At 58.4% G+C, this 104,883-nt stretch overlaps 3 protein-coding genes across 6 annotated transcripts; 2 read left to right on the top strand and 1 right to left on the bottom strand.

Moving 5' to 3' along the window:
- The first annotated feature begins 9,028 nt into the window (after positions 1-9,028).
- Entpd8 (ectonucleoside triphosphate diphosphohydrolase 8) lies at positions 9,029-13,616 on the top strand. 3 transcript variants are annotated; one of them, XM_048346899.1, is made up of 9 exons: positions 9,029-9,154; positions 9,233-9,350; positions 10,401-10,551; positions 10,669-10,828; positions 11,796-12,023; positions 12,126-12,389; positions 12,569-12,679; positions 13,127-13,261; positions 13,362-13,616. In XM_048346899.1, exons 1-9 carry the CDS (start codon positions 9,029-9,031, stop codon positions 13,551-13,553), a joined length of 1,485 nt encoding a protein of 494 aa, XP_048202856.1. In that variant the 3' UTR covers positions 13,554-13,616. The 3 variants fall into 3 exon arrangements, with proteins under 3 accessions (XP_048202856.1, XP_048202846.1, XP_048202862.1); XM_048346889.1 differs by having other exon boundaries at positions 11,796-12,034; positions 12,128-12,389; XM_048346905.1 differs by lacking the exon at positions 12,569-12,679.
- Positions 13,617-14,073: 457 nt separating this feature from the next.
- Noxa1 (NADPH oxidase activator 1) lies at positions 14,074-24,649 on the bottom strand. 2 transcript variants are annotated; one of them, XM_048346872.1, is made up of 14 exons: positions 24,412-24,649; positions 21,916-21,998; positions 20,609-20,717; positions 19,448-19,582; positions 19,144-19,251; positions 18,336-18,389; positions 18,018-18,061; positions 17,397-17,502; positions 15,962-16,007; positions 15,743-15,801; positions 15,427-15,578; positions 14,942-15,056; positions 14,333-14,447; positions 14,074-14,241 (listed from the first exon to the last, which is right to left on the bottom strand). In XM_048346872.1, exons 1-14 carry the CDS (start codon positions 24,586-24,588, stop codon positions 14,111-14,113), a joined length of 1,434 nt encoding a protein of 477 aa, XP_048202829.1. In that variant the 5' UTR covers positions 24,589-24,649; the 3' UTR covers positions 14,074-14,110. The 2 variants fall into 2 exon arrangements, with proteins under 2 accessions (XP_048202829.1, XP_048202835.1); XM_048346878.1 differs by lacking the exon at positions 19,144-19,251.
- Positions 24,650-25,095: 446 nt separating this feature from the next.
- On the top strand, positions 25,096-103,829 carry Exd3 (exonuclease 3'-5' domain containing 3). Its single transcript, XM_048346861.1, is given in 24 exon segments — positions 25,096-25,192; positions 36,071-36,153; positions 43,816-43,880; positions 55,404-55,574; positions 55,844-56,011; positions 62,125-62,178; positions 63,190-63,329; positions 68,895-68,986; positions 70,046-70,119; positions 70,540-70,578; positions 76,098-76,264; positions 76,661-76,802; positions 77,218-77,428; positions 77,575-77,684; positions 78,168-78,333; positions 78,432-78,595; positions 80,448-80,612; positions 86,777-86,830; positions 88,413-88,544; positions 101,263-101,347; positions 102,985-103,020; positions 103,472-103,608; positions 103,610-103,675; positions 103,677-103,829. Coding segments are annotated over 23 exon segments (2,619 nt in total). The 5' UTR covers positions 25,096-25,192; positions 36,071-36,098; the 3' UTR covers positions 103,803-103,829.
- The last annotated feature ends 1,054 nt before the right edge of the window (positions 103,830-104,883 follow it).

The raw sequence follows: 104,883 nt of genomic DNA, 5'->3' as shown, positions 1-104,883 counted from the left end.
GCAGGGTCTGAGTTAATGTTATTTTTTATTTTTTTGCCAGTCCCGGGGCTTGGACTCAGGGCCCGAGCACTGTCCCTGGCTTCTTTTTGCTCAAGGTTAGCACTCTACCACTTGAGCCACAGCGCCACTTCCATCTTTTTCTGAGTAGTTTATTGGAGATAAGGCTCATGGACTTTCCTGCCCTGGATGACTTTGAACCACAATCCTCAGATCTCAGCCTCCTGAGTAGCTAGGATTAACAGGCATGAGCCACCAGTGCCCAGCTCACCCCCGGTTTTTGAATACAGACTCCCTACATCAAAAAGACATACAACTACTCTTAGGGAAGGAACAAAAAGGTGCAATGCCTGTGTGCCTCTGATCATATAATATTTATTGAATGAACTCCAAGAAATGGAAATGAGGATTTTTCTGTTGCTGGGTTGTTGTTTTGGGGGGTTTTGTTTTGTTTTGTCTGTTTATCTGTCTTTGGGAGGGTAAGGAGAACACAGAAATGGAGAGACAAAGGGTGAACAAATGCAGCAGAGGTACTCACTAGACCCTATGTTGAAAATGAACTATATAACTCATGGGTGGAGATAGGAGGGAAAAATGGGTATAGAGCGAGGGAAGGGGTGACACTGTCTAAAAAGAAACGTAATCTTTATCTGACTTATGTAACTGTAACCCCTCTATACACCACCTTTATAATAACAGTACATAAGAAAAGTAATGTCTGTAGGATGGCTGGGCTCAAGTGTCATAGGTCACGTGGTCAAGAGCCTGCTTAGCATGCACAAAGCCAAGGCTGTTGGCTCAGTTCCCAGAGCTGCAAAACAAAAACCTACCTGAAAGAGTATACAACTCCAAAGATTCTGAAACATTACTAGACTCCCATTCCGTCATTACTAATAGCCACACTCATCGGTACTCTGGATGGATGCCTCTCCCAGGGCAAGGCCTCCCTTCTGCCTTGTCAGCTTGGACAGTGGGAGCAGTCTCGGTAAACATACCTCACCTTTCCTGAGGCATGGGGGACGATGGAGTCCTTGGAGGTATGAATGCAGTGCTGGGTTTTCCTCAGTCATTCCTTCACCCCAGTCCCCAGACTTCCCTTTTCATAGGGGTGGACCTGGGGGGCAAACTTCAGGCAGTGTGCTCACTTGGCAGATGCCTCCCCTCAGCCCCACACCATCCAGGGCGGCTTGTGCTGAGCTGGTCACCGATGAGATGAAGGTACTAGCCCACACCCACACCAGTCTGCAGGAATCCTGACCCGTGTTCTGAGAATGCCACAGCTGTTTGCCAGCTTTCGAGGTCTGGGCTCTGGAACCACTGCATCCAGACGGGGGAAGAGGGCGAGGGTCGTGGGGGCATGGCCTGCTGCTGGAAGGGGCTGAAGTTGTCCCAGAGTCCTCCTGAACCTCCTTCCCAGACCCCTCAGGAATAGGGGAGGAGCTGGTGGAGCACTCCTTTGTCTGACAAGAGATGAGAACAATTCTGTGCCGTGGTCTCGGACAACTCACGTGTCTGCTCCAAAGAGCGTGTCTCTCTGCCCACAGTTGGGTATCACAGTTTGCGCTGTCTCCTGGCGCCCAAGCATCCAAAGCCCTACAAGATCTTTCCTGCCTGGTTTCACTGAAGACGCCAAGCATTTCCACCTCCCAAGGGTCAGCAAAGCCTAGTCGAGAGCTGGACCTATAAGCAGCGTTCAGCTGTGGGCAGACTCCCCCCTCCCCAGCCCCAACACATCCTCCTGCTCCTGCTAGCAATGTGCGTCTGTGGATTGGGAAAAGTCTCTCTAAATCTGAGCCTCGCTGCCTGCCCCCGGCCCGGTGTGCTCCCTTTGTGGACTTGGCCAGCCACCAGGAGTGAGCACAAGAATCTGCTCGTTCACTCACCACCTCTGAACCTGGATTCTCCTAACGGCATGTTCACCTCAATGCACCCTGGGATTTCCATTGGGCAGTCCCTCACATGGGCTTCCAGCCAGGCGAGGTTCAAGCAGTAGAGCACAAGCCAAGCAAGCAAGTTGAACCAAGTGAGTGAAGCCTGAGTTCAAACCCCAGTTCTAGGGTGGGGAGGGGCAGGAGCGAATTATAGGCCAATTTCTTTTGTGAGCATAGGCATAAAATCCTCATAAAAATACTTATAAACAGAACTCAATAACATTTAAAAGATGGTACACAGATGAGTGCCAGTGACTCATGCCTGTAATCCTAGATACTCAAGAGATTAGTGGATATGAGAACCTTGGTTTAGTGCCCATCCAGGCAGAAGAGCCCAAGAGATTCAAACTCCTATTAACCAGCAAAATGTAGGAATGGAAGTGTGACTCAAGTGGGACAGTGCCAGCCGTAAGCAAATAAGCCCAGCGAGAGCACAAGGCATGGAGTGCTGTTAATTAATTTGATCTTCTGTTACACCTACAGAACCTGGGAAAGCTGAAACCAAAGATTTAATAAGCCTTCTTGATGTCCTTTCATTTTACAGCAGCAAATTCAGATGGGGTTGGTTGCAAGCAAAAAGGGCCCCTGAGCACAGCATTGGCCATGACATGGGTCCCGGCCACTCCAAAGTCCCACGTGGCTTGCACACTAGTAAACCAAACCCCTAAGCTCACAGGATCTCTGAAACAAAGGGTTTATTGATTCATTACAGATTCCAGCTCAGAGAAGCCCAGGCCCAGGACAGGCTCTCAGCTCCCAGCAGCTGGGCTACTTAGCAGGAAGGGGAGGCCCACAGGACCAGAGTCAGAGCCAAGCCCATTTTCTAGTGAGATTTGGGGAAGGAAGACATACGTGGATTACATGGGGACTCTACTGGTCATCGAGGGAATAAAACGACCCTGGGTAAAGGGAAGAGTATGAGGGCAGAGGACCAGCACAAGCAGAGTGCTGAGGCTCTGGGTTGTCTGCATTAAGTAATCTTCAGCCACAGGCCTCCAGCAAGATCTGAGAGATTTAGAATATGGACTGTCTTGCAGTTGGCTTTCCTTCTCCACCTCCAGCCTTTGAAACGCTCTTCTGTCAATATACTGCATGTCAGCTGCTCCGTCTGAGTGCTCCTTTGGGTATCTCCACAGGTGGAGGCTGGCCACACCTGACTCAAAGCAGGAAGCAGGAAGCAGGAAGCAGGTCTAAATGTACAATATGGCAACTAGAAAAGCTTTAGAACAAAGAAGTCCTGGCCTGGGCCAAGGTGAGCAGTTCCTGAGCATAACAAGAAACACTGTTCATGAAGGAATGAATCCATCGATTTAAAACTCACCTGGTGTGATACACATACCAGCACTTGGAAAGCTGGAACAAGGAAGATCTTCAGTTTGAGGCCAGCCTGGAATACATAGTAAGGCTGTCTTTAAAAAGGTTTTCAAGGGGACTGGGAATATGGCCTAGTGGCAAGAGTGCTTGCCTCGTATACATGAAGCCCTGGGTTCGATTCCCCAGCACCACATATATAGAAAACAGCCAGAAGTGGTGCTGTGGCTCAAGTGGCAGAGTGCTAGCCTTGAGCAAAAAGAAGCCAGGGACAGTGCTCAGGTCCTGAGTCCAAGGCCCAGGACTGGCAAAAAAAAAAAAAAAAAGTTTTTCAAGGGGGAGGGAGGGGGGAATGAGGGACGAGGTAACAGTACAAGAAATGTATCCAATGCCTAACGTATGAAACTGTAACCTCTCTGTACATCAGTTTGATAATAAAAATTTGAAAAAAAAGTTTTTCAAAATTTACTCTGTGAAGTGAAAAAAAGCAAACTATAAACTGAGAGAAAATATTTTAAAGTCACTTATCTAATGAAGGGCTAGTACATAGACCCAATAGAATCCTCCAATCAATGCATTAAGATAAACCTATCGAGGGCTGGGAATGTGGACTAGTAGAGAGGGCTTGCCTCATATACATGAAACCCTGAGTTCGATCCCTCAGCACCACATAGATAGAAAAAGCCAGAAGTGGCGCTGTGGCTCAAGTGGCAGAATGCTAGCCTTGAGCAAAAAGAAGCCAGGGACAGTGCTCAGGCCCTGAGTTCAAGCCCCAGGATGGGCAAAAATAAATAAATAAATAAACACACTGACTAAAATATGAACAAAAGAAATTTGCCTTACTGAAGGGTTTTGACACACTGCTGAAGGAAGGCCCATTGGCAGAGGTTTAGCATCATTAGCCCTTAGGGAAAAGCAGTTCAAATGCAGTGAGGCCTTCTAGCCAGAAGCAAAAATTGACACCAAATGTTGCTAAAGAAGCAGCAAAACTGGGACCCAATGGACCATGGGCTGGCAGTCCTGCACCAAAGGTGTCTCCTCCCCTGGGTGGAGCACGGAGAATCCTGCAAGGAAGACAGCTCTTCTCAGCCAAAGGGCGGTGACAGCCCACTTGCTTCCACACGAGAGTGGCCTGGCAGACTTATCTGTGCAGGTGACACTCTGGAAGGGTCCTGGGGGCAGGGGACTTGTAAAGTGCACAGGAGGCCAGAGACGGATGGGCCATGAAGGGGACTGAAGAGCAGGGGACAGAGGGACTTAAGGGCGAGGAACAAGGGGACTGATGGATGGTAAACAGGGTGCTGGTTGGCCTGGGAGACTGATTATGAGGATAATAAACTGTACTGTGTGGGACAAAAAGAGACTAATTGTATTAGGATTTTTTTTTCTTCTTCTTTTTTTTTTTTTTTGGCCAGTCCTGGGGCTTGGACTCAGGGCATGAGCACTGTCCCTGGCTTCTTTTTGCTCAAGGCAAAAATCACTCTGCCACCTGAGCCACAGCGCCACTTCTGGCCATTTTCTGTATATATGGTGCTAAGGAATTGAACCCAGGGCCTCATGTATACGAGGCAAGCACTCTTGCCACTAGGCCATATCCCCAGCCCATAGATACCACTTTTACAAGTTCTCTTACGTTTATACTTGAGAAAATGTCTAGGTAGTATAATTCTGGTTTTGTTTTGAAAAAATATTTTACACTGTGATTATATTTTTCTAAAATGAAATGGCAATGTAAAATGAAAAAGGAAGAATGCTTCGAAATGTAGCTAGGAAGTCTCTTCTCTCTCTGATAAACCAAATGGACTGTGCCAGGAATAGCCAGCTGAGCCTCAGGCCACGAACAGAGCACTTGCTTTCGTTGGTTCAGTATTGTGTGCCTGGTTAGAAATGATCATGGACTCTCATTTGTATCTGTCCAGGAGGAGAATATCTGTCTGCACTGGGCAGCATTCTCTGGCTGTGTGGACATAGCTGAGATATTGCTGGCCGCCAAGTGTGACCTACATGCCGTGAACATCCATGGAGACTCGCCTCTGCACATTGCAGCCAGGGAGAACCGCTACGACTGTGTTGTGTGAGTATGGCCCTGCCCTGACATGGTCCCTGCCACTAAGCCAGTTATGTCCAACAGTTATGTCCATAGAAGACCTGGCAGCTCTGCTGCCTGAGCGGACAAGCAGCACTGGTGCCCCACAGGTGGAGAGGTATCTTTCCCAGGCCATATTTGAGACTAGTTAGCCCTGGCTTACTTCAGGCTCAGGGCAAGTTACCATGAAAACCTGATGGTTGAGCTTTAAGTAGGTTCTTACCGAGGCATAAGGAGGCTGTATTCACTTTGTGTTTCCTGCTAAGTCCTAGAGATGCGGGTGACACTGATGTTGGCTATCCAGGGTCCTTTCAAATGAGAGACCTTCACACTCCAGCTGAGTGTTAGGGTGGTGTCATCTCTGCCCCTAGGAAAGGACTAGTATGACAGCTGTAATCAGCAGCCGGCTTTTCTACTTCACTTGGAAGTGAGGGTCAAGATGGCTTTTTTTTTCTTTTTTTTTTTGGCCAGTCCTGGGGCTTGGACTCAGGGCCTGAGCACTGTCCCTGGCTTCTTTTTGCTCAAGGCTAGCACTCTGCCACTTGAGCCACAGCGCCACTTCTGGCCTTTTCTATATATGTGGTGCTGAGGAATCGAACCCAGGGCTTCATATGTAGGAGGCGAGTACTCTACCACTAGGCTGTATTCTCAGCCCCAAGATATTCATTTTTTTTTTTTTTTGCCAGTCCTGGGGCTTGAACTCAGGGCCTGAGCACTGTCCCTGGCTTCTTTTTGCTCAAGGCTAGCACTCTGCCACTTGAACCACAGCGCCACTTCTGGCCATTTTCTGTATATGTGGTGCTGGGGAATTGAACCCAGGGCTTCATGTATATGAGGCGAGCACTCTTGCCACTAGGCCATATCCCCAGCCCAATATATTCAATTTTTATGTCAACATTAAATTATTGTTCATTAGATAGCTGGAAAACTAAGGACTTTAACCATATAGTTTTGGGACAGACAGAGGCAGAAGAAAAAAAATTAAATCCGCTTCACCCTGCTATGTCTTCCAGAGTTGTGAGGCACCACCAAAATTTACACTAGGGAGGAATACTAGCATAAGTAGCAGCTCTTGTTCTCTAGCTCTGTTTTATTATTTTCTCCCCTCCCCCCTTTTCCATTTCCTGGAGTTCATTTTGATAAATATTATTTTGTATGATCAGATCAGGTGCACATAGGCATTGTGCCTATGTACATGTCTGCACATAGGCATTGTACCTTTCTGTTCCTCTCCTAAGAATACCCTCTTTTGGTCTCACTGTGTGTGAATTCCTAGAGACCTGCCTAAGTTATTATGTACTGGTGTTTTTAGTTTTGTTTTTGTTTTTTTGCTAGTCCTGGGGCTTGGACTCAGGGTCTGAGCACTGTCCCTGGCTTCTTTTTGCTCAAGGCTAGCACTCTGCCACTTGAGCCACAGCACCACTTCTGGCTTTTTTCTATATATGTGGTGCTGAGGAATTGAATCCAGGGCTTCATCAATACGAAGCGAGCTCTCTACCACTAGGCCATATTCCCAGACCCTGTACTGGTGTTTTTAAAATCTAGCTTCGGCAGATGAGAGAAAACATGCACCATTTGTCTCTCTGAGCTTGGCTTACCTCACTTAACATGAGTTGTTCATCTATTGCTCTTCAAATGGTATAATATTATTCTTTCTAATGGCTGTGCAAAATTCTATTGTGTCTAGGGAGCACGGTTTTGGGATCCAGCCATCTAGTGTAGGGTGTCTGGGCTGTTTCCGTAGCTTGGCTATTGTGGTTAGTGCAGCAATGAACATGAGTGTGTCTTTACAGTATCCTGGCTTGTGATGTTCAGGGTGAATGCCCAGGAGTGGTATGGCTGGGTTGTAGTAAAGATCTATGTGTAGTTTTTTGAGGAATATATCATGATTTAGAGACAGCCAATGGCAGCTTGAGCTGTTCCCCTCACAGTCTTTGGAGCTACAAGCCCTCTGCATCTGGCCTGTTGGCCACCTGTCACCTGACTCCCCGCTGACCCAGCTCCCGTGGGCTGGGCGGAGGGCAAGGGCCTGGCTGAGAGGTGTGGGATCCTCCAGGCCTGCCTCCCGTGCTGTCTCTGGGGCAGCTCTGAAGGTCGCTCTGCAAGTCGGGTAGTGCCCGTCCTCTCTCCTGGGTGCAGACTGGGGACAGCACCAGAGAGGAGCACTGGTGGGCAACAGGTGGCAGTGGCCACCTGGCCTGAGAGAGCAGTCGGGGCACTGAGGCGAACCTGCCCCTCCTCAGTCCAGCTCCAGGTGGGTGGAGACCCAGCAGAGACAGCAGGTGTGTGGGCTGGTGGCACCCAGGCACAGAGCTTCCTCCAGCTGTCCCCAAAGGTGGCTGCCAGCCTCGGTGAGAGCCAGGGACTGTCCTGGGTAGCAGAGTCTATCTCCCGGCAGTGGGGAGGGGGGGGCTGTCCTGAGGGCTGACCTGGGTGGGTATCTGTCTGTCTATGCTATGTGTGGGGCCTGTGTGTGTATGGGGGGGGGGCGGTGTCTGTCCCTGGTGGGAGTCTGTCCTGCATAGGAGGCTCTCCTAGGTAGGAAAGGTACGTCCTCCGTGTGTGGGGGGAGGCTGGAGTCTGTTCTGGGGGAGAACAGGCCTGGGTGGGGGAAGCCTGCCTCATCCTCCCTCTTCTTTCCTGGGGCTCAGGCTGAGGGGTTTTCGGTGCTAAATTCCTAAATAAGGGTCTCCCTGAGTCCCTGGCACCTGCCTATGTGTGTTTGTCTCTGTGACCGCTGCTGATTAGGGCTGTCAACTGGATCCAGGAGGTTGTCTCCTCGCCAGCCTCCTCCCTTCCGACGACCTCATCTCCCCCTTTCCCTGTGCCCAGGGACCCCAGAACCCTGCCTGCTCCCCTGGGAGCATCTTGGAGTGTTCACACTGTCAGGGGACGAGTCATGGATGTTGACTACAGATGCTCACAGCTGGAGCTCGGGAAGCACCCTGGCTGGCAGGGCCCAGCCTGTGCTGACACGGGGGTGGGGGGGTGAGCTCAGGGCCTGTGCTGACACGGGGGGGGGGTGAGCTCAGGGCCTGTGCTGACACGGGGGGGGGGGTGAGCTCAGGGCCTGTGCTGACACGGGGGGGGGGAGGGGGGAGCTCAGGGCCTGTGCTGACACGGGGGGGGGGGGAGGGGGGGAGCTCAGGGCCTGTGCTGACACGGGGGGAGGGGGGGTGAGCTCAGGGCCTGTGCTGACGGGGGGAGAGGGGGGGTGAGCTCAGGGCCTGTGCTGACACGGGGGAGGGAATACAAGGAGCACCCTGGCTGGCAGTGCCCAGCCTGTGCTGACACGGGGGGCCTGGTTATCCCACTGTACATGGAGAGTACCTGAGTTGTGGAGATGGGGCCATGCTGGGCTCCAGAGCTGAGCAGGGTGGGGTCACCTTCTGCTCGGTGGAAATCACATCCTGGGCCAGCCTTGGTCTGCTGCCCGGGACCATCTGGGGCCAACTGAAGAGTCTCAAATCAAATTACAAAAACCCCAAGGTTAATTTTTCAAAAGCAACAGCTGCCTTTGTTAAAAAGCCCACAATTAGGGCCACAACCTGGTGGTGGGGCTGCACCCCGGCAGGGCCTGGGGTGGGGCGTGGGGCCTGGTCCGGAGCTGGGAAGGGCAGCGTGCGGGCGCCCCACCCCCGATGGGTTCCGCAGGTGCAGCCTCACGGGCCTGGCCTGAGCCCTGCTGCGGCCGCGCGCCAGCATGAGTCTCTCCTGGAAGGAGCGGGTCTTCATGGCACTGCTGGGGGCAGCAACAGCCTCGGGCCTCGCCATGCTCATCCTCATCCTGGTGGAGGCCACCAGCGTCCTCCTGCCTGCAGGCACCCAGGTGCAGGGCAGGACCAAAGCGGGGCGGCTGGGCTGGGCTGGGGCCTCTGTGATCTCCTGACCTCCACACCGCCCCTAGTTCGGGATCGTGTTCGATGCTGGCTCCTCCCACACGTCACTCTTCTTGTACCGGTGGCCAGCGGACAAGGAGAACAACACGGGCCTCGTCAGCCAGGCCCTGGCCTGCCGGGTGGAAGGTCAGTGCGGCGGTGAGCGTCCTGAGCCAGCCCCTGGACTTGCCAGGACTCCTGCCTGCCTGCCTGCGTGGTTGGAGTCCACCTTAGAGACCAGCTATGTCTCCAGCCCTCAGCAAATCGACATAAAGCCAGAGCCCAGCCACACAGCCAGCTGGAGTGTGGAACTGGACCCGTCTTCTCCCCACCCGAGCCTGGCCGGAACCCAGACCCCCGCCCCTTCTCCCAAGCCTCATTCAGGCCTCTTGCCTGACCTTCCCCCTCCGGCCTGTGTGTCTGCCCGGCTGTGTACCTCTCTGCCTGGCCCCCTTCCCGGGCACCGCCTGGTGCTGATGGCCACACCTGAGGCCACTTCCCGGGGCCTGAGGCGGGAGGTCCCAGGCCGCCAGAAGCCCTGGACGCGCCCCGCCCACCCCCCCACCTCCCCCCACATACCTTGGCTCCAGGCCCTTCTGGCACTGTCTCCCTCCCCACACCACTCCTCTGGCTCAGAGCTTCCCTTCTCTCCCGTAACCGAGATGGCCACTGGATTCAAGGCCCATGGCAGTGCAGCATGACTAAGGTCTTTGTGTGTGTTGGGCGGGGGGGTTGAACTCAAGCCAATGTTCTACTACTTGAGCCACAGCTCCACTTTCAGGTGTGCGTGTGTGTGTGTGTGTGTGTGTGTGTGTGTGTGTGTGTGTGTGTGTGTGTAATTGAAGAGTCTCATGGACTTTCCTGCCCAGGTTGGCTTCAAACTGCGATCTTCAGATCTCAGCCTCCTGAGCAGCTAGGATTACAGATGTGAGCCAGTGGCACCCAGCTCTTGTGTGTGTTTTGAGATAGGGTTTCACTATGTGGCCCAGCTAGCCTTGAACTCTCAATCCCCCTGCCTCCAACTCTGAAGTGCTTAGAACATATACAACTGTTAAGAGCACCAAAAAGGGCTCCTCAAGCAAAACAAAACAAGTCACTCACAAGCTGAAAGCATCGAGGCCTGGGCCTATCTTTGGAGACCCCCATTCACCCTGCTCTGGGGCTGGGCCTTGCCCTGCCTGGGATGCTGTATTTCAGGGCCTGGAATCTCCTCCTACGCCTCTAATCCTGCGCAGGCTGGTGAGAGCCTGAAGGGCTGCCTGGAGGAGGCACTGGGGCTGATCCCAGAGGCCCAGCATCAGGAAACAGCCCTGTTCCTGGGTGCCACGGCTGGCATGAGGCTGCTCAGGTGAGAAGACCGCAGGCCCCGTGCAGGAGGGGCGGCCTCGCAGCTGGGGCTTTGCGGTGCGGTGGGGGAGGGCTAGACACGCTCGCCTGCCACAAGGCCCTGGCACTCTCTGCCCAGCCAGAAGAACAGCTCCCAGGCAAGGGACATCCTCGCCGCAGTCACTCAGGTGCTGAACCAGTATCCTGTGGACTTTGGGGGTGCTGAGGTCCTGGCTGGGCGAGATGAAGGTGCCTTTGCTTGGATCACCATCAACTATGTCCTGGGCAGGCTGGTCAAGGTATGCAGGCAGCCTGAGGGAGGGGCTAAAGCCAGAGGCCAGGAGCCAGGGGCAGGCAGTGGGGTGAGTGTGGGGGGGGGGCTGGCAGGCAGTGGGGTGGGGCTGGCAGGCAGTGGGGTGGGTGTGGAGGTGGGGGGCGGGGCTGGCAGGCAGTGGGGTGGGTGTGGAGGTGGGGGGCGGGGCTGGCAGGCAGTGGGGTGGGTGTGGAGGTGGGGGGCGGGGCTGGCAGGCAGTGGGGTGGGGGTGGAGGTGGAGGTGTGGGGCTGGCAGGCAGTGGGGTGGGTGTGGAGGTGGGGGGCGGGGCTGGCAGGCAGTGGGGTGGGTGTGGAGGTGGGGGGCGGGGCTGGCAGGCAGTGGGGTGGGTGTGGAGGTGGGGGCGGGGCTGGCAGGCAGTGGGGTGGGTGTGGAGGTGGAGGTGTGGGGCTGGCAGGCAGTGGGGTGGGTGTGGAGGTGGGGGGCGGGGCTGGCAGGCAGTGGGGTGGGTGTGGAGGTGGGGGGCGGGGCTGGCAGGCAGTGGGGTGGGTGTGGAGGTGGGGGCTGGGGCTGGCAGGCAGTGGGGTGGGTGTGGAGGTGGGGGGTGGGGCTGGCAGGCAGTGGGGTGGGTGTGGAGGTGGGGGTTGGGGCTGGCAGGCAGTGGGGTGGGTGTGGAGGTGGGGGGTGGGGCTGGCAGGCAGTGGGGTGGGTGTGGAGGTGGGGGTTGGGGCTGGCAGGCAGTGGGGTGGGTGTGGAGGTGGGGGGTGGGGCTGGCAGGCAGTGGGGTGGGTGTGGAGGTGGGGGGCGGGGCTGGCAGGCAGTGGGGTGGGGCTGGCAGGCAGTGGGGTGGGTGTGGTGGTGGGCGTGTGGGGCTGGCAGGCAGTTGGGTGGGGCTGGCAGGCAGTGGGGTGGGTGTGGAGGTGGGGGCATGGCTGGCAGGCAGTGGGGTGGGGGTGGAGCTCGGGGGTGGGGCTGAGGACCCATCTGTTGTCAGTACTCCTCTGGAGAATGGATCCAGCCTGCAGAGGGGACTCTGGTGGGCACCCTGGACCTAGGGGCCACCTCCACCCAGATCAGCTTTGTGCCCGCGGGCCCCATCTTGGACCAGAGCACCCAGGCCACCTTCTGCCTGTACAGCACAAACTACAGCATCTACACCTACAGCCACCTCTGTTATGGGCAGGACCAGGTTCTCAGCAGGCTCCTGGCTGCCCTGGTGCAGGTAGGGATGGAGTCTCGGGGAAAGGGACCGGGACCGGGAGGCTGGAGATGGAGGTTGGCTACCGGAGCTTGTACCTCATCTACCTCATTCCCCTCCCAGCAGAGCAGCTCCAAAACCCTGGTTCATCACCCATGCTACCACAGCGGCTACCAGGCCGTGCTGCCTGTGTCCACCCTGCGCAGCTCGCCCTGCACCCACCCCTCGGCTGCCCTGGAGCTCCCCCAGAACCTCACAGTCCAGGGAACGGGCAACCCTAATGCCTGCGTGGCGGCCATCCGTGGTCTCTTCAATTTCTCCAGCTGTGGAGGCCAAAGAGAATGCGCCTTCGATGGGGTCTACCAGCCCCCCCTGCGGGGCCACTTCTACGTGAGCCCCCCCAGCCTCTCACCCTGGGTGCTGATCAGGGACCCCAGAAGGACCCGGAAGTGCTGGGGTCAGGTGGGATGGGAAGCACTGATTGGCTCCTGGGGACTCTTGGGCCACGGGAAGGGGGTGGGGGGACTGGCCTGGCTCCTGCAGCAGGCAGTGTCTTCTCTACTCCCCAGGCCTTCTCCAACTTCTACTACACCTTCAGCTTCCTGAACCTCACCTCCAGGCAGACACTCAGCACAGTCAACACCACCATTTGGGAGTTTTGCCAGAGGCCCTGGAGGCTGGTGGGTGGCCCCTGGGGGGCGGCGGCAGGTGTGGCCTCATCAGGGCCTTCCTGGGCAGGGGGTCCTCCGGGGTCTCGCTGCCACTCACTCCAGGTAGCAGGCAGCTGAGTTTGGGGAAGCCAGGAGCAGAGAGGGGTACGACAGCTCCGTGGTCTGCCTGCTCCAGGTGGGGGAAGCCTGGCCCCCAGCCCCTGTGGGACCAGCCTCTGGGGGGCATGAGGTGGGTCACCTAGCTGGGCCCTCTTGGCTACAGCGTGGTCTCCAATGGGGACCTTGGAGAGGGCTCCTGAGGACCTGGCCGCCGGCTGTCTTGGGGCTCAGCTGGGCAATGAGTGCAGACTCCCATCACACTGAGGCCTGTGCTGGGGACCCTGGGACCTGCATGGGTCTGTGGGGGGCATATGCAGGGGCTCTGGCCCTCACCTGCTCCCTGGCTCTGGGCCCCAGGTCGAGGTCAGCTATCCTGGACAGGAGCGTGGGCTGTGGAGCTTCTGTACCTCAGGCCTCTACATCCTCACACTGCTGCTGGAGGGCTATGGCTTCACTGAGGACACCTGGCCCAGCATTGAGTTTCAGAAGCAGGTGACTGCGCCTCCGGCCCTGGCTCCTCTGTCCCAGATCAGGGGTGGGATGGGCTCTGGAGCGGCCATGCGACTGCCCTGAGCAGCCCCGTGTCCCGCAGGCTGGCGGCATGGACATTGGCTGGACGCTGGGCTACATGCTGAACCTGACAGGCATGGTTCCTGCCGAGGCGCCGGCTCAGTGGCGGGCACAGAGCTATGGCATCTGGACGGCTGGCGTCGTGTTCCTGGTGCTGACCATCGTGACCACTCTGGGGGCTGGCGCCGTCCAGCTCCTCTGGCCCCAGGAGTAGATGGAGCCCGATGAGCGTGGTGGCAGTGGGTGACAAGGGCACAGTGTGCGGGGAGCAGGGATCTGAACATGGGTCGTCCAAACCTGGGGAGCCAGCAGTGGCCTGGGCGGGGGACCCCGGGACCCGCGTGGGTCTGCTGGGCAGACAGCCTGTCCCGCAGGCCCGCAGGCGTGTCCTGAACGCACGGCCCTCCCTGGCTCCTGACCCCCGGGGGTCCCGGCCAGGCAGGCACTGACAATGCCGACCCGGTTCTGTCTTAGGGTCATGAGGCCAAAGACTACGTCTCCAAGACAACGTCTCTCGGTCCCTTTTCCACCAAGATGGTGGCATGCCCACGCCAGTATTCCAGGCACGGGCAGCAGACAGGGAACAGAGTCAGCCTCAGGGGGAGCCCGAGAGGAAAGCGGGGACCATGGCCAGCACGGCTGGAGCCGGGCAGCGGGGGCCACCCCACCTTCATGGGGACTCGGCTGGCTTCCTCTCATTGTTAGGCCCAGAACACTGACCACATGGGGGTGGGGCAGGTAGTTGTGTTTTAATTAAAAGCACACTTGACGTTAGATTGTTTGGTGCAGATCGGGACTTTGGGGCTGGTGAGGGTTCTTCACAGGGGCCGCCGGGACCACGAAGCACTTAGGGAAAATGCCAATGCAGCCATCACGGTGTCCCTCTAGCCAAGCCTCGTCCACTACGGGGGACATGCAGCAACATGTCTACTCTGAGCCCAGGCTGAGCCCAGAAACACAGAGCTTTGGGAAGCCCAGGGCAGCTGGCTGTACCTTCACACAGGACATCCAGCACATCCCCTTGGTGGAAAGCCAGGTCCACAGGCCCCTGGGCGGAGTAGCTGTGCTGGGCCACCACTTGGTAGAGGACTGGCCGGCCCCCAGCCCCCTGTGGGGAGAGAGTGGGTTATGGGGGTGGCACAGAGCAGGGGGGTCTCCCCTGCAGCTGGGTAGATGGCGTGGGGCTGGGGTCTCCCCTGCAGCTGGATGGACAGCACAGAGCCGGGGTCTCCCCTGCAGCTGGATGGGCAGCACAGAGCCGGGGTCTCCCCTGCAGCTGGGTAGATGGCGTGGGGCTGGGGTCTCCCCTGCAGCTGGATGGGCAGCACAGAGCCAGGGTCTCCCCTGCAGCTGGGTAGACGGCGTGGGGCTGGGGTCTCCCCTGCAGCTGGATGGACAGCACGGGGCTGGGGTCTCCCCTGCAGCTGGATGGGCAGCACAGAGCTGGGGTCTCCCCTGCAGCTGGGTAGACGGTGTGGGGCTGGGGTCTCCCCTGCAGCTGGATGGGCAGCACAGAGCTGGGGTCTCCCCTGCAGCTGGGTAGACGGTGTGGGGCTGCATTTGAACAGGCTTGCTGGTGGGCAGGGTTCCCCCCTCACTCACGCGGCACTGGAGCCTCAGGCCCCTGTGGCCAAAGGCTTCATCCCTCCATGCACGCTGCAGCGAGTCCTCCCCTTGGATGGGGGTCCACAAGCCCTCCTCACTGGAGGTTTGGTAACTGCAAAGAGTCCTCAGGGTAGGCCCTGGGGGCTGCCACCAGAGGGTGCAGAGGGCAGTGCCAGGAAGGAAGCCCGAGAGCCCTCTGCCACGCTCAGCCTCCCATATGCCCAGCCCTGTCCTCCAGCAGCAGTGCAGGCCCTGGGCCTACCTAGGGACATGGCCCCACCTGAGAGGCACCTGGCAGCCTGTGGCTATGGCTTCCTCCTGTCTGACCTAGCCCACCATCTCCTCCCCCTCTAACTCAAAGACTACCCTCCCCCTCCCCCACCTAGGCCACTCTCTCCTCCCCTCCAACTCACCCCATTCCTCCTCCCCACAAGTTCAGATCGCCCCCTTCCTTCCACCGGGGAAGCGGCTTTCTGTCCCACCTGAGCTGCCCCTGCTGGGCCTGGCAAGGGAGGGCCTGAGCCAGGAGAGACCTTAGGGTAGACAGGCCGGCTCCTCTGGGGGCCTTCAGCGTCACGGTGAAGGCACACTGCACCGTGACAGGAACGGACTCCAGGCCCTTTGGCGCTGCTCCCTGGGGACAGAAGAGGGGGAGACCCTCTTGCAGCCCGAGTCGTCTTCAGGCTGGAGCAACGATGCAGACTTGGGGGGCTGAGGACTGGAAAGGCTGCTGAGGCCAGGCTGGTCCTGGGATAAGGCTAGGAGGGGACCGGGGACCGGATGGAAGGTAACACTTACCACCGCAGCCAAGGGGTCCTCAGAGGGCCTGGGGCCAGGCTCCCCAGATGCCAACAGCCCTGCGAGACGGAGCAAGGGTTTGTGTTGCCATTTTCACCCAAAGAGAAGAGTTGGTGAAGAGAAACAGCCGATAGGCACCTCTGTTCTCTCCCAAGCTTTCTTAGTTCACCAGAGGGGCCTCCGACCCGGCTCTCCTCCCCACAGCCACAGTTCCCTTACCTGAGGACGGAGGGGCCTGCACGCCCACCTGCTCCCCCTGGGGCCCCTGCAAGGAAAGCCACAGCTGGGCTGTGGACAGGGGTCTGTGGACTGTGGATGGGGGGGCTGTGGACTGTGGACTGTGAGGGCTGTGGCCTGTGGACAGGGGGGCTGTGGACTGTGGACAGGGAGGGCTGTGGACTGTGGACAGGGGGGCTGTGGACTGTGGACAGGGAGGGCTGTGGACTGTGGACAGGGGGGCTGTGGACTGTGGACTGTGAGGGCTGTGGACTGTGGACAGGGGGGCTGTGGACTGTGGACAGGGAGGGCTGTGGACTGTGGACAGGGGGGCTGTGGACTGTGGACAGGGGGGCTGTGGACTGTGGACAGGGAGGGCTGTGGACTGTGGACAGGGAGGGCTGTGGACTGTGGACAGGGGGGCTGTGGACTGTGGACAGGGGGGCTGTGGACTGTGGACAGGGAGGGCTGTGGACTGTGGACAGGGGGGCTGTGGATGGGGGGCTGTGGAGCGGGGGCTGAGCAGGTGACTGCCTCACAAGAAAAGTTCTCCATGGAGGACCTGTCAGGGGCCTTGGGCTCTGTCTTGGCAAGCCAGGGGCATACTGTCCTATGGGCAGGGCCTGCAGCTAGATGGAAGGCACCAGCCAAAACACACTGGGAGTGTATTCTTCAGGGCTTTGACCCTAGGCCTAACTAGGCAAGGCAGAGAAACTGAAGCCACATCTTCCCAGACCCACCAAGAGGCCTTAGTTCCATTTGTGGGTACCCTAGTCACCCCAGGATGGAGCCCAGGGAGGTGCCCCTTGTGGTGCCCTCTGTTGGGGGAAGGGTAGGTGGGGGTGGAGAGGAGGCGATTGTGAGCTGTAGGATGGAGAGAGGGAGGGTCCTGAGCTGTAGGGAGGGGAAGGGGAGGGGAATTGGGTGGCATGTCAGAGCTGGCTTGGGCACTGACTTAAGCTGGAGGTCAGGGTAAGGAAGGGCTGGGTCCAGGAGTCAGGTGAATGCCGTAGATGCATGTGCATGCACTAGAGGCCTTGAGCACAGCTATGGAGGGGACATGGAGCCCTTAGACTAGAGTGGACTAAATTTCTGGGGAAAGGTGCAGGTGACTGGCCTCACTGTGCCCAGTGTTAAGACATAAGACCTTGTGTGCAGCTCCAGTACCAGGAGGGCCAGCAGCCTCTGTCCTACCCCGTTGGGGTCTTGGGGACTGGATGTCTTGTGAGGAAAATGGGTACCACCGTTGCCTCTGGGCAATTGTTCCTAGGCAGGCAGTCCACCCGCTGCCTGCCCAAGAGGCCTGAGAAGCCTGGCCACCTATCAGAAGTGTGTGTGGGCTTAACTACGTGCCGGTGAGCTGGCCCTGTTTGTCCACCTGACCCCTGCCATGCCCCTGGACAGGCCCGCCCCTTCCCCAGGCCCCAGGCTCACTCACTGGCCCCTGGGAGGTGACCAACAGGAAGCGGTCAGTGCTGACTTTAGTTTCTGCACCTGGGGGACTGGGGTTGGTGCTGGCTCTTTGTAGGTCTGGGACTCGGGCCCTGGGAGAGAACAATGCCCTCTCCTCAGAGGTTGTCCAGCCTAGAGCGCATGGCCCTGCCCCAGCCTGTCTGCTCCTCTCAGCAGCTCCAGTCCAGCAGTGCTGAGCTGTGGCCAGAAAGCTCAGGACAGCCACGATTCCTGGACTCATCCCTTCTCGCCCACTCCACGGCTTCAGCATCACTTCATGTGACGGAGCCTGTGTCCTGTGGGGGCCCAGAGCCTTGATGCTTCACACCAGCTGCCTGGAGTCACAGGAACCAAAGGGTGTATTCCCCTCCCCCCATTCCGTCTCATCCCACCTCCTGAGCAGTTTGTGGGAGGTAGAAACAGAGCACGGAGAGGGAAAAGAGGGGCCAGGTGACCCTTTCCCAGGACTGGAAGTTCTGTCAGATCTACTTGTCAGTCAGGAGGTGACAGTCCTATCCCCTGACTTGTGAAGGAGGAGACCCAGGCCTCGCATGCAAGGCCTCTCTGCCTTGTAGGTAGGCAAGAGGGGCAAGAAGCCCTCTCCTACCGTGCTACAGCCCTGGGACCAGCTCCACTGCCAGCTGCATTTGCCTGTAGGGACAGAGCAACAACCTCGTCCTGGCCCAGCGGGGAAGACCAGGCCCTCCCCCAATTCCTTATGATGGCCCAGGGCCTGGGTGTCTGCAGGCCCTCTCCCAGGGATGGGAGCACCCCATCACTTCTGAGAGGATATTGGGAACCCCTGGGGCTGGACACTGGGGACCAAAGAGGGCTCAGAACCCCAGCCATCCTGCTTCGTGGCAAGAGGACAGTTCTGTAAAGCCAGGTGAGGACAAACCCAGGCCCACCGGGAGCTGCCACCCACCTGCTGAGGCTGGACACTTGAGTGCTGATCAATGGGGATGGTGGAGACGACCACCTAGTGGGGGACAGAGACACACAGTGGGTCTTCTAGAGCCTGCTTCTTTAGCACTTTGCCTCTCTGGTCTATGGGCGGGGGCTGCCTGTGCCTGGCTCAGGTCTGCCAGACGACCACAGTGCAAAAAAAAAAAAAAATCATGACAGAGAAAAACGTGTGCCGGCAACCTAAAGGTAGGTTCTCCTAACTTGTGCAGATGCCCCGCCTCCGCCCACACCCGAGTGCGTTCATGGGCAGCATGCGCAGGTCACGGTGCTCTGCCCTCCAGCTGGAGAGCTGCACGTGGCCAGAGGGTGCATGGCCGACCCAGAGGCCACCAGGGCAAACGCTCTGGCCTTTACAGTGCACTGCCCCCAATATGCTGTGGGTTTTGGTGGCACCATGTGTCCCTAGCCTGGGAGGGGGTGTCTGTGGCCCAGGTCCTTGCCATCTGTAACACAGCGACAGGGCCACGTATAGAGGCAGGTGCCGGGAGCAGCGAGCCGCAGCGGTGCATGTGCCTGGCACTCGTGGTCTCTGGAGGACAGCCCAGGGCACCTTCTCGTCTAGAGTGACTACGGGGGGCTCTGCCTCCAGGCCCACAGACCCACCCCAACCCCAGGAGACAGACTGAGGAAAGTCTTATGCCCAGTTTCCAAATACCCTGACCAGGCCCACAGGTCCCTGTGACCTCCCCGGCAGCACCCGAGCTGCCAGCTGTCCTTGGGCCTCCTGGACACACAGGCCGGGACCCCCCCCCCCCAACTCCCCTCACCTTGGCCTTGCCGAGGAAATCCACTGGCTGCAGGAGCTCTAGGTGTCGCCTGTGGGGCCGGAAGACCTCACCCCTCGGGACCTGCCGAGGCTGCAGAGGGGCCTGATTCTGGAGTAGAGCCATTTGGACGTGAGTGGCTGCCGGGCCACCGCTGCAGGGCCCTTAGCCTTAGAGCAGAAGGGGCCACGTGGGCCTCCACCACATGTCACAGGCCTCAGAGGCCTGAGCCACATAGGTGGCACTGGGGGCTAAGCCCCAGGCGCCAGGTCCAGACCACAGGCCCACCCTCACCCGTACTCCTCACCTGCACGTGGTCCAGGGCAACGTCCAGGCCGTCCTGGGCCCCCTCCGGCCACTTGGAGATGGCCTCCCTCAGGGTGGTGGCAGCCTCAGTCCAGAGCCCTAGCTGGCACTGCACTGATGCCACGTTGTACAGCAGCTGGGAATGAGGGCAGAGGTGACCCTCGGGCCCGGTCTTCACCTGGCCAATCACCTGGCCCTGCCCCAGCCCCTGCAGCTCAAGCGCCCAGTTGGCATGGGAGCTACTGGGGGCTCTCGCCTGGCTCATATGTGGGCAGGCAGCTGGTGACCACGCCCTGTGTCCTGTTCGACCCTGGCAGGGCCACATTCTGCTTCCATCTCTTCATTTTTTCCTCCAAACACTAGACACTGTTCTTTGTAAAATGGCCCTTTGGTCTGTTTCACCAACATTCTGAACCTCTGAGTCTGGGATGTGTGGGGCGGGGGGCGGGCAGGGGGGCCCTGATGTCAGCCCAAGGGACACGGAGAACACCGCCCACACAGGCCGGCCGAATAGAGCTATGGCTGTCCTGTGGTCCCTGACTGGCATGTGGGGTCAAGCTGTGTTCCGAGAGCCCACCTCCACTTACCCTCGACCACTGCTGGGGAGGCGAGCACACAACCAACCCAGCTTCATTCCACAGAGACCCCGCGGCCCCTGCTGGGGTTTCTGCTTTGTGGCCTGCCTGCCGGGCAGGTGAGCAGGCAGTCCTTGAGCCTGGCAGGGGACACAGCCCTGGGCCAGCAGACAGTGAGTCTTCAGACTCTGGCTGTCTGAGGACAGACTGTCTTCAACAGGCTGTCCCCAGAGGACAGAAGACAGGAACATGGTGTCTCGCTGGCCTTGGCTCGGGGGCAGGAGCAGAACGCCCCTTCCTGCTCTGTCTTCCCCGGGGCCTCTCACCTTGCCACCTAGCTCCAACCCTGCCCTGCCCTCTCCTTTTGGGTGCCACGAAAGGTCTGAGCAGTTCTCCCTCTGCTGTGCAAACAAGGGGGCTGGAGGGGCATGGGGGATCCCAGAGCTTTAGCCAGGTGGTCCATGTGACTCACCATGACCCCAAAACCACTCACAGCTGCACCCTGTGATAGCCATCAAGACCCCAGAACCTCCTGGGCCCCAATAACAGCACCCCTCCCTAGCCAGTGGCACCTCAAGTCTGCTCACCTCCCAGGCTTGCAGCCGGAAGCGGAGGCCCAGCTGTGTGTAGTCAATGGCGGCGTTGCCCCTCAGCTGTGCCAAGGCCAACTGGAAGTCCAGCAGGGCCTCCTGGAACCTGTGAACAGCCATGGGCCTCAGCAGGGCACGGAAAGGGCTGTGCTCCTGACAGATGGCTATGGACACCTGCCCAGGCCCGGCCTCGGGAAAGACCAGAAGGCAGTGGTGACCACCCAAGCCTTAGCACCAAGGAGTCCTCAAGTCCAGACAAATGGGTCCAGTGCTGAGTGGGAGAGGCCGTGTGGATGCTTGGATTTACTGCCCAACTTGCAGTCTAGGCCTGGGGCCCTCTCCCGGCTGTGCATGGTGCCTTGGTGCCCAACTTGCAGTCTAGGCCTGGGGCCCTCTCCCGGCTGTGCATGGTGCCTTGGTGCCCAACTTGCAGTCTAGGCCTGGGGCCCTCTCCCGGCTGTGCATGGTGCCTTGGTGCTCTGTCCTGCCTCCTCCCCCTCCAAACTCTGCTGTCTTTCTAGCTCTTGCTGAAGACTCCTGTCTCCCACCAGACGCCCCATTTCCCCGAGGCTCAAGCATCCTGGGCTGACTGGAGCTGCAATCTGCTGGTCTGCCCTTGGAGGGCTGGGTGACCACTTGTGCCAGTCCTGGTAGCCCACATCTGCAAAATGGGCATGGTCACCTGTCTACCGCAGATGACAGGGAGGAGCCAGGGTGCCGAGAGGGTGCCCTGCGGACCTTCGCAGAGAAAAGCAAGGGCCGTGCGTGGGCTCCAGCCTGGCAAAGCATCTCCACCCGGGCCAGAGGGAGCCCAGAAATGAGGTGGGAGGTGGGGGTACAGGAAGGGAGGCGGGATACAGGAATGGGGGTGGGTGCAGGAATGGAAGTGAGGGTACAGGAATGGAGGTGGGGGTACAGGAGTGAAGATGGGGTCCAGGAATGATGGTGGAGGTGTAGGAATGGAGGTGGGGTACAGGGAGATGGGGTACAGGAATGGAGGTGAGGGCACAGGAAGGGAGAAGAGGCACAGGAATGGGGTGGGGCACAGGAAGGGAGATGGGGTACAGGAATGGAGGTGAGGGCACAGGAATGGAGTGGGGCACGGGAAGGGGGATGGGGCACAGGAATGGGGTGGGGCACAGGAAGGGGGATGGGGCACAGGAATGGGGTGGGGCACAGGAATGGGGTGGGGTACAGGAAGGGGGATGGGGCACAGGAATGGGGTGGGGCACAGGAAGGGGGATGGGGCACAGGAAGGGGTCTGCAGGGATCAGTGGCATCAGATCAGGGGCGGGCGCTCTCACCTCTCCAGCTGGAAGTTGGCCACTCCTCGCTGGAGGAAGCCGACAGCCATGCAGGTGTCCTTGGCTACTGCCTGGTCAAATGCCTGGGGACAGAAACACCGTGGGACACCCAGGCTCATCACCCAGTCACGCAGTGCCGTGACACACACGGAAACCTGTTGGTGGCCAGCTAGGTCTCTTCACCTGCCACACCTGCCCCAGGCGCTCTGTGGCAGTTACGGTTCTTCCTTATGGCCAAAAGCCAATTCGTACACTGCGGAGAAGAGCAAGGCTAGAGGGAAATGCTTCAGTGTGTCACTAAGTCACCTCTGTGGAATGGACCATGAGGGGCTTCTGTCTTCTAAAATTCCTTTTCTTGGTAGTCCACACAAAATGGCACGCTCAATCTTTATTACGCTCAGAACAAGAACACACAAGTCCCAGTGGGACTGGCTCATCTGATTTGAAGCACAGCTCTCCCTCAAGCTGGACTCAGAAACACGGTGTGCTCTCAGTGAGGACAGCGGTGAGGGGAGGGTGCTGGGTTCTCATACTCCTAAATCTAGCCCAATGGGGGCTGGTTGCTGGGCTGGGTTTGACCTGAGGCTTGCAAGTGCAATCCACCCTAGGCCAGGCTGCTGCTCCCGTTGGCTGTCCCTCCACACCCAGCAGCTCCATCCAACATTGCGCAAGGGTCATTTCACTGGGGGGAGGGGGGGAGCTACGAGGGCTGCACCTTGATTACTTTTTACTAATTATAGCTTCTCTTTCTACTTTCTACTTTCCAGAACTTCTAATCTGCTAACTAAATATGTCCCTGCTCTTGTGAATACTAACATTGCTGACTTTAGGCAGTACCCTGCCCCATCTTCCTCTTAAGGCAGAGAAACTAACGAAGCCCTGGCCCCCAGTCACACAGTTCAAGAGCAGGGGAGGACCAGATCTCCTAACACATGATTCACCGTTTAATTGCCTAGTGATAGACTGTTACATTTCCTGGATAATCTTTTAAAGGAGAAGTTGTTCTCTGAGATGATTGCAGGTGCAAGTTCAAATATAAGAAATAATACACGCCTATGCTGAAAATGGGCTATACAACTTGTGTGGGGGTGGGAATGGGAGGGAAAAACGGAGAAAGCGAGGGAAGGGGTGACACTGTCCAAAAAGAAATGTACTCATTACCTGACTTATGTAACTGTACCCCCTCTGTACAGCACCTTTATAATAACCATTAAAATATTTTAAAGAAATAATAGAGGAGACTCCATACCCCGCCACGTCCTTGTGGTGAGATTTTACGGGGTACTGGCAGGGGGTACTGGCCCGCAGTTGTCTGATCTTTGTTTCCTGTCCCTGTCCAGGCAATTGTCACTGCTGGTGTGAGTGGCCATGGTTACCTGGAAGGTTCCAGGACGCTGTGCTGAGCCACACTCAGCAGCATGAAGCGCGAACATGAAGCATTTAGAATGGCAGGGAGGGTACCCTGACTGCTCCCCATGTGGCAGGTGTGTGTGGGTGTGTGAGCATGTGTGTACCCTGCAACTCTAGGTCCCGTTTTAGGTGTCAGGAAGCTAGTGAACAGTCAGAAGTGGAGATATTAAACCCCGTCTCACTCCATCACCACAGGTGTCTGCTGAAGGCCACCAGTCCCATACTTTTAACGTGGGGGACAGGCAGGCCCCCCATTCTGTTCCCTCTCCAGTCTGTTTTCATGTACATTCCACTCTCCGTCCAAACATCCGGGCCAGCACAGCCCCGGCCAGCCCCAGGGACTGTGGTGTCTGGCCCAGATGGAGGCAAGGAGGGCACGAGGGGCTTCCCGGAGGGAGGGCGGGCGTGGATCCCCAAGTGCCAGCTCCCACCTGCTTCCCTGAGGAACCCTGGGAGACCCATTCGGGAAGTATCGGAGGGCAGGGAAGCCCTTCGTAGGTAACTCCAGCACGAAGACCCTTTCCCCAGCACCTTTCAGGAGAAAGGGACTCAGGGTCTCCTTTGCGCCTCATTGAGTCCCAGAGTCTCCCCCGGAGTGAGGTCCCCCTCCCCGGCCTCCCCCGGGGTGAGGTCCCCCTCATTGGCCTCCCCCGGGGTGAGGTCCCCCTCATTGGCTTCCCCGGGGGTGAGGTCCCCCTCATTGGCCTACCTGGGGGTGAGGTCCCCCTCATTGGCCTCCCCCGGGGTGAGGTCCCCCTCATTGGCCTCCCCGGGGTGAGGTCCCCCTCATTGGCCTCCCCCGGGGTGAGGTCCCCCTCCCCGGCCTCCCCCGGGGTGAGGTCCCCCTCATTGGCCTCCCCCGGGGTGAGGTCCCCCTCCCCGGCCTCCCCCGGGGTGAGGTCCCCCTCATTGGCCTCCCCGGGGTGAGGTCCCCCTCATTGGCCTCCCCGGGGTGAGGTCCCCCTCATTGGCCTCCCCGGGGTGAGGTCCCCCTCATTGGCCTCCCCCGGGGTGAGGTCCCCCTCATTGGCCTCCCCGGGGTGAGGTCCCCCTCCCCGGCCTCCCCCGGGGTGAGGTCCCCCTCACCAGCAGCGCAGCCTGGGGGTCACCAGCCAGCAAGTGAACGCAGCCCACGTTGAAGCTCATCCTGGCGGGAGGCTCCGGGACGCTGGAGAAGAGGCGCAGAGCACAGCCCCAGTCCCCGCGGGCCACGGCCTGCACGCCCCGGTGCCAGTCGTGCACCTGGTCCCCGAGCGAGCGCATGGCGGCCAGGACTCCGGCCCCGCCACGACCCAAGGCAGAGGCTGGAGCCAAGGGGAAGGCGGCCGAGAGCGGGTCGCTCCGGTGGGTGTGTCGTGCGCGGGCTCCGCGATCCCCACCTGCGGGCCCGGCCCCGCCCCCAAGGACGGCCACGCCCCCACCCCCTCCGGCCCCGCCCCCACCCCCTCCGGCCCCGCCCCACCCCCTCCGGCCCCGCCCACGACCCCCTCTCACGGACTCGACCACACCCCTGACTGACCCCGCCTCACAAACCCACCCATTTTTCCAACGCAACCCCGCCCCCAGCCATGCCCCCGCCTTTACCCCACTCTTCCCTCCAGCTCCGCCACGCCCCTTTCTCCTCCCTAGGCCACGCCCACCACCCATAGCCACGCCCCCTCCCGCCTCGGGGCCAGACCGGACTTCGCCTTCCGCTCGGGTGGCGTCTCGCCCGGCCCCGCCCTTCCGTGCCTCTGCTGGAGCTCGGACTTCCGGGCCCCCCCCCCCCGCCCTCGGTGCTCCGGCAAAGTGGCCCGAGTGCGCCGCAGCCGCGGGGCCGAGGTTCCGGGTCGTGCGTGGACGGTGCGCGGCGGACAGGCCCGTGCAGGTGAGCGGCCACGGGCCGGGTGGCGGGCCCGTCGCCTCGGCCTCGCCCCGTCGCCCCGTGCGCGTCCCGAGTGGCATCGCTGGCTCCCGGAACCCCGGAGCTGCGCGGAGCCGGGCCGAGAGGGCTGGCCGCCCAGGGCGCGACCTCGCTCGGGGGCGCGGGGTGCCGCGAGGGAGCCGCTCCGGACCCAGGCGGGCGCGCGCCGCGAGCGGGGAGCCCGGGGCCCGGCGGGGAGCCCCGCGGTGCGTGGCGCCGCCTCCGCCGCCCCGGGACGCCGCCGCGGGGCGCTGAGGGCCGCGGTGGCCGGTGCGGCGCGGCCTCGTCGCCGCCCGGGCAGCCGTCCGGAGCTGCCGACCGGGGGGGGCACGGGGGGCCACAGAAACGGAGGAGCGCGGAGGACCGGGTGGGGACGGGCACGATCCGAAGCCGTGGAGGGGTGTCTGCTCTGCTCCAGAGGCGCTGATTCAAGTGTGAATCTCCCCTTACAAGCACCTTCACTAGAGCTCAGGGCCTGGCCCAGTTGACTTGGGAAACTCACCCCCACCTTGCCCAAACCAAGCAGCCCTCTCCACCCGTAACTGACCCCCGTCCATCTTGCCCCGGCTCTGTTGGGACTGGGGGCCTAGGTCCTGTGTAACTAGAGGGCTTTGGCTCTCAAGTAAAATGGCAAGCTCAGTTCCAGTGAGGCAAGCCATTGTAAGAACCCAGCCAGAGCATCTGCAAGGCCTCGGCTTTTAGAAAGCTTACCGATCGGGGATGTCCAGGGCCCTGTGTCCCCAAGCCTCCACCTGTGGGCTGAGGGAGGCAGGGGCGGGCCAGGGGGCAGCCACCATGAGGAGCAGTGCTAAGTGGTTCGTGTCCTGCCTGCAGGTTCTACAGTGGGGCAGAAGTGTTTCCCTCTGGTTTCATCACTCTCATGCGACTCTCACCTGAGTGGCAGGGTGTCCCTTGAGAATGGCTTCTTTTCCCCTTGTAAACCTTGAGAGAAAGTGGGAGGTGCAGCTGAGATACCAGCCGGAAGCCAGAGCAGAGTCTGGAGGGTGGGAGGAAGGGGGCTGTGCCTGGAGTCTGCAGCCTGCATTTACTTCCTCAGCACTGCCCGCAAGAGCGAGGCACGGTTGTCTGTCATTTGTTACCTCTCACAGGAGTTTCCTTTGCCTGTGCACACAGGTGGTTTAGGGATAACTCCACTGGCTTATTGACCTGGGCGGCAGCCACATCCAGCACTGGTCTTAGCCGTGTCCTCACCCGGTTAACACCCTCCTGTGCCCTCTGTTGCTGTGCCCTTTACAGCATGAGCAGGATGTCCATAGCAGGGGGCTCTTGGACACCCTACTGGGGAGATGGGGAAAACCAGGCTCAGAGAAACTGAAAGCCAGGCAAACCAAGATTCACAGGTGTGGAGATGGAGGAGACCTAGGGCATCAGGCCTTTGGTTAGAGGCACCTGAGAAAGCAGGGCATGACCTGGAATGTCCTTCAGTGGCGGGGAAGGTGCCTACAATGGCTCCCACCAGGCTGGAGCTCTTATGGCTGTGTATTCCTGAATGTCCCTGTGGGCAGGTGTTGGCCTAGTGTAGGACACTGAAGTCAAGTTGATGGCCTCAGGAGCCAGGCCTGGGGTTTGCCTGCCTGCCAAATTGCCCACTGGGTGATGCTTGGGTGTAAATATGTTCAAAGGCCACCAGGACGTGCAGCTGGCCTTCCTGCCTGCTTGGAGGACATGGGGCCTTCAGGCATGGTTCTTGGTAGGGTTGGGGGTCAGTTTACCCTTCCATTCCTGAGAGAATGGCAGTAAACTGTAGGTCCTATGAGGCAACCCTCTTCTTGCTGATTTTGTCAATGTAGTAGCTACTTGTCTGTACTCCCCTGTACACGGAGCAACTACTTGGGCCAAAATCCTTCAGGTTGGGGACCTTGGGGTAGGGATGAGGGTGAAGGAGCTCCTCACAGAGTGGAGCATTGCCCATGGTGCTGAGGGAGCCTGCTGGGCCTCCCTTGCGGTTGAGGATGGGTGTGTACCAGGCAGGCAGTGTGTGCTGCCTTGTCCTGAGGCCAGGTGGTATAGGCAGTAAATACCTGGCTTCCTGGGACTGACAACAGTGAGCATGAGCAGTACACTGGGCAGTCCTGGTGGTCCTGGGTCCCTGTGGAAGAAGCACTGGGTCAACTTTGTGGACTTGAGGTAAAACCTGTGTTCTGGTTTGGAATATGGCCTAGAGGTAGAGTGCTTGCCTTGTATACATGAAGCCCTGGGTTCGATTCCTCACCACATATATGGAAAAAGCCAGATGTGGCACTGTGGCTCAAGAGGTAGAGTGCTAGTCTTGAGCAAAAAGAAGCCAGGAACAGTGCTCAGGCCCTGAGTTCAACCTCCACGACTGGCAAAAACAAAACAACAACAACCATAAAAACACCCTGTGTTCTACCCAACCTGAGCACCTCCCTTCCTGCTACCCACCCCTCGGTGCATCTGAGACCCCTTGAGGGTCTAACATGGTCTGACCCTAGAAGGACCTGAAAGAACATGTTGCAAACTGCCTTGAGCACCTTGTCCCACCGTGGCCGGGAGCAAAGCAATGAGGGAGACTGGACCACGGAACTGGTTTTGGGGTGCCAGGGGACCTGACTTCAGCAACAGACCCAGAGGATCCAATGAAAAGGGCTTTTATTAATCATCAAATAGGGGAGTACGTGCATAAAGCAAGATAGCAGTCTCTTAGAAGTTACCAACACCAGGATGGGGGAAACAATCCTAGGATTGGTGACTTGCTGAAAACGGGTGAAGGTGAGCAGCAAACAAACTCAATTTGGATAGGCTCCTGCCTGGCTCCAAGGTCTAGGGAAGTCTGGAAGCTGGGGAGAATCTGTGGCCTTTCTAATGCTAAGAGCAATAGATCTTCTTCAGGCTATTCTCAGCCTTCTGAGAGTCAGAGAATGGTATTCCAATTCTCTTTGGCAGACCTCATGGCCCCCGCACAAAACGGGTTCCCACGGAACAGATACTCAGTCATCGAGTGGAGTGGGGACCTGAGCTTCTGGTACCCAGGTAGCCCACCAAGGAAGAGGAAAGAGGCTGTGGGTACGTGGCCCCTGTGCACCCCCCGCGGGAGCTTGGCTTCTGTCCATGGTGACAAGCACTGTGCAATGGCCCACCGGCTCCTCAAGGAAATGGAAACATGTCTACGAAAACATTTGTGCATAAGTCAGGTGGGGTGGGGGGCAGGGCACACCTGGAAGGCCAAGGCAGGAGGATCAGGAGCTCCTCATATCCCAGCCTTTTGGTAATGATGAAGGGACACCAACTCTCACTGGCTTCCTCCTGCTGGCAAGGATGTTGGCTTTAGGAGTAAACAGCAGAGATGTTGTCCGGTCCAGGAGAGGCAGTAACAGTTCCTTAGTGGTGAAGGCATGTATGTACCCTTGGATGAAATCTGAAAGAAGTCTTACTAGGCAGGGCTGAGCAATATTCGAGGGCCTACAAATGGCAGAAGGAAGGATGGCAAAGAGAGGTTGGATGACTTGGCTAGTTCCTGTCTCCTGTGTTCCAGGTGATCCTGGAGTGGGGGATCATATCCCTAACTGCTACTAACTGATTAACAGCTGGCAAGTAGGCAGGGGAGAGCATAGTGGACTGGTTAAGAATAGTCAGAGGGCTGGGAATATGGCCTAGTGGTAAAAGTGCTCACCTCGTATACATGAAGCCCTGGGTTCGATTCCCCAGCACCACATATACAGAAAACGGCCAGAAGTGGCGCTGTGGCTCAAGTGGCAGAGTGCTATCCCTGAGCAAAAAGAAGCCAGGGACAGTGCTGAGGCCCTGAGTCAAAGCCTCAGGACTGGCAAAAAAAAAAAAGAATAGTTAGAAACGGGCTGAATTGGAGTGGTTACGGGACTGGTGGTGTTATGGGGTTCAAGGGAGGGGAGTCCCTGTCCATCCAAGAGTCCACCCACCACTCAGAGACAGTCTCAAGCAAAAAGATGGATTTTGGGGGGAAGTAAAAAGAAAACTGACTGGCCAGGGCCGCAGCCCAGACCCGGGGACTCACGGATTTGGCGGGGGTCGGGGGGTGAGGTTACTGTTGCTCAACCCTGGAGCTCGGGGGTGGGGGAGATCTTAGTGGAGATGGAGCCAGCCTCCGCCCTCCCTAAGTAATCTGAGATGGAGCCAGTCCAAAGCCCCCCAACAGTGGGAGGCTTTGAACATTTCCTGGACTATAGAGTATGGATGGGAGACCCACTATAAATAGGAATAGCAGGTAATAGACATAAGTTCCTGCCCAGTTAGAAGATAGACAGGTATGGGCACTAGATAGGCATGCTTATGAGCCATTTTCTTTTGACCTCCTGGTTCTGGTTAGTTTTGAAAAACAAGCACAAAGAGACTCCATTTAGGATCTGACACTATCCCCTCTTATCTGTGTAGTTCTTTCCAGCTGCCTCTGGTTGATTTACTCCTCATTGCCAGGGCTAGCTCTGTCTCAGTGGGTCTAGGTCTTTTCTTGTTGGTGGGCGGATGTTGCATTTGGTGTTTTTGCCCATTGCTGGGATGGCATGTCCCAATTGACTGGATATGTCCCACATTGGGGAGGAGGTGACTGACAGATTAGGCAAGAGTCAATGCCAAGAGACCCTTTTTATGTCCAATTGAAGCAACAAGGAGATCAATAGAAATAGTTTTTAAGCAGGGTTTAACCTGGAACTTATTAAGAATAAAAGTTACATCTGACAAACTTCTAAGAGTCATCTGTCCCTCTGTGAGTCTGACTGTAAATGCTACAGAGTCAAATTTGTAATAACAAAACTCAGTTGTGGTCCTGTTGAGAGTTGAAGCTGAGACTGATTAAACAATCTAGTTAATTTTTAACTGAATATAGCACTTTAGGATACTAATTAAGAAATACTAGTCAGCTCTGTATCCAAGGCATCTCACATACATGGGAAACACATTAGACAGTGACAAATAGCATTTGAGTTAGCAAGTATTCATTTGAAGGACTTTGACATAAACAGACACTTAAGTGAACTTTGACTTTACATTTGTTCTCACCTAAATCTGATGATCTTCTTTGTGGTTGAGTTTAAAACTGCCCTTCTTAATAATTTCAGGAAACATCAGTATCAAAAAATACCAGTATTTAAGACAGACGCACTTTAGTTTGGTAGAAAAGACTTTCTCAGACCATGATGACAGTTTTTAAGAAGTTGTTTTGAGCACATTCACGTACTTATACAAAAAGTTTAAAGGCATGGTTAGGTTTTAAAAAAAAGTCGGCTATAAGTTTTCATGGAATTCCAGTGGCAAAAGACATTTTGCCCATTGCATGGTAGAACCATGTGGTCAGTACTAGAAAAACCAAAGCTTAAAAATGAGTACTTTTGCCAGCAACAAAATTTGTTTACAGATAACCATGACATAGCTTTGCACGTTAGCATACAAACTGAACTTTGACCATTTTCTAAATGGGTAGAGGAAGTATAAGCCTGGTGCTAGGGTGGGGGGGGGGGGTCACGTGAAAACCCACCACATGGTCAAGATGGTGAACTTCTGGGCAAGTCGCAATGGTAAGAAAACTTGGTGGGTCTTTATTGGGTAAGTAAGTAAGCAAGCAGACAAGACAGGCAAGCAGAAAGGAAGGGGCACACTAACAGTGCGGGTGCTCACTTAGGGAAGGAGAGAGAGACAGAGACAGATTGGACTGCTACAGGACAAGGAACGTCACCTTTCTAGAGGAGATGTCTACCCCCATCCTGTCAACCACATAGGCCTGGCAGGCACAGGGGTGAAGGATGACAGAGACAGAGAGAAGGACAAGCAAGGAGAGCAAAGAAAGCCTGAACATGCAGAACCTCTGACCATTTTACCATTGTGTTGGCAGAAATTGGTGTCATAAAAAAAATAAGGTGCTTTGGCTGTATAGAGTCCTTTAGAAGGAGTCTGATGAAGACGTAGAGGGGTCACCCTGGACTCGGCCTTGGTGGGATGGGGCAGTGGAGGCCCAGCGGGTCACCCTGGAGTCGGCCTTGGTGGGGTGGGGCAGTGGAGGCCCAGCGGGTCACCCTGGAGTCGGCCTTGGTGGGGTGAGGCAGTGGAGGCCCAGCGGGTCACCCTGGAGTCGGCCTTGGTGGGGTGGGGCAGTGGAGGCCCAGCAGGTCACCCTGGAGTCGGCCTTGGTGGGTTGGGGGCAGTGGAGGCCCAGCGGGTCACCCTGGAGTCGGCCTTGGTGGGGTGGGGCAGTGGAGGCCCAGCGGGTCACCCTGGAGTCGGCCTTGGTGGGGTGGGGCAGTGGAGGCACAGCGGGTCACCCTGGAATTGGCCTTGGTGGGGTGGGGCAGTGGAGGCCCAGCAGGGAGCCCTGGAGTCGGCCTTGGTGGGGTGGGGGGAGTGGAGGCCCAGGGGGGAGCCCTGGAGTCAGCCTGGGTGGGGTGGGGGCAGTGGAGGCCCAGCAGGTCACCTTGGAGTCGGCCTGGGTGGGGTGGGGGCAGTGGAGGCCCAGCGGGTCACCCTAGAATTGGCCTTGGTGGGGTGGGGGCAGTGCACGCCCAGCGGGTCACCCTGGAGTCGGCCTTAGCAGGGCTTTGCCCAGCACTCACCCTCAGCTGAGGGCCCTGGGATCACAGGCAGGTGTGGTGCGTGTTCAGTGGGATCTGGAAGAAAGTCTGCATTGGGTAGCTCAGCGGCTTCCTGCGCTGTGTTGAGACTGTAATGCCAGTGAGGCGCCACTGCTGGAGTAGACTCCACCTCCACCACCAGGACTGGGGCTGTGGTCCTCAGGCCGGCAGAGTGGGGCGCCATGGGACTCCTGCTCCAGAGGACTGGGATCCTCTGAGGGGGGTGGGTGAAGCCCCCATGTCCTCAGGGACCTTCTGGGGCTGAGGGGAGGGGAGGAGGGCTCCCAGGTCCTCATGGTCCTCCCAGGGGTCCCCCAAGGGTCTTCTCTCAACTTTGTTGTCTGGGTCCTCTGCATAGCAGGGGCCCGAGGGGTCCTGGAGAAGGGGTGAGGACACTCAGTGGGGCTCCACTGGGGTGGCTCCCATGGGGTCAAACAGTCCACGTGACTCCCAGAAAAGGCCTTTAATAATGGACGGACAAGAAGACCCCAAGGCGCTGTGCCTAGGCAGGTTAGGGTCGGGGCACTGGGTGCTGTGGGCCCTGCATCCTGGTGGGCAGGGACCTGGTGTGCAGGCAGGGAAGGCCGAGTGCCCGCTTCATGAAGAAGAGCCCCATTTGGAAATGCTCTGGCCCTGCCTGGCCCCTGGGTGGTGGTGGTTGGGGGTGGGGGGAGGCACCACCGAGTCCCACCAGCAGAGGGGCCCAGAGACCAGAGACTGGCCGGGAGCTTCCTGGGGCTGTTGCACGAAGGCAGGCGGGAGCTGGGAGCCTTATGCCCTTCCCAGTGTGCTGTGCCTGAGCAGCTCCCGGTCCTGCTGACCGCAGGGGTGGACCCTCCAGTGTGGGGGCTGGGGAGGCCCGGGCAGCCTTGGCTCTGGACTTCTCTGGGAGCCTGAGCCTACCAGGGCAAGTTCTTGTACCTGAATGGCCATCCCGCTGTCTGGCTGTCTGGGAAGGGCTGTAGTTCTCGACTGTGTTTGTGCCAGAGTCCTAGGCCTTGGAGAAGCAGTGGGAGCCCCAGAGAGAGTTCTGGAAGCAGCATGGAATGCCTGCGGGATGGAACTTGTTTGCTCATCAAACACCACTGGCGCTGGCTCTGCTGGGGAGCATGCCAACATCCTACTAGCTGCCCCCGCCAGCCATGTCTTCCTGGCACCTGGTTCCGCTCGGGGGCTTCACTGCCTTTTTGTTCTTGTCTTCGCTTTTGGTTTGTTTTATTTTAGACAGGGACTCACTGTGTTACCCAGGCTGGTCTCCACTTGCTGGGCTCAAGTAGGCCCCATGTCATCCTCCTGGGTGCTGGGGCTACCATGCTTTGCTTTACTTAAACAAACAAAAAATAATGAATATGAGTTGGAGATTTAACTCAGTGGAAGAGCACTTGCTTGGCAAGTGCAAGGCCCTGAGTTTGGTCATCAGCTCTGCAAAAATAAAACAAAAATAAATAAATGATTTTTTTTCATAGCATTACATCTACGTACGCCAGTAACATCGAGAAATGTGAATAGAAAGGCACTTGAAAATTGTATTATGTACATATAAAATATTGCTTCTAAATATCTATCCCAGAAGACTGGCTTATTCTTAAGACCACAAGGATCATCTGTCTGGCATCCAGATGCAGGCAGGAGCCGGGACTGAGAGCTGTGGTCCCCACCAAGGGGCTTAGGGCTTGGATGGGTGGGTACTAGGCTGGGGCTGCATGCCTGGACACCCGCCCCTCCCCACCAGCAGGAGGGGCCGGGTCCTGCCACGCTGTCAGCTGAAGTTGACTTGTGCCAGGAACTCACGCTGCCGCCACATGATACAAGAAAACGGCAATCCTGGGAAGAGATGGGGAAAACCAACAATAGAGAGAAGTTCTAAGTTTTACTACTTTAAAAAGTGAGAGTTATGGGGCTGGGAATATGGCCTAGTGGTAAAGTGCTCCTGGGTTCGATTCCTCAGGACCACATATAGAAATAGCCAGAACTGGCGCTGTGGCTCAAGTGGCAGAGTGCTAGCCCTGAGCAAAAAGAAGCCAGGGACAGTGCTCAGGCCCTGAGTCCAAGGCCTAGGACTGGCAAAAAACAAAACAAAAAGTGAGAGTTATGCCTGAAGCAATTTCCTTTCTGCCAAGAATCCTTCCATTTCCTGAATCACAAGACAGAATTGTCAGGAGCCTGAAAAACTCAGGTATGCAGGAGGGGCTGCCGTGGCCACCCTATGCTGGGGACTCAGGGCCCCTTGGCTGTGCCCAGCAACTCTGGGTCCTCAGAGGCCCTGGGAAGCTTGCCCAATGAGTTGGTTGTCCAGTTGCAGCCCTGGTGCAGAGGGAGTTGGATTTGAATCCAAGAGCTAACCGCCCCTCCCTGGAGCCTGGATCCTAGGGAGATGTGTCCTTCCTACCTGGACACTACTAGAGGCATCAGTGGGGCTGGGGTTCCGTCTGTTGCTCTTGGTCTGGGGCTGGGTTCCCTCTGTTGCTTTTGATCCGGGGCTGGGGTTCTGTCTGTTGCTCTTGGTCCAGGGCTGGGGTTCCGTCTGTTGCTCGTGGTCTAAGGCTGGGGTTCCGTCTGTTGCTTTTGGTCTGGGGCTGGGGTTCCGTCTGTTGCTCGTGGTCCAGGGCTGGGGTTTCGTCGGTTGCTCGTGGTCTAAGGCTGGGGTTCCGTTTCTTGTTCTTGGTCTAGGATACCCCTGCTCTCTGGTAGGAAGAGTTAGGTTCTTCTATTCTGTCTCAGAATGACAGATGTATTTCCTCACATTTCATTGGGGAAGTTGTTTAGTAAACCGAAAACCCAAGCAGTAACTTAGTGGTCAATTATGAATCACAAATACTAAATGGGAAGTTCCAGAAATGAACACTTCCTAGATTTTAAGTTGTGCACTATTCTGCACAGCTGCTGCAGTCTTGCTGTCCCTACTTCCAACGCCCTGGCATCCGTACTGTGTGCCACCTTGCTTGCTGCCTGGGTCGCCGTGGTGGGACCTCAGAGTTGTTCCAGTAACCCTATTCATATCCTTAATAAAGATCTTGAGGAGGAAGAGTGGAGAGGTCAGGCTTCTGACATGCCAAAGAGAAGTCGTGCCTCCTTTAAGTGAGAAGGTAGAAGGTCTTGACTTAATAAAGTGAAAACTTTGTGCTGAAGTTGCTAAGAGCTACAGGAAGAGTGTGTCTTCTATGAAATTGTGAAGAAGGGAAATGGCATTCATGCTAGTTCTGCTGTTGCAACTCACACTGCAAAAGTTATAGCCACAGGGGCTGGGGATATGGCCTAGTGGCAAGAGTGCCTGCCTCATATACATGAGGCCCTGGGTTCGATTCCCCAGCACCACATATACAGAAAATGGCCAGAGGGGGCGCTGTGGCTCAAGTGGCAGAGTGCTAGCCTTGAGCAAAATAAGAAGCCAGGGACAGTGCTCAGGCCCTGAGTCCAAGCCCCAGGACTGGCCAAAAAAACAAAACAAAACAAAAAGTTATAGCCACAGTATATGTTAAGTGCCTAGTTAAGATGGAAAAGTGAACCAGACTTGTGGCTCATACTGTAATTCTATCCACACAGAGGTGGAAATCAGGAGGATTACAATTCAGGGCCAACCCAAGCAAAAAGTTTGAGACACTCTCTCAACCAATCAAAGTTGGGTGTGATAGTACATGCCTGTTATCCCAGCTACTTGGGACCCAGGATACCAGTGCATAAATGTGAGACTGCATCAGAACAATAATGAAAGCAAAAAGGGCTGAGCATGGCTTACGTGACAGAGCAACTGTGTAGCAAGCACAAGGCACTGAGTTTAAACCCAAGAACCCCCAGGGTGAGAGGGAGTGAGAGCCGTGGGTTTGGGAATGCCCCTGGTCTCCAGCAGCCTTGGAGGTCTTGGTCTTGGAACGCAATCTCATGGAGAAGAGGCACAAACGTGTGTGTTCCAGGCAAGAACTGTGGAAGCAGTTTCCTTCTCACCTGCGCCTGGGTCCAGAATGTCAAAGTAAACCTTGTGTCTATTACAGTATTGTACGCCACCCTCCCCAGGTCTCTGGAGGCCACCTGGGGTCCTGCCTGCCACTGCCCTCCTAGAGAGGGCTCGTGCCGGGCCAGGACTACCATGTGGTATCCGTATGTGGCAGACCAGTTGTGCTGTCTGTGAGAGGCAGCAGGAAGGCCCTGCACTTGCACCTGGGGCCTGAGCAGCCACCACCCCTTGGGTGCTCTTCATCCGCTACCCAGGGCTGCAAGGAGGACGCCTCTGCCTGTGGGGAACCGAGTCCTAATGATCCTTTCCTTGCAGTTCCTCAGTCCTTGAGCTGTGGCCAGAAATGGACCCAGGAAGCTCCGCTGGTGCTCCTACTTCCAGCTCGTGCTGCCGCACAGGTGAGCCGGCGGGTGGGGAATGTCAGGACGGGGATGGGAAGGGGCCTTGGTGACCGGGGGCCTCCCTCTGTCCCAGGGGTGGCTTCCAGCACCCCGGCACTGCAGTGACTTTGGGATAGCTGCTGGCTTGGCAAGTTTTGCCGAGGGGTAAGCTAACTATGTATGCCTCCCGACAGAGACCAAGACTGGAGGGGGTATTGTGGGGCAGCTGTCGGGAGAGCAAACTTGTCTGAGCCCAGTGCAGTACCCCACATGCAGTCTTACACCTCAGGGCTCTAGGCTGACAAAAGCATTGGTATATCCTGCTGAGAACAAGAAAGAGGAAATGGGGCTATGTCTGAAAAACCAGTCTGACCAGGCACTGCTCGATCTTGTTGCTGGACCCTGTCCATGAGGAGCTGCCCTGTCCTCCCCCATAGGCAGCCCTAAGACATGCTGGGCTAGAGGAACTGTCTGGGGACATCTCCACTCTGAGATAGGAGGTGTCCACCCACGAGCTGGGCGCAGACCTCCAGCATGCCTCTGTGCCAGCAGTGGCTGGCTCTCAGTACTCCCCACAGTGGCCTCCAAACTAGGTCACAGTGTTGGGGAACTGGTTCTAGCCATCAGGCCAGTGTCGAACAGAAGAAGAGACCCAGGGCCCTGGGAAGCCTGGGTAACCAGGCATTGCTGGGCCTAGGGGAGGCCGGGACACTGGACGTGCCAGGCCTCTCCCTGTCCTGGACTCAACCTGGCTGCTGTGCCTGTCATCACTGAGCCCCACATTGTTGGGCAAGGCCAGCACTGGTATCCAATCTGGGCCTGAGAATGGCAGGACCCACTGCTCACCTGCCCCCTCGACTCTGAGCTCATTTTGGGGGGACCTCTGCCCCTGTACAGGACATAAACCAAGTCCATTTGGAGACAACCTCTTGCCCAAGAGCTTCGCACTAGCTGGGCAGGGCAACTCACTTTTCCGGTATACCTACCCCTGGGCCTGAGTTGGTCCCTTCCATCGCCCGAGGCAGCGTTGGTATCTTCTGGAACACAGAGCGGTCGCGCACCTGGTGGCCTGCTCACAACTCCTTTGCTTCTTTGACCTGCTGTTGAACAGCAAGTGGGGGCTGCTGGTGGCAGATAGCTGGCTCTTGCTTAATGCTGAGTTACTTCTCAGGCCCTTAGCTCCACAGATGGCATTAGCCAGCGGGTGTGCAAGCGAGCAGCTGTGCAGTGACTGCCAGTGGTTGTGTCATTGCCCTGGTGCAGTGGGGAGCATGCGGTCTCCTGTGGCAGAGCACTGCCAGAGTCTGGCCACTGGCCTTCCAGGGACTGGATCATCTCACTTCCCAAATGAGATGACCACCATGAGGGACACCAGGGCAGGTGAACATGGCTGCCTCTGTGGACGTCAGACACACCCATCCCAATAGGGCAGGAAGAGGACTAGATCCCTTCAGCACAGCAGATCTGATGGGATCTGAGACTAGAAATGGGTTGGACTACAGAGAGGGCCTGCCCCTGCTTTGGCAGAGGACCTGTATACCCTTCCTGGACAGGCCAGAAGGCAACTCCAGGATGGCAGCTCAATGAGAGGGCGCAGAGGGTTCCACACTGGTGGTGTTCATGGTGCTGGCCTTCCTCAGGCTCTCTGCCCCTCCCAGCCATTGTCCGAGGGGTGGGAGGCTGCAGAGCAGGATGTGGCGATGACCCAGAAGCAGCCCTAGTGGCAGAGTACTTCGTCGGATCTGGGTGGGAGCCCTGGGGCCTGACCATCAGTCCTCTCTGGGCAGAGTGGCCTGCAGACCAGCCGTGCCAGCCAGTGCCAGCCCAGACTCAGCTGTGTGGCAGGGGCCGGGACCCGCTCCAGGTGGCTTCCTGGAGCGCATGCCCTGCAGGACTGTGGATGGGAGGCACCAGGGCAGCTGCCCCCCGCCCCATGGGTGCAAGGCCCCTTGGCGTTTACTTCCTCCCAGCTGTGAGATGAGGATGGAGTGACTTCAGGAGACGGCCGGGTCCTGTGTCCCTTTCTGCTTTGCATGGAGTTCCCCAAGGGCCTGGGTGCTGGGAGCTTTGTGGGTGAAGTGGTATCTTTTTCTGCCCCAGGTGCCCCTGTGGCCCCATCTCCCACTGGCCGTCTCAGAGCGTGGCCTGCAGCTTGTGTCGCTGGTGCAAGGGTGGGGACCTGGGGAGGGGGCTCGTCAGGGCCAGGGCCACCCCGCATGACCCAGGTGGCCCTCTGGAACATGTGCAGGGGCGGCTGCCACTGGGCTCCTGAGCTGGGTGCTTCTGGGACTAGACATGGACTATGGGAGGAATCTGTGAGCTGTTTCTTCTTTAACTTCAGCGTTCCTGCCTCCCTGGGGCGGCATCTGACCCTACTACACATGTTCTTGGAGAGTGGGACAGAGGGTCAGGGGTCGGACTCTGGCCAGAAGCCATCTGTCTTTCCATTCCAGACCTGCTGTCTGGCCCGCAGGCCCAGGATGTCTGTGCAGTGTTAGTTGTGAACTTGGGTGTGGCCTGACCCCAGGTCTGGGGTGAGAAGGTGTGGGCCAGAGGCATGAAGGTGTGCATGAAAGGCCCCAGATGCCAGCTCCGAAGAACATGGGCTGCATTGGGACCTAGCCGGCCCGCAGGGGCAGGAGACCCCTGGCCTCTCAGCCCGGAGTTCCCACGTGGTGTCCTCTGCCTGGGAAGCTGGGGTATCCCCCACTGAGGATGTGCGCCCCAGGGCTCCCGTGTGGTGTCCTGGGGAGCTGGGGTACAGCCCCCACTGAGGGGCTCCCGCAGCCCCTCCTAGGCTTCCCCTTGCTGCCAAGCTCAGACTATACAGAATGTCACAGACTTGCTTATCTTACTCTTTCAGATAAATGCCTCTCAGCATCCTGTTTTTCTTATGTCATGCGAACAGGAAGCAGTGATTGTTTGCGATGTGCGTCAGCATGGCTCGGGCCCCGGCCGTGCCCCATGGTGCCTGCATGCAGGGCCCTGCCCACATCTGCTATGGCTCCCTGGCCATGCCTGCATGCGGAGCCCTGCCCCTGCCCACACCTGCTGCGGCCCCCTGCCCCTGCCCTGTGGGCCCCTGCCCACACCTGCTGCGGCCCCCTGCCCCTGCCCTGTGGGCCCCTGCCCACACCTGCTGCGGCCCCCTGCCCATGCCCTGTGGTGCCCGCATGCGGAGCCCTGCCCCTGCCCACACCTGCTGCGGCCCCCTGCCCATGCCCTGTGGGCCCCTGCCCACACCTGCTGCGGCCCCCTGCCCATGCCCTGTGGTGCCCGCATGCGGAGCCCTGCCCCTGCCCACACCTGCTGCGGCCCCCTGCCCATGCCCTGTGGGCCCCTGCCCACACCTGCTGCGGCCCCCTGCCCATGCCCTGTGGGCCCCTGCCCACACCTGCTGCGGCCCCCTGCCCCTGCCCTGTGGGCCCCTGCCCACACCTGCTGCGGCCCCCTGCCCATGCCCTGTGGTGCCCGCATGCGGAGCCCTGCCCCTGCCCACACCTGCTGCGGCCCCCTGCCCATGCCCTGTGGTGCCCGCATGCGGAGCCCTGCCCCTGCCCACACCTGCTGTGGACCCTCCAGCCTTGGCCTGAGAGACTGTGAGGGCTTCCAGGGTCTCCCATGGTTGCATGGGCTGGTGACCTCTTCGTCCACGCAGGACTGGCCCTGACCTTGAGGGTCACCAAAGGACCCTGTCACACACTGGGCTACACCACTGTGGGACAGTCACTGTCCCTGGGCCCCAGCACTGGGAGGAAATGACCAGGCCCACAGGGAAATGTCAAGAGGAAGAGGATTCTCGGGGCTGGGTGGAGAGGTCATGTCAAGGGAAGGGTGGCCCTAGTCCAGAGGCTGGAATTCCAGCGACACAGGGAAGAGGCTAGACATGATGGACTTTGGCTTTGACTCCAAAAGGCTGGGCCACTGGGGTTTAACAGAGATGTGGCTATGTTTGTTTGGTTTTCCTGGGATTCTACCACTACTGGGCTGGGCACAGTCGGTGGGGCATGGGAGAAGCAGCAAACTCCTCCCTCAGAAAGCCCAAGAGACACAAGTGGGGCCATGATAGGTAGGGCAGAGCATAGAAAGTGTCTGATCCAGGGAGTTGGGTCGTCAGCCTCAGACTTCCCACCTGGAAATGTAGAACCTCTGGTTTTTGCTGTTGCTGTTGGCGGTGGTGCTGTGTGTATGTGTGTGTGCTGGTCCTGGGGCTTAAACAAGAGCCTGGGCATTGTCTCTGAGCTTTTATGCTCAAGGCTAGCCTAGAGCTTCTGTTTTTTTTTTTTTTGCCAGTCCTGGGCCTTGGACTCAGGGCCTGAGCACTGTCCCTGGCCTCCTTTTGCTCAAGGCTAGCACTCTGCCCCTTGAGCACAGCACCATTTCTGGCCGTATTCTATATATGTGGTGCTGGGGAATCGAACCCAGGGCTTCATGTATACGAGGCAAGCACTCTTGCCACTAGGCCATATCCCCAGCCCCTAGAGCTTCTGTTTTTAAATCACATCGAGTCCTCACGTTTTCAGCGCATGTGCAGGGAACAAAGCGTAGGCACCGCCTGACAGTTGGCATGCTGTCGATAGGGTGGCTTCATCTTGCAAATAGGAGATTGCTTTACAGATAAAAAGGTCTCATTGTGAAGTGCAACCCTTCCACACATACACCCTGTCTGTGGGTCATCCTGAGGCCCAGGGAATGAGTTCTACCCATCCTTGCTGTCCCTGCCCCCTGGGTCACTGCCCACTTGGCTTCCACCTCTGAGCTGCTTGCCCCTGTCTGCAGCATGGGCACAGCAAGTGGGTCAGGCCGTCTTCCTGGGCCCCTCTTCTGGGCATGTCCTTCCTGCACAGAGAGGGCAGCCCACACAATGGAGGATGGGTGCTCCCGGGGCAGGGCCACCATGGACGCAGAACTTCTCCACTGCACGTGCGCTCACGAACCACTCAGGGCAGATTCTGAGCCACACGCGCAGCCAGTGTGCCACGAGGAGCTTCGCATGGCCGCGCCACGTGGCAGCTCCAGCTCTAGAGGGCTCCGGCCCAGTCCGCCTCATCCCCCGAAGTGCCTGGTGCCCGGTCACCGTGCTCCTGCTCGCCTGGTCCCCGGCCCTCACACCCCCGCCCAGTCCCCCTTCGTAGCTTTCTTTCTGGATGACAGGATTTGCTCTGCCATCTGCGTCCTGTCCCCCGTGCCCAACTCCGGGTGGATGGGATTGTGCCACTCGCACCGTGTAGGTGAGGCCCCCGCCTCCCTGGGACTCCGGCCATCCTGACCACCCCGGCGTCCTCTGGGGTCTCGGCTCTGCTCCGCCACTGCCCTTCCCACCACCTGCTTCCTGTGCCCTGCTGGGACGGGGACTCAGCAGCCCAGCACTCCCGCAGGCCTTCGTCCACGTGCTTACACAGCTCGCACAACACAACGTGCAGTGCCCACGTACACACATGCATGTATACATGTGAACACAGACACACATGAATACACAAAGTACACACAGTCATAAAAAGCAGTTGCTGTTTTCATTGAAATCGTACAGAATCGACATCAGCTTCAGCAATTTCGGGAAAGTTAACCATCTTGTGGGCAATGTGGTCCAGTCCCTTCTACTTAGGCCTTTTATTTTATTTTTTAATTTAATTTATTAATTGAACACAAATTTTTTTGACAAGGTGTTGTGCAAAAAGGGTACAGTTACATAGTAGGGCAGTGTGTACATTTCTTGTGAGGCCTTTTATTTTTTATTTTTTTGTCAGTCATGGGACTTGAACTCAGACCCTGGGTGCTGTCCCTGAGCTTTTTTTGCTTAAGACTAGTGCTCTATTACTTTGAGCCACAGCTCCACCTCCTGTTTTTTTTTTTTGCCAGTCCTAGGCCTGGGACTCAGAGCCTGAGCTCTGTCTCTGGCTTTTTTTTTCTTTTCTTTTCTTTTCTTTTTTTTTTTTTAGCTCAAGGCTAGCACTCTACTACTTGAGCCACAGCGCCACTTTTGGCTTTTTTTATATATGTGGTACTGAGGAATCGAACCCAGGGTTTCATGTATATGAGGCAAGCACTCTACCACGAGGCCATGTTCCCAGCCCCCACTTCCAGTTTTCTGGTGGTTAATTGGAGATAAGAATCTCATGGACTTTCCTACGAAGGCTGGCCTTGAACTATTTACTATACTCAGAACTCAGCCTCCTGAGTAGCTAGGATTACAGGCAGGAGCCACCAGCACTTTAATAATGTCTTTATGGCTTTTTGCATGAGCTTTTTTTCAGATTTACCCCCAAGGATATTTGATGGTCTTATACCATCAAAGTATAAGTGGTATTTTTTGCTGTAGTATTTTTAGCTTATAGAAGAGTATTTGAGCTGGGAACTGGTGGCTCACACCTGTGATCCTAGCTACTCAGGAAGCTGAGATCTGAGGATTGAGGTTCAAAAAAATAGTAGTTTGAGTGTTTAATAGTGACCTCGTGTTGAGCACCGTGCACTCTTGCTTAATTCCCACTTATCTTTAGATTCTCTGTGGCTCTGTGCATAACTTATCATACTCTCAATGGCTTTATCATTTCCTTTCCAAGCTCCATGTCTTTGGTTTTTTTTCTCTTATTTGTGCTGCTCAAAGCCACACTGATTCATCCTGGCACAGCTAGTTGAGTTCCATGTTTGAGATTTGTTGGTGGTGGTGGTTGTAGAGCTTGAACTCAGGGCCTGAGCTGTCCTTGAGCTTTTTTTGCTCAAGGCTAGCACTCTACCACTTTGAGTAGCAATCTACTTCTGGTTTTCCTGTGGTTTATTGAAGATACGAGTCTCACAGACTTTCCTGCCTGGGCTAGCCTTGAACCATGATCCTTAGCTCTAAGCCTACTGAATAGCTGGGATTGTAGGCATGAGCATTTGTTCACTGTTCCTCCTTCCCTTTCTGCACTTCCTTTAACACCCCCCCCCGGGGAAAAACCCCCAAAGCAAAAACAAACACTACCACCATCAACCACAAAACCCATGTCCCGGGCTGGGGATATAGCCTAGTGGCAAGAGTGCCTGCCTCGGATACACGAGGCCCTAGGTTCGATTCCCCAGCACCACATATACAGAAAACGGCCAGAAGTGGCGCTGTGGCTCAAGTGGCAGAGTGCTAGCCTTGAGCGGGAAGAAGCCAGGGACAGTGCTCAGGCCCTGAGTCCAAGGCCCAGGACTGGCAAAAAAAAAAAAAAAAAAAACCCATGTCCCATACAGGATGTCCTCTTTGATTCCTGGTTTGCCAAGTTTTACCCTCCATGATGAGCAAAGTGGATTTTAAGGAATGTTGCTCTGTATGGGATACAAATATCTGGTTTTCCCCCTTTATTGCTGTTGTGGGGTGAATTCACTGAGGATTTTGTGTTGTTTGAATTAGCCTGACTTTCTGACAGAGATTCCATGCGTCACTAGTCCCTGAGCTCAGCCTGGGGCCTGGGGGCAGAACCGTGGTAGAGAGCCTGGAGGGTGAGGCCCAGAGCAGGCAGAAGCATGAGAGACAGCCTGGTGGGGCGGCTAGCCTTGAGTCCTGAGGATGGACAGTCTCCAGGTGGCACAAGTGGCCATGGGAGGCACAGGTGGTGTGGGTGCTCGCTGCCTGACAGGCGCCCCGTGTTCTGAGGGAGCCCACCCGGGCCCAAGCCCTCAACGAGGGCTCCATAGTTCCTACCCTTGTCCCCACAGGCCAGGACCCCCTGCTGTTCTGGAAGGACCTGCAAAAGCTGTGGTCCAAGAAGGATCTCCAGCAGGTAAGTGGGGATGAGTGCTCGTGGCTGGGCGCCCTGCTTGCTGCCCTGTGTGTCTACAGAGCTGGCTCTCTGCAGCCCCCCTGGCTGTGGTGACTGCTGGCCAGCCACTCACTGCGGCAGGGCACAGCAACTAGAAGCTCTGCCCAGCCAGGACCCACCACAGTACAGGGACAAAGCCCTGTCCTTTGTAGTCTGACCGGGCGGGGGGGGGGGGGGGGAGGGAGAGGAGGGGGAGCCAGGGAGGGCAGGGATAGGTGAGGCTGCGGTAGATTCCACCAAGTTATCAACTTTCTGGAAGTTTTTATTGGCTTCCACACAGCTAGCACAAGACAGGCCAGCCAGTTGGGGCATGGAGACCTCCCTCTGTTTCCTTGGGTTTGTAGCTGGGCAAAGTCCAGTCTCCAATGTGCTTTTCTACTGCACCTGGCATGTGTTTGCCCTGAGAGTTTCTGTGGCGCTCTCAAGACATTCTGCTTCGGGGTCTGTGCATTGCCCCAGCCTTGCCTGCGGCTCCTTGCTTCTGCCAACAGCTGTTGTTCAGCTTCACGGCAGCACCTGAAGTGTCCCCCTCTCCCGCCCTGAGGGTCCTGCCCTCACCTACTGTCCTCAGCTCATGTGCTTCTGAGTTCCTGCCCCCCCTTTCCCACACATATGTGCAAAACAAGCATTGGGTGTGCATTTTGCTACAGGGAGCCGGGTTGTGTTTTTGTGTTTTTTTCTGGAGTGGCTGCACATGGTGAAGCCTCTTTACTTTGCCAGTTGTGTGGACTTTGGAGTCCACATTCTGGGAGAACGTGGTTCCTGATAGTTGGCTTGAAGCATCCATGTCACATGCTCTTGAGAAAGAACATGCACCATTTGTCCCTCCAAGCTTGGCTTACCTCACTCGGCATGATTTGTTCTAGGCCCATCCTTTTTCCTGAAGATGACATCATCTTACTCTTGCTAATGGATGATTAAAATTCCATTGTGCGTGTGTGTGTGTGTGTACATCACATTTTCTTGATCCACTCATCTGTTGCAGGACATCTGGGCTGTTTCCTTACTTTGGCTATTGTGAATAGTGCAGCAATGAACATGGAAGTGCAAATGTCTTTACAGTATCCTGGCTTCTAATGTTCAGGGCAGATGTCCAGGAGTAGGATGGTTGGGTTGTTTCTTTTGTCTAGTCATGGGGCTTGAACTCAGGCATGGGTGCTGTCCATGAGCTTTTTCACTCCAGGCTAGCCCTCTACCACTTTGAGCCCCAGCTCCACTTCCAGTTTTCTGGTGGTTAATTAGAGATAAGAGTCTCATGATGGCTAGGCATGTGGCTTAGCGATAGAGTGCTTGTATAGCATGCATGAAGCCCTGGGTTTGATTCCTCTGTACCACAAAAACAGAAGAAGCAGAAGTGGTGTTGTGGCTCAAGCAGTAGAGTGCTAGCATTTAGCAAAAGAAACCCAGGGGCAGTGCCCAGGCCCTGAGTTCAAGCCCCAGGACTGGCAAAAAGAATAAGAATCTCATGGATGGGGCTAGGAACATGGCCTAGTGGCAAAAGTGCTTGCCTCGTATACATGAAGCCCTGGGTTCAATTCCCCAGCACCACATAGATAGAAAATGGCCAGAAGTGGTGCTGTGGCTCAAGTGGTAGAGTGCTAGCCTTGAGCAAAAAAGCTAAGGACAGTGCTCAGGCCCTGAGTCCAAGGCCCAGGACTGGCAAAAAAAAAAAAAAAAAATCTCATGGACTTTTCAGCTTTCTACCCAGCCTGGCTTCAAACTATGATCCTCAAATCTCAGCCTCCTGAGAAGCTAGGATTACAGGCATGTGCCACCAGTGCCTCAACTACATTTAGTTTTTTGAGGAACCTTTTTTTCATGTATACAAGGCAAGCACTGTTGCCACTGGGCCATATTCCCAGCCCCTGAGGAACCTTAACATCAGAGTAATTGCACTGATTCACATTCCCAACTAACAGTGCAGTAGGGCTCCTTTTCCCTGTAACCCCTTCAACATTTTGTTGTTGTTTAAATTCTCCATGTTAGCCAATCTAACTGGGGCAAGATAGAATCTCAATGTTGTTTTGATTTACATTTCCTTTATGGCCAGGGATGTTGGGCATTTCCTCATTATTACTTCTTCAGAGACATCTCTCCTTAGCTCTTTTGCCCATTTATTGTTTGTTTTTTTTTAGTTCTTGGGGAGCTTAATTTCTTGAGCTCTTTGTGTATTTTGGATATTAGGCTTTTGTGGGATATATTGCTGGTAAATATCTTTTCCCAGTCTGTTGACTATCTTTGTGTTTAGTAACTATGTTGTTTGCCATGCAGAAGCTTTTAATGTAATCCTATTTGTCAATTCTCTTTCCTGTTTGATTTGCTGTGCCCTTGGGACCCTTTTCAAAAAGTTCCTACCTATTCCTGTAAGTTCTAATGTTTCTCCTATTCCATCTTGCAACAAAGTTTCATGTCTGATGTTGAGGTCTTTGAGTCACTTTGAGTTGATGTTGGTGCATGGTGATAAACAGGGATCCAGTTTCAGTTTTCTACTAGATGTCCAGTTTTCCCAACACCAATTCTTGAAGAGGCTACCTTTTTTCCAATGTATATTTTGGGCTCCCTTGTCACATATAAGATGACTTGGAGTATATGGCTTTATTTCTGGGTCTTCCAGTCTGTTACATGGATGTTTGGGTGTGTTTTTGTGCCATACCAAGCTGCTTTTGTTATTGTAACTCTGTAGTACAATAGGTCTGGGATTGTGATACACTAGCATTGCTTTTGTTATTGTAACTCTGTAGTAGAATAGGTCTGGGGTTGTGATACACCAGCATTGCTTTTTCTTGCCTAGAAGTGCTTTGGCTATTCGAGGTCTTTTGTTGTACCATATGAATGTTTTGGGGTTTTTTTTGGCCAGTCCTGGGCCTTGGACTCAGGGCCTGAGCACTGTCCCTGGCTTCTTCTTGCTCAAGGCTAGCACTCTGCCACTTGAGCCACAGCGCCACTTCTGGCCATTTTCTATATATGTGGTGCTGGGAAATCGAACGCAGGGCTTCATGTATACAAGGCAAGCACTGTTGCCACTAGGCCATATTCCCAGCCCTGTACCATATGAATTTTTGGATTGTTTTCTCTATCTTGGTGAAGAACATCTTTGAGATTTTGACTGGAATTTCATTGAATTTGTAGATCACCTTTTGGCACTATGGCCATTTTCACAATATTAATTCTACCTATCCATGAACATGGGAGGTCTTTCCATTTCCTAATATCATCGTCAGTTTCTTTCTTCAAAAATTTTTTTTTGGGGGGTCGGCCGTGGGGCTTGAACTCTGGGCCTGGGCGCTGTCCCTCAGCAATTCAGCTCAAGGCTAGCACTCTACCACTTGAGCCACAGCACCACTTCCAGTTTTCTGGTGGTGAATTGTAGATAAGAGTCTCCTGGGGCTGGGAATATGGCCTAGTAGTTAAGAGTGCTTGCCTCGTATAGATGAAGCCCTGGGTTCGATTCTCCAGCACCACATATACAGAAAATGGCCAGAAGTGGCGCTGTGGCTCAAGTGGCAGAGTGCTAGCCCTGAGCAAAAAGAAGTCAGGGACAGTGCTCAGGCCCTGAGTCCAAGCTCCAGGACTGGCCAAAAAAAAAAAAAAAAAGAGTCTCCTGGACTTTCCTGCCTGAGCTGGCTTTGAACTGCAATCCTCAGATCTCAGCTTCCTGAGTAGCTAGGATTACAGGCATAAACCACCAGTGCCCTGCTCTTCAGATTTTTATAGTTTTCACTACAGAGGTCTTTTGCTTCCTTGGTTAGGGTTATTCTTTTTTTTTTTTTTTTTAGTTTACTGCAAATGGAGCTGTTTTCCTGACTTCCTGTGGGGGTCTCTAGCGCCCCCCCCCCCCCGCCGTGCTCCCCCGACCTGTGGGAGAGACCGGGAAGGCACACCCGAGCCAAGCAAGGAACTGTGGTCCTCAGATCTCAGCCTCTTGAGTAGTTAGGATTACAGGTGTGAGCCACTACCACCCAGCTTCTCTACTCCTTTTCAAAATAATTCTGGAATTCCTCGCTAGGGCAATAAGACAAGAGAGAAAGACATAAAAGGTATTCACATAGGGAAAGAAGAAGTCAAACTATTCCTTTTTGCAGATGATACAATCTTATACCTAAAGGCCCCAAATGATTCCATCCCAAGCTCCAAGAGTTGATCAATAACTATGGCAAAGTAGCAGGATACAAAATTAACCCACAAAAATCAGAGGCCTTTTTGTATAACAACAATGTACAAGCAGAGAGGGAAGTTGTGGGGCACACCTGGAAGTCAACTAGCTGGCCCCGCCTGTTTCTCAGTCCTGGGGCCACCTGTGGCTAAGATGGCACCTGAGGATGAACCCGGAGGCGGTTCTGTGGGTTGTGACGCCCTGGCTCTTTCGCCCTTACAACCCTCCCCTTCCTGCCGATCAAAGTCAGCCCTGGCAGGAAAGTCTGTGAGACTCATCTCCAATTACAGAAAAAGCTGGAAGTGGCAGTGTGGCTCAAGTGATAAAGCGCTATCCTTGAGCAAAACGAGCCCAGGGCCAGCACCCAGGCCAAGAGTTCAAGCCTTGGGACTAACAAAGAAAAAAAAAAGAAATAGAGAGAGTGTACATCTTTGCCTGGTTCCTGGTTTAAGAGGAAATGGTTTTAGGTTTTTATACCATTTAGTATGCTGTTGGTCTGTTACATATAGCCTTTATTATTTTGAGCTATGCTCCTTCTATTCCTAGCTTTTCCAGTGCTTTTAACATGAATGGATGTTAGATTTTTTTTTTCCCAAGGTCTTTTCTGCATTAATTGAGATGATCATGTGATTTTTATATTTAGCTATATTTATATGGTATATTTATTGATTTATATATATATATTAAACCAGCCCTGCATCTCTAGGATAAAACCAACTAGATCATATTGTATAATTGTTTTGATTAGTTGTTGAATTTTTTTTTTTTTTTTTTTTTGCCAGTCCTGGGGCTTGGACTCAAGGCCTGAGCACTGTCCCTGGCTAATTTTTGCTCAAGGCTAGCACTCTGCCACTTGAGTCACAGCGCCACTTCTGGCCATTTTCTGAGTTGTTGAATTTTGTTGGCAAATATTTTGTTGAGGAGCTTTGTGTCTATGCTCATCAGAGCGACTGGTCTGTGGTTCTCTTACCATTGGGCCCCTTCCTTGGTTTTGGGGTGAGTGTAATGCTGGCTTCATAGACTGGGTTTGACAGTGATGCTTCAGTTTCTTTCTTTCTTTCTTTTATTTTTTTTTTGGCCAGTCCTAGGGCTTGAACTCAGGACCTGGACACTGTTCCTGAGCTTCTTTTTGCTCAAGGCTAGCACTTTACCATTTGAGCCACAGTGCCACGGCTTTTTCTGTGTATGTGGTGCTGAGGAATGGAACCCAGGGCTTCATGCATGCCAGGCAAGCACTCTACCACTAAGCCACATTCCTAGCCCTGTTTTTTTTTTTTAATTTAATTTTATTGTCAGGGTGATGTACAGAGGGGTTACAGTTACATACGTAAGGTATGTTACATATGTGAGTACATTTCTTGTCAAACTTGCTACCTCCTCCCTCATTTTTCTCCCACTTTCCCTCCTCCCAGCCCCCTCCCCAAGTTGTACAGTTAATTTCCAACATATTGCTTTGTATGTATTGCTGTTACATTGATTCACTCTTTTTCCTTTGTCTTATCATTTTGATGTTCCCATTCTGAATTAAAATAAATGTATATACAATACCCAGGGTGCCAAAATCAAATACAGTGACAACAGGGGATAAAACACAAGAAAGAATATTGAAATAAAAAAGAAATAATTTCACATAGTACATTAAAAATAACAACAACAATGGAAACCTCTTGTTTCCATATCTTGGAGTTAATTTCACTTAGACTCATCTTATATAATCATATATACATAGCTATCAAGCTATTCTGATCCTCTGCTCGGACTATCCTAAACATACTAATTATTACCAGTGAGGGAAACCATAGAATCTATATTTTTTTGGGTCTGGCTCAATTCACTTACTATGATTTTTTTTCCAGCTCTTTCCATTGCCTTACTAATGGGGTGATGTCAGTCTTTCTATTTCATGGAAGACTTTGAGGAGTACTGGTGTTAGTTCACCTTTAAAGGCCTTATAGAATTAAGCTGAGTGTCCACCCGGACCTTGACTTTCCCTTGCTGGAAGACTTACTTCCTCAATCTCATTATGTGCAAGGGCTTATTTCAGGAGCTTCTATCTTCTTGGTTCCACTTAGGAAGCTTGGATGTCTCTAGGAATTTATCCATCTCTGCTAGTTTTCCATCTTATATGAGTATAGGGTTGGGTTTTTTTGAAAAATATAATTAATTTTACTACATTGATTTTCTCAACAGTTTACCAAAACAAAGAAAAATGACACCAAGTATTTCTCTATAGTACAGATATTGACAGGCAAAGGACTATGAACTTCAGAGTTCACTGTAATTATGTACTGGTATTGCATTTTTAGCAACACTACAACAGACAGTAATCAACATGTATAAACACAAAATGAGCCTGGCAAATGCGTATCTCTGGTCAAACAGAAATGTTACTTTGTACAAATGCTCTGTGGAAAAAATGCATAAAACTTTACAAGAGTTGAAAATATAATTTTTAAACAAAGGCTTCCTGCAAACTAGGAACAATAAAGCAGGTAAAATTCTCATTTGTCTATATCCCTGTCAGAGGATGAAGCAGTTTTCTGAGAAACAAAAACGACTGTGTGTTTGTTTCCCATGTTATGCATCAGAGTCATTTGCAGATCCTAGTCCGCAGTTACTCTGGGCCATTGCTCTCCTTGTCCCGGTCCTTCCTAGATGCTCCCACCACGGAATCATCACGGAGGATCGTCCAACCCGGGCCCTCTTCTGACTTCACTTCACCCTGTTTGGCTTTGGGGTTCTTCTCATTTGTATTCCTATCCATTCCTCTCAGAACACTAATGAAATCCTTCTTGGAAACAGTAGATACCAACTTAGCTTGCTTCCGAACAGAGCCTCCTGCTTCTTTTACCTTTTCATCCTCATTCTTTTGATGTTTCTGGACAGCATTAAATAGCTGCACCACACCCCTTGTTGCAATTCTCTGAAGATTTCTTTCGGCTTTTTTCTGTTTGACAACGTCTGGCTTTATACTCTGCACATCATTTCCCACTCCCGCTTCTTATCAAGTTGTATTATAAATATTGTTATGTGAAAGGATATTCGGCAGTTTTGAAAGTGCGGCAAACTTTGATATGGTGCTCTGTTTTCTTTTCTCTCGTCTTTCTTGCTTTACCTTTTCTTTCTCCTTCTCTAGCTCTTTGCTTTTGATGAGAATGGTAGACTTGCTTTGGCATCCGCCCAGCCACGTTGGTCCCAGTACCGGATTCTGCACCTTGTTCTATCTCTTTGTCACAGGGCTCCCCACTATCCGCATTGTCAGCTTCCACTGCTTCTTCATCCGCCAACTGACCCACTCCCTCCCTCGGAGCCCTCGCTCCCGGAAACATCGTCCCCTTGGTCTCCCAGCTTCGACGCTATGGAGCGGGCTACCCTTTTCAGTTTCTTCTTCTTCTTCTTCTTCTTCTTCTTCTTCTTCTTCTTCTTCTTCTTCTTCTTCTTCTTCTTCTTCTTCTTCTTCGTTTCACTTTCTTCCCCACACTCACCCATGAGTCTTGCACGGCCACCTCCACGTTTCCCTCGCCGGAAGTGCCGAGTATACGTTTTGAAAGTAGTCACGCCTAATCCTTTGAACTCCTGGGATGTTTGTTGTGAAGTGTCCTTTTCTTTCCTTGTTGCTTTGTTAATGGCTAAGATTGGGATACTTTTGCTCAGTGCCTAGTGCTCTGCCAACTGTGCCTCCAACCGTGTGATGTTTGTTTCCTTTGGCATCTCTAATTTTGTGGATTTGAGTTTCTTCTCTCCTTTTTTTAAAATCAGTTTAAATAAGGATCTATCAATTTTATTAAAATTTTCCAAAAAAAAAAACCAAAACAAAACAAACAGGCTTTTACTTGTTCTTTATATAGCTTTTTTTAGTCTCTAATCTAGTGATTTCTGCCTGATTTTTACTATCTCTCTCCATCTTGTGGTTTGGGTTTGGTTTGTTCCTAGTTTTCTAGAAGTTTTAGTTGCATCATGAGGTTATTTACTTGAGCTGTTTCTGTTTTATGTGTGCACTTAGAGCTATGAACTTTCCTCTCAACACTGCATTTTCTGTATCCCAAAGGTTCTGCTTTGATGTGTTTTTATTTTCATTGGATTGTAGAAACTTCCTGATTTCTTCCTTTATTTCTCCAGTGGCTCACCTGTTATTCATGGTTGTGTTGTTCAGTCTGCATGTGTTTGAATGTTTTCTGTAGTATCTTTTGCTGTTGAGATCTAGTTTAATTGCACTGTGATCAGATAGGATACAGGGAGTTATGTCAGTTCTTTTGTACTTGCTCAGACGTGTTGACTGTCCATGGATGTGATCTATTTTGGAGAAGGCTCCATGGGCTGCTGAGGAGAATGTGAATTGTGTGGTTGTTGAGTGGATTACTCTGTAGATGTCTATTAAGTCCATTTGGATTTATGGTGTCATTTAATTCAGGGGCTTCTTTGCTGATCCTTTATTTGCCTGACCTGTCCTTCAGTGAGAGTGGGGTGTTAAAGTCTCCCCTGCTATAGTGTGGGGAGGGGGTGTCATCAGTCTTTGTAAGTCTAGGAATGTTCATTTGATGCATTTAAGTGCTCTACTGTTTACTGCTTACATATTGACCACTGTAATTTCCACTTCGTGGCTGATGCTCTTTATTACTGTGTAGTGCCCTTCTTTGTTTCTTCTTACTGCTTTTCATGTGATATTTATTTTATCAGATAACAGTATGGCCATTCCAGCCCTCCTGCAGGATGCATTCGTAGGAAGGACCTTTTTTGTGTTTATCTTTGAACATGAGGTTTGTTTCTTGGAGACCACGGAATTTTGGATTCTGTTTTTGATCCAGGATGCTGTTTGGGGAACTGAGCCGTTGATGTCTAATGTTGCTATGAAGAAATATGACATGTTTTCTGCCATTTTATTGTTTTCCTGTAGCTTACTCTTTCCTCTTCTTGTTTTACTAAACTAGTCCTACTCCTCTAGTGGTTTTTACTCATTGCTGTGTTTCCTTGACTCTGTTTTCTTTATATAGTGTGCTTCCCTGTTGTATCCTTTGTAGTGCTGGTTTAATGTGCATAATTTCTTTAGTTTTTGTTTATCATAAAAGGTTTTATTTTCATAATCAATTGTGAATGATAGCTTTGTTGGGTACGCTAGTTTAGGTTAGCCGTGTTATTGTTCAGAGCTTATTGTCCAGGCTCTCCTTATATTCAGAGTTTGTGTGGGGAAACCTGCAGTTATTTTAGTCTTTCCATTGTGATAAAGTTTCCTCTTTGAGTTTTTATTTTGCTGCCTTTAAAATTAATATTTTGGTTCTTTTCTTTCTTTTTCTTTTCTTTTCTTTTTTTCTTTCTTTTTTCTTTTTTTGCTTTTTCTGTATATCTGGTGCTGAGGAATCAAACCCAGGGCTTCATGTATACAAGGCAAACACTTTACCACTAAGCCACATTCCCAGCCCCTAATTCTTTGTTTCTTTTATTTATTTTATTTTTTTTGGCCAGTCCTGGGCCTTGGACTCAGGGCCTGAGCACTGTCCCTGGCTTCTTCCCGCTCAAGGCTAGCACTCTGCCACTTGAGCCACAGCGCCGCTTCTGGCCGTTTTCTGTATATGTGGTACTGGGGAATCGAACCTAGGGCCTCGGGTATACCGAGGCAGGCACTCTTGCCACTAGGCTATATCCCCAGCCCTAATTCTTTGTTTCTTGAGTCCAGTTTTCACAACCTGGGAGGATTTCTCTGGTCCGTCTGCTGGGAGTTCTGTATGTCTCTGACAGATGGGAAGATTCTCCTCAAGGTTGGGGAAGTTTTCTGCTATTATTTTGTTGAATAGGGTCACAAGGCCTTTAGTTTCGAATTCTTCTTCTCATCTATCCCAATCGTGTAGATTTGATCTTTTAGCCAAATCCACCAGTTCTTGAATTTCCCTTTGTTATGTTCTTTTTTGTTGTTTGTTGGTCTTGGGGCTTGAACTCGGGACCTGGGCACTGTCCCTGATCCTTTCTGCTCATGGCTAGCGCTCTACCACTTGAGCCACATAGCTACTTCCAGCTTTTTCTGAGACGTTTATTAGAGATAAATGTCTCACTGACTCCTGCCTGTGCTGGTTTTGAACCACGATCCTCAGATCTCAGCTTCCTGAGTAGCTAGGATGACAGGCGTGAGCCACCAGCTCCATCCCACAGTCTGAGTGTTAGTCATTCTCCCTGTGCTGCCCCTTCAGGTGGCTTTCTTCCTGTATGTTCCCTGAGCACTAACCTGGGCCGGTGTCCACGCCCTGCAGCTCCTACAATTCCACTGAAGGAATGATACACGAGGTGCTAGCATGGCATGGCTCAGGTAAATACCGGGCTGCTGGTGTCCACAGTGCACAGCCTATACTGATAGCAGCTTACTGTAAAACCTTGGGGGATTTGTTGTTGCTGTTGTTTTTTGTTTTTGCAGTGCAGGGGTTTGATTGCAGTCTTGTTTGTACTAGTGCTCTGCTGCTGAGTCGTGTCTAAATCCTTTCTGTGCTGTGTATCTGAGATAGGGTCTGCCTGTCCAGGTGCCACCTGGGCTGCGGTCTTCCTGTTGTAGGCTTTGTTCCATGGCTGGGGTGGTAGGTGGGCACCTGGGCTGCAGTCTTCCTTTTGTAGGCTTCGCTCTGTGGCTGGGGTAGTAGGTACCCTGATGCCTACCATCTCCCATTGAGATGGAACCTCAGGGCTTTTCTTCCTAGCTGGGCTGGAACCACAGGCCTCCCAACCTCAGCCTCCTCCCACATAGCTGAGGATGACAGGTACATGCTGCTGTCCAGCTATGGGCCGAGGCATCTCATGTCTCTGCCCAGGATGACCTCAAGCCCTGATCATCCTGATTCAAGCCTCTTAAGTAGCCAAAATGAAAGGTGTGAGCCTGGCTCTTCTGTCTAGGTGAAAGGTATGTAAGGCAGAGGACCACATAAGTGCTTGGTTCCCCACATCTGCCGTCAGGAATAAACAGCCAGCACTAGACATTTCTGCTTGGGTTCTGGCTCCTTTCCTTCTGCTCTCCTGTTGCCACTCTGCTTCTTTGTGTCCAGGTGCATCCGATGGGCAGTACAATGTGGCCATCGCTTCCCCTCAGGGCGGCACAGCCCTTTGTCTGGCCCAGAACAAGCCCCTGCCTTGGTTGGATAATTAGTGTGGACAGTGACCATTGCCCAGGACCTTGGGGTGCAGCGGAACAGAACAGAATCTCAGCAGCTTGAAAAGTCACAGGAATGAAGATGGTTGCTGAATAACGACAGTTACCTTCTGGATAGATTAGTCTTGGAGACTTCTGTGTGGGTGGAAGGCTTTACTAGGGTGCTCTGAGTAGGAGACAACAGGACAATGAGATTTTGTATCTCCAGCTCCAAGAGGAAGCCTGGCGTGGGTTTGCTGCCCTGGACGACCCTCTGGCCACACTGCTGGACTTACTGGAGGATAGCCAGGGCAATTACAAGAAGGGCCACTCTCTGGCCATCTGGATCACCTGTGTGCTGCAGCACCGGCTGCAGGAACAGCTACTCTCAGGGCCACAGGTGAGCCAGGCACACAGCAAGTGGGCTGCTTGCCAAACCTGGGTGGGCAAGGGCTGAGGGTACCTGGCCAAGGTGCTGCCTGTGAGCCTGGCCTCGGCCTCCAGGGAGCCTGTACAAAAACGGGGTGTCCTCCTGTTTCCAGAGAGCAGTCTGCCACTGCTCTCTGCCTGTGAGCACAGGCTGTGGCTTCCAGAGCCAGGCCCAGCTCCAAGCCAGTGCCAGCCTCTGTGCTGGGCACTGATCCACTGAGATGGGACCTCCTCTTCCAGGATAGCCCAAGGATTGCACAGCTGCAGGCCCGGGCGCTCAATGTCCTCACCAAAGGCTCTCCTAAACTGGTGGAGCCGCTGTCCAGCATCTTCCGGCTGCAGGATATAGACAGGAGCTTCCTCCTGGCTCATTTTCACCACCTCCAGCAGGAGGGCAGGTTCGAAGAAGTGAGTGACTCTCCATGCCACTCTTCCCAATGGAAGGGGGCTCCAAGAAAAGACCCTCTTCAGCAGGGAAGGCTGACAGCTGGAACTTTGTGGGCTGGGAGCTGGGGTGGAGGGTCTCAGGGGCTCCCAGGGTGCAGGGTCCCAGGGGCTCCCAGGGTGGAAGGTCCCACGGGCTCCCAGGGTGGAAGGTCCCAGGGGCTCTCAGGGTGGAGGGTCCCAGGGGCTCCCAGGTAGAGGGTCCCAGGGGCTCCCAGGGTGGGGGGTCCCAGGAGCTCCCAGGGTGGGGGGTCCCAGGGGCTCTCAGGGTGAGGGGTCCCAGGGGCTCTCAGGGTGGAGGGTGTCAGGGGCTCTCAGGGTGGAGGGTGTCAGGGGCTCTCAGGGTGGGGGGTCCCAGGGGCTCTCAGGGTGGAGGGTCCCAGGGGCTCCCAGGTAGAGGGTCCCAGGGGCTCCCAGGGTGCAGGGTCCCAGGGGCTCCCAGGGTGGAAGGTCCCACGGGCTCCCAGGGTGGAAGGTCCCAGGGGCTCCCAGGTAGAGGGTCCCAGGGGCTCCCAGGGTGGGGGGTCCCAGGGGCTCCCAGGGTGGGGGGGTCCCAGGGGCTCTCAGGGTGGAGGGTGTCAGGGGCTCTCAGGGTGGAGGGTGTCAGGGGCTCTCAGGGTGGGGGGTGTCAGGGGCTCTCAGGGTGGAGGGTGTCAGGGGCTCTCAGGGTGGGGGGTGTCAGGGGCTCTCAGGGTGGAGGGTGTCAGGGGCTCTCAGGGTGGAGGGTGTCAGGGGTTCTCAGGGTGGGGGGTCCCAGGGGCTCTCAGGGTGCAGGGTCCCAGGGGCTCCCAGGGTGGGGGGTCCCAGGGGCTCCCAGGTAGAGGGTCCCAGGGGCTCCCAGGGTGGGGGGTCCCAGGGGCTCTCAGGGTGGAGGGTCCCAGGGGCTCTCATGGTGGGGGGTCCCAGGGGCTCCCAGGTAGAGGGTCCCAGGGGCTCCCAGGGTGGAAGGTCCCAGGGGCTCTCAGGGTGGAGGGTCCCAGGGGCTCTCATGGTGGGGGGTCCCAGGGGCTCCCAGGGTGGAAGGTCTCAGGGGCTCCCAGGTAGAGGGTCCCAGGGGCTCCCAGGGTGGGGCGTCCCAGGGGCTCCCAGGGTGGGGGGGTCCCAGGGGCTCTCAGGGTGGGGGGTCCCAGGGGCTCTCAGGGTGGAGGGTATCAGGGGCTCTCAGGGTGGAGGGTGTCAGGGGCTCTCAGGGTGGGGGATCCCAGGGGCTCTCAGGGTGGAGGGTCCCAGGGGCTCTGAGGGTGGGGGGGTCCCAGGGGTCCCAGGGTGGAAGGTCCCAGGGGCTCCCAGGTGGAGGGTGTCAGGGGCTCTCAGGGTGGAGGGTCCCAAGGGCTCTGAGGGTGGGGGGGGGTCCCAGGGGAGCCCAGGTGGAGGGTCCAAGGGGATCCCAGGTGGAGGGTCCCAGGGACTCCCAGGGTGGGGGGTCCCAGGGGATCCCAGGGTGGAGGGTCCCAGGGGATCCCAAGTGGAGGGTCCCAGGGGATCCCAGGTGGAGGGTCCCAGGGGCTCTCAGGGTGGAGGGTGTCAGGGGCTCCCAGGGTGGAGGGTCCCAGGGGCTCTCAGGGTGGAGGGTCCCAGGGGCTCCCAGGTAGAGGGTCCCAGGGGCTCTCAGGGTGGAGGGTCCCAGGGGCTCTGAGGGTGGGGGGGTCCCAGGGGTCCCAGGGTGGAGGGTCCCAGGGGCTCCCAGGTGGAGGGTGTCAGGGGCTCCCAGGTGGAGGGTCCCAGGGGCTCCCAGGGTGGAAGGTCCCAGGGGATCCCAGGTGGAGGGTCCCAGGGGATCCCAGGTGGAGGGTCCAAGGGGCTCCCAGGTGGAGGGTGTCAGGGGCTCCCAGGTGGAGGGTCCCAGGGGCTCCCAGGGTGGAGGGTCCCAGGGGATCCCAGGTGGAGGGTCCAAGGGGCTGTTCCATGTTCAGTATGTGCCAGGCATCTGTGTCCCAGGAGCCCCTCGTGCTGTTTGAGCCAAGCGCTCAGGGCATGATCCCTGGCATGCCTGCCTCACTCCTGCCCATGTTGGCTTCCTCTCTCCTACAGATAGTTGCCAGCACACACTGGTGCCTGGCAGTCTAATTACCCAGCTGTGTGCCCACCAAGCCAATCAGGTTTCATCAGGAAGTTTGAACATGCAGGGGAACCACTAACCTAGGCTGGCAGACCCTTCCTCTGCTCCTTTGCCCGTTGTTACTTCACTAACTTGGCTGTTTACTCCTTGTGCCTGTTCTTTGCTAGGTGTTGGTCTTGGTCTGCATTTTGGCAGTGAGCTCCATAGCTAGAAGTGTTCTGCAAAGGCCAAGAGGAGAGGGCCAATAAAGGCTCCATGCCCTGGGCCTGCCTCTACAGCCAAAGCTTGGACACAGTGCTAGCACTCAGGGGACACAGGAAAAATGTCGAGGCTGAGTTTGTGTCAGTCCCCCCTGGGGAGCTGCCCCGTCCGGGAGACACACTCGGCAGGCACCAGACTGTGGTGTTGAGGCCACAGAAACAGCCACAGGATGTGCCGAGTTTGGCAGCTGAGGGTGAGAATATGTAGAGCTTTTGGAATCAAAATGTGCTTTGAAGCTGGGCGCTGGTGGTTTACATCTGTGATCCTAGCTGCTCAGGAGGCTGAGATATAAGGATCGCAGCTCAAAGCCAGTTGGGCAGGAGAAGCTGTGAGACTCTTATCTCCAAGTAACCACCAGAAAACCAGAAGTGGCACTGTGGCTCAAGTGGTAGAGTGTTAGCCTTGAGCTGAAGAGTTTAGGGACAGCATCCAGGCCCCAAGTTCAAGTCCCATGACCAACAACAACAAAAAAAAAAGAAGTAGGGAGGGACTCTCTGAGTCACCACTAGCTCTTGTGCAAGCTTAGAAGGTTCTGAGGAAAAACTAAGCCCTCAAGCCTGGCCAGGAGCTCTGAGCTGACCCTGACCCAGGTGAGGCCGCGAGGGTCAGAGGGGCGAGCGGCATGTAGGAGGCCCTGAGCCACCGCTGCAGCCGCAGGGGGCCACGTGGCTCCTGGGCAGCTGGGATCCACAGGCCCAGTGTATTGCTCGAAGCCCCCTAAAGGGAATTGCAGCTGGAGTGTTCCTGCTGTGTGCACCGAGTCCACCATTCCAGATCTCACCTCCGGCCCGCTGCCGTCAGGACGCCGTGAAGAGTACCCTTAAGTGACAGGCAGCACGGCAGGTGGATGCCTACCTCGGCCAGGGGTGCAGGTGTCAGAGCCGGGGGCTCCCCAGACACGGCCTAGCACTGGGCCTTGCCGGGGCTCGGTGGCCCCACACCTGTCCACCCTTCATCCCACGACCGACTGGTGTGGAGCCTGAGGAACAAGATGGCTGTGCCCGGGGAACAATGCAGGATTGAAGGCTCCTGCCCCTGTGGCGTGAGGCTGAATGGTGGCTGTGCCTAGGGAGAGTGCGGGCAGGCAGAAGGACTGCTAGTGTTCCGGGCGTCTTCTGTTACACTCCTGCCTTTCAAAGAGTGTCTGGGCTGCTGAATGTGCCCCCCTCACACTCAGAGGCCGGCATATCCCGACACAAAGGAAGCTCTTGTCCCACACAGGCCCCTTCAGCGAAGAAAAGCCATTGTCCCCAAGCGGGGCTGCCCGGCAGGCGGTGCATGCTCCACTGCCCACCACCGCGCCCGCTCGAAAGGGGCCGCATTCAGGCCTGTCCGCCCGGATTAGCAGGGACTCACGACTCAATGTGCTGCGATATTTCATGTGGAGGGCAGCGGCTGGCTCGGGGCAGGATGAATGCCTGCTTTTGTCTGCTGAGTTATTTTATTTACATTTTTTAAACAGCTTATCAAGGTAAAAAGATAGCTTTGCTTTAAAAAAAAAAAAAAAGGAAAGAAAAGCCCCCTTGGCTGTAGGCCCACTTGGAGGTGGAGGCAATGCGGGCGTCGAGGTCCTTGGCCATGGAGTCTGGGCCTTTGGCCAGCCTGGGCACCTGCCCAGCACTCCTGTCCTTTCCATGGGGCCCCAGGGAAACCACGGGACATTCTTCCAGAAGGCCGCTGCCCCAGACCCTCTCGCTTGCTTGATGTTTTCCCCGCAGGAAGCCACACTCCTCTGCGTGTCTGACCAGTGTTGTCCTTAGCACTGCCTGCTTGCCACCCGCAGGGCAGTGCCAGTCAGGAAGGCAGGCCGGTGCGGGGAGCGTCCTGCTGGCCTCCGTCCTCCCCGCCGCTCCATTGCTCCTGCTCCCTGACCGGGGCGGGGGGGGGGGCTGTGGGTGTGGGGCAGCCATGGGTTTCCAGGCACCCTGGGCTGCTGGGTCCACCACATGGCCAAGCCTGAGGCGTGTGCCCCTGAGACGTCTACCAGCGCCTCAGAGAAGTCACCCACCCTGTGAGTCCAGACCACAGTGGCCCCAGCTTGAAACTCTGAGATTGGGGGTCCCAGAGGAGGTGTTTCTGCTGCCAGCCACACCCACAGAAACCCTGGGGCTGTAGATAGACGTGGACAAAGGGCTTGGCCCTAGGCATGCTGAACACCCCCCCTCCCCCACTGCAGGAGCAGCACCAAGGCCACAAGAGGGCAGCCTGGGTACACGCAGTCTCCACCCTCAGTCTGCATGGCCTGTGCTCCCCACGGTTTCTGGGTAGTGACCAGTGGCTCAGCCCACTTGACAGGTGGGCCTGAGGTGCATACCTAAGGCACACATCCTACCTACCCTCCTAGGCCAGAGTCCCCGGGAGGGTGAAGACCCACGGTGTGTGAGGTGCTGGCAGGCACACTGGCCTCCTCTGGCTCTGGTGGCTATTGGGGGAACTCTGAGCCAGAAACAGCCAGAGCCTCCCAATGTGTTGCTGCCTGTGTCTCTGCTGAGCAGCCCCACCTGGTAGCACCCGGACCTCCTCACCCCCCCCCATGCCCTCCACAGCCCTGTCACACAGTGCCCCCCTCCACCCTGCACCGCTTCTCCCTACGCAGCACAACCCTCCCTGCGTGCCGTGCCTCTGTCCCAAGTCCCGTGTGTACCCCCAGTCCCTGTATCCCTTCCCACGCCCCGGGGACCCCCCCTGCGCAATGCGTCCCTTCCCACGCCCTGGGGACCCCCCTGCACCCTGTGCCAGGCAGGGCCTGGTGAGACCCAGTCTCGTGGACCCAGGCCAGCCTGGAGGCGCCTGGTCAGCCAGAGGGAAGGTCTCAGCCATGTCCCCACTGCGCCCCAGGCTGGACGCCTCCAAGCCTTTCCCAGGCTGCTATTTTGGGCCTCCGTGAGCTGCGGGGGGCGGGGCACCACTGCTCTGTGGACGGCTCCTGCCAGTTATTTTTGCTCATAATGGGAGCACAATATATAGAAATTATTAATAGCAGCTTGGGCTGTGATACGTGCAGGCAGTCAGGGCCTGGGTTTTTCTCTGTCCAGTGGTGGGAAGGTTTGTGAGTTTGAGCTGCCTCCCCCATTCCAAGGCTGACCTGGTTGCTGTCAGAACAGCAATCACCTCGAGGCTCTGCGAGCACCTGGGGGGCTATGGCCGTGGATCCCCGTGTCCACCGCGAGAGCCTGGGGCAGCTGGGCTGTGGATCCCCAAGCCCACCTGGGGAGCTTGACTGTTGGTCCTCATGTCCACCAGCCTGTCTTTCCTCCGGCCGCTCCCAGTGGCTAGACTCGGGGTACCTGTGGGCTGTAGGTCTCCTGCCTTGTGGAATGTGCTCGGAGGGACTGTTGGCCTCCAAAAACCCATGATGACCTCCCCTCACCACCACCTCTCAGGCTGCCAGGGTGTGAGGTCCACCTGGCCCCTCAGCTGCTGGCCCTGGGACTGGCCGTGCTGTCCTTCCCTGGAGATGTACCTGGGAGGGATGGGGCAGGAGGAACACGTGCATAGGTCAGCTGGGGGCCTCTTGCTCGCCCTGACCACTGGAGGGAGGGTGACTCCACCTCCACTTGATCACCCCAGGGTGGCTAGGTCTGAGCAGGGGGCTCTAAGAGTCCTGGAGCTACGCAGCAGTGCACAAAAGGTCCCTGTGGGCACATGCCCGTGGTGGCCAATGGTAGTGCAGAGTGTAACCCCCGCCCCCCCCACACAATAATGCTGTGTCCCCCTTGTGCGCATGTGTGTTAGATAGCTCCCTTTGTGTTGCCAGGCAATGGTGCTGGGCACAAGGCTGAAGCTGCAGCCAGAACTGGATTTTGAAAAGGTAAATACATGTCTTTCTCATGCAAACCGTTTAAACTCACACTTGGATGAAGCCCAGATTTCCAGAAGCAGGGTTTGGTGGGGACAGGTAAGGTCTCGGCCGAGGCCCGAGGTGGAGGGGAGGGCCCGGGCCAAGGAAGAGGCCACAGGGGCCGCCAGCAGCCCCGTGGCCTCAGCATGATGTGCAGAGCCCACCATGGGCCTCGGCCTGGCTTGGCTCTGTGTTCCAGGACCTCCAGCATGCCGGGGCCGGGGCCCCCCCAGCGTGGGGACAACGGCCCCGCCTCCTTAGACTCACGGTCTCCCTGTTTCGATGGTTGTTCTAGCTAGCCTTAGAGGGTCAGCAGAGGAGACCCTATCTCTGGGGATCCGATGTGGATAACGTACTCCCTGAAGTCACGGTGCCTGTGATCCAGCTTGTCTCCACAGGACATTGCAGGCCTACCCCCCCACTCCAGAGCTGCACTGGGTACCAGAGGGGCTAAGTACACACCGAGCAGTGCTGTGCCCAGTGTGTGGGTGCTGGCTTGAGCTCAACAAGGGCTGGAGACTCCATCAGAGGCGCATGGCACAGCCCTCCACGGCTCTGGGCATGGGTATTCATGGTGGGAGAGGAAGGGAGGTCAGAGGGCTCTTGCAGGGAGCTACAGAAGGGACTTCATCTTGGCTTGGTTCTTACCAAGTGGCTGGTGTGGCCCCAGGCCACAGCCAGGGCCCCTTCGGTCCCCCTGGGCTCCAGGACAGCTCAGCAGCCTTTTAAGGGTGCTCTAGGCTCTACTCCCCAGGTCTAAAGATATCCTTTGACCACCAGGGTAACTTGCCAGGTGTGCTGTTGCCATCCTGCAAGTGTCCAACACATACAGCCAGAGGTGACAGCTGAGCCTCTAAAGGCCTCTAGCTTTGCCCATGTGGCTGAGCCCACCATGGATGAAGCGTGTGTGTGTATGTGTGCTCACGCACGTGTGTGTGTGTGTGTGTTCGTGTTCCTGAGTTCGTTCTGTTTCTCTCACAGATGAGCATCCCATTGCTGCTCCAGGACAGAGTGGACCTTGTGAAGAGCTACGTGGCCAACTTCCCAGACCTCCAGAGAAGGTTGCTGGACCTCATGGACTCCTGGTGCCAGCCCGGCTTTGACATCAGGGATGTGGCCAGGTGCGTCCCAGCCCCTGGGCTGACCGGCCTCCTGGGAGCCCAGGATCACGGGTCTGGGAGAGGCAGTGGGTCCACTGTGGCTCTCAGCAACACCTGGCTTTAGGTTGATTTTATATTGTAGTGTTTTGAGAGTTTAAAAAGAAAACATTTTAAGCTGGGCTCCAGTGGCTCGTGTCTGTAATCCTAGCTACTCAGGAGCCTGAGATCTGAGGGTCACAATTCAAAGCCAACCTGGGCAGGAAAGTCTGAGACTGTCTCCAATAAACTACAACAAAACAGAAGTGGAGCTGTTGCTCAAGCAGTAGAGCGCTAGCCTTGAGCCAAAAAAGCTCAGGAACAGTGCCCAGAGTTCAAGCCCTAGGACCAGCACTAAAAAAAAATTTAAAAAGATTAGAAGTTCTTAATCTGTATTATATGCATATATCTTCATCTTTAATGTGGCTTGTTTTTTGGCTCTTCTAACAGCATCTTTCAAAGAGCAAAAGTTTATTTTATTGAAATCCAGTTTGCCGGTATTTAGGAATTTTAATGGATCATGATTTTAGTGTTATAACTGAGAATCAAGTGCACAAATATCTTTCTATGTGCTTGCTTCTAGAAGTTTCATATTTTAGGATTTATTTATTTAGTGCCAGTACTAGGGCTTGAACTCAGAGCGTGGGCACTGTCCCTAAGCTTTTATTGTTGTTGTTGTTCAAGTAGGCACCTACCACTTAAGCCACAGCTCCACTTCCAGCTTTTTGTTGGTTAATTAGAGATAATAGTCTCACGACGTTTCCTGTCTGGGCTAGCTTAGAACCGTGGTCCTAGGAGATTATGAGCATGTGCCTGGCTGGTGCTGGGGTTTTAACGGAGGGCCTTGCTTTTGCTAGACAGGTGCTCAACCACTTGAGCCACAACCCCACCCCAATATCTCCTCTTTTTATGTTGTTTTTCTCAGGTATTTGTCATGGTGACAGAAAGCTGACATCCTTAGTTTTCAATTTTCTTAAAGATACTGTGTGTAGCCAGGTGCTGGTGACTTACACCTTATAATCCTAGCTACTCAGGAGACTGAGATCTAAGGATTGCAGTTCAAAGCTAGCCTGGTCTACCAACTCCAATTAGCTACCAAGAAAGCTGCAAGTGGTGGTGTGCTGGCCATGAGTAGGAATTCTCAGGAACAGCACCTAGGCCCTGAGTTTTGTTTTCTTTTGTTTTGTTTTAATGTGTGTAGGGCTGGGAACATGGCCTAGTGGCAAGAGTGCTTGCCTCATATACATGAAGCCCTGGGTTCGATTCCTCAGCACCACATATATAGAAAAAGCCAGAAATGGCGCTGTGGCTCAAGTGGCAGAGTGCTAGCCTTGAGCAAAAAGAAGCCAGGGACAGTGCTCAGGCCCTGAGTTCAAGCCCCAGGATTGGCAAAAAATAATTAGGTGTAAAGTTGGTATGGTTTTGATTACAAAATTATTTAATTTACAAGTTCAACTCCTTTAATATAGGGCTCTTAGGGATACCATTATATTTTAGTAAACTTTGGTTCATCTTTCAAGGGGTCTATATTTAATCTAAATGGTCAAAATCACTGACTTGAAGTTACTCATAATATTCCCTTTCTATTTGTTTGTCTGTTTGCTTGTTGAGACAGAGTCTTACTCTAGCCCAGGCCGACCTGAACTCTCAGTGCTCCTGTATCCGCCTCCTGAGGGCTGGGACGGCAGGTGTGTGCCACCACTCCTGACCTGGCCGTCCCTTTCTTACCTGCAGGATCTGTAGTGATGTCCCCTCACACCCAGTGTTTTTCTCTTATCCTACCTGAGCTGCATTGCTAGGTTATTTCTCACAGGTTGGTTTTCCTCTTCCTTTGCATTCATGGTGACTTCATATTAAAGGGTGTATGTGTGGTTTGGCCTCTAGAGTGCTTGACCATTTCGTTTTCTAAGAAAATATTCTTGAGCTTGGTTCCTGTGTGTGCATTAACTGAGAAGCTGTTTGGTTCTTCCTGGTCTGCCTTTAAGCTTTATTTGCCGAGGGCATAAGGATGTTGAATCACAGATCTGCTTTCTGAGGCAAGCACATTGATACCACTATCACCAACACCTGCAACTTATGAGGTTATTTTATGCTGGCCCGTGGACACCCACTTTGCCCAGCACTCTGCTAGGTCTTCTTGCATGGTTCCTCTCTGGCCTTGGGCAGGTTCTTCACGTGCGTCAGCAGATTCTCAAAGGAACCCTCCGCAGAGGGTTTCCCTGGCACTCTGTCCTGAAACTCACCCCAGGGGACTTGGTACCCCTTTCCTGTGCCACAGCTCATCCAGCTGGGAGGGTGGGCCAGAGGCTCCTCTCCCACCCCACGCTCAGGTCCACATCATGAGCTGCCCGCTCTCCAGTGTCTGAAAACCGTTAAGTTTGTCTGGTTCTTGGGTTGTTTCAGGCATAGGGTAAGTTTGGTCCTGTTACTCTAGAAGCATTGTATTGGTAGTGAAATATGAAGTACTGTCCTCTGAATGTAGGGATGGTAAAAGAACATTTAGGGTGTCCTGGGAGTCCTGCTGGTACAAGGATGTAAGGGGAAAAAACAAAAAGCATCAAATTAGGTGCAAAATGATGTGTTAGAGAGAGGGGAAAATCCATAGATAAGCTGTTGGCATTAGTAAGTAAATCTAGACCACAGGTTGTGATGCAGATTTCTGTGTGATCCATTTCTCATGTAAGAAGATAGTTGAAGCTGGAGACTCATAATGAACAGATGTACTTGGCTCACAGTTTGGGAGGCTGAGAGTCCAAGATCCAACAACCTGCTCACTGGCCTCTCGTGAGGCCCTGCTGCAGAGGAGGCCCGTGACAGTGGCAGGGGGGCGGTCCCTCCACAGCAGCTGCAGAGGAGGAGGCCAGGCCAGGGTACAGCAGCTTACCCACATCCCAGCAGGCCACAGATCCGGAAGGTTCTACCACCTCAACACAGCCTTGAGGGCACCTTGCTTCTAGCACACAAGCTGGGTTAACAACACCTCCAGACCCTCGCAGCACCCCACTAAAACCAGCTCGCTGGAGAGACCCGCAGCGGAAGCTCACAGACTTGTCTCAGCCAGTGACATGGACTGCTCTCCAGAGCCCAAGTAAGGTACCCACTGCTCTGCTGAGGGCCCCAGGCCACAGCCCCAGGCACCTGGTAAAGTTCCGGCCCCTCCTGGAAGCTGGGCTGCCAGGCTGTAGGCCAGCCTTGTATATGCTAACGCAGACGACTCAAGCTAGAGTTTGGCTGAGAAGAAAGAAATACTTAACACCTGTAATTAGGTCGAAGAGAGACACCAAGTCTGAAAGACTTGCTGAGTCCACTCAAAAGGAGCTTTAGAGCCAAGTGCAATGGCTCACACCTGTCATTCTAGATACTCAAGAGCTGAGATCTGAGGATCACTGTTTAGAGCCAGCCCTGACAGAAAAGTCAGAGACTCTTATCTCCAATACCAATAAAAAGCCAGAACTAGGGCTGTGGCTCAAGTAGCAGAGTGCCAGCCTTGAGCATAAAAGCTCAAGGACAGCACCCAAGCCCCATTACCAGCACAGAAATTAAAAAAAAACAAAAACAAAAAACATTAGGGGCTGGGAATATAGCCTAGTGGCAAGAGTGCTCGCCTCGTATACATGAAGCCCTGGGTTTGACTTCTCAGCACCACATATATAGAAAGGGCCAGGAGTGGCACTGTGGCTCAGGTAGCAGAGTGCTAGCCTTGAGCAAAAAGAAGCCAGGGACAGGGTTCAGGCCCTAAGTCCAAGGCCCAGGACTGGCACACACACAAAAAAAATTTTTTAAAGGATCTTTCAGACTCTGGGTCATTGTAATTCTAAAAATGTGTTTAAGAAAAAGGCTTTGCATGGGGCTGGGAATACGGCCTAGTGGTAGAGGGCTTGCTTCATATTCATGAAGGGTTTGATTCCTCAGCACCACATAGAGAGAAAAAGCCAGGTGGCACTGTGGCTCAAGTGGTAGAGTGGTAGCCTTGAGCAAAAAAAGAAAACAAAAAGAAGCCAGGGACAGTGCTCAGACCTTGAGTTCAAGCCCCAGGACTGGAAAAAAAGAAAAGAAAAGTAAAAGAAAAAAGGCTTTGTAAAGACTTAGCAGATTGGGACTGGGAATATGGCCTAGTGGCAAGAGTGCCTGCCTCGTATACATGAAGCCCTGGGTTCGATTCCCCAGCACCACCTAGATAGAAAACGGCCAGAAGTGGTGCTGTGGCTCAGGTGGCAGAGTGCTAGCCTTGAGCAAAAAGAAGCCAGGGACAGTGCTCAGGCCCTGATTCCAAGGCCCATGACTGGCAAAAAAAAAAAAAAAAAAAAAAAAAAAAAAGACTTAGCAGATCGACTTGGAAATAACTCTCAAAAACTGTTAAAAAAAAAAGAAGAAAATGAAAGAGAAAAATGTTTTCAAAAATTAGAAATCTCAATGGTTGCCAGTGGCTCACACATGTAATCCTAGCTACTCAAGAGGCTGAGAGCTGAGGAGGGCAGTTTGAAGCCGGCCCAGGCAGAAAAATCCATGAGAATCTTATCTCCCATTAACTACTCAAAAACCAGAAGTGGTTCTGTGGCTCAAAATGGTAGAGTGCTACTGTTGAGCAGAAGAGCTCAGGGACAGTGCCCAGGTCCTGAGTTCAAGCCCCACAACCAATAACAACAAGAACAAAAAATAGAAATTCCAACAAGAAGGCCCAGCATCCAAATAATGGGAGCCCCAGAATGAACAGAGAACAGAAATGGAGATCACAGGAGGTTCTAGACAGGCTCCAGAGCCTGGTGGAAGGACATGATAGCTGGAGGAACAGGTTCATGGGGCCAAAGGAGCACAGACATGCTGTCATGAAAACTCCCAACACAATGGTCGTGGAAAGGAACTTACACCTCCGAGAATGGGTCACGCATAGGCAAAGAGGATGGGTGGCACTCGAGTCTGCCCTGCTGCCGCTGTCCGGAACGGGCGCCTGGTCTCCACCCAGGAGTTGGAAGGCTCTGGAGTTCTCAGTCCAGTGTGAGGGGGGATGGAAATTTCTTGGTACTGTATCTAGGATACTTCTAGAAACTTCACTTTACCACAACCTAGAAAGTAGAAGAGGTGCAAGGGACAAAGAGGCATGAGTAGATTCTGGGACTGCTGCAGGAGGGAGGAGTCAGGAGGGCCTTGGATGAGAAATGAACACGGCGCACAAGGTAAGCCCCCGCCCGAGAATAGCAGATGTGTGCTGAAACTGCCGGGGGGGGGGCTGGTGTGGCTGGCAGTGCTGAGAATGCAGAGTGAATGCATGGGTTCCCCCGGAGACTGAGGGAAGAGTCATCCTAAGAGTGAGCGCCATGTGCTTTCTGTGGGCAGGCCAGCCAGCACCGTGGGGCAGGGCCTTAACTCTCACGTTGACCTGCCACTGGCCAGGCCTGGGGTGGGCCGGGAGGGGCGCATGCTGGTTTCCTGTGATGCTTGCAGAATTCCTTTATAACTGTGCCGGTGTGCGACACCGGTGAAAATGAACATCTTAAAATGTAGCCACATAGAAAGGAAACAGAAACGGACGAAAGGACTGTCTCCCCACAGGCAGTACCCCCAGTTGACCACTGTGAGGCTGAGCTCCAGAGTGCTCCGCCGGCGCGTCGTCCGTCTGCAGCAGCAGTACCGTGTGGCCCCCGGTGAGTCACGCGGCGGGGGACCGGGAGGGCAGTCTGCATGTGGCCTCCCAGGAGGGCCAGCTGCCTTCTTCCCTGGGAGCCCAGGTTCCCAGCTCTGCCAACCGCTGTCTTTGGGGCTGAGGGGACCCCCTGGGGTTGCCATCTTCCACTTCTCCCTTTAAGTATTTCTGCTCTGACTCTCCCACCTACCTCCTTCTGCCAGAAGTTGCCACCAGGCTCTGTGGACAATGACCAGGGTTCCTGCCTGGCCTAAGGGGGCTGCGGCCTGTGGTTTCCCCAGCCACCGAGAGCCGAGACTCCATTCTGCGGCTGGCGCTGTGGGGCTGGCCAGGCCCAGGCAGAGGGGAGGCAGACGCCCTGCAGGAGACACGGGCAAAACCACTGTCGGTGCTCCTGCCCTGGCTGCCGAGTCCAGAGGACGAAGGGCCCTCCCACATAGCCCAGCCTCTGTGGCGCCCTGGTACTGGCTGGGTCATCTCCCAGTCTCAAGGGCAGGCCGCAGTTGACCTCAGTCAGGGCTGGGAGCAAGGACAGGCCCTCAGGATGCCTCCGGTGAGAACCGCCAGCCTGCCAGGACAGCTGGCCCCTGGAAGGAAGAGCAGTGTCTGCAAGGGGTGCTCTCCCTTGGGGGCATAGGGAGGCTGACCAGAGCACGGCTCAGTGCCCACCCCGTGGGCATCCGGTCTTGCTGTACACTGCCAGTCTGCCCCAGGCATTCAGCTCCTGCCTTGAGGAATTGGAGAAGGCAGGAAGTACACACCCACCCCACAATGTCAGGAAGGGCTTGTCCTGGAGAGGAGGCCAGAGCCGCAAAGCCCTCCGGGAAGGGTTGCAGGTCACCTGTGCAAGGCCCATTGAGCAAGCAGCATAACCAGGTGCTAGGGTGGGAGATGCTGACCCTGGGCTTGGTAGAATTGTCCCTGAGCATAAGCCCGGGGCCTTAGGGAGGGTACAAGGCCCAGGATAGACTTTAGCAGAGCCCCTCGTGCCCCTCCTGTCCCTGACGCTCTGGTCTGAGCACCCCCAGGCCCCAGGGCTGAGCTCTGCTCTCTCTTTCAGCACTGTGTCCCAATGTTGTGAAGCAGCAGCAACTGGCAGCTCTGAGATGGCTGTGCTACAAGCGGTTTGTGGAGGTGCGTGGAGAGGGGGAGGGGAGGGGAGGGCCCGGCCAGGCACCTTGGCAGTCAGCCCTGTCACCACTTGTGGCCTCAGATAATCACTGAGTGCCTGCCAAAAGCCAGACAGCTCCACACTGTGCCTGTGCCCACCGCCATAGCAGGTGGCCAGCTTGTGCAGAGGATGCCCTCTCCTGGCTGTAGCCACCGTGTGCCCCCCTGGACCAGACACGACCCCACTCCCCACCTCAGCTAGTTGGGCTGGCCAGGGCCCTCCAGATGTGCTGGGCTGTTCCCGGCATGCTAGACAGCTGGACCACCAGAATCCACATGCTGCCCTCTCACCACAATGAGCCAATGTGAAGGTGGACACTGTGCGGTCGCCTCCACAGCCCTGTGGAAGCTGAACTGGAAATGCTCCCCTCTTTGCCTTTACAGAAAAGCATGTCTCAGGAGAACTGGACTGACCATGTTCAGGTGAGTCGACGTGGCCCAATAGCCTGTGCACGTAGCCTTCAGGAACTCCCGGCCCGTCCCCTCGTGGCCTGCTCTGTGTGTGGCCTGCGGGAACTCCCGGTCCGTCCCCTCGTGGCCTGCTCTGTGTGTGTGGCCTTCGGGAACTCCCGGTCCGTCCCCTCGTGGCCTGCTCTGTGTGTGTGGCCTGCGGGAACTCCCGGTCCGTCCCCTCGTGGCCTGCTCTGTGTGTGTGGCCTTCGGGAACTCCCGGTCCGTCCCCTCGTGGCCTGCTCTGTGTGTGGCCTGTGGGAACTCCCGGTCTGTCCCCTCGTGGCCTGCTCTGTGTGTGGCCTGTGGGAACTCCCGGTCCCATCCCCTCGTGGCCTGCTCTGTGTGTGGCCTTCAGGAACTCCCGGTCTGTCCCCTCGTGGCCTGCTCTGTGTATGTGGCCTGCGGGAACTCCCGGCCCGTCCCCTCGTGGCCTGCCCTGTGCGTGTGGCCTGTGGGAACTCCCGGCCCGTCCCCTCGTGGCCTGCTCTGTGAGTGTGGCCTGCAGGAACTCCTGGTCCGTCCCCTCGTGGCCTGCTCTGTGTGTGGCCTTCAGGAACTCCCGGTCCGTCCCCTCGTGGCCTGCTCTGTGCATGGCCTGCAGGAACTCCTGGCCCGTCCCCTCGTGGCCTGCTCTGTGCGTGGCCTGTGGGAACTCCCGTCCCGTCCCCTCGTGGCCTGATCTGTGTGTGTGGCCTTCAGGAACTCCCGTCCCGTCCCCTCGTGGCCTGCTCTGTGCGTGGCCTGTGGGAACTCCCGTCCCGTCCCCTCGTGGCCTGATCTGTGTGTGTGGCCTTCAGGAACTCCCGTCCCGTCCCCTCGTGGCCTGCTCTGTGTGTGGCCTGTGGGAACTCCCGGCCCGTCCCCTCGTGGCCTGCTCTGTGCGTGTGGCCTGCAGGAACTCCCGGCCCGTCCCCTCGTGGCCTGCTCTGTGGTGTGGCCTGTGGGAACTCCCGGCCCGTCCCCTCATGGCCTGCTCTGTGAGTGTGGCCTGCAGGAACTCCCGGCCCGTCCCCTCGTGGCCTGCTCTGTGAGTGTGGCCTGCAGGAACTCCCGGCCTGTCCCCTCGTGGCCTGCTCTGTGTGTGGCCTGTGGGAACTCCCGGCCCGTCCCCTCATGGCCTGCTCTGTGAGTGTGGCCTGCAGGAACTCCCGGCCCGTCCCCCTCGTGGCCTGCTCTGTGTGTGGCCTTCAGGAACTCCCGGCCCGTCCCCTCGTGGCCTGCTCTGTGAGTGTGGCCTGCGGGAACTCCCGGCCCGTCCCCTCGTGGCCTGCTCTGTGAGTGTGGCCTTCAGGAACTCCCGGCCCGTCCCCTCGTGGCCTGCTCTGTGTGTGGCCTGTGGGAACTCCCGGCCCGTCCCCTCGTGGCCTGCTCTGTGAGTGTGGCCTGCAGGAACTCCCGGCCCGTCCCCTCGTGGCCTGCTCTGTGCGTGTGGCCTGTGGGAACTCCCGGCCCGTCCCCTCGTGGCCTGCTCTGTGTGTGGCCTGTGGGGAACTCCCGGCCCGTCCCCTCGTGGCCTGCTCTGTGCGTGTGGCCTGCGGGAACCTCCCGGCCTGTCCCCCTCGTGGCCTGCTCTGTGAGTGTGGCCTGCGGGAACTCCCGGCCCGTCCCCTCGTGGCCTGCTCTGTGTGTGGCCTTCAGGAACTCCCGGCCCGTCCCCTCGTGGCCTGCTCTGTGTGTGGCCTGTGGGAACTCCCGGCCCGTCCCCTCATGGGCCTGCTCTGTGAGTGTGGCCTGCAGGAACTCCCCGGCCCGTCCCCTCGTGGCCTGCTCTGTGAGTGTGGCCTGCAGGAACTCCCGGCCTGTCCCCTCGTGGCCTGCTCTGTGTGTGGCCTGTGGGAACTCCCGGCCCGTCCCCTCATGGCCTGCTCTGTGAGTGTGGCCTGCAGGAACTCCCGGCCCGTCCCCTCGTGGCCTGCTCTGTGTGTGGCCTTCAGGAACTCCCGGCCCGTCCCCTCGTGGCCTGCTCTGTGAGTGTGGCCTGCGGGAACTCCCGGCCCGTCCCCTCGTGGCCTGCTCTGTGAGTGTGGCCTTCAGGAACTCCCGGCCCGTCCCCTCGTGGCCTGCTCTGTGTGTGGCCTGTGGGAACTCCCGGCCCGTCCCCTCGTGGCCTGCTCTGTGAGTGTGGCCTGCAGGAACTCCCCGGCCCGTCCCCTCGTGGCCTGCTCTGTGCGTGTGGCCTGTGGGAACTCCCGGCCCGTCCCCTCGTGGCCTGCTCTGTGTGTGGCCTGTGGGAACTCCCGGCCCGTCCCCTCGTGGCCTGCTCTGTGCGTGTGGCCTGCGGGAACTCCCGGCCTGTCCCCTCGTGGCCTGCTCTGTGAGTGTGGCCTGCGGGAACTCCCGGCCCGTCCCCTCGTGGCCTGCTCTGTGTGTGGCCTTCAGGAACTCCCGGCCCGTCCCCTCGTGGCCTGCTCTGTGTGTGGCCTGTGGGAACTCCCGGTCCGTCCCCTCGTGGCCTGCTCTGCGTGTGGCCTGTGGGAACTCCCGGTCCGTCCCCTCGTGGCCTGCTCTGCGTGTGGCCTGTGGGAACTCCCGGTCCGTCCCCTCGTGGCCTGCTCTGTGTGTGTGGCCTGCGGGAACTCCCGGCCCGTCCCCTCGTGGCCTGCTCTGTGCATGGCCTGCAGGAACTCCTGGCCCGTCCCCCTCGTGGCCTGCTCTGTGTGTGGCCTGCGGGAACTCCCGGCCCGTCCCCTCGTGGCCTGCTCTGTGTGTGGCCTGCAGGAACTCCCGGCCTGTCCCCTCGTGGCCTGCTCTGTGTGTGGCCTGCAGGAACTCCTGGCCCGTCCCCCTCGTGGCCTGCTCTGTGTGTGTGGCCTGCGGGAACTCCCGGCCCGTCCCCCTCGTGGCCTGCTCTGTGCATGGCCTGCAGGAACTCCTGGCCCGTCCCCCTCGTGGCCTGCTCTGTGTGTGGCCTGCGGGAACTCCCGGCCCGTCCCCTCGTGGCCTGCTCTGTGCGTGGCCTGCAGGAACTCCCGGCCCGTCCCCTCGTGGCCTGCTCTGTGTGTGGCCTGTGGGAACTCCCGGTCCGTCCCCTCGTGGCCTGCTCTGCGTGTGGCCTGTGGGAACTCCCGGTCCGTCCCCTCGTGGCCTGCTCTGCGTGTGGCCTGTGGGAACTCCCGGCCCGTCCCCTCGTGGCCTGCTCTGTGCGTGGCCTGCAGGAACTCCCGGTCCGTCCCCCTCGTGGCCTGCTCTGTGCGTGGGCCTTCAGGAACTCCCGGCCCGTCCCCTTGTGGCCTGCTCTGTGTGTGGCCTGTGGGAACTCCCGGCCCGTCCCCTCGTGGCCTGCTCTGTGCGTGGCCTGCGGGAACTCCCGGTCCGTCCCCTCGTGGCCTGCTCTGTGCGTGGCCTGCGGGAACTCCCGGCCCGTCCCCTCGTGGCCTGCTCTGTGCGTGGCCTGCGGGAACTCCCGGGCCCGTCCCCTCGTGGCCTGCTCTGTGCGTGTGGCCTGTGGGAACTCCCGGTCTGTCCCCTTAGAGCTGGGAGTGGGCCTGGGAGAGGTGACAACCCGGATAGTCATGCTTAAGCTAGTGTGTGTTGCATGTGCATCTGACAGAGCAGGCGTGTGTGCCCAGAGGGCTTTCCTGCTACTTGCTTGGCCAGGGGAGCCCCTGTAGCTGCAGAAACAAGAGGGGGTCATGTGACAAAATCAGAGAACCCCCGGGCGAGGAGTGTGCCCTACCCCATGGAATTTCACGAACGGTGCCCGCACACGTGGCATGCCTGGCACGCAGGGGAGTGTGGCTGGTCAGCATGCCCAGCCCAGTGCCAGGCAGAGCATGGCACGGCTCTCGGCTGAGACAGTGCTGAGCTGCCCAGAGATGGGGGGGAGGCAGTGAGTCACCAGAGAGGAACGCACCCCCCCGGGCGAGGCCCGGAAGGCCAGACCCCCTGGGTGCCAAGGCCGAGCTGGCCAGAAGGGCAGCGGATATCCTGAAGAATGTGGAGGAGTTTCCATGTATTGTCGTCCACGTGGGAACCCACAGCCTGGGGAAGCAGATGCCTCGAGCTGCCGGGGGCACTGGAGCTGTCTGGGCGGGACGGCCCTGCTGGGGGCCTGCAGGAGCCCCCCCCAGGAGCACCGAGGCCACGGAGGCCGGAGGTCATGGCGGGAGGCACCGCCTCCCGGGGGCGCCCTACACCTAGGCTAGCCTGTGGCCTCGTAGACTAGAAGACCCCTTACCAGGGTGAGACCCCCGGGGGGGTCCCACGGTGCCCCGCCCTGCCCTGGTTTCTCAGGGGCTGGAACAGCCGCAGCCCCATCATTGCCTCTGCCCCCAGACTGAGCACTGTCCCTGGGTGGAGACGCGGGCTTGCCAGGGGCCAGGCTTCGTGATGAGGGCTGACCCCGTCCGTCTCTGCACCACGTGCACCCCTGGTGTCCCCCTGCGTTCCTGGCCTCCTCTCTCCCGTGGCCCGCCCAGGCACAGGGAGTATGAGGAGCAGGGTCTGGCCAGAGCTCCACGAGGCAAAGGCAGAGGGAAGAGGAGCAGGGCTGGGGCTGTTCTAGAACAGAACCGGGGGAAGTGGCTGATAGAGGGGATGGCAGGAGGATTCCCAGCCAGGCAGCAGTGTGGATAGGAGGTGAGAAGGGGCCCAGGGGTAGGAAGAGAGGTGGAAGGGGGTGCAGGGGGTGGGAGAGAAGATGGGAGGGAGCCCAGGGGGTGGGAGGGGAGGGGGGAGGGGGCCCAGGGGTGGGAGGGGAGAGGGGAGGGGGCCCAGGGGTGGGAGTGCAGGTGGGAAGGAGCCCAGGGTGGGAGGGGAGGGGGGAGGGGGCCCAGGGGTGGGAGGAGCCTAGGGGTGGGAGGGGAGAGGGGCGGGGGGCCCAGGGGTGGGAGGGGAGAGGGGAGGGGACCCAGGGGGTGGGAGGGAGCCTAGGGGTGGGAGGGGAGAGGGGCGGGGGGCCCAGGGGGTGGGAGGGGAGAGGGGAGGGGGCCCAGGGGTGGGAGGGAGCCTAGGGGGTGGGAGGGGAGAGGGGTGGGGTCCCCAGGGGTGGGAGGGGACAAGGGGAGGGGGCCCAGGGGTGGGAGGGGAGAGGGGAGGGGGGCCCGGGGTAGGAAGGGAGGTGGAAGGGGGCCCAGCGGTGGGGGGAGTGCAGGTGGGAAGGAGCCCAGGGGTGGGAGGGGGAGAGGGGAGAGGGGGAGGGGGCCCAGGGGTGGGAGGGGGAGGGGGGAAGGTGCCCCAGGGGTGGGAGGGGGAGGGGGGGAAGGTGCCCAGGGGTGGGTGGGGAGGGGGGGGAGGGGTCCCGGGGGTGGGAGGAGAGGTGGGAGGGGGCCCAGGGGTGAGAGGGGAGGTGGGCGGGGGCCCTGGGGGTGGGAGTGCAGGTGGGAAGGACCCGGGGTTCTGCCGGGTCACTCGGCACCCTCTGCTACTTGGAAGCCCCCTGGGGGGCCTGCCTGCAGGAGGACGCGTGTCGGATGAGGTGGCCACGTCCACTGAGGGTCTGTGGAGACCCTGACGCGGCCTGCCTCCGCCTCCCTCGTTGCCGCCCGCAGGGCCTGGTGGGCCAGAGCTCCTGGCTGCAGGAGAGTCTGCTCCGGCTGGTGGCCTCTCACAGTAACGCAGCCACAGCCTACCAGTGCGCCCTGGACCTCTCCTTGCCCGAGGAGCGGCTACCGGCTTTCGTCGCTGCGAAGGTCCACCAGCTCAAGCTGCGGGGGAGGTAAGCACCCCAGCTGAGGCGGAAGTCCAGCTTCAAACAGCCCCGTCCTGGGGTGGCAACTCTACAAGCCACACAGCCTACCCTGCTTCAAACAGCCCCGTGCTGGGGTGGCAAATCTACAAGCCACATAGCCTACCCTGGGCTCTGGGGCCAGGCTGAGGATAGCCGGTGCCCGGGAGCCAGCTGCCCGTGGCCTAGAAAAGTGGAAAGCTCCCTCGGCCCCAGGGGAGATGCCGGGGTGCTGGACCAAGCAGTAGGGAGCAGAACCCCTGGAGCAGGCCCGGTTTTCCTGCCCTAGACAGTCCCCCGTCCCCTCACAGCCCCCCTGGGACCCAGTAGAGGAGAGCGCCCAGCCCCAAGGCCTAGGGCAGGAGTTCCACAGCTCTGCCCTCCCAGGATGATCAAGGTGGACCGGAGACTGGAGGAGCCCCACGACGCCCGGAAGGAAAAGTATTATCAGCTGTCCATCCCCAGGGAGAATATCCACCTGCTGGCCTCCTGGGAGGACCTGGCCGGGCAGGAGGCCCGGCTGCTGCAGGTGGGTACCCAGCTGGCTCTTGCAGCATGCCGCTGGCGGGAGCCACCGTGTCCGGGATTCTGGGTACTGTGTAGGCAGGCGTCTGTCCCACCACGCATGCCTTGTTTCCCCCTCCCCCCCACACACCCTAGGGCACCACAGAGCAGCTGCTTTCAAAAGCAGAGCTGGGGACGGCCTGGGGGCTGGCAGTTGCAGGCTACCAGGCCAACCCCGAGAGTGCCCAGGCCTGAAAGGTGGGTGGACACCTGCCGGCAGCCATTCTCCTCTGCCCCGAGGCCGGGCCATCTGCCCTGGACAGTCAGGCCCTGCAGATCCTACAAAGCTGTGTCTCCAGGGCCCTGTGCCCTCCCAGGCAAGGGTCCCTGTGGGTGCAGGCTGCTCGTGCCCCGTCGCACCCGCCTTTTCCTGTCCACAGCCCGGCCGAGTGGTTGGAGTGGACGTGGAGTGCGTGCTTTCGTTTGTGACCGAGGACAGGCACCAGATGTCACTCGTGCAGGTGGCCGATGAGGACCATGTGTTCCTGCTCGATGTGCTGGCGCTCCTGCAGCCACCAGGGGGGCAGGGGGCACAGGCCTTCTCCCGCATGGTGTCCCGGCTCTTCTCAGATGCCTCCATCACTAAGCTGGGTAAGTCCGGCCCCGGGGTGAACGTGTCAGAGGGAGCAGGTGCCGCACCCTAGCCAGTCCCTCCCTCGGTACACCCTCCCCCCGAAATGGAGCTGTGTCTACCCATGTCTTCGGGCTTCTCTAGCACTGACGGCCCCTTCGCGTAGGTTATGGCTTGGCAGCAGACCTGCAGCAGCTGGGCACTGTCTGTCCCTCCTTGGTCGGCATGGAGAAGCAGATCTGTAGCATTGTGGACCTGCAGCCTGTGCACAATCAGGTCAGTGCAGCAGGCAGCCGGGCCCTGCTGGCCCCGGCCGCTTGGCTCCCTGCACGGCAGACCCCGAGTGGGGCCTTCCACCAGGCCAGCCCGAGGCCACCACAGCAGGAATGGCCAGCTCTTCTCCCTGACTAGACTTCTCTCAGCAGAGCCCCAGGGGGCACGCCTGCCTGCAGGGCACAATGCAGTGTCCCCGAGGGTGGAGGGCACGGCCTGGCACAGGTACTGGGAGTCTGGCCTGTGGCACTTTCCCAGAACTGTGACCTGGCAGGTGCCCTGAGGAGGTGCCGTGTTTACTATGGAGGCCTGGGGATGGGGCAGGAGGCAGGGGCCACCCTCACTGTGTCCTCCCCTTCTCTCTCCACACTGGCCGAGGTACAAAGACAGAGACTCCCCGGTGCAGGGTAGAGTGGGCAGGGAGACGGCAGCAGCCACCCTCACCGCAAGACGTAGGCCTCACCCTACAGGGCTCTGTTTTGGCAGATGCAAGAGATGGGTGTGGCGGTGCCCACCACAGGGGACAGGACAACGAGTCCACGCGGCCTGAGCCTCCTGGTACAGCAGGTGCTGGGTACACCCCTGGACAAAACAGAGCAGCTCTCCAACTGGAGCCGGCGGCCGCTCCAGGAGTCCCAGCTTCTCTATGCAGGTGGGAAGGGGAGGCGGGAAGGCGGGGCCCGGGGCCTCGGCATCCCTCCCGTCCCCAGCCCTCCGTGACCACGACATGGGTGGGTTCTGTCCACCCAGCTGCTGATGCCTACTGCCTGCTGGAGGTGTACCATGCCCTGGGCAGAGGCCTCCCGCCCTTCCCCCACCAGAGGGCCCTGGGCCGCAGCCAGACACCTGTGAGCAGCCAGAGGCCAGGGCCCCAGGGTCCCAGACCATCAGAGGCCACAGCAGCACCGGGGCAGGTGGGTGAAGACCTCAGGGACTAGGTGCAGGAGGACGAGGGTGCTAAGCACGCCCCTGAGGCTCCTCGGGGCTCTACATCAGGATTCGTAGGAGTGAGCAAGCCCAGGGAGTGTGCCCCTGCTCCCTCCATGAAGAACAGCGGAGACTGCCTGGCAGTGGGCCTCTTGTCATGCTAGGCCTGGTATGTTCCCTCAGAGTGGTAAGGAACAGCACCTGGCACATCCCCACAAGAGCCTCGCCAAGTCTGGTGTACACACAGTCACCCCCTCTCTAGTGTACACAGTCACCCCCTCTCTAGTGTGCACAGTCACCCCCTCTCTAGTGTACACACAGCCGCCCCTCTCTAGTGTACACACAGCCACCCCCTCCCTAGTGTACACACAGTCACCCCCTCCCTAGTGTACACAGCCACCCCTCTCTAGTGTACACACAATCACCCCCTCTCTAGTGTACACAGTCACCCCCTCTCTAGTGTACACACAGTCACCCCCTCTCTAGTGTACACACAGTCACCCCCTCTCTAGTGTGCACACAGGCACCCCCTCTCTAGTGTACACAGTCACCCCCTCTCTAGTGTACACACAGTCACCCCCTCTCTAGTGTACACACAGTCACCCCCTCTCTAGTGTACACACAGTCACCCCCTCTCTAGTGTGCACACAGTCACCCCCTCTCTAGTGTACACAGTCACCCCCTCTCTAGTGTACACACAGCCACCCCCTCTCTAGTGTACACACAGTCACCCCTCTCTAGTGTGCACACAGTCACCCCCTCTCTAGTGTACACACAGCCGCCCCTCTCTAGTGTACACACAGCCGCCCCTCTCTAGTGTACACACAGTCACCCCTCTCTAGTGTACACACAGTCACCCCCTCTCTAGTGTACACACAGTCACCCCCTCTCTAGTGTGCACAGTCACCCCCTCTCTAGTGTACACACAGTCACCCCCTCTCTAGTGTACACACAGTCACCCCCTCTCTAGTGCACACACAGTCACCCCTCTCTAGTGTACACAGTCACCCCCTCTCTAGTGTACACACAGTCACCCCCTCTCTAGTGTACACACAGTCACCCCCTCTCTAGTGTGCACACAGTCACCCCCCTCTCTAGTGTGCACACAGTCACCCCCCTCTCTAGAGTGCACACAGTCACCCCCTCTCTAGTGTGCACAGTCACCCCTCTCTACTGTACACAGTCACCTCCTCTCTAGTGTACACATAGGCACCCTCTCTCTAGTGTGCACAGTCACCCCCTCTCTACTGTACACAGTCACCTCCTCTCTAGTGTACACACAGTCACCCCTCTCTAGTGTGCACAGTCACCTCCTCTCTAGTGTACACACAGTCACCCCTCTCTAGTGTGCACACAGTCACCCCCTCTCTAGTGTACACAGTCACCCCCTCTCTAGTGTGCACAGTCACCCCTCTCTAGTGTACACACAGTCACCCCTCTCTAGTGTACACCAGTCACCCCCTCTCTAGTGTGCACACAGTCACCCCCCTCTCTAGAGTGCACAGTCACCCCCTCTCTAGTGTACACACAGTCACCCCTCTCTAGTGTACACACAGTCACCCCCTCTCTAGTGTGCACACAGTCACCCCTCTCTAGTGTACACAGTCACCCCCCTCTCTAGTGTACACACAGCCACCCCCTCTCTAGTGTACACAGTCACCCGCTCGCTAGTGTGCACACAGTCACCCACTTCCTTAGTGTACACTCCCCAAGGGCGTCCCTGAACCCCTCGCTGCCCTCTGCCCTCTGCCCCTCCATGTGCAGTTCCCAGTGCTGGTCTCGCTTTGTAGCCCGAAGCTGGGCGGGCCTCATGCCCACAGCCGCCTTGGCCCGTTGCAGGTCCCCGTGTGCACCGAGGAGGGTGCCGCTGCCCCTCAGGTCGCTGCCCGGGCCTTCCGCGTGGTCTGCGACAGCATGCTGCAGGGACTGGCACGGAGCCTGCGCTCCCTAGGTGTGGACGCAGTTGTGCTGGGCGACCGTGAGGACCACAGCCAGCTGGCTGAGGTAAGCAGGCCCCCGGGGACCCAGCGCTCACCCGCCTGCCCATCCACGGTGCCCAGCGCCGGGGAGGGCCGCCTTCCGCGGGTGGCCGCCGTGTCTGAGCACACCAGCCTGCTGTCTCGCCCACGGGGGAGGCGGCACCCAGAGCCCGCCCTCCGGGGCTATGTCAGGTGTCACGGGGCTGGTTCTTCTAGAGGCTGTGGGAGCCTCCCTCCATTCCTGCCCTGACTGCAGAGTCCTGTGTTCCCTGCCCATGGCCGCTTCCCTGGGCCCTCTGTCCTCGGCCCTTCCCCGCATCTCCTGAAGCTAACCCTTAGCCCTCAGCAGCTTTTTGCCACTGTAACCAAATCCCTGTGGCAGGCTGTTTATGAAAAGGGTTATTTATTTCACTGCTAGGAGGGTCGAAGTTCCCCCGCAGGTGCATGGTCTCTGTCCTCTGGGATTCCAGTGCGGACAGGAATGGGTGGGGTGAGGCTGCGCCCAACACCAGGGAGCAGAGAAGAAACGGCGTGACCCAGGCCAGGCTGCTCACACAGCCCTGTCTCCGAGCCGGCCAGGGGACTGCAGCACCCCTACCGGCACGACACCAGGCCCCAGCCCAGCGGCCGGCCGCCCCCGAGGGTTAGGACAGCACAGCTACCCGTGCCAAGCAGCAGGACTTGCGCCGCTGGGAACTTGCTCAGCCGGATTCACCCTTGGAATGGAGCTGGGGCGGAGTGACACGGGCTCTGCCCACTGCTCGCTCTGTGCAGGGCAGGGGGCAGGGCTCCCCCCGGTGGTCAGGTCAGGAATGCCCTCATCCACGATGTCCGATGTCCGGGTCCCTAGAGTGGGCCCACTCGTTTGGGGGGAGGCCTGATGAAGGCAGGGCCTTGGATGGCCCTAAGCCTGACCCACATCACCTGCAAAACATGGCTGCAGGTGTAACAAAGGTACTAATTAGTCAACCTTAAAGCATAGGATCTGAAGGTGGACCTAAATTCCTTTGTGGGCTCAGGAGAGTCCAGGGAGCTTTAACAGAAAGGATGGGGACCAGGCACTATCCTAGCTACTCAGCAGCAGAGATCTAGGAGATAACAGTTCAAGGCCAATCCTAGCAAAATGCTAGTGAGACTCCATCTCCATCAGTCGTCTGGGTGTGGTGAAACACCAACACCGCTCATTCCAGCTCTGTAGGCCATAGGAAGGAGGACTGGAATCTAATGCTGGCCCACTCAAAACAGACCCAGCCTGATGCCAGTAGCTCACACCTATAATCCTAGCTACTCAGGAGGCTGAGATCTGAACATCACAGCTCAGGGCCAGCCCAGACAGACAAGTCCTCAAGACTCTTATCTCCAATTAACCAGCAAAAGAGTGGAAGTAGTGTGTAGCTCAAGTGGTGGTAGAGTGCCAGCCATGAGCAAAAAAAAAGAAGAAAAGAAGAAGAGCCAAGCAAAAGCAAGAGACCCAGAGTTCACACACACATGCGCACACACACACACACACACGCACGCACGCACGAGACCCTATCTGTAAAATAATTAAAAACAGAAAGGGCTGGAGTAGGCCTAGTAAGCACAAGGCCCTGGTACCACAAATAAAATAACCACATGGATGTTAGGCAGAGTAGGTCAGAGAAGTCGAGAGCTCTGGCACCATCTGAGGACAGATTCAGAAGGCCAGACATGAGGACACAGGAGCCTGGGCCTTACCGCTCAGGCCACAGCCCCCACCAGCACCAGTGAGCCTGGAAACCAGCTCCCCTCCATCTAGCAAGCACCAGCACCTCCAGAAAGGTCTAGGCAGAGGACCCGGGAGCCCGCCTCAGCTGTGGGACTCCGTGCTGTTGACCTGTGTGCTGCAGTAAGTTCTTACAGCAAATGATGTGGGCTTGGTCCCAGGAGTGAGGCACTGAGGTAGCAGGTAGCTACCTCAAAAGCATCTCTGATACCAAGTGGTGAGCAGAGGCTGGAAGAATTCTGAGGATCCCAATAGAAAAGGCCCAGGTGGCCTGAAGCAGTTGTCAGGGGACTCATGGGTGGTAAAAACATTGATGGCCAGGTGTAGCACAATCTACCTAAGTGCAGACCCCAGTCCCTGTCTCTGCTCTACCCCTCATGGCGCAAGGTGTTCACACCTAAGAACATCAGAGCCTCCATTTGCCAGAGCCTGGTCTGTCAAGTGTGCTGGAATATTCTTCATGAAGGTCTGTGGCACAGGGCAAATTCTGAGCTCTCTGCCTGGGTAGATGGAACTGTGGGCTATGTTACCCAAGTTGCTGAGATTCCTTTTCTTCCTCTCTCTCTGTCTCTCTCTCTCTCTCTCTCCTTCCTTTCCTTCTTTGTCATGTGTGTGTGTGGTGCACTCGTGCAACACCCCAGTACTGGGGCTTGAACTCAGGGCTGGGCATTGCCCCTGAGCTTTTTTGCTCCACTTCTGATTTTTTCCCATAGGAGGAGGGGGAGGAGGAGGAGTCCCAGCAGGCTGAGGCTGAGGACCCAGGAGGAGGAAGAGGAAGAGTCCCAGCAGGCTGAGGCTGAGGACCCAAGAGGAGGAAGAGGAAGAGTCCCAGCAGGCTGAGGCTGAGGACCTGGGAGGAGGAGGAGGAGGAGGAGGAGGAGGAGGAGCAGGAGCAGGAGAAGGAGAAGGAGGAGGAGTCGTCCCAGCAGGCTGAGGCTGAGGACCTGGGGGGGAGGAGGAGGAGGAGGAAGAAGAGGAGGAGGAGGAGTCCCAGCAGCTGAGGCTGAGGACCTGGGAGGAGGAGGAGGAGGAGGAGGAGGAGCAGGAGCAGGAGCAGAAGGAGGAGGAGTCGTCCCAGCAGGCTGAGGCTGAGGACCTGGGGGGAGGAGGAGGAGGAGGAAGAAGAGGAGGAGGAGGAGTCCCAGCAGGCTGAGGCTGAGGACCTGGAAGGAGGAGGAGGAGGAAGAAGAGAAGGAGGAGGAGGAGGAGTCCCAGCAGGCTGAGGCTGAGGACCCAGGAGGAGGAGGAGGAGGAGGGGGAGGAGGAACAGGAGGAGGGGGAGGAGGCCCAGCAGACTGAGGCTGAGGACCCTGGGAGGAGGAGGAAGAAGAGGAGGAGGAGGAGGAGGAGTCCAGCAGGCTGAGGCTGAGGACCCAGGAGGAGGGGGGAGGAGGAGCAGGAGGAGGAACAGGAGGAGGAGGGGGAGGAGGCCCAGCAGGCTGAGGCTGAGGACCCCAGGAGGAGGAGGAGGAGGAGGAGGGGGAGGAGCAGGAGGAGGAGCAGGAGGAGGAGGGGGAGGAGGCCCAGCAGGCTGAGGCTGAGGACCCAGGAGGAGGAGGAGGAGGAGGGGGAGGAGGAGCAGGAGGAGGAGGGGGAGGAGGCCCAGCAGGCTGAGGCTTGAGGACCTGGGAGGAGGAGGAAGAAGAGGAGGAGGAGGAGGAGTCCCAGCAGGCTGAGGCTGAGGACCCAGGAGGAGGAGGAGGAGGAGGAGGAGGGGGAGGAGCAGGAGGAGGAGCAGGAGGAGGAGGAGGAGGAGGCCCAGCAGGCTGAGGCTGAGGACCCAGGAGGAGGAGGAGGAGGAGGACACCCAGCAGGCTATGTCACACCTCCACTCCAGCGGTTTGTTTGAAGGGTTCCGTGTGTCACAAATTCAAGTTTTAGTTTTTGGAACATTCTGGAATATTTCCAATCTGGTTGGTTGCAGGACTAATGTTTCCCAGTGTCTGCTTTATAGTGTGAGTCAAGATTTCCCTCCTTTTTAAGGCTAAGTAGTATTCCAAGTGTGTTTACACCACACCGTGTGATCTTCCTCTCTTGGGCGTGCCCAGGGGCTCCCTCGTGTGGTTGTGATGGATAATGCTGCTTGGGACCTGTGCGCTGGTTTGAGCCCCACTTCTGTTTTTGTTGGGTGTACACCTGGAAGACTCGCCCCGGGTCCTATGGTAATTCAGGTTTAATCCTCTGAGAAGGGGCGGCACCGTTTCCACAGTGGCCACGCCGTTCTGTGTACCCACAGCAGGAGGTGAGGGTCTAGCCTCCGCAGGCCCTCACCCCCGTGTGTTACATTGAAGCAGTTCTGACAGGAGTGAGATGCAGCGCGTTTGTCTTTCCCTGAGGCCTTGCTCTTGGCGCCTTCTGTGTGCTTCTTGTCCATCTGTGTGTCTTCTTTGAAGAATGTCCACCCCAGTCCTCTGTCCTTTCCAAATCTTTGTTATTGAGTTATAAGAGCTCTTTATATATCCTGGTTATTAATTCCCGGTCAGGTTTGCAATTTGAAAATATTTTTCCAAGCCAGGTTCTGATGGCTCAGGCCTGTCACTCTAGCTACTCAGAAGGCTGAGATCTGAGGATCACAGTTCAAAGCCAGCCCAGGCAGGAAAGTCTGTGAGACGTATCACCAGTTAACCACCAGAAAACCTGAAATAGTGCTGTGGCTCAAAGTGGTAGAGCACTAGCCCTTGAGCAAAAGAGCTCAGGAACATGCCCAGGCCCTGACTTCAAGCTCCATGACCAACAAAAGAAAAGTACCGTGAGTTCTCTTTTTACTCTTTCTTTTCCAGTCCTGGGCCTTGGACTCAGGGCCTGAGCACTGTCCCTGGCTTCCTTTTGCTCAAGGCTAGCACTCTGCCCCTTGAGCCACAGCACCACTTCTGGCTGTTTCCTACATATGTGGTGATGAGGAATCAAACCCAGGGCCTCATGTATACAAGGCAAGCACTCTTGCCACTAGGCCATATTCCCAGCCCCTCTTTTTACGCTTAAAAGTGCCCTTTGATGCACCAAAGCTCTTAATTTCGATGAAATTCGGTGTCTGAGTTTCTTTTCATTGAATTTGGTGTGAGCAACAAAAAACCACCCCCCCGGTGCAGTTATTAAGTGTCCCTGGGTTTCCTTGCCAGATTTTTTTTGGGGGTGGCAGTCTGTGGGGCTTGAACTCTGTGCCTGGGCACCATCCTGAGCTCTTCAGCTCAAGGCTAGCGCTCTACCCCTTGAGCCACAGCACCACTTATGTGTTCTGGTGGTTCACTGGAAATAAGAGTCTCGTGGACTTTCCTGCCCAGGCTGGCTTTGAACCTAGATCCTCAGATGGCAGCTTCCTGAGTAGCTAGGATGACAGGCATGAGCCACTAGCACCAGGCTCCTTGAAGGATTTTATAGTTTCTGCTCTAGCATTTTGGAGTTGACCCTTTATTTGCCTCTGAAGGGTGTGGTCTGCATGCAGGGTGCTGTGTCCACAGCCCAAGCCAGTCACAGGAGCCGCACTGAGGTGCACTTTGACCCTCGTGGCCTGTGGCTTACTGGTTAGCTTTGCACCCTCTGACACAGCACTTGTAGTCTTCGATCACTTCCTTGCCTCCCTGTATGATAAGGTACTCCTCCTTCATCGTCTGTTTTCTGCCTCTGACCTGAAGCCAACCGGGTCTCTGGCCACTGTGGTGTGGGAGGGCCGGGAGGCAAGGGGGCTGCCGGCCTAGGTGCAGGTGGCGGCCGAGTGACAGGGACACTTGTGCTTAAAATATCATGTAGGCCAGATACTTGTGGAAACTTTTTGTTTAGATCTGGAATTTTGTGCTTAGTAGCCTCAATTTTCATCCTTCCTCTCAGCTAAAAGCCCTGATGTTCACACCACCAACAAAATCACCCAAGCAAAAGCATTCCAGAAAAATGGTATTGGAGTAGGGAGGCGGCGGCTCCCGCCTGTAATCCTCGGCACTCGGGAGGCTGAGAGCTGAAGACCGCCGTCAGAGCCGGCCTGGGCAGGGAAGTCCAATGAGCCACCAGAACACCCCAAGTGGCGCTGTGGCGCAAGTGGTAGAGCGCCAGCCTTGAGCGGAAAAGTCCAGGGACGGCGCCCAGGCCCCGAGTTCAAACCCCACGGCAATGCCATTATTGCGGGTGTCATTTAAAATGTTCATCTGTAGCTTTGCTCCCTGGAGGTAGGAGGTGGATGTGTTGTGTTCTCGTGTCTCTTGGAACATTGTGCGTCTCTCTCTCTCTCTCTCTCTCTCTCTCTCCTCTCTTCATTTTCTTTAAATTGCTATTAAAGGTTTTGTTTATAATTATGTGAAATATTGGTCCACATCCATAAAACAAGGGCATGCCCAGGAGGGGTCTGATGGCCCTTGATGCCACTTGACCCCCAGGGGACAGAGCACCGGGAGCGGGTGGACAGGGCTGCGGGCTGGGTCATGCTCCGCTCACTCTGCTGGTCTCTTTCCGCGCAGATCGCCAGGCGAGAAGGACGGGTCATCCTGACCTCAGGGACGCCTTACCACAAGGTGACGGTCACTGCCTGACCACTCTCCTGCCACCCCGGGCCCAGTCCCCGGACGCCACCCCCACCCCACCCCACCCCACCTCACCTCAAGGCCTGCTTGGGTGGGACTACAGGAAAGGGGAGGAGGGAAGAGGGCGCCGGGGCAGGCGCGGAGGGGACGCGGGGGGGGGGGGGCGCCGGGGCAGGCGGGGAGGGGGCGCCGGGGGAATGGGCTCCGGGGCAGGCGGGGAGGGGGTCCTGGGGGAATGGGCTCCGGGGCAGGCGGGGAGGGGGTGCTGGGGCAATGGGCTCCGGGGCAGGTGTGGAGGGGGTGCTGGGGGAATGGGCTCCGGGGCAGGCGGGGAGCGGGTGCTGGGGGAATGGGTGCCGGGGCAGGCGGGGAGCGGGTGCTGGGGGATGGGCTCCGGGGCAGGCGTGGAGGGGGTGCTGGGGGAATGGGCTCCGGGGCAGGCGTGGAGGGGGTGCTGGGGGGATGGCTCCGGGGCAGGCGTGGAGGGGGTGGGTCCTGGGGGAATGGGCTCCGGGGCAGGCGTGGAGGGAGTGGGTCCTGGGGGAATGGGCTCCGGGGCAGGTGTGGAGGGAGTGGGTCCTGGGGGATGGGCGCCGGGGCAGGCGTGGAGGGGGTGCTGGGGGAATGGGCTCCGGGGCAGGCGTGGAGGGAGGGGGTCCTGGGGGAATGGGCTCCGGGCAGGCGTGGAGGGAGGGGGTCCTGGGGAATGGGCTCCGGGGCAGGTGTGGAGGGAGTGGGTCCTGGGGGATGGGCGCCGGGGCAGGCGTGGAGGGGGTGCTGGGGGGATGGGTGCCGGGGCAGGTGGGGAGTGGGTGCTGGGGGATGGGCGCCGGGGCAGGCGTGGAGGGGGTGCTGGGGGAATGGGCTCCGGGGCAGGCGTGGAGGGGGTGCTGGGGGAATGGGCTCCGGGGCAGGTGTGGAGGGAGTGGGTCCTGGGGGAATGGGCTCCGGGGCAGGCGTGGAGGGGGGTGCTGGGGGAATGGGCTCCGGGGCAGGCGTGGAGGGGGTGCTGGGGGAATGGCTCCGGGGCAGGCGTGGAGGGAGTGGGTCCTGGGGGAATGGGCTCCGGGGCAGGCGTGGAGGGGGGTGCTGGGGGAATGGGGCTCCGGGGCAGGCGGGGAGCGGGTGCTGGGGGAATGGGTGCCGGGGCAGGCGGGGAGCAGGTGCTGGGGGATGAGCGCCGGGGCAGGCGTGGAGGGGGTGCTGGGGGGATGGGCTCCGGGGCAGACGGGGAGCGGATCCTGGGGGGATGGGCTCCGGGCAGGCGTGGAGGGGGTGCTGGGGGAATGGGCTCCGGGGCAGGCGTGGAGGGGGTGCTGGGGGGATGGGCTCCGGGGCAGGCGGGGAGCGGGTGCTGGGGGAGATGGGTGCCGGGGCAGGCGTGGAGGGGGGTGCTGGGGGAATGGGCTCCGGGGCAGGCGTGGAGGGGGGTGGGTCCTGGGGGAATGGGTGCCGGGGCAGGCGTGGAGGGGGTGCTGGTGGGAATGGGCTCCGGGGCAGGCGTGGAGGGGGTGGCGTCACGGGAGGCACTGGACCTGTGCCACCCCCGTGCTTAGCGGCCATGTCCTCGTAGCTCCAAGCACAGGTGGCTGCTGCGCGCTGCCTGTCCATCAACTGCTCACTGAAGGCCCGGCTGCAGGCGAAGGCCGTGCTCCAGCACTTCAACATCCGGGTCACCCACGCGGACATCTTCAGCCGCTGCCAGGTAGGTGCTGCGTGCCCAGTGCTCCGGAGCAGCCAGGGTGACCAGACGGGGTGGACGCGGGACGGGGGACGGCACAGGGTGACTGGCAGCTCCTCCACTTGCTGGCCCCCTGCCGGAACCCGTTCACCGGTGGGGCCGTGGCCGCGGCTGGGGTTCGGGGCTGCCACGTCCCCGGGAAGGCACGGTGGAGGGGGCCCCGCCGGCGGGGGTGCGAGTCCGGGAGTTCTGCGTGTGAGGACGCACGCCACGCAGGGGAGGCAGCTGAGCACTGCTCCTGGGCTCTTTGGTGTGTGCACATCAGCCTCCCCGTGGTGGCCACGGCCCAGGCCAGCCCCCCGCCGGCCCGGAGGAGCCCGGGGTGCCCATCTCCGCCCAGTCGCTCAGGGCACGAGTTCTTTGCACCTGGGAGGTGAAGGTGGCGCTCTGGCCTGGCGGCCGCGCCTCCCGGGCCTTCCGCTCCCCGCCTGGGACGCGAAGTGACCTGGCTGCCCTCTGGGGCTGGGCTTCCCTGTGGGTAGGAAGTGCGTGCTGGGGGCCTCTTCCTCTGGTGCTGAGCTCTGGGCACAGGAACCACGTCCTCTCTTTGTCTGCGCTCTGCCAGGCAAGTGCTGTAAAGACCCCAGGATGTCCGGACGCCCGGGGAGGCGTTTTAATGAGCATTTCAGAACCTTGACGGCTGCGTTTTCTTGAGAAAACAGGAAGTGGGGTAGCTGGAGGAAGCCTCTCCTCCAGCAGGAGCCTCAAGCAGGCAGAAGCACTGCAGGGGTGTCTGGCCCAGGGCTCTTGAGACCCGTGAGGAGCCAGGTGAAGGGAGGGAGGCACGGCAGCCTGGCATAGAGAATAGAGGTCAGTGAGGGAGCCTCGGCCCGGACCCCACCTGGGCACGTGTGGGCTGCCTCGCCCCTGTGCACCAATGGCGCTGGAGAGGCTGATGCCCTCCGTGCCACAGCCCTGCAGCGCCAGGCCAAGGCTGCTGCCCCGCAAGCAAGAGGACCGGCCCGAGGACAGAGGTCTGTGAGAGGTGTAGGGCCAGTGCTGCACTGGGTAGGGGGCCAGCAAGTGCGCAGGTCAGAGAGGACAGTGCCTGAACCCCCCACAGGCCCGGCCTGGGAGGAGGACTGAGGGTCCCGAGGGCCCGGGCTCCAGGCAGGGTGGACAGGGACCCCTGCTAGGCACATTGCAGGGCCTCCCCTGAGTGAAGGGCCTCGGGGCTGGGTGGACATGCTGGGCAGGCCCCTCACTGGTGGCTGACAGCTGTGGGAGCACCCACCCATGGGCACAAAGACCAGAGCTCAGAGTGAGGCCGAGGGGGTGAGGGGCCTGGGGACAGGGCCTGCAGGCGAGGTGCAGGGAGGGGGCAGGGGTGAGGAGCCTGGGGGCAGGGCCTGCAGGTGAGGTGCAGGGAGAGGGCAGGGGTGAGGAGTCTGGAGACAGGGCCTGCAGGTGAGGTGCAGAGGCGAGGGGGTGAGGGGCCTGGGGACAGGGCCTGCAGGCGAGGTGCAGGGAGGGGGCAGGGGTGAGGGGCCTGGGGACAGGGCCTGCAGGTGAGGTGCAGGGAGGGGGCAGGGGTGAGGAGCCTGGGGGCAGGGCCTGCAGGTGAGGTGCAGGGAGAGGGCAGGGGTGAGGAGTCTGGAGACAGGGCCTGCAGGTGAGGTGCAGAGGCGAGGGGTGAGGGGCCTGGGGACAGGGCCTGCAGGTGAGGTGCAGGGAGGGGGGCAGGGGTGAGGGGCCTGGGGACTGGGCCTGCAGGTGAGGTGCAGGGAGGGGGCAGGGGTGAGGAGCCTGGGGGCAGGGCCTGCAGGTGAGGTGCAAGGGGCAGGGGTGAGGAGCCTGGGGGCAGGGCCTGCAGGTGAGGTGCAGGGAGAGGGCAGGGGTGAGGAGTCTGGAGACAGGGCCTGCAGGTGAGGTGCAGAGGCGAGGGGTGAGGAGTCTGGGGACAGGCCTTGCAGGTGCTGTGCAGGGGGCAGGGGTGAGGAGTCTGGGGACAGCCTTGCAGGTGCTGTGCAGGGGGCAGGGGTGAGGAGTCTGGAGGACAGGCTTGCAGGTGCTGTGCAGGGGACAGGGGTGAGGAGTCTGGACGACAGGTCTTGCAGGTGCTGTGCAGGGGGCAGGGGTGAGGAGTCTGGAGGACAGGGCCTGCAGGTGAGGTGCAGGGGTGAGGGGCCTGGGGACAGGCCTTGCAGGTGCTGTGCAGGGGGCAGGGGTGAGGAGTCTGGGGACAGGCCTTGCAGGTGCTGTGCAGGGGGCAGGGGTGAGGAGTCTGGAGGACCTGGCCTTGCAGGTGCTGTGCAGGGGGCAGGGGTGAGGAGTCTGGACGACAGGGCTTGCAGGTGCTGTGCAGGGGGCAGGGGTGAGGAGTCTGGAGGACAGGCCTTGCAGGTGAGGTGCAGGGGGCAGGGGTGAGGAGTCTGGAGGACAGGGCTTGCAGGTGCTGTGCAGGGGGCAGGGGTGAGGAGTCTGGAGGACAGGGCTTGCAGGTGCTGTGCAGGGGGCAGGGGTGAGGAGTCTGGGGACAGGCCTTGCAGGTGCTGTGCAGGGGGGCAGGGGTGAGAAGTCTGGGGACAGGGCTTGCAGGTGCTGTGCAGGGGGCAGGGGTGAGGAGTCTGGAGGACAGGGCTTGCAGGTGCTGTGCAGGGGGCAGGGGTGAGGAGTCTGGAGGACAGGGCTTGCAGGTGCTGTGCAGGGGGCAGGGGTGAGGAGTCTGGAGGACCTGGCCTTGCAGGTGCTGTGCAGGGGACAGGGGTGAGGAGTCTGGACGACAGGGCTTGCAGGTGCTGTGCAGGGGGGCAGGGGTGAGGAGTCTGGAGGACAGGGCTTGCAGGTGAGGTGCAGGGGGCAGGGGTGAGAAGTCTGGGGACAGGGCTTGCAGGTGAGGTGCAGGGGGCAGGGGTGAGGAGTCTGGAGGACCTGGCCTTGCAGGTGCTGTGCAGGGGGCAGGGGTGAGGAGCCTGGGGCAGGGGTGAGGAGTCTGGAGGACCTGGCCTTGCAGGTGCTGTGCAGGGGGCAGGGGTGAGGAGTCTGGAGGACAGGGCTTGCAGGTGAGGTGCAGGGGGCAGGGGTGAGGAGCCTGGAGATGTTCTCAGGTCTCTCGGCAGGACCAGGAGACCTGGCGGAGGCCTGTGTGGAGGAGGAAGCCCTTCCCAGGCTGGGCAGCCCTCGGTTGTCCCCAGCATTGGCTTTGGGGAGCCTCGCAGTGGGCCTGGAATGCCACCACAGCCTCGTCCGGGGTGCTGGAAAAGGAAGTCAGGGAGAACTTGGCATAGTGGCCCCGGCAGGCACCAGTCCACCCTGGCCCCCTGGGGCCAGGGCACAGTTGTACTGACATGAAACCCACACGGACACTTACAACTATGGCCACAAACCCACAGAGGGGCATCTGCCAGACTGACCTAGCAGGGCCTCCGTGGACAGGGGGGCTGTCGGGTGGAAAGGCCAGAGCCCTCCGGCACGGCTCCGGGGTCTGGCCTAGAGGGCTGTTGGCTGTCCTCCCTGGGACTGCCCAGAGGTCTGTGTCAGAGCCTTCACTGTCCCCAACCAGGCCAGAGTCGGCTGCCTCCCTAGAAATCTGCTGCCACCCAGATGAGTTTCCATTTTCTTTTCCTTCCTTCTGCTATTTTGGTGGGGTTCCCAGAGGAACCCCATCGATGTATGGTGTCCCAATGAGGCCATGGGGAGTGGGTTGAGGCTAAGCTGGGGTCCACTGGGGGGGGGGGTCAGGGTCAGCTTCTGAGGTATCTGTGCTTGAGGACAGAGAGCCGCACGTTCAGCGGAGCCACAGCGGACGCTCACCTCACACCCAGGACAGCACGAGGGGGAGGGTGCCCACCACGAGGACAGGGAGGGTCCCCGTCGTGAGGAGGGGGGGTCTGGCAACCTAAACTGAGCCGACTCTACCAAGTCGGGCACCAGTGAGCGGCTCACGCCTGTCATCCTAGCTACTCAGGAGGCTGAGAGCTGAGGGTCGCAGTTCAAAGCCAGCCTGGGCAGGAAAGTCCACGCGACTCTCCAGAAAACTGGAAACGGTGCTGTGGCTCAAGTGGCAGAGCGCTAGCCTTGAGCTGAAGAGCTCAGGGACAGTGCCAGGCCCAGAGTTCAAGCCCCACCACAGACAAAAAAAAAAAAAAAAAAAAAAAAGGGCTGGGGATATAGCCTAGTGGCAAGAGTGCCTGCCTCGGATACACGAGGCCCTAGGTTCGATTCCCCAGCACCACATATACAGAAAACGGCCAGAAGCGGCGCTGTGGCTCAAGTGGCAGAGTGCTAGCTTGAGCTGGAAGAAGCCAGGGATGGTGCTCGGGCCCTGAGTCCAAGGCCCAGGACTGGCCAAAAAAAAAAAAAACTATCAAAGGGAGGTTCCCAGTGCTGTCCACCATGGGAAAATATTTTATCAAAGAAATTTGAGTTAAAAAAAAAAACCTAAACATGAACCCCTGACGTGACTGGGTACAGCATCTATTTTTTACTGTCCCTCTGGTCCTCACCATGGCAGGGAGCAGGCTGCGGCCCTGTGAGCAGTGACATCAAGGCCTCAGACACAGCCGTCCCTCGAGGCCAAGCAGCTCTGCCTCGGGGGGGCTCTGGGACACAGCCAGCCGTGGTGTCCCACAGAAGTCAGGGAGAGCAGCCCTAGGGTCCTTTGAAGGCCACAGCACAGAGCTGCAGTGGTTCAGGATCTTCCGGATATCTGAGGATGCTGGCAGTGCCCCATTCCTCCACACCCAGGGCCACAGTCCAGCCAGCGGCCCAGGCCGGCACTGCCTCCCATACTGACCCGCGGTCCGGGGACAGAGAGAGGCCAGAAGTTCCCCCCTCCCTGACCTGTGTCCTCAGCCCTGACCCTTCTTCTATGCTGGCAGAGTGCAGGAGAGCCTCTGAGGCAGTGGTGCGGGGAGAGGAGCAGGATTCTGGGCAGTCAGGAACAAACACGGGGCCTGGCCTGGGTACCAGTGGCACAACTGCTTCAGAGTTTCCAGAAAAGCCGAGTCACAGCTGGAATCTAGCCACGTTCTCACCAGAGACCCCTAGAAGGCTGACAACCCCAGCTCCAAATGCCCAGGACCTGCTGGCTCTGCTGGCCGGATTGCGCCCTGGGCACCTAGGGTTTTAGAACTCCCAGCCAAGGGCAGCTGCCCACACTACCCTTACACTACAGTGGCTGGCTCCCGCTGGCGCCTTGGCCACACGCTTCAGCCCTCACCTGCTTCCCAGCGAGTCAGGTCTGATCTGCGGACAGCCCCAGCCTCCCACCCTGAGGCTGCCCCCTGGGACTCCTTTGGTCTGCGGTGGCCTCTGGCCACAGCCCATGTAGAGGAAACACTTGCTCCTCTTGTTGAGGACAGGTCCTCCTGGGGCTCTGTGTGTCCCCGGTTCCTGCCCCTGGGCCCCTGCCCCCCAGGATCCTACCCACCCCACACCTAGCTCCTGCCCCTCGCCTCCCCCACCTCCTGCCTCCTTCCAGTTTCTTACTCCGTCCTGTGGCAGATTCTGACCCTCCATAGTGCAGTAAGCAGCCTCCAAGTTACTCGGAATGTGTGGCCAGCCCACTCCTGTCCAGTACACGCCCCAGGTCCCTGGTGAGCAGCCTGGGCGGGGCCCCTTTCAGCAAGGAGTCTGTGGGCCCCTGCTGCCCCTGGGGCCTCGGGCTGTTGCACGGTCCTAGGAGTGCTGGGCACTGGTAACCAGACTGGGCAGCCACTGTTCCAACTTTAGCCACAGAGGCAGGGGGCCCAGAGGAAAAGTCAGAGACTGGAGACTCCTGCGCAAGTGCTAGCCATCCTCCCGAGTGCAGTCCAGCCACCCCAGCCTCAAGGGCCTGATTGCTGGAGGGGGGGGGGGGGGGCGCACCGGGCAGGGCAGTAGTGACCAAGACTCCTATCAGTGCTGGTTGAAAGACTTCAACAGCCAGCCTTTTTTTTTTTCTTTCTTGGCCTAGAGGTTTGAACTCGCCCCAGGCCGGGTCACTGTCCCTGAGCCCTTTTTGCTCAAGGCTAGCTCTCCACCACTTTGAGTCACAGCTCCACGTGCGGTCTTCTGGTAGTTAAGTGGAGAGAAGAGTCTCACAGACTTTCCAGCCCAGGCTGGCTTTGAACCACAGTCCTCAAATCTGAGCCTCCTGAGGAGGATTACAGGGGTGAGCCACCAGCCAGCCCTTAACTCCTGGTTCAGTCACAGTTCTGATAGCTCCAGAAGCTGGAAGGGGCAGAAACTGGGACAGGACAGCCCGCCAGGGAACTGGAGAGGGTGCTCTGGGTGATAAGGCTTGCTCCACAGGAAGGGGCCATTCTGGCACACTCTGGGGGGTCCTGAGCAGGTGGGCCTCAGGGCCTTCCTGAGGGGCTCCAGCCTTCTGGAACCCCAGAGCCCCATAAGACTAGCAGAGGCCACCCACCCACCCCCAGCAACTCAGGAAAAAGAGTTTGGGGAGGAGGGAAGGGATCCCTGTCAAGTTCAACTCCGCTGTCCCTCTGGAGAGGCCCACAGTGCGCCCGCCCCCGCGTCTGCCCACCGAGGGCGGTGACAGCCCCGCCAGCCCAGAAGCTCCCACGGTGCAGCCTCCCCTGCGCGCCCACCGCTCCGTGTCCCCGCGCCCCCCACTGTCCCCAAGCGCCCCGCGTGTGCCAGCCCCGCGCCCCCCCACTGCCCCCGCCCCCCGCGTGTGCCAGCCCCGCGCCCCCCCTGCCCGCGCCCCCCAGCGCCCCGCGTGTGCCAGCCCCCGCGCGCCCCACTGTCCCCAAGCGCCCCCGCGGTGTGCCAGCCCCACGCCCCCCACTGCCCCAGCCCCCGCGCCCCGCGTGTGCCAGCCCCACGCCCCCCACTGCCCCGCCCCCCGCGTGTGCCAGCCCCCGCGCCCCCCACTGCCCCCGCCCCCCGCGTGTGCCAGCCCCGCGCCCCCCACTGCCCCCCGCCCCCCGCGTGTGCCAGCCCCGCACCCACTGCCACGCCACCCCCGCGTGTGCCAGCCCCGCACCCACTGCCACGCCACCCCCCCGCGTGTGCCAGCCCCGCAACCCACTGCCACGCCACCCCCCCCGCGTGTGCCAGCCCCGCGCCCCCCACTGTCCCCAAGCGCCCCGCGTGTGCCAGCCCCCGCGCGCCCCACTGTCCCCAAGCGCCCCGCGTGTGCCAGCCCCGCACCCACTGCCCCCGCCCCCCGCGTGTGCCAGCCCCGCACCCACTGCCACGCCCACCCCCCGCGTGTGCCAGCCCCGCACCCACTGCCCCCGCGCCCCGCGTGTGCCAGCCCCGCACCCACTGCCCCCGCGCCCCGCGTGTGCCAGCCCCGCACCCACTGCCCCCGCCCCCCGCGTGTGCCAGCCCCGCACCCACTGCCCCCCGCGCCCCGCGTGTGCCAGCCCCCGCGCCCCCCCCTGCCCGCGCCCCCAGCGCCCCGCGTGTGCCAGCCCCCGCGCCCCCCGCCCCCCCCGCCCCACAGAGGCCTCGTCCTGGGGGCGCCCCGGGACCCCGGCCGGCCGGGCCAGCGTGGAGCCCGTGTCAAGACGCGGCCACCGGGGCGGGAAGGCGCGCGGCGGCCGTTGGCTTTTGAATCGGGCCGGCTCCCTGAGTGGCTTTCAAAGGCCGCGGCGGGCGGGGAGGGGGAGCGGGGGGCGGGCGGGAGGGCGGGGGCCGTTCCCAGGCGCGCCCCGCCCGCCCCGCCCCGCCCCTCCCCCCGCTTTCCCACGCGCCCAGCCAGGCGCGTTCTCACGGCCGCCGCCCCTCCCCCGCCTGGGAACCGCGGCCCCCGCGGGGGGAGGGGGAGGGGCGGGGCGCCCCAGGGCCCGGGACCCGGTGTGCAGCGGGACGGGGACGGCGACGGGGCCCCGGGACGGGGCTGGGGGAGCCGGCGCCCGGCCCCTGAGCCTGGGCGGAGAGCCCAGAGCCCCCCCCTCCACCCCCCACCCCTCCACCCCCGGGCTCCTGAGTGGCCGGGACCCCGTGCCACATGGAAGTGGTGGCAGAATGGGCCCGGCCATGCCCAGGCCGCTGCCCTGCCCGCCCGGGGCCCACCGGGCCCCCCTCCGTCCCCCCCCCCAGGTCTTAGCCACACAAACGCAGACCTGCTAAATGGGCATTTCTGAAAACACCTTACGCAAACCGGGCCGTCGGTTTGAGGGGCTGTGACCGTCCCCTGACTGCGGCCGTGGGGTGGCCTCGTGGGCAGCAGTCACGGCCACACACGACCCCCTCCCAGGCTGTGTCCACTGAGGCTCTGTTGTAGTTCAGTGGTGGGCCGCATGCTCAAGTCCATGGGTTCTGTATCTGGCACCAAGAAAAAAGGTGACCTTGGGTCTCCGGGTGCTTCTGAGACACCCCCAATGGCACACCCCCCTGGCCTGCTTGGGCCTGGACCCAAGGGCCCTCTGTCCCACCCCACAGCCCTCCTACAGGGAGCACCGGGCACAGGCTGGGGGCCCGGCCGGCCCTGACCCTCCCAGGGGACTCTCACCAGGGAGGAGGACCCCAGGCCCCTCCCCCACTTGTCTGTGCAGACATTGTCCAGGCTGCACAAAGGGACCAGCAGCAGGCAGTTGGGGAGGGACCAGGCCGTGGGAACTGCCCTTCCTGGGCCAAGGGGTGGGGCAGGGGCCACGGGGCAGAGCCCTGCCAGGTCTGCCATCCTCAGCTACAGGCTCTAGGCTCCCTCCCGGGGCTGGGGGTGGAGGCCGCCAGGAAGGAGAGGGACAGCATGCCTCATGTGACAGGAAAGCATCATCACTGGGTTACAGAAACGTCCCAAGCCAGAGCCTCCTGTGTACCCAGCAGCCCCGGACCCTCTGCCCACCCCAGGCCCATCGCCCCAGAAAAATACCCAGCAGCCCCGGACCCTCTGCCCACCCCAGGCCCATCGCCCCAGAAGACCGTAACCGTATTTTTTGAGACACAGTGCTTGGCTGGTGGAGCCTTTAGAGTAGGCCTGTGCCCGTCAGAGGGTGGCAAGCCAAGATCCACTCCGCGTAAGGGGAGACTCAGGTGACCCCGAGGGCAGACAACTGGGGGGCCACATGCTGCTCCCTGGACAGCATGGGAGAGTGAGGTGTGGAGCAGACCCAGGCTGTGGCCGGCTAATTGCTTCCTCCTAGGCCCAGTCCTGCCCCGTCTAGCAAGGTGTCAGGGGATACCTCTAGCCTGACACCATTTGTCAGAAAGCTCCCCGGAGCAGGCCAGAGCGGACAAGCCAGGCTAGGGTCAAAGCCCACCAGGGGGCTCGGCAAGGACCAAATGCCCAGTCAGTACTCCAGGGTCAGCAGCAAAGGAACCTCCTCTCCCCCAGAGTGAGCCTCCCTTGCCAGGGGCAGCTGTGTCCGTGTGTGGAAGGTGCCGGGTGCTTTTCCATGCGCAGGTGACTTTTTCTGCAGGCAGCAGGTGGGCGGTGGCATCCGTGTCCCTTGCCCTCAGCATCCCAATTCCACGAAGCTCCCCACCTCCCTGGAGAGGAGTGCAGACCGCTTAGCCAAGTCCCCTGCCTGGGCCTGCTCGAGGGGCGTGGGGGCGGCAGGGGACCAGAGCCTGGGCACAGCCAGATGTTGGACAGAGGCCAGGGGTCCAGAGGGGGAGGCCAGAGCAGCAGTCAGGAGAGGTAAATCGAGGATCACTGTTCAAAAGCCAGCCAGGGCAGGAAAGTCCATGAGACTCTTATCTCCAATTAAAAGCTAGAAATGAGACTGTAGCTCAAAGTGGTCAAGTACTAGGCCCTGAGTTCAAGCTTGGACCACCACCAAAAGAGAGAGAGAGAGAGAAGCCCCCAGCCAGCCTACCTCAGTGGCTTGGTCTTGACCCTGCCCTGGCCCTGGACTTCTGGGCTGTACCAGGTTCCTGCTGGGTAGGGAGAAGTGGTCATGAGAATCCCAGGGCAAGGCCATGGAAGCATGCCCGTCACCTCTGCCCGGCCCCCAAGGCTCCTGGGCCCATTCCTCATTCCCTGTGGACTCCCAGCCTCTCCTTGCCCCCCCTCCCCACCGTGGCCTGGAGCCTCAGGGTTGCTTGGGACTGGAGTGTCCACGAGAGAGGCTGGTAGCCTCAGTTAGTGTGGCCTCTGCTATCCGCCCAGGGAGGGGCCGGTGCAAGGCCACAGGAAGCTCCCCTCCGGCTTTGCCCTCTGCCCCCTGTGGCCTGACCAGGGTTGCTACTAAGGGCCCCGAGGGCACGCCTCTACCCACGCCGGCCAGGCCGATGTACTTGCGGGCACACAGACAGGGTGTGGCCAGTGTGCCCAAGTGGGCACCTGGGCAGAGGACACAGACACTCCTGGAGAGCCCGAGAGAGGACATTGTGACTTGGATAGCCCGTCACCCCCTGAGCTGCCGGCACCCTGGGACACAGCCCACCCAGAGGCGGCTGCCCGCCCCTCCAGTGGTCAGACGTCCCGGGATAGCCACGAATGCTTTGGCCCCTCTTCTTACACGCAGCGCACCACCCAGGGTTGAGGGGCACCTCACGGGGGGGTCAGCTTGGAGCATGGCCAGGTCGGCTCCCCCCGTCACTCCTGCTCACGTCTGGAGGGGGAAGGGGCCGCGGAACATGACTGAAGGTCCACGGGGCACCCTTCGCTGGCTGATGGCCCGCCCGGGGGGCGGGGGAGCCTCCCCTCCCCGGCCCGATCCCCGCCAGCACTTGCCTCCGGCGGAAGTGCCGGGAGGGCCGAACGCGGTGTTGGGACCTCACGGCCGGCCGGGAGAACCGGGCCTGCAGGCGGACCCCTGGGACCAGGCCGTGGAGAGACTTCCCAGCCCCTCCTGCCCTCGCTCACCTGGGCCTTCCCACACCCCCAGGGTGCTCCTCCCTCCCACCCGGGCTCTGGGGGTGGGGGCCAGCCCTGCCCTGGGGCTCCCCCGGCTGAAGGGAGAGAGAGCCCACGCCAGCCGGCCGGCCTCCCGGCTGTGCCTAGCACGGGGCTCTGCGGAGGGCCGACCCAGATCCATGACACCCTGAAGCCCTGGTCTGGTGGAGCAGGCCGAGGAAGGACTTGGCCAATGACTGGGACCCCCGTTTGCTTCCGCACGGCCCTTTTCTGCAAAATGGGAGAGCAGAGGAGGTGGCTGGCCCCGGAGTGCAGGGGAGGGCGAGGCGGCGGCGGGCGGGAAGGTCCCGGCAGCCAGCGTCCCCCCGTGCCGGTCCAGCAGGGCGGACGGCACCCCACACCGCCCATCTCCCGTACGGAGCGGTCAGCCGCGTGCGCAGGGACGGGCCGCAGCCTCCGGCGTGGATGGGAGGTGGGCAGAGGGACCCCGGGTGGGGGCCGCGTGTGGAGGGGAGCCCCGGGCGGAGGCAGGGCGGGGGATGCCTTCAAAGGTGCAGAACCGGCTTTTCCGGCCCAGGCAGGGCTCCTGGGGCCTACTGAGGTGACAGCAGGGCCCTTGAGCCTGCAGTGGACCCGTGGGAAAACCAGCACTCGTGGTTCCCGAAGGTGGGGCCGGGTCCTTGCGGACCGCGCTGGGCGGTGGCCTGGGAGTGACTCAGCACGGGCCGGCGGCCCCGCCCAGGCTGCACACCGGCCCCGGCTCCCGAGGGCCAGCAGGCCCCACGCGAGGAGGGGGGCCTCCCCCCTCCCCACTCGGGAACGACACGGCCTGGGCAGAGCAGGGCCTGGGCTCCGGTGGGCAGCCCGGGCAGCGGTAGAGGCCCTTCTGCAGTTAGGCCCGCCGCGGCCGCTCACACACGCCTGCCCCAAGAAACCCCCAACTGGGAGCAGGCCCAGCAGCGGGGCTGAGGCAGCTCGGGCCGCAGAAGCCTCCACAAGCGGTCGGGGGCTTCCGGGAAGGAGGGGACAGTCGCCGGCACCGCGCGGGCCAGGCCCTGCACCCCAGAGCCCCGCCTGCCCACCGACCCCAGCACCTGGTGCAGGGGCGGGGGAGCTCCCGGGCCAGAGGTGGCAGCGGAGCCCCCGGGTCACGCCACCTCCTGGTGTTGAAAGCCCTGTGGGAAAAGGCGGCGTGGGTGAGGAGGAAGCGCCTGGCATGGCACACACCCGCGGGGCACAACCAGGACTCCAGCTGTCAGCCACCCACCCGGCTCTCCGGGGCTCCTGAGTGGAGTGGGGACTGGATGTGATCACAGGAGACCACAGCTCCCCGCTGCCCTCTTCTTGTGTCTCCACGTGGCGTCCCGGGGACCCCCCTTTCCTAGGTGCTGCAGAGTCCGGAAGCACCTGCCCACGACCCCACCCTGCTTTGCCCTGAAAATCCTGGGGTCGACGCCTGTCTCCTTTTCCAGGCGATGGGTGGCTGCTGCCGGGACAGTCAGGACAGCGGGGCCCGTGGCCGAGCCTCCCTGCCGTGCCCCGGGGCGGCCAGCGGATCCCAGGGCTGAGCCCTTGCCATCCCACACAGATGGCCTAGGACTTGGCTGCACGCGGTGCACAAGGCCCCCTACGGAGCCACCGGCCTTCTGAGACCAGGGCAGGTGCCCGGCCTCCCTGGGGAACACGGGTGGTGAGACGCAGAGGCTGGCGGAGCGGAGGCACTGAGCGCAGCGGGTTGCACGGGACCTCCGCCGGGCGCCCTGGGAGCGGGCAGAGCCTGTGCAGCCTGGGTTCGCAGAAGCTGCCCACCCCCAGGAGAGGCCGGCAGTCAGGGAGGGCTCCCGGGGGACTGAGTTGGGGCGAGGGGGCCGTTGTCTCTCCCTGCCCTGCCTGGCTAGGCGAGCTGCCAGCAGGGAGCCCGGCACCGGGGCGGGGGTGCCGGAGGAGCCGGGCGCAGGCTGCAGCAAGCCCTCCTTGCTGCAGGCCTGCAATGGTGACGAGTACCTGAAGATCTCCAAGGCCTTGATGATGCAGCTCAGCGGCCATCCACAGAGTCCCGGCGGCACGGGTGAGGACACCCCAGATGCGGGGCAGCGGCGGGGTGGCCGGGCCTCGCTCAGGGGAAGCTGGGGAGATGCCCGGGCCCGGTCCAGCCCTGGACGTCCGGGGATGGGGGGGGGGGGGGTGACCGTGCTTGCCCGTCGCGCCAGCAGCCAGGCGCCCAGGCCCTCAGCCCCCTCCGCGGCTGTGTTTACCGTCCTCTCTGGCGGGCCCTGCCCGCGCGTGGTGCTCACGTCTGCACCCTCACGTGCATGTGTGCCCACGCGTGAGTGTGCCCCTCAGCTCACCCCCACCGCATCTGTACACAGGCACACGCGGCGAGGGCCGAGACGCAGGGGAGGCAGGCGCCCTCCTGGCAGCCCGTGCCCCTCCAGGCTGCCCCTGCCTCCCCCGCAGCTGCCCCGCCTCGGGGAACGACTGCCCACTCCTGCAGTGGGTGGGCTGAGGCCTGCCTCGGTTCCTCCTGGGCAGCCGTCAGCCTCCCAGAGGAGGAGGGAGGAGAGGGGATCCGCCTGTCCCGGGGGCCACCAGCTGCAGCCCCCACAGGCCTCACCCAGGTGTCCCCATCCAGTCCCCCTAGGTGGAAGGGGAAACTCACTAGTCACAGAGGTGCAGGGTGATAATAGGACTGGCCGGGAGCCAGGGCCTCCTCAGCAGGCTGAGAGCTAAGGATCGCAGTTCAAATCCAGCCCCGGCAGGAAAGTCTGTGAGATCCTTTTTTTTTTTTTTTTTTTTGCCCTTGAACTCAGGGCCTGGGCACTGTCCCTGGCTTCTTTTTGCTCAAGGCTAGCACTCTGCCACTTGAGCCACAGCGCCACGTCTGGCCATTTTTCTGTATATGTGGTGCTGAGGAATCGAACCCAGGGCCCTCATGTATATGAGGCAAGCACCCTTGCCACTAGGCCATATTCCCAGCTCCTCTGTGAGATCCTTATCTCCAATTAATCTCCAGACCACTAGTCTTGAGCAAAAGCTCAGGGAGTTCAAGACCCACAATCAGAAGAAGGGGCGGGGGGGGGGTGGCAGAAAGACTTGGGAGAGGCAGAAGCCAGATGGAAATCACAGCCTCCTGGGCTCTAGGGAGAGGCTGTGCCCTCCTTGTCCTGTCTGAATTCATCAGAGGCCATCCGCGCAAAAGCATTTGCCGAGCACCTGAGGAGTGTCCGCAGCAGGGGGCCACCTCCCTGGACCGTGCCACAACTTCTCAGCCACAACTGCCCTCGGCTCGGCAGTGGCCCTGTGCGGTCACAGCAGGGAGGGAAGAGCCATCAGAGCCAGCGGGAGCCGTCCCTGAGGTCTTTCAAGGCCCCCTGGGCCCGCCCACCCCGCACTGGCACTGACTGATTTCAAAATAGGCTCCTTGGCAGTGGGCTTATCTGCTCATCACCACAAAGAGCTTGCCGGCCCCCGCTCCCCTGGTTCCCAGGCCCCCCAGAGCCCTAATCAGTAGATCTCCCGCCCAGAACATTTTCCCAAAGACCTTTGAGCCCCAAGAATGTCCCAAGGTGTGAGTCCCCGGGGGCCCATCACCCCCGAAGCCTCTCCAGCCCCTGCCCTTGGCCCCTTGCCTCTCTCACCAAGGGGTGGCGCAGGGTGGTGCTTGTGGCTCCCAATCTCTCCACCCTCTGACATCTTGTCTAACAGGTGGTGGAGCTGCCCAGAGTAAGGACAAGAAGCCAGGTGAGCACCAGCACTCAGGGCTCCTCCAGGGGCCCGGGGGCCTTGAGCTGCCCAATGCAGGGATCTTGGCCCTGCAAAGGACTCAGCCTGGGGGCTCCACAGCCCAACAGGTGGGGTTTGCTGAGGACAAAGGGCCAGGGGCCCTTGATGGGAGGAGGTACGGGGGGGGGGGGGGGGCGGGCAGGAGCCCTTGATGGGAGGAGGTACAGAGGGGGGGAGGGGGGAGGCCAGGGGCCCTTGATGGGAGGAGGTGCAGAGTGGGGGGTGGGGGGCCCTTGATGGGAGGAGGTACAGGTGGGGGTGGGGGGGCCCTTGAGGGGAGGTGCAGAGGTGGGGTGGAGAGGAGAGACAGCAATGAGGAAGAAGGGTGGCTGGGCATGGTGCTGTGGCCCGCTTGTGCCCAGGGGCAGGGGAGGGACTGAGAGGTCAAGGTGCTGCTTCTGTCTCCCAGGCAGAGGCTCAGAAGCAGCTCCTGGCGGCTGCGCCTGTGACCCCCCTTGCAGCTGGCTGGCACTGGAGGACCTGCAGGCCAGCACCCCTGCCACTCTGGGCAACGGCACCCGGCTGCAGCTGGCAGGGGTCCCAGAGGGGTGTGCTGAGGAGGCCTGAGCTGCAGCACTTCTATTGCTGTACGCGCTGTGGGAAGATCTTCTGGGGAGGGGTCCCACCGGGCCCGCGTCGCCCTGCACTTCCAGGACTTCCTGGAGGAGGCCCCCCGCCCCGCCTCCGCCCCTTCCGAGGGCCTGGCAGCCAGAGGCTGTGGGACAATAAAGAGAACATGACCAATGGCCAGGCACCAGTGGCTCGCGCACACCCTGCAATCCCAGCTACTCGGAGGCTGAGATCCGAGGATCTCGGTTCAAAGCCAGCCCGGGCAGAAAAGGCCATTCAACTCATATCTCCAGTTAACCACCAAAAATGCCAGAAGTGGGGTGACTTTGTCCAAAGAAATGTCTTCTTCACCTGACTTATGCAACTGTAAACCCTCAGTATACCACCTTTATAATAACAATTTTAAAAACTTACAAAAAATTAGAAGTGCAAGTGGTAGAGTGCTAGCCTTGAGCAAAAAAAAGAAGAAGAAAGAAAAGCTGGGCAGGTGGGGGGGCGGGGAGACTAAGAATGTGGCTCAGCGGTAGAGGGCTGGCCTAGCATGGCATGAAGCCCTGGGTTCGATTCCTCAGCACCACATACACAGAAACAGCCGGAAGTGGCGCTGTGGCTCATGTGGCAGAGTGCTAGCCTGGAGCAAAAGGAAGCCAGGGACAGTGCTCAGGCCCTGAGTTCAAAGCCCCAGAACTGCTCCCCCCCCACTTGCAATAAAAAGAAAATGGAAAATGACAAGTGGTGTGGCTGTTTGTCTGCTTAGTACTTGAACAACACACCTAAGCCCCCTCCGCATGGTGGGAGCTTTCAGACGGCGGTCCTCCGTCCTCCTCAGGCCCAGGCGTGCCCTGTGGTACCTTCCTGTAACTCACCCACTGCCTCTGCCCTGGGAGGAAGCTGAGGCCCCAGTAGCACTGCTGACTGCCCCAGGTCCTTTGAGGGTGCTGGTGCCAGACGGGGCAGGGAATCACAGAGATGGAGCAGAGGTGAGGGAGGAGGAGAGTCAGGAGAAGGCCTCCGGGGGGGCTTCCAATAAGCACTCAGCCTGGGCTCCAGCTTGGTCTCCTTGTTCAGCCCCCAGGAACGCGCCCCCCCCCCCACATCCGCTTTTCCTCTGCTTCCTGGCCCAAGCGGAACCCAGCGCTGAGCCAGCCGCGCTGATCTGGCTGAGGAGCCTCCAGGCTAACGGGCACCCACAGCTCATGGAGGAGTGCCCACTGCAGCCCGCTCAGGGAGCACCTGCAGGCCCCAGAGACT

Source organism: Perognathus longimembris, chromosome 1, assembly GCF_023159225.1.
Source record: "Perognathus longimembris pacificus isolate PPM17 chromosome 1, ASM2315922v1, whole genome shotgun sequence".
Lineage (NCBI taxonomy): Eukaryota > Metazoa > Chordata > Mammalia > Rodentia > Heteromyidae > Perognathus > Perognathus longimembris.
This window is presented reverse-complemented; position numbering and strand designations above follow the sequence as displayed.

Bases quoted from the DNA above. Each gene is read 5' to 3' on its own strand.
- Entpd8 (XM_048346889.1), top strand. From the start codon at position 9,029: ATGAGTCTCTCCTGGAAGGAGCGGGTCTTCATGGCACTGCTGGGGGCA. The intron at 10,829-11,795 runs GTATGCAGGCAG...ATCTGTTGTCAG, and splicing joins TCCTGGGCAGGCTGGTCAAG to TACTCCTCTGGAGAATGGAT. The intron at 12,390-12,568 runs GTGAGCCCCCCC...TCTACTCCCCAG, and splicing joins CCCTGCGGGGCCACTTCTAC to GCCTTCTCCAACTTCTACTA.
- Noxa1 (XM_048346872.1), bottom strand. From the start codon at position 24,588: ATGCGCTCGCTCGGGGACCAGGTGCACGACTGGCACCGGGGCGTGCAG. The intron at 21,999-24,411 runs GTGAGGGGGACC...TTCTGTCCCCAG, and splicing joins ACCCCCAGGCTGCGCTGCTG to GCATTTGACCAGGCAGTAGC. The intron at 14,448-14,941 runs GTGAGTGAGGGG...CTCTCCCCACAG, and splicing joins GCCTGAGGCTCCAGTGCCGC to GGGGCTGGGGGCCGGCCAGT.